The sequence below is a fragment of the Falco biarmicus genome, chromosome 1, assembly GCF_023638135.1.
Source record: "Falco biarmicus isolate bFalBia1 chromosome 1, bFalBia1.pri, whole genome shotgun sequence".
NCBI classification, from domain to species: domain Eukaryota; kingdom Metazoa; phylum Chordata; class Aves; order Falconiformes; family Falconidae; genus Falco; species Falco biarmicus.
In genome coordinates this window covers 42388206-42492391 of record NC_079288.1, presented here as the reverse complement: position 1 = coordinate 42492391, position 104186 = coordinate 42388206, and the positions used below count along the sequence as shown (strand labels likewise).

Here is a 104186-nt window from a genome sequence, read left to right as displayed (position 1 = left end):
AAGTACTGTTTCAGTCTGCTTCAGCTGCTGGCTGCATTACCAAAAGGACGTTTTGGCAGTCCCTTTAAGCTCCCTACTTCTTACTTAGGTCACTTCCAAGATCATGTAAGAGCTGCGGAATCTCCCTGTAGCCTGCTTCCCAAAGTGCTCTGTCCTGTTTTGCTTCCAGGCCCAGCCTGACACTTGGCAGTCATGCCTATCGGGGCTGTAATAAAAGTATGTATTAAAATGTAGGTATTCCAGGAAGAGGTAAAAGGTGGGTAGATGCTATGTTGTCTGCATTAGAAATGCTTAAATTAAATTAATTAGTATAGCCTGACCCAAACATTCACTGCCTGATGCCTTTGTGGAATGGGTAGCGAAGGGCTAAACCCTTTGTTGCCCTTGGGTCTTAAACACTCACAGCAGGTAGAGGTCAAAGACACAAACAAGGGCACAAGGAGGTAACTTTGCTAAGCATATTTCCCTTTTCGAGATAAAAGAAATATAGTTTTAAAACAAACCCCTTGCAGAGGCTATGTATGCATCATTGTCTATTCAAAAACAGTTGATTGATAACAGTTCTTGCAATTAGCACAAGCAGTACTGTTGGGAACTTCCTGGAAAACACGTACGGTGCAAACCTGTTACAATGAGCTACATGATAAGAGGTATTACACTTCAACGGAGTTAGTGGGTAAACACTGAAGAGGCCTTGGTTTCTTGGATAACAGAAGAAAAAAAAAAAGCAGATGTTATGTAAGTCAGCAATGTGTAAGCTGGTCGTTCTGTGTAGTTAAAGGATTAGTGCTGGCTTTAGTCATTGCGCATTGTGAATTTGGAAGATTTTCATTGCTTATGTCCCCCTGCAATTCTTCATCTCTTCTCCCCTGCTGGAAGCGGTCAGGCAGGTGTGCTGGCAGCCTTGCAGCCCGGTGGTGCTTCATTCCCACTGCAACCTCTGCCGCTCTGGTGAGGAGGCACTTGTGTTGAAATAGCCAAACTGGCAAGTCTGTCCTTAAAAGTGAAAGAGCTGGCAAGAGCTTTGCTAAAGGAAAGCACTGAGTGGCTGGGCTCCATCCAGAATACGCTGTGCTGCTCAGGACCTGCCAGCGGGGATGCTAAATAGCTCACTGCTGCTGTATGCGGGGTGATGCCCTTACGTGGGGGATGCCAAGCTGATAACCAGGGCCAGGCAGATGGTCCTGGGTGATGCAGGCGGCGTGTGCCTCCTCTGTATCACCAGGAACTGGCTAAATGATTGCAAGGAGGACACTTGATTCGTTATGTAACAACAGTTCCTCTATGATTCAGGTAAGAGTATACTTACGTTGTTAAAATGGTATAACTTGCTCCAGGGCCTGTTTGTCCATGGTCTTTCTAACCAAATCAAACCACAAAGGATTTCTCTGATCAAATCAGGCAGGTTGGTTTGATGTGGGTGGGTCTGTGGGTGGCAGCTCCCACCCCCGGTGCCAGTGCTGACTTGCAGTGCCTGGTAATGTTTGTGTTTTGATTGTTTCTGGTATATTTTTCAAATATTTTTTAAATGCTGTTAGGGTATCCTCTTTAGACATGGGGGACCCTTCTTCTGAAGCTCACTGTAAGAAAAACCAAACCTCCCATCTACAGAGACACACTCCTCCCTGCTCTGGTTCGCATGTGATTATCAGAATGAGTATGTACACACGGGAGAAAATGAGTGCATATCTTGCTATGGCTGTTCTTCCTACTCACGTACAACAGCTTTTTCTGTGTCAGAGTCACAGGGATAGCTCTTCTGTGCCTTACACAACCACAACAGTCTGTACCCATGCAGGTATCAGCGGAGGTGGAGCTTTTTTGTATCATGGCCTTGATTTGGTGCCCTGTGACACATTAAACTGATGCCACAGTGGTTACACATGTCTTTCAAGTTAATTCTCTACCTAAGCATGTTGGCTGGCGTTAGCCAGCTCCTCTACCGGCACAAGCCAATACAACGAGGATTGTTTCATCTGGCTAAGGCTCCAGGCTCCTATATGAGTGTGACATTAGACTGAGAATGGTTGAGTATAGTCTTAAAAAACATAAAAACTGAGGATTATGAAGTGCTTAGAGTTTTTTATGGAAGACACTATATTAGTTTAAAAGATTAAGACTGTTGACAGAAAAATCTGTTTCTCAGTATAAACCCTGAGATCTGAAGGAAGTTATGCCAAGCAAATCCTAGTTTTATAAACTACAGGATAATGTCATCAAAAAATAAACAGGTTCTCTTAAAACAAACAGTTCAGTTCCAGTGTTCTTCTCTTTCCCCTAGATGCCATTTAAACTCTTCTTCTGCCTGTTTTTTCTCTTTATCCATCATATATAGCTTCTGAAAGAGAAAATCTCTAATTTACAATCAGTATTGTTGGAATGATACAATAGACGCTATTTAAACCAAACTGACTGTGATATTATAAACACAAGATGTGTTGTATTGCTCCCTGGGCTTAGGTCTTTAGTATTATGTCTTTACAAGAGAATGCAAACAGGCCACTAGGATCCCCGATATCTGAGACTGAATGCCAAATTAAAAATAATGGGGCACTTTCTACCCCCTGCAAGTCCCACAGTGGAAAAGCTTTCCACTGCCAATCCCTTTGTGTTCCTCTGGAACTTATATCTGTTCGATCAGCTGTATCCCAGGCCTTTCTGTGGCCTCTGTTACTGCAGTCAGTTGCTGGCCCCACAATATTTAATGTATTTCATCCTCTCTACCCTGAAATTCCACCCACTCTATTTTACCGAGAGCACAGAGGTACGGGGGGTTGAAGAGGTCTGTCTGCACTGTTTACCAGCACGATTACTGTGCTGTAGTTGCTGAGATGCCCAGAGCTTCCCAGGAAATTCATTGCAAAGTAGGGAGCACAAATGCACCAGGACTTTGGAAAGGTATTTCCAGGCTCCCCTTCCATGCCCTCTCCCATCGGGTCAGACCGTTCCTGTTACAGTGTTAAGCAAGTGCATAACATTTTGGCAAAAGGAGAGACAGTTAACCTTGTTTACTGTATTCTGTCTTGTGGTTCATTTATGGCTACTTTCTGCTTTCTGTGTATTAGTCTGACAGATTTTGTTTATTTGCACTAGAATGCAAGGGAAAGACATTTAAATACAAGCTAGTATTAATACCTTGTTGCTTGTGGCCATGCTTTCTGTAACTGGATTATATTAACATTGCTATTCGAGCCTTGAAGCCGCAAAAAGTGTCCCATCCTAATTACATCACCTCAGCTGAGGTCCCTTGGTAATAAGTGACTGGATAAAACTCTTCCTGATGAGTTTCTCAGGAGTCACAAAGAGGATGTTGGTATCCTGCTTATTATGCCATGTTAATTTTAAAAGGCTCTTGTCAACCAACAGTATAATAGCTTTTTTTCCCTCTGGGTTTTGTTAGGTTAATCCATGAGTCATGGAATATTTGACTACAATTTCATGAGTCATGGGAAAGCTCCACAGATCTTATAGTTCTGGATGATCTTGCTGTTTGGTACTGCCAGGTCAAGTGTCTTCCTAATGCCTGGATATACCTCACAAATGCATCCTGCAGCGTTTCATAGTGTCAATAAACCTAAATCCTCTACTGGGAAACATTAGAGTTAACCTGGCTTATTAGCAGAATAACTCTCACAGCTGGCACCTAGCCCTGGGGAGAGCATTAGCTATGGACAGAGAATTCCTAAATCAGGGTTAGCCTTTTTCCTCTTGCTTTCATTCAGGTATTTGTTTCTATTAGCGATCGTGCCTTGTTGCATTTGACAAATGACAGATGCTGGGATGTTTGTGTTTCTGATCTGTCATTGGATGTACCCATTACTGCACTACAGCCGCTACCAAAATCAAAGTGGTACAGAAATAATTATGAGAAATTAGGTCTTCAAAGACCTTGCCATTTACACAGATGAAGGAAAGGAAGAGACAGCAACCTGAGGGAGTTAAGTGCCTAAGTACCACTCAGAAATGCATCTCTGATTTTTGGGCAAGAAGTCAACAGCTAGCGATCTTCAGTCCCAGCCAAGTGCTTCACCTAAACTGCATTTCTGGGCAACTGCTATGTGAGATTCGTGGAGCAGAGAGCTCGCATGTGCAAAGAAGAATGAAAGAAATAGATTAAAAATAACTCTTATTTCATTATCTCCATGCCCTTAGGTCTTCCTCTTTGCTGTGGGACCATAGGTGCTGGGATGCAGATATGGGTGGATCTGACATTTCAGCAGATCAGCATTTTTTTGTTTGGTTTGGTTTAGTTTGGTTTTTCTTTTTACATTTGTTTTAATGGACTAAATGCTAAAGAAACTCTTCTGATGCTCCACTGAAGCTTTTTCTTCCACGTCACTCGTTACTTCAGGCTTCTGTGCTGGTGAATTGTTCCTCTGGTTTCCTAGAAATGTGCAAGAACAAGGGATCATTGCTTCGGAGTGTTGCGACACGGGTACAGATTGCAGCTGCTTGCTGCTGCAGACAGCAACGTCCAGGCTCCCTGCAGGGTGCCCCTGTGCTGCATTCGACATTTCTGTGAGGCAGCCTGCCCTTGTCAGCTGAAAAAGCTAGCTGATAACAGGTCCAGAGGAAGAGCCTGAGGTTTTTTCCCAAGTGATCTTTCTTTATACCTGTAGGAGTGGGACTAGGAAGATAACTTCCAAGACCTGAGTGAGGAGTAACTGCTCATCTTGGGCTTTTAGGGGGAGAAACTCTCAGCCTTTGCCCAAAACCAGAACACTGAAAACAAGCCACAGAAAGAGGGAGAGAGTCGGGAAAGACACAGCTTGCTTGTCCAAGGCCACGGCTTGCCCTTACCTGTGTCATTCCTGCCAGAGGTTTGCCCAGCCTGTCCCTGGAAGGCTCCAGCAGTGAGTGCCCTGCTGCCTGGGCAGCCCACTCCCCTCCTGAGCCCGCCGGCTGGGGGACAGATCTCCTTCGCTGCGGCTGAAGGTTGTTGTGTCTTGTCCTATCTCCAGTGGACATTCCTCACTGTTACAGCTGTTATTTAGGTATGTCTCTAAAGGAAGCTATCATTTCTGCACAGGCTTTACGTGGCATGAGTAAGGCCTTGGCTGGACCAATGCCTACTCAAAATTGTATGTGCTACTGGTCTGCTTGAAAACATAGGCACCTCCAGGCCAGTTAGTCATAAAGAGGAAAGTTTCATTAACAGTCCCTTCCCAAGGTGGAGATGAAGGCTTGCTGGAAGCAGTCAGCCACCCCAGGTGAGCTTGTCCCAGGCACAGGGTGCTCCTGGCCATGCCCCCCCTCCCCAGGGGCAGCAGTGCTGATGCACCAAACCCCAGAAAGACCCCAGCTGCAAAGAAAGTGTCTGAGAATCCCATTTTTAAGCCATTGCAGGTCTTGGACTTCCCAGGTTCATGACAGAGAGGAAGAAGCGGCTGTTTCTATAAGCCTGCACACTTCCATGGTTCTTTGCTGTAATCCAGCAGGGAAAGGGTGTAAAACCTGCTCTCAGACAGGCAGGCTTTGGAGCAGGAAAAACAATAAGCCCTCTGATTCATAACAGGACAAATACCGGCTTCTCTGGGAAGTCACTGCTGGCGTCTAATATCTTAGTTTTCATAGGTGAATTTTGTCTTAAGGCTGCTTTTCAGAAGGTCAAAGACACCTAAGGTGATAAATGTGACATCACTGTCTACCTGGACTGCTTAGGAAAGACTTTCTTGGGCTGAGAGGTTCTTTCTGACCATGATTTTCAGCTTTCTCCTGGAGAAGGAGGTGGTCCTTCAACCTGGAGGCTTGCCCTGTATGAGTTCCCCCTCCTCACCTCATGCTGGCGCTGGCTGAAGGCTGAGGAACCTTCTTCCAGCCTCCTAAATGCTTGACTCCACAGATGTGAAAGGTAAGAGAGGTGACACTCCTCCTCCTCCTCCTCCTCCTGCCATAAGGAGAGCAGTTGTTTTTTAACAAGAGGTCACCAAAGCACGGGCTAGTCCTGGAGCACGTTGGAGCGGCTGCAGAGGATCCTATGACTTGAGTGGGCATTGGAGGGGGTCCCAGAGGACCAGGTCACAGGCTAAAGCGAGGCCCATGTCCCCTCAAACAAACCTTGGCTTCAGCAGGTCTGCCGTGAGGGGCCGCACAGATGGCACAGACCACAGTGTGCGTGTGGGTGTGGAGGGAGGCTGAGGGTGGCGAGCGTGGGTCTGTCCTCATGCAGGACAGAGATGACATCTTGTAGGGACCTGCATGATGATACCTGCCGATTTTTGGACAAGCAGTGTTCATTCTGGCAAGAAACAGCTTCCAATTAGCCTGAAAACAGACCGCTCCATGTGGAGGATTTGCAGCTCTCTCCTATTTATTGGCAAACCTCATTTTAATATAATCAGCCGCTTGCCAGGCAGATTAGGTAATGGTCCTTGATGAGTGCACTAACGGATTTGAACACGGAGTACAGCCCCCAGCGCCCAGAGCCCTCTGCCAGCAGCTGAAACGCATGCGATATTAAAATGCAAGGGGAACCTAGGAAGCCCCTTGCCAGAGCACCTTGCAGAGTACATTAAAATGCCGCCTTCAATAATTCATAAAATCTGCTCAGTGAGCTGGTGTGTATGTGTGGGGAGGGGGAGTAATAAAACATCTCAGACCTGGCCTGCCAGGATAATTCAGTGGCTACTTAAATCTCTCAACAGCATTAATCAATAAAGGGTCCCACAGCGTAAATAAATCCAGAATGTAATATGACAGGGCCTTGGAAGTGCATGTAAAGCAATTCTCCCTTTCCTGTGCATGGTGCTAGGTGCCACACTGCCCCAGCAACTGGTATTTGAATAGCCTCAATGCTCTAGTAGTTCAAACATCCAGTCTTTCCAGATGTGTTCTCTCATGTTTAGGTGTCACCTAAAAGTCTTCAATTCAGCTGTGTGCGTGAGGGAGGAAGCACTTGGCTGTGAAAGGTAGGGAGCAGACTGCAAAGTCTGTCACTTTATTGAGCGTCTCTAGTTCCACTGAGCAAGAGCTGATGTTGTGAGTGGAGGATCACTGCCTTTCTAAGATAAAAGCATTTTACCAGCATTGGAACACTGTATCTGCAGATCCCTGGTGAGGTATGAACAAATACTCTTGACATAACTTCACCACTGCTGTAAATCTACAGATGTTTTCAAGGCTCCAAATTAATCTACTCATTCAGCCTCCCCAGGAATGCAACAAACCATGGCTGTGTTCAAAACTGACTTATCCTGGTGTGACATTGGTGCTATTCTACTAAATCCATCTTACCCTTACTGTAACTGAGCCAGAATCTAACCTACTAACAGACTTCTGAGACAGGTATGATTAAAAGATGTAATTTTAATTTTCCATTAAATTCAGCCTGCCGCTTGCCTTCTATTCATTAATGCTAGGCTAATATTTACTTTTACCATTTACAGATATTTGTAGACCTTCCACATATTTCTTCTGCCAAACTGCATTTCAGCCAAGCACTGCATATTCAGTTCCCTCACTCCTTCCTGATGAGTCTGGCAAAAATTCCAACATTCAGGTTAGCGCTAGCTCTGCCCAGATACTGGCGATTGTGCTCAGCTATTAGGACGCTTGGGGAAAGCGGATGCGTAACTGTCTTAACATGTCTGAATTTGAATCGGATTTTGAATACACGCAAATACAGTATCTGCTTCTCATCCAGATGTATTCTGAAACTAAGCCATACCTGATCTTTCCTCTTGTGCTACTTCCATCTTTTTTTGGCTATGAAGTACCCAGAATAAGTTTCAAGGACCCATTTCTGTGAAGAAAATTTATTATGTGGCAGCAGCACTACCTACAGCTGCACTACAGCTCAGGTTAAAGCTCATCTCCAGGCTTAAGCATTCATTTCATGCAAAGAGGAGATGTGTGGCCAATTATAAGGCTCTGTTCATGTGCAGTAACTTGTTCAGTCACAGCTTGCTCATGTGCCCAAGCCTCACAGTTTGGCATTTCCCTTCCTCCCAAAACACTGACTTGGTTTCCCGGCCCTTCGTGCCTCTGTCTGTGAGGCAATTGCTGTAATAAAAAGATTAGATGGGAAGGCCTTGGAGACTCCCCCTCCATCGACGAGAACTTTGACTTCAAAACGGAGATGTAAGCCAGGGAAAGAACCTGCTCTTTGTGATTGTATCTGACCAAGGATTCCCCCACGCCTTCCCGATACAGTGGTTCAGCTTCGTGGGTGGCCACTGTGAGGCTCCTGATCTCTCATTGGACAGTGTGGGCAGCACCAGGATGGAGCTGCTGAACTAGGAAAGCAAAAACATCAGGATCCTGGGAAAGATAGCTGTCTGAGCCACAGAGGTTGCTTATAGTAAGTAGCTGGAACTGTTTAGAAAGACATCAAGAAACATGTCACGCATCGGACATTTTCTTCGGGATATGAGGACGCAGGTCTTTGCTATATAGGAGCAAATGTAAAATGTCACTTGTCATAGAAGGCATAGTCAGATGGATACATCTTGCTCTTGGGTATATTAGGATGGGGCTGAAATCTCATGTAAGCATCCATAGAAGCTCTAGTACCTACAGCAAAGTATACATTGCAGCAAGCAGCTGAGTACACACCGGCCCTCTGCAGCATCCACCCAGCTTCTCAGTTAAGCTTTGCAGTCTGACATGAAGCCTGTGTTGCTCCAGGTTACTGGTAAAAGAGTTGGCTTGTTTAAAACTAGTCTAGTTGTATCTATGTGAGCTTCAGTCACACCTTGAGCTACTGGTTATGTACATACATAATCTAGTCCATAGGCTTGACTATGATGAGAACAATTTAGCCCTAGATGGAAATCTTTATTCTGTCTTTAGTACAAACCTTTATTCTGAGTTTGCTTGTTCTTGCATAATTCCCTCATACTTCTGTAGCTCTAACAAATTCCACACCATAGAAGTGGTGTCAGAGATAATTATATCGGATCCCAGCAGCCCAGAGGTAAGGATGGCACTCTTGGATTCCGGTGAGTAGAAACAGCCATATTTATGACTACTGATTAAAACATTGTATTGGAAAAGAGCATCATTTGAATTAGCAGGGTATCAGTTGTCTGTTGCTTTCCTTCACATGTTGAATTGGAAAAAAAGAATAAAGTTGCATTAAATTAAAAAAGGAGTTTCAAGAATATATTTGAAGGCTTCCTGCAGTTGGGTGTATGCTTCTGGTTTTCTCCACCCATTGTAAATCACAGCAGTAGATCTTCCCCCACTCATGTTTTGCATTAGTAAATTGAACTATATATTCTGTCCCCTCAAAGATTAATGCCTCCATCTGAGGAAGTAGTTGAATACGTGCTAGTATCATTAGCAAATGGGAGACTGTGGGAGGAGAACAGAATTTGCATGTGTTGGATGTTGGCCTAAACATGCTCTCACTGAGTTCTGGACATCAGAGAAGAATTGATAAAGCATAAGCATTCAATCAGTAAGCCACAGGAAAGAAAAAAAAAAACCAAACCCAAAAACCTGAGGAATCCTACTTTTAATTAAAAAGCTTTTCAGCCCTCTCAGTTCCAAAACAAATGTTTTGCTAATACCGTCTGTCTGCAGAGTGCACTCCAAATATCTCAAAACTATGTTTGCTGTCAAGTGGCATTGCATTTTGTTAGTTACCTTGGGTAAGGTTTTATAACTCTGTAGAAGTTTAAAATCTTTTCACTAGCCTGTTTTTAGAAGACACATTTGAGAGACGTTTAACTACTAGAAATGTTAAAATGTTAGTTCAGAGAAAGTGTTGTGGCTCACATGTGCACATGGCATCCAGTACAGCTTGGTCCTGATCCTTATAGGGACCGCCGAGTACCTTCACGATTCTTAATGCTACTTTGAGGTTCCCCATACTCACTAGAGTTACCCAGTGAGTCTGCTTAAAAACAAACCCAGTTTGCTTAGAATAAAAATAAAATGCTGGCAGAGAGGATGCTGACTTTGCCACCTGGCTCTGTATATAGCTGCATGCAGCAAGCTACCTTAGAACCTACATTTAATCAAAACCGATTTACGTTAATTGTTTTTATCACAACCAACAGCACATGAAGGAACAAATAAGTATACACAGTACAGAACAAAGAACCTTCATTACTGAGATATTTTGGCCGCTGATTGAACAGCATTTGTATCAGCCTCCTCCTTCGTCCGGCACTAAGACTGCGTGTCTCTGCTGCACTAGGAAAGTAAAGGCAGAAACACCTGTGGTCGCTCGAGATTTTACCGCAGCTCTTGCAAGAGTACGCTTGCTAACCATGGTGCCCTGGCTGTTCTCCAGTGAAGGGGGATACAAGATTTTGCCTGTCTAGAAATCATCTAAGAAGTTTCAAAACATTTCCTTCACTTCCTGCCTTAAACTTCTGCAACTGTTACCTTCTGCATTAGAGACAGTGGCTTTTAACAACTGGTAAAACAAAGTCCCGTGTCTGTCAATTGCCAAGTAGCTTGATTTTTTTGCAAGCCTGATGAATTTTGCCATTTTTACTGGTTTCTGTGTTAATTTTTAAATTAACCCCTTCTGATCATTGACAAAAACCTGAAATTGTAGACTGTGTGGATGGCACAGGCCTCTAAGTGAGAAAGAAAACTAGTTAAGTATATTGTATTTTTTAAAAAAAGTAATTTTACAATTCATTTCTGCTGAAATCACAGAGGTACTCTAGTCTTGTTTTGGTTTAAAGGCTGCTTCCTGTTGACCCTTGTCGCGTCTACAGCTGGCAGCAAGCACTCCATTGCTGCGGGAATCCGAGGTGCAGTCACTGCCGGGCAGGCGCCACGGGCTGCCACGCTCGCACCGGGGTGCGATGCACGGGGTGTCTGGCGACCGAGGGCAGCAGGCCACAGGCCACACGCTGCCCTTCTGCGGGCGGCTGGGCCTGGCCCCAGCGGTGCTGCTTGTTCCTACTGTTTGCTGGGAACAGCGGTAACTGGGGACGCCCCGCGCCGCCGGTGCAGGCGGGCCCCGCCGGCCGTGACACGGTAACCCGGGCCGGGGCCGGGCTGCACCGGGCGCGGTGTCCCGCCGCCTCAGGGGCGCGGGCGGGCCTCGACGCCGGCGCGGCTGGCGGGAGCGGACGGCGCTGCCCACCGAGGGGCGGCCTCGCGCCCGGGGGTCACCGGGGAGCGCGAGGCCCGGCCCGGGAAGTGCCCCCCGTCGCAGCACGGCCCTGCGTGGGGCGCCGGGGCAGGTGCTGGGGCGGCTCCCCGGAGGGGGCTCGGCGGAGGCGGTCTCGCTCCAGGCCTGGGCCGCTCCCCTCCGAGGGCGGCGGAGGAGGCGGGCCGCTCTGAGGGGGACGGGGGTGCTGCGGCGCGGGAGCGGGTCACCCGCGGCCCCTCAGGTCCCGCCCGGGCCCCGCCACGGCTCCTGTGGCGAATTTTTTACAGTCCGCCTGAACGGGCGCGTTTCCTTATCTGTGGAAACGCTCCTGGCAGGCTCGGGCGGGGGCGGCCGGACCCCTGCCTCCCCGCCACGCGCCGCTGACTCAGGGCCGGCGCCGGGCGGCGCCTTTAAATCGGTCGGGGCGGCCCCTACGCCTCAGGTGGCCGCCGCCGCGCCCGCCTCCCCCGCTGCCGCGCACCGCGCCTGCGCCGGGCCGGCATTGCGCTCCGGGCCGGCACCGTACGGCACTCCGTTCCGCTCCCGGCCGCGCCGCGCAGCTTTCTCTGGGCCCCAGCGGGTGCCGGGTCCGGCCGGCGGAGCGAAGCCCGGGCGTGCGGCGGGACCCGAGGGGCAGCCCCGGCCCCGCTGTGTGCGAGCGGTCGGGGGGCGCGGGCGGCCTTTAAGGTGGACGCGCGCTTAAGGTGGAGCGCTCCGTAAGGTGGCTCGCGCTTAAGGTGGACTCTCCGCCAAGCCGCGCCTGCGAGGCGGGGAGGGCCGGGGCTCGTCATGGGGAGCCCCGCCTGAAGCGGCCGCCGGAGCAGCCGCGCCGGCCCGGCCCGAGGAAGAGATGGGGGAGGCCCGCTGCTGAGGAGTCAACTTCTGCCCGGCCCCTGACCATGAGCAGCTGCCGGCCGCCCTGCGGGAGGAGGCGGCCCATGGACGAGGGCGAGGTGGGCGAGCGGAGCCCGGCGCTGGGCTGCGGGGCCGCCCCCGCCAGCGGGTCCCCGGCTCCCGGCCGCGCCGCGGTGGGGTGGGGGGCGCCCGGTGGCGTTTGGATTGGGAGAGGTTTAATTTTCTTTAAAGGCTGCTTCTTCATCACCGCCATCCTCCTCCTCCCCGTGCCTTTGCAGCTCTGAAGCCGTCCCGGCCGCAGGCTCCCCGCCGGCCGTGGGGACCCCCCGGCGCAGCGTCATGGAGACTGTGGGAAAGTTTGAGTTCAGCAGGAAGGACCTGATCGGGCACGGAGCCTTCGCCGTCGTCTTCAAAGGCCGGCACAAAGAGGTGAAGGATTTTTTTTTTTGTTAACGTATTGCTTCGGGCCGAGCTGGGCACCCCGTCCCGGTCACCCTGTCCCCGCTGACTGTTCTTAGCCAGGGCATTAGCCCTGGGGCTCTGGGCAGCCCTGGGGGTGGCCGGCATATTTATTATTTTTTTTATTATTTTTTTTATTATTATTGATGATTGTTATTTTTGGCGCCCCCCCGGGGGGGAGCAGACCGGCGGGTTCACCTTGCTGCGGGCTGGCCCCTGTCCGTGGGGGTGCAGCCCACCCCCCACCTCCCCGGCTCTTGCTTTGGCGATTGTTGGTATTTTTGTGTGTCCGTGAAGTTTTTGTCCTTCTTTACTTAATTCTTCCAGGAGGAGGGGAAATCGGTTACTGATAAATAAAAGGAAACCGACCCGGCAGTGGATTTCCCATCATTAGGGCTTGGGATAAGCCATGGGCACCCACAGTGCGTTTATTTCTAGTGGTTAAATAAGAGGATAATCATCATATAAAGTAGGGACAAAAACCCCGAACCTTAGGCTTTTCTCCTTGGGCTGACTGGCATAGTTCGGGAAAGGGCAAGTCTCGGCAAGTGAGGGGTAGGCATTAGGGTATAACGTGAGCAGCCTTTACCGGTGCTGCGAGATAGTAGTGTTTGTAATCTGTTAAGAGGCTACTTACCCTAATGTAAATTAATGGTGAAATTTACATTTATTTTTGAATTACATATGCACTCTTTCAGAAACCTGAGCTGGAAGTAGCTGTGAAATGCATTAACAAGAAAAACCTCGCAAAATCTCAAACTCTGCTGGGCAAGGAAATAAAAATACTAAAGGTAAAGGCAGACTGACTTGTTTTCTACAGTCTTTGTTCTGTAGGTCCTTTGTTGCTCCTAGCTTATGGCCTTTGTTTTACTTTTTCTAGGAATTGAAACATGAAAACATCGTTGCCTTGTATGACTTCCAGGTAAATACATTCAATTATGGCAAAGCATTCTGGATTTGGGAGAGGTTGGATGGAGTTTGTGGAATTTCAGTTCTTAACAGATGTTCTGAAATCGAATGTGTATTTGGGGGGGCGAAGTCTTTTGGTAAATTAGGGAAAGATAAACAAACACGGTCAAGCAGATCCCATATTTTTGTCTGAACCACAGAACTCTGATGCAGTTGGGAGCTCCTGTTATGTAGTGAAATGCAGCATGTGGTGAATGTGTCCGTGTTGGAAGCTTATAAGTTCTCAAAAACTTAGAAATAAAATTACAGTAGTTATTCTTGGCATGCTTACCTTTTATTTTTTTTTTTCTTTGGTCTGGGTATACTTCCTAAGAAAATTTCTTTTTCCTAGGCAATGTAAAAATAGCGTGAGCATGACTTTGTAACATATGATTGTCTTCAGTTCCAGAGGATTTTAATTTGCATTTTTCTGTTGTCCTTGTGGCAATCACTAAGTGTTAAAAATTGCAGCAGACGTTTTTAGATTACTGTGGTTTCCCGCAGTTGCTTTTTCCTTCAAAGTCAGCTCTGAAGATCTAATCTAAGGGGCCAAAACTGATCCACTCTGAAACCCAAGCTATCCAATTTTTAATTTTTTTTCCCCCTTTGATTTTTGGTTAACAAAATCCTGTCGGGTCATGGGGCGAGTTTTCTTTGACATTGCTGATGCTTTTTTAAAAAAAACAACCAACGGTGCAGGACCTGAAAGCCTAAAATGGAACTCCTCGGTGGCGGGCTGGAGGGGCTGAGCGGCACGGTACAGCCTGTGCCGCCCCGAGGTGCGATGTTTGATGTTTGCGATGGCCCCGCGGGTGGCCCTGGGGTGGCTTATCTGGAGCCGCCTGCCCGGTCCCTGCCATCACGTGTCCGCAGGCCGCCGTGTTTGTTGACATTCCTCCTTCTCCCGTGGATTGGCTCCGGTGGCCTTCGCGTCACCCCAGACACGAGTGCCAGCCGCCGGCGCGGCCTTGTGCAATGCCTCCTGGGTGCTGTAGTCTGCCCCTGTCCCCACGGCCCCCTGCCCGTGTCCCCCCAGGCCCCCTCCGCTGCAGCAGGGGGTACGGCGGGGTGCCGCAGGGGGCCTTGGAGAGAATGCGATGCCTGGCGCGGCTTTGGCCAGAGGCGGCCGTGGGGGATTCCGGGCCGCCCGGGGAGGGCGGCTGGGGGCGGGATTGCTTCCCGGGAATGACCTCAGGGCGAGAGCCCAGCGAGCCGCCCCGGCCGGCCGGGCAGGGCAGCCCGTCAGGTCAGCGTGGCAGAGCAGCTCGAGGGGCAGGGGCTGCCAGGCACAGGCCGCCTGGGGCATTCGATCTCGTGTTTATTCATTTCTGTCCCTTCTGAGTTTACTTCATAACTTTTCAGTTGATGAGGGAGTTGAGTGGCTGCTCCTGTGTTTCCTCTGTAGTTTGCATTTGTACGAAGCATCATGCTGCTGTGTTTGCTTATTGCAGATCTTTCAAAACCTTTGTGTTCTTATTCTCACCCTGCTTTAAATAACTGCCAGGTAGGAAGCAGCTCAAAGACGCTTCATGCGAAAGGAGCGATTTCGTTGCTGTTACAGCTGCAGCAATGCGTTTTTCTCCTTGAGTGACGGCAAATGAGCTTTAGTTAAATTCTGTGTGTAGCAGTTGTAGCCTGGTGAGCTATTACCAAGAAGCTGTGTGAGGTACCAAAAATAGGAACCTGAGAATCGTCCTGGGCTGGAGGCATGCCCGGGTATGTGCTTAGTTACCAGCTTTGTCAGAGTGTCCTTGTATGACCTGGGCAATTTGATTTCTTGGACAAAATGAGATGACTTAACTGGCACTGGATCTTACGTAGGGTACCAGGGGGCAGAGTCTGTTCTGGTGTAAGGTGATCGGTCACCAGACAGTCTGACACGGTCCACCCACACAGGTTCTGTGTGTAATGTGTCTTGAGTGTTGGCCTGGCTCTGTGTCTCCTTAGGAGTTGTGTGAGAATATATTATCCGCAAAGGTAAAAGTGCAGTTCCAGGGAACGCTTGTTTCTGCCCACCTTTCCTTACTTTGTGGAAAAGACTACTTACTACTCACCTTGTTCCTCTGATACAAGATAGGTGGCTTTGTTCATAGCTGCAGATATACTACCCTCAAAAATGGCATAGTTGCAGTTAATGGAGCCCTTACTTGTAGACTTCTGCTGAAGGGGTTTATTCTTGTATTGCAGCATTGCAGTACAAAAAGGAAAAAATATTTCCTGTGACTCTTAATGTTGCCCTGTAGCTTTGTCTATTGCATTTTGTGTCATTCCTTTCCTCTGCACCTCCTGTCAGCAGTAACTTTTAACTTCTACTCGTGTGTTCCTTGCACACAAGGAAATGGTTACCAAAACCACAGTGGCTGTAAGCAAGTGATTACACCCAATGATGCTTTCATTTGCATTTTCCTGGTTAAAAGCTAATGCTAACCAGGTCTCATACAAATCGATATTTTTTGATGTAATGCCATTTTTGCCCCAGACAGACACTTACAGTGCTGGTATGTAACACTGACAGCAGCTCTCACCCTGGCATGCTTATTTTATTCTTCAGATCTGGGAAAATTGCTGTGTTCTTTCTTGTTTCATAGATCTTTGTGATATTGGTTCATAAATAATGACAAAATAAGAAGCTTCCTAGGAATAAATGATACTGGTAAATGTTTAATACGTAAAAGTGCAATGTCTGGACTTTTATAGGTCCCCTCACTGGAGTCCTAAGAGCAGCATCATTACATGAGAATGGCTCACAAAATGAAATATGCATATTCCTATTATTATGTGCTCATGTATTAATCAAAGGTGCTGTGAATAGTCTAGGAGCCTAATGTGAGAACCCCTGCTCAAAAAGAGGATAAATCGTATTGCATTGCATTTCTAAAAGTGCTTTCTATTTAGTGAATGCATGGAGTTGTGGTGCGGATCTTTCCTAGGCACCGGGGGTGTTTAGCATAAAGTGAAAACCATGTTCCACCACACTCAGAGCCAGTTAACTGCTACTGAACAATCCCCAACTCCTCAGCTGGCTTGCAGAGGGGCTGGAGTCAGGGTCTCCAGACTGCAGCAGTCTAGAGAGACATCTGGGTACCAGAATTCTTTTCCCTCTGAAGACAGCCAAATGAGCTCTTGTTCTTGAAGGTGGAAATTAGTGACAACAAGGATACAAATGGTGGTTTCCGCCAGATGAGAACTTGGTCTGGAAATTAGGTTTCTTGAAAAACTGATTTCCAAAACTCTGAGCATCAGCTCAACTCTTCACACATGTTGATGCTGAAAGCGTTGCGGTGTGTGGTCTGGTGGATGGGACGGGCTTTCGTTTCTTTTGTGACTCAGGAGATGGAATCTGTGATCGGAGACCTCTTGGTTAGCTAAGGGGATTCAATAGTAGGGAGGTAACTCTTGAACATATCGGGTCTTGGGAGCGCTGCTCACTGGATGGCTTCTGTCAGCACTAGTAATAGGTAGAGTTTTAGATGTCACTGTGATCTTTGGGGCAGTGGGAGGTCCTGGGTATCTTTGCTTCCCTGTGCTGTGCCAGCTGCCCTGGGAAGGCTGCTTGAATACATGTCAATTGAAGATCTCGCATGTGGCTGCGCTGGTGCTAGGGCAGAAAATCTGCTGTGCTTGAACATAGATCATGCTTTGGGTGTTAGAAAATGTTTTCCTGCATGAAATAATAAGAACGTTATTTTACTGGCACATCTTCCCTAGTCGTGTGCTGTGATCTGAGCTTGCTTCTTAAAGCAGCCCAGCTATGACTGCGCTTTTGTGGGTATCGGGTGTTTTTGGGGATTTTTGTAGGGTTTTTTTTCCTAGTTTTCGCATGGATGGGATGGGCTGTTTGTAAAACATAGTTGTTAACATCATGCAGGGCACTGCACTGTGAAGTTTCTGGTTCAGCCTAGGTTATCTGAGGGCCTGATTTACATAATTTTGTGTCAAGTTGGCTTATTGTACTCACCAGCTCGGGATGAGCTGAGAGTAATACTTAACTCACTCATATGGCACAGACTCACCAAAAATATTTCTGCTGGCGTGACTGTATCACCTGGAGCTCCTGGACAAAAAGAACACTGAGTCCTTGCAGTGCAGTTCTTGTGCACATGGATTAAGGCATGGGTGGCAGAACAAACACTTCTCAGCTTAATGGTCAGTCACCCCGGGCTGGTCTTGAGTGCCAAGTAAATAACAGCCTTGCTCTGTTGTTGCTGTATAGGAAGTCCTTGTGATCAATAGCACTGTGGCTGTTGGGCTGTGATGTGTTCTGCACCATCACCCTTTTCCGACATGGAGCCTTTAGCTGCTAGTGCACATCTTGTCTACGTGCCTCCAGAACCCCTGGAGCTCCGTGTATGGCAGTGTCCTTTGGCATGCCCTCCAGCACTGCTCGCTTCTGCTGCAGCGCCTCGCTGCTGCGTGTGATGCCAGATGAATCAGTGTTGCTGCAGCGTCACCTCCTTGCCTCGCCACCTTTTGTGCCACCTAATGCAGGATCTTCTGTTCCTCAGGCACTGGTGTTTGGGTGCCCTGTCTTGGGAGACAGGGCTCCACTGTGACACTTGGAATGACTAAGGAGGCACTCTGTGTCTGGGAGATCACACTCCTGAGATCAGGCTGCCTGCCTGGTTAAATCCTGTTTTAATTCCATCCCCGAGCGAAGCTGGCAAGTTGCCTGGTGAGTGGGTGTAAAGTGCTGGCTCCTCTGAACTGCCAAGCAATCCTCTCTCTGTTTGCTCTGTGGGCAAGAATGGGCTGTCTGCTGTCCTGCTCCATCAGCATCCTTGCATCTGTTGAAGGAAATCGCTCTGATACTGAAGACTGGATCTGGCTTAATTTAGAGCTAGAAGGGGAGGAGGTCATAAAACCCAACCACCCTCTGACAGTAGTTTTGTAGGGTGAGGCTTGAGAGTTTAGTGCACCAAAATGGTTATGTTTATGGAGAGTAAAGAATTTTATAGTCTTGAACTTCTATGTAACGTTGGCTTCACTAGCTGGCAACCCTGCCACTGTGCAGGTCACAGAAACACCTAGCAAATGTTGACCACTAAATATAGACCTCAGAGGAGTCATGGGCTTTTTTTAGAGGGAGTTGTCTTGTTGCATTTCTGAAATTATGATCACTGTTGTACTCATCCTGTGTGTAAAGCACATACCTGTGTTCCTCTCATGTGATTAAGATGTCATGGAAGAGCTGGCGACGTGGAGGTTAATAGCCTCTAAAGCTCCTGTGGAAGGTAGCATTACTCAGACTGTAATGACAGATTAAGGAATGTTTCCCAGGAGTAATCAGAAACTGGTAGGCTGTTGTGTTCACAGTTTGACAGCAGAGCTCTGTTAATGGCTGAGGTGCTATTGGTATTGCTGCTTTTGAAGTTCCATCAGTGTTTCCATTATAAAAATTTCCACTGTTTAAATCCTTGTGATGATTGAATTCTTTTGGTTGGAGTGAGCACAGCAAGGAGGTGGAGATTTAGAAGATTGTGGGGAAGAGGTACCTTCTAATCAGTGGCTGAGTGGGACTGAATTCGGATGGAGAACCATTGTTGGAATTTATTTCCAATACTTATAGGTCCAAACAAAAGCCCAATTAAAAGATTTAATTTTGTGGCTGGACTGCACTTGGCTGTAACCTGTAAAACTGCAGTAAAACTGTGTGCTTCAGAACCTCATGTTAATTTAGCTTGAGCATATGTAAAGAATTGGGAATACAGTTCACTTTCATGTGTCTCCCTTCTTCCTCTCCCTTTCCTGCACCCCCTACTTACCCACCTGTTGATACCAGCTGAAGAGCCTTTGCACAACAGGCAGGCTAGCAAGCAGCACCCAGAGGGGGGGTGGTGGTGGTAGGAATCCAAGCTGGGTGGCTCAGGTTTGCTTTGGGGAAGCTCTGAAGCTCGGGTCCTCTGGAGCAGACATGTGTCTTCGTGAGGCAGATTGCCTTCATCGAGTGGCATGTGGAGACAGACAGTGGGAAACGAGAAGCTAAGCACAGGGGTGGTGGTCTTTGATCTGCAAAGTCGAGGAGAGGTTTTTGGTTTTGTTTTCAGAATAAGTATGTACTTTTTTTGCTTGTTGTTTTCTGTTAGTTGGGTGGGGTTTGGGGTTGTTTGGGGGTGTGTGTGTGTGTTTTGTTTTGGGGTTTTTTTGTGGGTTTTTTGCTGTTACTCATGTTCATGTAGCAATAGTAAATGGCAAACTTGATGGAAAGTGACTGAGTGATGTGGTCTTCCAAGGCAATGTTTCTCAGGCACAGACCCAAATGTACTTTGCCTAAGAGAAGCCATCTTAATTGTCTTCAGATGTTCTCGTTTCTCTCTGAAAATTTTGTTATTAAATGTCCACCGCAGAATCCAGGGAAGCCAACAGATAGCTTTAGAACCTCTTTTGTGCTTAGTGTATAGCAAAGAGGCGCTTTAACTGAGCGATGTCTCCCACTTTACGATGTGTAGGCCTTAAATACCACCATAAACATAAAGAGATGCTCTCAAAATGCAAAGTGAGGATCTCGCAGCTGTATGCATTTGTTTATTAAGTAAGGTTGTTTAAAGGGGGGGCTGATAGAAATGAATCAAATTCTGCATCACTGGTTGCTTAGGGCAATAACATTCTGTCTGGCTGCAGGAGCACCTGGCTCATCTCCTAGCATCAGAATAACGGGAGGAATTAGGTCAGCTGAGCTGGCATACTAGAGACCAACCAGACAGTGTGGTTCCAATGGGGCGAATGAAAGATGCAGCTTTGTAAGATGTTAGGGATCCTATTTAGCAAAGCATCTTACGTTTCCAAGAAGGGAAGGCCTCCCAGCTGGCTTGGTATGTGCCGGTGGCACAGTGTGGGAGCTGCTGCGGCACTGGGAAGCCTGGCGATAGCTGGGCAGGGGGAGGTGGTGTCGGTCAGGGCTGAGCTGCAGCCCCGCAGGCTGCCGGGGGTCTTGGAGCACACAGGCTATGTGTGTGTGCTGTTTAATGTCACTGCACACGGCTGGGCAGTCAGGCCACTTTCTCTCTGGAGGTTTCTTCGTTTATGTTTGACTGATATTTTTTTCATTTAGTTGGCAATTGCAGCCAGCATGTTAAATATGTTAAAGCATACTAGGTGCTCTTCATATTTTTTAAACACTGTAGATTCAAGCCCATGTTACTGCAGCTTCCAGTAACTGGATTTTATTCCCTCTTAAATTAAGACTGGTTTTATTGGAAAGAAAACCCATCCTTTTTTCTTTAAACTCCTTGTTATAACACCTTTGTGCTGTGTGTTTGCTTTCTTAAATCTGGTAAATGAAGTATGAGATGAGTGGATGAGGAAGAAGACTTGCAAAGGCCAGTCAGTCATGCAGCTGGCACAGAAAAGCCGGTGGAGGTCGGGCCTTTTAATTTCCAGGGTTGCTTAAAAAGAAAAAATCTCTGGCAGGGTAGCAGGTTGTGTTTGGGATACAGTATTAAAAAAAAAAAACACAAAAAACAAACAAAAAAAAACCCAACCCCAAGCCATTCCCAGCTTTATTGGTAGAACTACATTAACTGGTTCTAAAATCGAACTTCTGGACTGAGTAGTTTTGCTTGTATTTGCATGCATCTCAGTAAGTGGGTATGTCTCAGTCTGTGTGTAATTAAAACTGAAATGTTCGCTCTTGTAGCCTGCCGTGTTGTCAGCCATAGCACTCCCCCCACTGCTCCTGCTCTTTGGGCAGGCTCATAAAATGCAGCGTTATGGTATGCAAGGGTTTCATTCCAGTACATGTGACTGAGCTTAAGGTAATGGGGAATTCAACCTTAAATGTTGATTTTTATAATATGACTGTGATACAGAAAGGAAATGAGGAATAAATACAGAAAAGTAGATCAGATCTGGAATATTTTTTCGTTGTTTTTAGAATTATGAAGTTTCTTCTCTTAATAGCATTAACATAATGCATTGCCATTTGCAGGAAGGAGCTTGCTTTTGTTAAGCTTCTAGGTCTTATTCTGCCTGTTGACAAAGAGGTACCTACTTCTTTCCATTCCACGTCAAGAAGTCCAGTCTTTTCAGGAAAACTGCCACTTTTTCCCTGCGCAGTCTCTTACCATTGCTGGGCTGCTGCGCTGGGGCAGTGTTGCCTCCCTGGGGGCACGGGCTGCTGCAGGTGAACCTGGCTGCACTAAGAGGTGATGGCTCATCAGTGTCCCAGGAGCAGGAGCCTTCAGTTTGCTCTGATGCGTGTTTTGGTCTCGCCTTGTAGCTCTGTGACCTGTGAAACCCGCTGCTTTGTCTCTATACTCTTATTATGGCATTAATCCCATATTTTGGTTTCTGTGGTTAGGCTCAGGTGGAGCACTCGGCTCTGACTTGCTGTAGAGTGTTGCTCTGCAGGGGCCCAGTCTGCCCCCAAAGGAAGGTCATGTTTTCTTGTTTGAGCTCTCTGCAGGCACTGTAGCCATCAGTCACCCAGCAGGCGAGTTGAGTCTCGTGGTTTGACTGAGGCCTGCAGTGAGCTCGTGTGAAAGCGAGAGCCGGTGGCCCAGTCCGTGGGGCTGACGGGCACTGCAGCTGCCCCCGCTTGCAGATGGAGGTGGAGGAGAGAGGGGGGGCTGGTTTGAAGGAGGCTGCAGAAAGCTCAAGCCCAGTGGAAAGGATGGTGAAGTTTCTCCAGGTCGGTCGGATATTGGGCTGTCTTACCAGCTGTCCTGCCGTTTGGCTGAGGTGGTATTAGCTGCCTGGCAAAAGAGTAGCTCCACAGACATGGCGTTGTCTTGTTTGTTTTTTTGATGTCATGCAGTCAGACTTCAGGACCGTTGCCAGGGGAATGGGAAATACTTTCCCTCCCTTCCTGAAGCCTGGGTAGATCCAGAGGATAGCTTTCCTGCTGTTTTTAATCTGCCCTGAAGTACAACCTGTCCTGAAACAAGTCATCTGTTTTATAAGTAGAGAATACCATACTGCCTGGAGTGGGGTAACACTGGCCCTTGGTATTATTATTCTTCTGGTCCTACAGAAATCTGCCTGCTGCAAGGCTGGCCATAAACCACGTCTATGCTGCGGGGCTCCCTTCTGCTTGTGCCGTGCCTCTGCTGGTGCTCTGCATCCTGGAGCAAGCTGACAGGTCTGTAGGAAGCAGAATGCAGTCAAGAGCCAATACAGTTGGCTGTGGGCCTCTCTGGGTCTTGCTGCTTATGCTTATTCCCTGGGATATACATGAAGAAATTAGAAGCCCTCATTGTTTTGGGAAGTCAAAGATCTGCTGACCATAGTAATAACCCTTTCCAGTCAGTAGCAGTAGGTTTTATTGCTGGACATGGATGTGCTAGAGTGGGCAAAGATTGAGTAGACTATTGGATGATGGTATTTGTTGCTTGCATATCATCTTCTGGACAATGCTTATATGTGACTGACCAAGATTTATTGCTTCCAGTGTAGCCCATAGACAAGAGGAAAGTGGCTGCCTGTTCCTTATAGCATGCTAACTCTCTTGCTGTAGGATCTCCTTGGCTGCATGACTTGAATCCCAAAAGTCTGCCCTGAAATGTGCTTTTGTCTGATTGTGAAGCTGTGCCTCTGTTTGAGAAGTGTTTTGTGGTATTGTTTGACTGTGCAGAGAGGAGATTATGCTGCAGTGGATGAGTTGGGGTTTTTTTGGCTTGTTTTTTGGGGTTTTTTGTCATCTTTTCTTCCTTCATGAGTTTGTTGTCTCTTGAATTGGAAACCTGCTTGAAATGTTCCCAAGTTCCTTATTGGTAAGGTTCAGGAGGAGTGAAGGGAAGGACCAGGGCCAGAGAACTAAGAAGTGCAGTAGGCTCTGAGACATGCTTTTCTTCCTGCTTGAGGTCAAAAGGCGAGTGAATATTTTTTTAGCTATTTGCTTTAGATCTATTTTCCAAAGGGTGAGCACTGGTAGGTGCTCCTACAATTCAGATTAATGTTACTATTGTCTTTTATCTTGCTTCCGTTCAAATAGTTGTGTCAAGAAGTAATCCCTGCATAGCATGATGGTTTTCCTTTCCCTCTTTAGAGGTTAGCCTGCTCAAGCCAAACTGTTAGCCAGAGTGAAACAATACTAAGAGACTTTGCTACGTAGAAAGTTTCTTTTCTCTCTTGAGAACAGCAGGTTCTGTTTCCCGAGCCCAGCCATCATGGGAGCCCCTGCCTTGGCTAGAGGCTTTCCAGGTGCCACTGGCCTAGGAATTGGTTTCTGTAGAGCAAAATTGTATTCATTACAGCCCATGTTTGTCACACCAGTGCCACTGTCAGAAGAGCAATGGCAAGAGACCACAGGTAAAAAGGGCACTGGCTCCAGGAGATCCTACAGACAAAACAGGAGGATGTGGTGTGCTGTGGTTCTGCTGCGGTGACTGGGGGAGGTAGCAGTAAAAAAACTTAACAAACCCAAAAAAGCAGAGCAGAAAAGCTTAGCTTTCAATTGACGTCACATTTATCTTCCACTGTCAGACTCCCAGCTTTTTGTGCTTCTTTTGTGTTGGTAGGAACTGATGAGTCCTAGCCCCATTTAGAGAGATCTGTGTGCAGCGGTTATCTTTGCTTGGCAGCTGCAACGGGCGCTGTTGGAGAGGCAGTATTGAGCAGCACATGTCAGATGCCCTCTGAGAGGCACAAAACAAGAACCTTTGCCATCATAGAGAGGCCAGCAAGCAGGTAGTGGTACACTGCTCTTCAGGAGGACAGCAAAACCAGTTCTGAGGACTTGGATCCATACAGCTCCTCTCCTATAGGCAGTAGGAACCTTGTCAGCCATACGGTGCTCAGCACATGGGTGTTCCAGTGAGGCTACATTCATCTTTGAAGTGTTCCTCCTGCATCCCCCAGCCTTCATAGAAAAGAGGACTGGTGTGGGGTGGAAGTCATCCTTTGCTGGTTCTACCCCAGTGTCTATTACAGCACTGCTCCCACACAGACTGATGAGAACACTGCACTGCTGGGGGAGTTTTGAAGTGTTGTGTAATTAAACTTCAACTCTTTTCCCTTCCTGAACAGCTTTCTAAACTCTGTGGCAGGCTAGGTGCTGGGGTAGAGTGCAGAGGAGGATTTCTTTTAAGGAAGTTTCCTCTCGCAGGCTTTTTAAGCTGTGGTAGGAGGATGACTAACTGTGGGTACACCCAGACATTTCCCTTTGGACACACCTAAACACACACTTTCCAAGAAGAGGATCATGCCACCTTCCAGTATGGGTGGAGAGAAAATTTAAAGGGAGACAGGACTGCTGGGTCTTGATGTCTGAGACGCCAGCCCTCCTAATGTCCCAGTGAGAAGTTTTAACATTGCACTGTCCTGGGGTGATTTATGGTGTACTGCTAAATGAAGTTTCTTCATTTCTTTGTCCTTCGTCATCAGATGTGTGTTATTTGTAGAGGCTATTGCCTATTTTTATACTCAATTAAATTGTAACTTCATCACTGGGGCCTCTGCTGCAAGAACTACAAGTCAGGCAGTGGTCCAGACTGATTAATTATCAGCTTAATGTCTTTGGCAGAGGCTTTTTGCTGCTATTGTGGAGTATGGTCAGGGTACTGCTGCACTTTATGATGAGGGGTAAGGTTAGAGGGTTGCCTCTGTGCTGTTCTCTTGGTCGAGCTTGTTTGGTGACAGGATTAGCCTCAGCTGCAAGGGCTGGCACATGTGAGTAAGAGGTCCAGAGTCAGTCATCTGTAGCACTACTTGGACATAAGCCTCTGCAGAAATGCAACAAACTGTAATATTATTCTTGTTACTGATGTGGAAATGAGTGGTTTGGGTATTTTGTTTCTGTTCAGAGAAACTGGTAGCCTGCAAAATTTGGCTTGCAGTGCTTTTTTTTTTTTTTTCCCCCATTGTTTTGTTAATGAACAAGTCATAAATAGTGTGGAAGGACACAGATGGAAAAGAAATAGTTTCTGTTGCTGAATGAGCTTGAGAGCAGTCCATCTGCCCGACTGAGAAACCAGAGGTCTCTTCAGACAGTTGTGTCCCTTGTAAGCCCAGTGAGCTCCTGGCTCTTTCCAAACAAGAGTTTGTTGCTGGAGCCCTTCCTGAAGTAAATGTTTAGTTTTATTGGCAAAATTCCTACAAATCTCTTTCTGGTAAGTGGGTCTTGAAATGCTGAAGTTGCAAACATGGAAGTTGTCATCCCTGCTACAGGCATTTGTGATCTGAAAATACACTTGCTAAATGTTCCTTTGCTGTGTTGGGGGTGCACACAGCAGGGCAGAGCGCTTCTGAGGAAGGCTTGTGTGCTGGGGGGGTGCTTTGCCAGTGGATGGGTGGGGGAGCCACCTCCTCCTCGGCGGGTAGCTGTCAGGCCTTGCCCTCTTATCTCTTCACCCGGTGGTGGTGGCATAAAGCCACAAACCACTAAGGTCACTGTTGCTGGGGGAGTGAAGCACGGCATCCCCCCCCGGCCTGTGTAGGTCCTTGTTTAACCCTGGTGGCCGTGCACGTGGGCTGCTAAAAATCGGTGACTTCCCTGACAATGTTTGTTTGCAGAGTCTTTAAATAACATACAGTGGAAAAACAACCAAACTGTATGGTGTACATTAGCTATTGGCTAATAGCTTGTTACAAGTATCTTAATGTAGTTTGTGTAAGCTAAACTTCCTCTGCATTTTCTGTATAGGTAATAATATAGCAAGTAAGCTTCCCCAAACCCTGCTGGCGTTATACATATTTATTTGTAGAGTTCCTAAGCTGCAACGATCACAGTGTGTTTAGACAGGAGGTGTCTATGAAGAACGTTGCTGTGGCAGTGATGAACTCGGTGTGGGCTGCCAAAGGTGCTTGCGATGCTTCCTCCATGCCCTGCAGTTGCCCTGCCATGCGCTCCCTCACCTGCAGCCCCGCAGTCCTTCCCTGGGCAGCTGCACCGCACTTCTGATGCGTCCTCACATCTTCTGGTGCATCTGTGGCTGGACTTCCAGGAGAAGTGAAAGGCCTGGGTGTCTTTATAAACCTTAACTTCCCATTGTTCCTGCTAAGGACAGCAGGAGCTGGTGGGTTTTGAATGCTTCTGAAAATTTCACCCCAGTGCTCTGGTGCAACACTTGTGACAGTGCCTGGTGTCGTCTTCTTGTGCTCCATCCCTGGGCTAGTGCTTTTAACCACAGGCTGGTTTCCCACTTCATGTGAAGCCTGTGTGAAAGTGGATGACTTAATTCGCGCTGCTTTTAAGTGCAGAGGTTGGAAAACAAATCCTGTTTAAAGCAGTACTTGTCATGCAAGGAAATGCAACAAACTCGGCCTTGAAGTATCACACATAATTGCTTTTGGGACAAACACGGGGACTTTCAAAAAGCTCATTAGGGCTTGGCAGTGAAAACAGCTGTAAGAGCTGAGCTGGGGATGGCCAGCCCTGGGGTTTGGTGAATGCTTGAGCCAGGGGAGCTATGTGAGCGGAGGCTGCTGGGCTGCATGGTGCCTTCAGCCTCTCCAGGGGAGGGTGGGCTGTGCTGCAGGCAGCTGTGGGCTGAGTCTGACATCACGGGTAGTTCAGCTTCCTCCCCTCTTCCCCCCTTCCTCCAACCAGTCTTCCAGCAAGCATCTGGAAACACAGATTTCATGTTGTGAGGTTCAAAAAGGACTGTAAGAGAAATGATGGGAGGTGCTGAGGACTTGAGGTGTTGACAGAGGCAGTTTGGCACAGGCTGGATGGGAGGTAGAGTCCTGTGGGTAGACAGAGATGATAGGGGCCGAGAGCAGACAGTGGAGACTGCTTGGAAACGAAAAGGCTTGTAGGGTGGGTGCTGGGGTTCTTTGAAATTGTAGTGGGGCTCGGAAGAGGAGTCAGGTAGGCAGGTGTCTAAACAGCCTGTAAGTCAAGGCGTGCTCCCTGGCGCTCTAGAAATGGAGTGGTCTCCTCCTCTGCTCTCAGAGCTTCTCCACTCACCTGGGCGATTGCTGCCTGCGCTGGTCAGGGCTGCGTCTGGAGTTCGGGGGAGGCTTCCAGCACACAGGCTTTGTGTAGCAGGGCTGTTTCTGTCTGACTTGGAACAGAAGATGTAGTCTCATTTGCCTTTCTGGGTCTACCCAGGGTTGAAATGTCTGGCTGTTCTCACGTTTGTTCTCTGCTAGTGGTTTGGCAGCTGTGCTAGACACATGCCAGGCAGCCACCCGGTGTCAGCATGCATGTGGCACAGCTACGTGTGCCGATGCGGCTCTGTGGTGCTCCCTGGCTGCAGGGCACTCCTCCACGGTGGCCAGTGCTTGCTCTGGGGGTGTGCTGCCTTGTATGGGCTACCAAAGGCCAGGGAGCTGGTGGAGGTGGTCAGCTGAGGCTGGAGGTGAACTCCCAAGATGGTAAGAAGCATCACAGTGCAGCATCTGTAGCAAACTTAGGAAGGCAAGCATTTGGGCTGAACTGTGCTGGTGTTGACCCCCATGATAATCCAGAAAGCTTTAGCTGCCCCAAACTGGTTGGTCGATATTGTGGTTTTGACCTGAGATCTTTCCTTTTTGCCCTCAAATCCAAGGTGACTCTTGGGCACTTCTCAGCTGTGGGTTTGCAGGCCCCAAAATTGTGTTGCTTTTATCTCTCTGTTCAGGCTAGCACTGTTCCTGTGGGCATAGCTGCTGTAAAGGGCTGAGTTAAATGTGGAAATGATTAAGGCTCTAAGATGATAGTGTGCCAGTGTCTGCATTGCATACTGCTGTTAATCCCCAGAGCCCAAAAGGAACATGAAGACACCCAACATGAACCCAAGCCACAATACAGGAGATCTGCTTGGTTAAACAGAAGCACACTCAGAAAGGAATAACGTGCTTAAATACCTGGCACTTTCAAAGTAAGCTATTTTTCAGGAATTAACCTATAATGAAGTTTTTACCCTCTCTTCAGCTGGAATCGTAACAGAGCACAGTTTACCTGTTTAAAAGCAAATGCAGCAGTTGTAAAGTGTGTGAAATATTTAAATACATAAATCTTTTATTTTTCTGTTTCCCCAGGAACTGGCAAACTCTGTCTATTTGGTTATGGAGGTAAGCAAGTGTGTGTGTGTCTTCCCCCCCCCCCCCCCCCCGCCATCCTTTCTTTTTTCTTTTTTTTTTTTTTTTTAACCCTTGTTTTAAGCAGACCAGCTTGTTACACAAGTAGTGCTTTCTGCTTGCAGTCTCACCTGTGATACTTTTGCAAATCTAATCTGCAGCTCTGTGCCTTTGAGAACTGGAGCAGTGTGGGTGACAATAGCAGCCAGGGGGATTTTTTGATATTGCTGCTGTCAGAAGGTCATGCTGGCACGGGTTTAATCAGTCAGACATCTTACCTCAAGGGTCAAATAGGTGTTACTGGGCAGTATCTGCTTCAAAGATACACAGAAAGAGAATTATCTTGACACAGCCTGCCTGCCAAGCTTTTGAATGTTTACTTTCCTGTGCAGTCTTCACTGTGAGGTCTTGTTGCCTTTCCTTGGTGCTGTGGAAAACCATGTGGGGAATTCCAGCCGTCAGCTGTGGCTGCTCCCTGGCGTTTCTCAGCCAGCTTTCTGGTGATGTCCTGAGTGGTGACCCTTCTGCTTTGTTCTGGTTCTGTCATTCTCTCTGCTGGGCATGTACATGGGTGTGCATGTGCACAAAAGCTAGTTAGTGCTGGCATATTATAATGCGACGTAATGTTTAGGGGAAATGGGACAGAAGAGGAACCTCCTGGAATGGAGTTTTCCCTGCCAACTTCTGAATACATATTTTGATGCGTGTGGTTATTTATGTTTAAAAATTATAAGCCTGCCATGCTGGTAAAGTTTACTGTTATTCTTTTTAATGTTTGGTTTGCCTTGCATTAACTGAGCTTTCTGATCTATTCACAGTACTGTAATGGTGGTGACCTGGCAGACTATCTTCACAGTAAGTAGAACAATATGGAGAATATCTTCTGTATTCAGAAGAAAACACCGACTGTTTTATCTCATTAAAGTTGCGGGGGTTTGTGGAAGATCTAAATAAGAACACTGTGTATTTTATTTTTTTTAACTCCTGCAAAATAAACAGAGTATCACTGCTCCTTTTCTAAGAGGTTCACCCTTGATGATAATTTTAAAACTGAGACTCCATGATGGTAAAAGCTAGTATTGTAGTCTTTCCTATGTAGGTCAGTAGTAATTGTTGTCAGTAGTTATATATTTTAGTTACAATGGCCTTAGATTAAACACATCTTAACTCTCCTAGGGACATGGTTTGTCTGTTTCTTGGTCACTGGAAAAAAAAAAAAGCTATTTATACTGAAGCCTTGCAGTTGTGTAGGGTTGCATTAAAGTAAGACCCCCAAGAGTATATTTCAGTTTACCCCTAAGAGTGTGCCCACATCTAGGGCAGAGCACACTTCTTTCCTCAGTGTGATGAGGGTGACTGTAGCGTAGCTGGTAGTGTTGTGAAGGTGGTGAAAACCACGGTCTTTGGGAGAATATAGCACAGGTGTCTGCAACTGTGGTGCCTTGACAAGCCTTCTGGTGAGACTGAAGTGTGTCTTTGCCACCAAACCAAATGAAACATGCTCGGCCTGTTGTCCAGCTGTATTGCTGGGACCAGGCTTCCATCTCCCAAGGTATTTTTCAGTGCAGCCCGCAGCACAGGTACAGGCTCCTGGCCTGCATGAAAATCCCATTGCACCTGAGTACCAACACAGTAGGAGGATGGCGTGTTTAACAAGTTGCTTAGCTACAGTCAGGCACGGCCATTATTTTCTGTTGGCCTAACTGTATTTTTTTCTTTAAAATTACTTTCTTGTTTTGCATGTTAACTAGAAGATTACTAAATGTGAAGAGACAACTTTAATCTCATTTCGTGTGTGGCTCTAGGTCATGGTTAAACAAAGTTTCTTCACGTTGTTCAGATTAAAAGCTAGTCAGCTGGGTAATACTTCAGGCTCCTTATTTGAGGTACAGGATGTCTGGAAATGGCAAAGATTGAAGGATTAAAAGCTAAATTTACATTTGCCCTACAGCTAGTGTTGGTATCCCTAGAATGATAATTTGGGGCTGGATGCTAGTATGCTGCACTCTGTTCACACAGGGTAATGGTTTATGCTTGTGGACTTCAATTTTCAGAAAGGATTTAGTACTTGAAGGAAAATGAAGGAATATTCTGCATTTCATGTGTTCCGTTTGTTTAAAATGTGGGTGAGAGGGAAGTGATGGGAATTTGTTTTTTTTTTTAAAATCCAGATTTAGTGTGCTTTGTCTTGGATAAGTGACTGTTTTGCAGCTCTTGGGTATCGCTGTGCTTTAAAAGGAGCATCTTCTGTGGTGTGATGCTGTTATGAATACCAAGTGAAAATGGTTTTGCATTGGGTACCACCTTTTTCTCCTTGAATACAAATGAAATTTTTTTAATTAAATGCTTTTAAAAAATTGCAAACTTCAGTTTTACCAATGTGTGGGCTTTGAAGGCTAAAGTTTTTTAGCTTCTGTGCACATGAAGTCAGCCTTGCTGTGAAAGCACTGGGCTGTGCACCCTTGTTGGCAAAGTTGTGTATGTAAACAAGAACACAGCTTCTGGCCAAATGATTTATAGAAATATGGGTTTATAGAAAATCTTCCTGTCCATACTACTGCTCGTATGTGTACATTGTAGTCTTCTCCCTTCCACCACTCATCAGAGAAAAAAGTGAAGCACAGTGTGCAATTAGCTAGGCTATTAATAGAGCTCACTTCCTTGTTTACCAAATGAGACTACTCAGGAAATCGGTGGCTAGTTTGAGAAAGTGATGATAAATCGTATTTTCTGAATAAAACTTAGTTTTACCCCAACTAGATTTGTTTGAGCATTGCCTGTGGTAAGATTTGAATCTTCTTTGCCTGAGCTAATTTTAAAAAGTTACCTTTAGCTCTGTTTTTACTAGTAAAATATTTTACCTTGACAACTGTAAATAAGCACCAATTTCCCAGTCACAACAGCTGCTCGTTTTATTTTAACTCTTAATGTCTGTGTGCCACTTGCCAGTAAAGAAAAGCCAGCAGGTACAGATTTCCAGAAGTAAGGGACTGCAGCAGGAAAGTTAGGTATTCCCATCACTGCAGCAGAGATCTCTGTTTTCCAGAGCCTAGGTATGAGTGTCAGCTTTTACATCACATGGCTTTCTCTGTTCCATCACATGCTCCTTTGGGGTATCTCCTCTCCCAGCTTCTGCAGGTACTCAGAGTGCTTTTGGTGATAATGACTTTTTTTCCTGACATCTCATCTTGGAAAGTTCAGATCTCTTCCAGGGTATTTCACTGGTGCGCAGGAGGCTCATCTCTATTGAGTGGGTTTGTGCTGCTTCAGTTATTTTAATAATTGTGTGATGGTATTTAGTTGCAACATCTACTTTCCCACTGACGACTCAGACATTTTTGCTGGTAGTTCCTGTAACATTTATGCAAGCTGTGCATGCAAATCCCTAGTTTCTCATTGAATGAGATGCTTGTAAGCTTCCCAAGTCCATTCTGCCTTCTAATTACAGGCATTAGGCAATACGGTAATTCGGTGTTGAATCCAAAGGCACTCTAATTCTCCTTGTCTTTGTAACTGGAGGACGTGCGTACATGCACGTTTCAATACAATATGCGTTTCGGCTGAGTGATGCTGTTGGTCGGCCCCTCTGATACAACCCAAGGTGGTGTGTGTTCTACTAAAGCGCAACTTCTGCATCCTTCTTCAATCGTACGATGCAGTTTCCCTTCTGATAGATCTCTGGGTGTTGCTTTCACTTCAAGCCCACCATAGGTTATGTTTTGAGCTGAGAGTGGCAGATTGCCACTGTGCATGGTACAGCTGTGGGAAGTGTTACAGAAGTGACCATCTCAGTACGGGAATGACTGGAATTCTGTGGCCTTGGGTACTAAGGAGGTCAGAGCGGGCTGATCTGAAACTTCTTCAGCTCTGTGACTTGTCTGTAACAGCCTGTGTCAGTGCCAGTTCATAAGTGCCTGTTTGTGACCTTCCTTCTAGCTGCTTCTTGGAGAGTACATCTCTGTGAAGAAAACCTTGTACCAGAGCAGGGTGTTTCTTGGTTTGACCGCAACACATGCGAGGAGCTGTTATCTTCTAGCTAATGCCAAGTAGTGTGGGGGACCCTTTTGCAAACAAGAGGTGGGAGGCACTGCTGTGTAACTGCTTGCCCTCTACAGCTGGTAATTTAAGAAATACCAATGATAAGGCTAGACCTCTCTGGAATAGGTTTTCTGACTTGTACAGAAGACTTCACGGGAGTCTCACTGGCTGTGCTCTGTGCAGGTGGAGCTGCACTAATTGTAAGATGGGCCCCAAATAAATCAGCTTGGTCTGTCAGACTTCAGTTTGATTTGGATTGGGCCCATGTTAGAGACACTTGTGGCACCTGTGGGTAAGAGGAGAAGTTCTTTTTCCTAAATAACTTTTCCAAAATGGTGCTGTCATGTAACATCAGCGGGTGTACTCCGATGTGTCTACCCTTGGATCAGCTAACAAGGGCTGTTTATGCTGCAAGTTACCTGGCAGCCCCTTGGCAGATTGAACATCTCAGCCAGGCTGATCAGGGCACTATTTTAGGTGGTTTCATCCTTTTCCTACTCCTCAAGAGCTACAAGGCGCGTGGGCCCCATGCTGACCCACAGTAAATATTTGCTCTGATCTAGTGACCTGTGTGGCAGCCTGTTCCCAAGGCAGTAAGCTGAGTGCCTCGTCACTGAAGTGGAGCTCATGAAAATAAACAGAGGGATATTATTACTTCTCAGTAATGGTAAAGCAAGGCTTGTGAAACAGTGTTCTCTGCAAGAATGTATTGCTCACCATGGACATCCACAAGGATGCTCAGAGTTCAGTGCGGGCTTGGTGCTTTGCCAGCAGTTTTCTGGTGAAGATGAGAGTATCTCCTTTCTACAGGGATAGAAGTACAAGTTCCCTGTTTGGGATGTAGCAAAGAGAGTTGTTTTGTTCTCCACACTTTTTTTCTTTTTGGTGCCACATTAATTGAATAGGTCTTTTGTATCTTCTCCCTCCTTCTGCCAGTGGTAGCTGGTCTAGGAGACCTTTTGTGGACCAATATCCTGAAGTTGCTGAAACTGCTACTTGTATTTATGTTTCTCTCCTTCAGTTGGAGATTGCTGCTGTCATGCAGTAGACTGATGGGCTGAGTATGAGACACAAAGACTTTTGGTTTTGTGTGTTACAGCCAGTTTGTTAATGGAGGGAGGTAAAGGGTATGTGCCTACACTCCCCAAGTAACTGACTGTCCCTTCTCTGTTAGAGGGTAACGTCTCGGTGTCACAGTCATGCCTTGCTGCACTACCTGGATTTGTAAGGTTTAATGCTGCCAAGGATCCAACAGACCTGTCTAATTCTGGTGTGCTGCAACATGGAAGCTGCACTGTGCCACAGCAGTTGCACTGGCAGGGAGTCTGTCTGCAGGCTTAAGACACCTGCTTAGATTCTGTGTGTCAGGAAAACAGTGCTTTTGTGGGGCTGAGGGCTTTGTACAGACTTCTGTGAAGTGGAAAAGCTTAAATTCTGCAGAAATCGGTAGCTTAGAGGCACTATTTTCTTTGACTGAATGGATTTTTCTGATCTTGGTAGCAGTGTTTTCAGAATAAAGAGTTAGAATCCACGTTAGGGAGGCTTAGCTGGTTTGCTGAGGGATGGTGGCTAGTGCTGTGTTAGACTTATAGGCACCACGTTATATAAGGGAGAGGGTAACGCCTTAAAGATGTGGCATGCTGTTGGGACTGCAGGTCAGAACAAGGCTCTCGGCACCACAGTCTCTGCTAGAGGCAGAGTGTATTTAGCCAGGAGTTTGTAATTGCCTGCTAGCTTAATAATGTTAAGAACTACCAAGTTTCAAGTCTTGCTTCGTGTTTGGGGGATTATGAGACAGCCTGTCCTTTCCTGGGCCTGAGCTGAACTGAGCAAAAAACTTTGGCATTTGTGCTGGTTTCGTTTAAAGATGGTGTTTTCACCATTCCTGAATAATTTCCTTGAATAGGAATCGCAGAACTATTGCAGAGACCTTTTGCTGGAGAGAAGATTGAGCACAGCTAAGATACTGGACCTTTAATAGACAGAAAATGGTACAGGACTGAGTATGCGCATATATTTCAGCAGGGGGTCAGGGAAGCCTTGTTAAAGATGTGGCAGTGTTTTTCTCAGAAGGTGCGAGTGGGTTTGGAAGGCTTGCATCTAAGCTGCCTCTTCATGTACTTCAAATCCCTTCACAGAATCTCCCCTTGTTGCAGAGGAGTCTCTGATTCCAGCTGAGTGCCAGTTCGTGAGGAGGAAAGCCCAGTGAGGGGAGGGAAGTGCTGTGTACATGTGCCCTGGTCTCACGTGTATGAGTCGAGGACCAGCTGATAGCTGTGGTGACACTTTAGCTCTGCTTCTGCTTCCTCCTAGAGCAGTGAGGTTTGGGAGAAGTGGGAGCTTATTTTCTAAGTGCTGTTTAACTGATCTATGTTCCTTGCTATTTTAAAAGTTAGATACATAATTTCCTGTGTTGTGTTAAAGCTGTGTGCAGCCTCATCTGTGTTTTTGTAAGGATTCCTCCCTTCTAGCTGGCTAGGTAGAGTAGCATTTTGAAGCTCCTGCCAGCTTGTTTTTATGTCTTACCAGAGAATAGCTGCAAAAACACTAATGAAGTCCCAAGTAATTTACAGGGACCTTTTACAAAAAGAAAAATTATTTTATTCAAATGGAACAGTGTTTGCTTTAAGCCTGACTGGCTCAGTGGCTGACAAGGACTGGTAGCACTGGTGATCCTGGGGTTTGTTCAGCAGACTGCCCCCAGCTTTGGCAAGAGTTTTGTATGTATAGCTCTTAAAACGATGAGAGCTAATGTCACATCACTGATTAGGAGAGCCAGTTGGATGTTATTTTAATCCCTTCAAAGTTTATTTTTACACCACAGTTCTTGGGAAGCCCGTATCTCAGGAGGATGCAGTTCAGGGTTTCCCTATATCCATGTTCTGATTACTGATATATTATTTTTTGAAAGCACTTGCTTATGAAAGCATTCTGAAACACTCTTGCTGCATCTGCGGGTGCAGGATGGAGGGTACCAAATGGCAGTTTGCAGGGGCCATTTGGGAGGGATATGTTGTTAGGTATGGGACCACAGTTCACCCTAACACTGGATCTGGGGTTGGAGTTGCAGTTGGGTCTGGTGGGTGGTGATGCACATGGGTTGGGCCCAGGCTTGGGCTCATACCCTGAAGGTGCAGATCCCTGCTGGCCACGTACCCCAGCTGCCTGAATTTGACCTACCAACCCTTCCCAGGCCCAGCACTGGGTCTGGCTGGCAGTGCTTGCTGGGGCGAGCCCTAAGCCTCCCCAGGTGTCATGATCAGACCCAGGTGATAACCCAGATTCAGCGTCTGCTGCTGGCTGAGCTTGCCAGGAGCAACTCTGGGCCGAAAGCAGCCCTGACTGCAGGATAAGCTGGGAATGCAAATGCACTCCCTTGTTGCCTGTAGGGATCGTTCAGAAATAGTGTGTGGAGAAAAAATACCATATGTGGAAATAAAAATGACAAATGATGGCCGATTGTTGTGGAGAATCTGCCCTCTGGGCTCTTCAAAGAACTGGCATTGTATTTTTTCATCTGTGGTTTGTTGTGGGTTTTTTTCCCCCTTCCTAGCTATGCGGACACTTAGTGAAGACACCATCAGGCTCTTTCTCCAGCAGATAGCAGGTGCCATGAAAATGCTGCACAGCAAAGGCATCATCCATCGGGACCTGAAACCACAGAATATTCTCCTTTCCTATGCTGGAGGCAGGAAGTCAAATCCCAACAACATTCGCATAAAGATCGGTAAGAGCCCATTACAAGTGTTGCTCTGACGGCTCTCAGGAGAGTTTGGTGATGGTGGCAAGCCTCAGTCTTTCTTTGGGGAACTGTCAAGGAGGAGGAGAGGTTTACTGCACTTCTTAAAATGCCCTAATGTTTTTGATCATCCCCGCTTAGTTCCTCTGCTAGACGTAACCTTCCATTGGCTCTAAGCAGTAGGAGCAAGAGCTTTCTGCTCTGCCAGGGCACAGACTAACACAAAAGAACCTTGCTCTGCTTCCAGCTGAACAGTGGCTCCCTTGGTAAATGCAAATACCAGCCTGCCTTAATTGGCATTTAATCTCCAGGCTTGCCAGGAATGAGCAGGCATTGTGACTTTTGTCTTCAGCTTTTAATAGTATTGAGGTAAATATTGGTGTCTTCAAGGCTGCTCTCCTGGCTGGCCTTGGTGAGCCCAGTGGGAGTCAGGCACGCCTAAAAGCAAGTTTTCAGCAGCCTGAATTAGAGGCAGGCTGCTCAGCTGCATCTTGAAGAAATTCACTTTTTGCACATTAGGCAAGTGGCAGTGATGGACCAGTAGTTGGGACAGATACTCCAGAAATCAGTTGCAGAGCACATCTATCCCCTGTAGTCCCTCAGAAATGTGTGCTGGATGTTACTGCCCTCAACATGTGGACTTTTGATTATGTTACAGTTCACAAGCTGAAGCTGACACCAATTAGATAAAACTGTGCTGTGGAGCAAGCATTAAAGCTTTCATTCAGCTGAGAAATTAGGTCTAGTGGAAAAGTTTGAAATGTTGCTGCCCATTTTGGCTGAAGTAGTTTGGTTTGGGGTTGGTTTTTTTTTGGTTGGTTGGTTTTGTGGGTTTTTTTAAGTGCAGAGTTGTCTGGGAGGTGGAAGTGACTGGGAGCCACATATGCAAGCAGGAGGGCTGTGGGCACGGGTGTGATGTGCCCTGCAACCTCTCCCTCCCACTTCCCTGAGAAGTACCTGGTCCAGAGAATAGCTAGTCATACCAATTCGTTAGTGACAGATGACAGTGTAAACAACTGTGTCAGTCTCCTAGCTTGAAATATCTGGTAACCTTGAGAGAACCTTCAAGTATCATATGATCAGATGCTGAGTAACCTGCGGAGGTAATTTGTCTTGGTATTCCTTGGCCCTGGCTTTTCTAGCCACCAGGTGAACTGTGGCTCAGCTTTCTGCCTTGTGCTGGGGTTAGCACTCTTGGAGCTCTTCTGAAGTAATAGAGCAAGACTGTGCAGTAGGGCTGGTCTAGAAATATGGGTGGTGGCAAGTAGTGGTTTCTACTGGATGTCTGCTACATAGCAACTTTTCCAACAGAGGGGAACTTTCAGTTTCCTAAATTAACAATGGAGATGGCAGTAGATGAGCTAGCTAGTATGAGGTGGCACACTCTAACTGAAGTCAAGAAATCTTTACCAACTCTCAGCAGCTGGCATTTCAAATTGCAGGCAAATGGGGACGGCAAGAAGTGACTGCTGATCTCTGAAAAAAGGATGGGAGTCCGTTCTTCTGAATGGGTGGGGGGTTTTATGGCTTGGTCTACCCTTTGTAGTGTCTGTAGTGTGCATTAGTAACTAGTACAAGGATGTTGCTGCTTGAGAAGAGAGCCATTGAAGTCTGGTTAAGGTGGGGTACTTCACATGCTGTGAAGCTCCATAGGAAGTGAAAGGAAAGTTGGGGCAATCAGCTGGAGAAGGTACAGGCTCTCTAGAACTGGTATCTGACCCCGACCTACCCCTGTTTTTCTTTGTAGCTGACTTTGGGTTTGCTCGATATCTGCAGAATAATATGATGGCAGCAACATTGTGTGGCTCACCAATGTACATGGTAAGTGTGTGTTTTGCCTGCAGGTTTTTCTGTATAGTTCTTGCTTTACTTCCCGCTCCCCCCCCAACCCCCCCTAGGCTTTGTTTTTCACTAGTCTTTCCCTCAAAGGTGAAATTTTTTTTACTTGTCAGAAACCACCTATTATACAGGGAGACTTCATAAAGTTCTAGCTGCTGGTAGTGTGTGGCAACAGGTGCCTGTGTTGTCATCTAACTTTCAGGTGAGCTGTGGATAAATGAAACTGAACAAAATGGAGTATTGATTGCTGCCTGCTCCCAGAAACAGCATCTTTCCAGACGGGACTAGAGCCTCTCCACTGAAGGCACTGAGAAATTAAATCTGTTTCCTCTGCTGTGAGCAAAATGACAAAAGAGAGTGAAGGCTGGGGTGATACAGCCAGATGTGTGAAGTATTTGAGATGTTGCTTCCTTGGAGAGGAGCCTCTGTAAATCACTGCTTCAGCAAGCCCTTGTGAGCCAGAGTGGTTCCACAAGCCTGTTGTCACCTCAGGCTTTGCAGTTGTTTTTTGCTAATGCAACAGCATCAGGAGCAAGGTCCCTGTTGAACAGCATTTTTGTAAAATCCGTTCAGATCTATGGACCTATGCAGGCAGAAGTTTTGCCATTCTGGCTAACTTGTGTTCTTTGCAGTACAACTTGGCAGATGTGTGTAAATGGAGCTCACCTGCTCATTTTTTGTGCATTCCTACACCCCCCCACCCCCCCAATTCTTTCATCAAACCAGCTGTTTCCAGGATGACTTCTTAGCTTGTGAAACAGATGTGTTTAAAAAACCCAAACCGATCCCTTTCATCCCCTTTGCACTTTCCATTCTGGGACCATATGTGAGGAGGAGATCTCTTGCTTGTGCTTATGGCAGCAGTCAAGATCTCTGTGTCACATCAAGTTGGTGAAATTAAAAATGACAAAACCAGGCCAGAAATAAAAATGTCGAAGCCAGCCATGTAATAGTTTCTGGGGACGTGGGTGTCTGAGCTCAAAGTAGAAAGATGATGTGGATCAATTTAGGTTGAAATTTTTACAAGTGCCCTGGAGCAGTAGGAATCTGATTTTGAACACTAACTCACTCTGAATTTTTTTTGCCTGTACTCTTTGGGCAGAGCCAGGCTGAACTGTGTGGCACTGCACAGCGGTGGCGTGTTCAGTAGTCTGTTCCACAGTACTAACTCAAGCAAAACAGACTTTCTTGCTCTCCCTTTTTTGAAGCACGATGTTTATTTGAACTCTGCTATATGTGAAGATGATGTAATTTTTTTTCTCCTTTGAGAGTTTCCTGAATTGTCTATTTTTAGTGATACTTTTTTTTTTTTCAGAGTCTTTTGTGAAAGTAAATGAAAACATCCAGCTTGCTGCTTTTTTTTTTAAAGGGCTGGAGGAAACTAGTGATGACCTTTTTCTGTTTTGTTTTGTTTTTTATTTTAAACAGCTCTGGACATTACAAGGGATCTCAATGTTTTATATTGTTCTCTGTTTACTGATGGATTTGAAGGAAGATGGGGAGGGAGGGTTCAATTGGGATTTAGAGGGTGTTTGAAGTCTGTCGCTACTACTATTCTGCACCTTCTGCAGGAGCCCTGGGACCATCTGCTAGCAGGGCAGGCCCTTATTTGCTGTTTTAGCTCGTAGCCCTTTGCTGCTGCTCTTTTAAAAAAGAAAGGTATCTTACCCGCACCAGAATGAGCTGAACCCTGACATGATGTGAGACTTGAAACCTCCTTGTGCAGGTCTTGTCCTTGGTTTTGCTAGGTTCATGCCTGCTTTCCTGTAGGGGCAGACCAAGCTCCTGTCCACGGCATGTTTGCTGCCATATTTTTCCTGTTACATGTGGCCTTTAATTCTAACAGAGCTAGAAAATTGATCTTGTTCCATGCTGGCAGCACTGCAATGAAATCTGTTGTTATAGACACGTGGGATTAACAAGGCTGCCCTTCTGTCCCTCTTCTGCTGCCGCCTCTAAGGCACACTGCCTGATGAGCCACGGGGCTTTGTGGGCTTGCACCAGCTCCAGCTTCTGGAACAAGCCTGGGAGGGAGCAACTGAGGGCATGGTATGAGATTAGAAACCGGAGTCTGAGGCACAGCAGGGCTCAAGCTGTTGGGCTGAAACACACAGATCTGCCTTTGAACCCAGACTGTGACCTTGGCAGCAGGCTCTGGAGCATAATTAATATGCTGCCATCTCGGGCTAAATGAGGAAAGTGCGTAAGTGATGCAGGTCAGGATGGAGGCTGAAGCTTACCCGTGCAGTGTGAGCCTTTGCTTTTCTTGATCATTTACCTGTTACTTGCTCTGGTTTAGAAGATCTATCTGTGCGATTTCAGTGAGGATTCACTGAAGCACAGGTGGATTCAGCAGAAAATGGTATGCTGGAAAGGGAAAGTGCTGAGTTTGCCCAAACAAGCCTGACAGTATAGGGTATTTCTTGTCTACCTGTCTGGAAGTGCCTGCTTTCCCCACTTAATTAGGGAATTGGCCCTTTCAAGGTAATCTTACAGTCTTCTCAGGAGCAAATCTTTCATGTTTATTGAGGAATCCAGCTCAAGAATTTTTAAAGCATAATAGTGACTTCTGTTTCTTTCTTGCAGCTGTTTAAGAAAAAAAAAAGCTACATCTTTTGTAAAACAGATTTCTGTTCTCTCCCCAAAAGGCACCAGAAGTCATTATGTCTCAACACTATGATGCCAAAGCTGACCTCTGGAGTATAGGAACCATCATTTATCAGTGTCTAACAGGAAAAGCTCCTTTTCAGGTAAGTTGCTTAGATCTAGTGTTTCTGACTGTCTTGCTTTTTTTCTTTTAAACTGTTTACTCTAAGGCTTCTGTCATCTGTAATATTAACTCACATAGATCCAGTGTTGTGGAGCTCTGGCTGTCCACCTTGATGATGTAGAGCTTAATATGTTGTAATCCTGCATGTGTTACAGCCCAGAGGAGAGTCATATTCTAGTATCTCAGTGGAATGTATTTCCTGATTATAAATCTTTAGGAAGGACCATCTATTTTGAAAACTATCATGAATCAATTAAATTGGTGGTGTTTTTCCAGGCCCACACTTTAAAAAATCAGTTTCTGTTTACAACTGTACTCTGTGTATAATTTATAATTATAGTTCTGTTGGGTATGGAAGGACAATAATGAAGATTGTAATTGCAAGCTAGTGTTTGGGATGATTTGGTGGTAACTGGTGTATTGCAGCTAAATGGATGTTGGTTTTGGAATAGTTAAGTAGGATCTTGTCAGAGGGATCTTATCTGTCATCTCACAGCAATCCCTTCCAGCCTGAAATGTTTACGTTCATCAAGTCTGAACCCTTCCAAATATAACACAGTCCAGTAAAACTCCACCCTGTAATTTATGCCATAACTTTTGGATGAGCTAGAGCATATCTTTTGTGAAAGGCATTCTCTGATTTTAATTTTTCAAACGATGGAGAATTCATCACAGCCTTATGCAAGTTTCTTCAGGTCTGCTTCACGTGTTTTTAAGCATATATAGCTGGAGTTCATCTAGACTCAGTGCATTTTTCTTGTTCCCAATCATAAGCGTGCCATGCTGTGTATTGCTTCTCCAATGCTGAATGAGATCTGCAGACTCCCCCTTGCAACCATTGTTTTAAAGTACTGTACTTGTCAGGTTTTTTTCCTTGCTGTCTCACTGCGTAGCAGAGAGATGCTGGAGTTGCTGATACTTCTTAGCTTCTCTAATGTTTGAGCTCTGTAGAGCTCATCTCTAATCCATGGAAAAAGACCAAACTTCACATTCGGATGCCAGTGTCAGCTAATGCCAACTCTTCAGCTTCTTAGATCAGTTAGGACAAATGTGAACTGTGGCCCTCTTATTACCTCCTTCAGGGTAATTTTTCCCTGCTGCACTAAGAATCTTCCATTCCAGTGCTTTATATTCTGTCTGCCAGCCTGCTCTGTATTTAGAGCAAGACTTCATTTCTGTTGCATGGGTTTTTTTAATAAACACCCTTACAAAGTACACTGGAACTCCTGAATGGCTCCCATTTACCGGCTGCATCCACTTGTTGGTGTTGGTATTTTTGTTTGAGAGGAGAAAATGACTGTTAGGATAAAATAAAATATTTGTGCATTAAGAAAAAGGCGTGAGGGTGAAGAAATGAAGCTTTGAGTCTGCATGCATAGGAGAGCCCTGCGCTCTGTAACTTGGTACCTTTTCGTCTCTAAAGTCACCTTGATACTGTGCGCATTCAAATGATGTAGCTATCATTTAATGAGGTGACTTTATCATAGGTGTTCTTTGCTTAGTAGCTCACACACAGCCATGGGGCATCTGATTTCTTTGAAAAGAATTTGGTGGCTTTCATCATTGGTCATTGAAGCATGTCACAAAAATGTTCTTCTGAAAACATTTGTTCTTATAAGGAAGACCTTTCACAGGTAATAAAACTGAATGTTCATCAGCTTTGTTCAGCCCTTCAGCCAAGGCTTTGAAAGGGTAGGTGAGCAGCCAGCAGTCAGCTCTGTGCCTGGATGTGACATCCAGCTCACCCAGGGGCGAGGGCGGCCCTGTGTGCCCATGTCCCTCTGGCATAGGCATGGCCATACCCTGCCCTGCAGTGGGCAGGGAAGGGACGTTCTGGCCCCTGGCCAGCAGGTCCTGATCCTTGCTTTGTGCTTGCCTGACTGGGTAACTTCTCTCTTTCCCATATACATCTAACATCTGTTGGACTGAGGACAAGGGTCTTTTGTTTCTCTATTTTAGTTTATCCCCACACCTTTCCTCTTCTGGGGTTTGTATTTTGAAGCAAAATTCCAGGCCCCATTTGTTACTACAGTAGCAGCTGTGGGTTTGTTTGATCAGGGAGAGAGAAGGGCTCAGGCCAGATGGTTCTCAGTGCACCATCTATTTGGTTTGACCACATGTGTCACAAATTGCCTTTTAGCTGCGAGTTTCGGGTGAAAGAAGCTTGTCCAGGGCAGGTGTTGGGAAGCTGGTTAAAGGTTAACGGGCTTTATTTCTTTGTCGGCATGACTGTGTTCTAAGAATTTGCTGATGGTCACTGAGCAGTGGAGAAGCTTTTGTTTACAGGGTTTGTAGGAGGAGAGAGGGGTAGTGGACAGAGGTGATGGGGAGATCATGACTAGGAATGAGTGGGTTTGGGAGGGACATCTACAAATGGGTGGGGAGATAACAGCCTGATGCCACAAGGCACCACCAGCAGACCCAGTTGTACAGGGCAGCCAGGAACCGGATTTCTGATGTTAACCTCTTCAGGCGACATCCTCACTGTGCCTTCCCCCCCAGGCTGGCAAGGACACCCCCTCACCTCTATTTAACTGAGATTCCTATGGGAAGCTGGAGCACAGGTGTGAAACATGCTTCGTTTGGGCACTCTAGCTGTTGGCTGTGTGAGCTGATAAGGCACCTTCACAAGGTTGCAAACCAAAAGGACTCCAGTGTTACCTGCAGTGAGGAGGAATGAGCTGCTTAAAAATTGAATTGGGCTTCGGGGGCTGGGTTAGATGGAGAAAAGATCAAATGTGTGGAAAGGCTGAGGAAGTTGTCAATCCAGAAAGTGCTTGTCGGTTGACAGAGATTTCTAGCTGTCTGAGTTTTTATTTTATCTGTAGCTGGGTCACCCAGGGCAACTTCCCAGAGCCATTGCTGTCCCTTCCCTGCCTCGCCGCATGCAGAAGCTGTGGATGCTCAGATGTGAACAGTTGGTAGGGTGGCTGGTGAAGCTGTCTTAAGGAGCTTTTTGTATTAAACATGCCCATAAACATAATAGTGAGACTGCCATAGGGATGAGATTAATAGGATTCGTAATCCCTATAAACAGATTTGCTGAGCACTGTATTAATGTAGAATTGTTAATTTGCCTTGCCTAATGAGTGGTCTACACCTGCATCTCTGCATTTCTGTCGCTGAGGACAGGACTTGAACAGCGTGTATCTTCGTCTTGCTGACCAGTACCGAGAAGTGCCTTACAAGTGTAATGGTTTTCTCTTGTCCTTACCTGAGCAGAAAAAATTGTGACCCACTGCCCCCCATCAGGTGATGTGGGCTCCACAGCCAAATGACATCCAGAAGCAAAACCGGAAGCAGAGAAGAAAGATTTACACAAGGTCTAAAATATCTTTAAAAAAAATCTAGTCCTTGTTGGATGCTGTAGAGTTTAATTAAATGACCTCGATCTCTTTTTTTTTTCCTTCTTTTTTCTTTTTTTTTTCTGAGGGGTGGGGAGAATCACACAGATGTTCCTGTTGATTTCTGCTGTGTGACCCCTTTAAAAAGTGTGCAGCTCTCAGTAAGCAGGTGCACTGCCAAGCACATGCAGTTTGTGTCAGAGCTGTCTCTGGCAGGGGCATGGGTCCACTTGGGCATCAGATCCTCTGTGGAATATAAATTTTACTGCCTGGTCTGGCAGCTCTGAAAGAGTTAACCTGCCTGTATGTGTTATCATCCCAGCTAGCTGCTAGGTGAAAAATTAATTTCTAAGCCTGGTGTACCAAGCCCACTGCTTTATTTCTGGGTTAATTCTGCCTGCATAAGTACTAGGATTACGTATCACTTACAACAACTGTTATGTTGTGAAATGGGCTTTGAGGAAGACTAGGGCAGGGAGGATTTTATACCCAGAATTTGAACTCCTGGATTATTTTCCAGGCAGGCTGCCCTTCTGTTCCCAAAGCTGTTCCTCTGGACTGCCCTGTGCCAGTGGGGACAGATATTCTTGGCAGCAGCAAGTTATTCTGGTGAGACAGGTCAGTGATTGATCTGTTGCTGTAGTCAGCAGGCCATTGGCTTCTGGACTAGTGTTTGTGGGTCTGATCCTGCTCTGTTGGGAATGGAGAGAAAAACATTCATGGGCAGCTAAAGAAAAGGGTTTAGGGCTGAGGTTTTTTGGTTATTTCTGGTCCTTTTGCTTTTAAGTTCCCCTGAATGCTGGCTACTTAGTTGTGGCAATCCTAAAATATCAGCCATTAAGACTGCAGAAGCAGAAGGTATTTTACAGCAGGTTATCAAGCTTTTCCCTAAAACTATTGAGCTAGAAACATGAGTACTATTTTCTTACATACTTGAATCCCCTCTCTGCACCTCCAAATCCCCAGAAATCCTGAAGGAAAGACTTCAGAGAACAGAGCAGGTACCATACGCCTTCTATGAAGTGTTGACTAGACAGTTCTGTTCACAGGGGCTGTGGATGTCTCTGGTGCTCTTCTGACCGAATGCCAGGCTTTTGCATCCAGCCTTTGCCCAGCACAACAAATCCAGAGCTGAGGGCTTTTGGAAGCACTACCCTGCGTGCTTTTCGCATGCAGTTCACTTGCAGGCAGCCAGCACCAAGTGGGATTTGGCAGGGTTACGCTGAATGTCTTTGTTGGCTCGACATATTTTGACTGCTGCTCGGGACAAGGTAGCAGAGTGGCAGGATTCAATTTGTCCATTTGTCTTTGTATATAGAAAGAACAGAAAAAACCAGAGACAGTTACACTAACACAACTGCTCCATAGTAACATGAGAGGGGGAACAAGGACATAAATTGCTTGCTGGTGTGTCTCCTGTTCTTGGGGAAAACGGAGCTGTCCATTCTGCATCCCTGTTTCTGACAGATGGATGCTGTCCTACAGGTAGCAGCTGGCTCTGTGTACCTTGAATGGTCCCGCTGTTAGGTGCCCAAAATGTGCTTTTTCTGGTGTTTTTCTTCAGTAGGGTGTATCTGCCTGGAAGGCAGATTCCAAAGTCCTTAGCTTCCTAGAAGAAGGAATTAAAATGGCATTTTTAGCGTCTTACGAACATTTCTGCATATTTTTTTCCATGCTTCTCAGAGAAGCACTACTTACTAAAGGAGAGGCGAGCAAAGTGGCTGAAGGTACCAGTGCTTTATGAAATGGATGCTAACAGCAGGAAAGCAGTGGGCGTGTTACTGCAAGCCTGGGAGCCTGCTGCTAGGAGCAGAACTGTGTGACTCAGTTGGTTAATACATGAGATGCAGTTGGCTTCACTGCATTAATGGTGATCCACAGTTGTCTGTGGGCCCTCGCTAACATGGCTCTACTGCCCAGCAGACAGCTACCTGTATCGGAGACCCACCTTGGATTGTGAGCTCCTGGGAACAGCCCTGGTGAGGAAGTGTGGTCTGGGAGGGCAGCAACCTGACTCCCTGGAAGTGTTTCTTACAGAACAAGTGGGAATTGTACTGAGGCAGCAGAATGTGGAGAGGCAACATCCCTACAGGGATATCTCTTGAATTTGTACAAAGAGGAGGGGAACTTCACTGAGGATTTTGTTTCTATCCAAGATAGTGCTTGGAAACCTTCTCTAATGAACTGGGCTTTGCATGTGTGCTCCTTTTAATATACTCTGTCTTTATTGCCAGGAAAATCTCTGACAACAAAAATCCCTGTTTGGAATAGATCAGAGCATCATTGTTATTTGTGAAACAATTGAGTTGTTGCAACAGGAAATGAACAGAGCAAATAGCCAAGGCTTGTATCTCTGATATGAGCAAACAGTTTGCTTCCCTGCAGTGGAGTTCTGTTCCTCCTTGTACATTATGTCTGTCAGGCGTATTTTTCATCATGTAGAGCACTGTGGCCAAGCCATTTGGTGCAGCATGTGTGCTTGCCTTATTAAAGTTTGCCAAATATTAAGAATCTAATTACAGGGCAAGATCTGCAAGGGGAGTGGTGTAAAACAGTTTTACTGAAATAAATCAAATTGAGTGGCAGTGATTGGAAACCTGATGCTGTTTGGTGTCTACGTAACAAGGTGTTTTGCTAAATCACAAATTACTACAATGAATGTTAGAGTTTTTGCACCTCCTATTTGGGTCCCTGCTGTGTCTGTGAACAGCAAAGGATACATTATTGCAGAAAGGAGAACCAGGAAATCTTTCTTATTTCCGCCTTCTAGGAATCCAGTTACAAACTGATAGGAGAGCTGTGAAGCTTGGGTTGCTAAGACTGCAAGAAATGCTGTCCTGGTCAATGCAACATGAGTCTATTAGCAGCTTTTGAGACTTTCCCTTTGGTTTCTCTTGAGGTTTTGTACTGAGCTTTTAGTTATCCTTAATTTTCATCTTCACCCAGAGGGAGGAGGTGATGTTGAAATGGCATCTTATGTGGCTGCTTTTCCAGCTGTGCTGTATCAGTGGTATTTTGATGGCCATCTGCAGATTGGCTTCTCTGATTTGCTGTTTTGAGCATCTTAATTGACCTCAAATGCTTCTAATTTAGAGGTGGAAGTAGGTGGAAGGCTTGAGGGGTTTTTTGAGCCTGCCCTGAACTCAGGAGAAGCTGCCTGTTGCTGCCTCATTCACACTTTCCTACACACTCAGCTGCACCAATAACTGATTGCAGATGAATCTCTCTGATCTTTCTTCCCTGTTTATGTGTACCTTCATGTCTGTGTTATGCCAGCCAGCCTGCTCTGCCTTTAATAAAGAGACTTTGCCTAAGCAGAAAAGCTTGAGACGCTAGGGTTCATCTACTGGCCTATATCATTTGTTGCATAAAAACAAATGGAGAAATGACATTAGGAGATTTTTATGTATCTGTGCTTCTATACTGGCGATTTTATTTTTAACCTCAGATGTAAGCCTCTTGTTGTGCCTAGCTTTTTTTTTTTTTTTAAATCAGTTCTCTCAGAATTTGGAATCTTCTTGTCAGTGTCCCCAGCAGTTGTGTATATTGCTGCACAAATAGGAGCTGTGGCTTCAGACCTTATGGCTTCCTGGAATTAAAGTAAAAAAATCCTAATTCAGTTGCTGTTTCCCTATGTTCCTAGTCTCTTTGCAGATCCCTTGCCTATCAACAGGCTCTCTGTCCCTTTTCTAAATGCCCTACAGCATTAATCCATGTTCTCAGCAGGATCTGCCATTCATCATTTGGGCCTCCTCACGTCTGCAATTATTTAGCCTCCTGGGTGAGGCTATTAGGCCAGCTCAGACCTAAGCCTCAGAGCCCACTGCACCAAAGCTCAGCCCTTGGAAGGGGACTGTAGGACAGAACCAGGTCAGGGACAAAAGGACAGCAGGCTGAAATACTGTATTTTCACTCTGGCACAATGCTGGCTTTTCAGTCTAAAGCAAGCTGCAGGTTATCATTTTCCTCTGCTGGTTCAGATAGAAATGCTAATCCCTTCCCTTTATTGTCAACTGCTTCATGTACTAGTTTTCTTTCTCCTTACAGGCCAGCAGCCCACAGGATCTTCGCCTCTTCTATGAGAAAAACAAGATGCTGATGCCGAAGTAAGCATTTTCCAGTGTTGCTGTTTGTATGCACTTGTTTACTCTGTATTTACACCTGTCCTCGCTTGCTCCTGGCTTGTCACTCGGGGGGCTGACTGTAAAAATATTTGGCTGCCTGCCTACCTCCGTTCCTTAAACTAGCAGTGATGTGGCCCAGAGAAAGTCAGGCAGTAGTGGATTGCCAGAGCTGGCATTCTGTCTTTCTGCAGATACTGTTCTCCTACCTTGCAAAAATTCAGGATCGTTAGTGGTTTCAAGAGCCAGCTAGTGATCCTGTCCCACATATGGCTTCCCTGAGTCTGCGAGCCTTGAGAAGAACTCATGGCAATTCTTGAATCATGCGAGCAGCCAGACTGCAGTCTTGCCTGTAACCTGCCATACCTGACTGCAGATCACATTGCCATTTCTCACGTGTCAGGGCAGCAACTGCTTGTGTCCGTTCTGCTAATAGGAGGAAATACTATAACCTCGATGGAAATGGATACTGCTGCAGTTTTCAAGGGGAAGATAATGCTTTTGTCCCACTTGGGTGTAAGTTACCTAGCTGCTTAGTGCTGTGATTTGTCATTGTATTTTGGTTTTGTTGCTGTGGTCTTTTCTTTTGATCTCTGAGCTCTTGAAGCAGAATCTCACGCCTGCTCTGAAAACCTCAGCCTGGTATAGAGACAAGACTGAAGTTCCAGATTACACATCCAGAAATTGGAAGGCCCTTTTTAACCAGAAAGTTAGCTTCTGTTTGGCAGAGCTGCTGATGGCAGCCACATATGCAGGAAGTTCACTGAGTTGCTGTAGGTGGATTTTTTTCCTTATCAGCTTAAATAGCTCCAAGAGATAGTAGAAGGGACTGTCAAGAAACTAGAGCTGTTACTAATGGCTTGTGCTATGCATTTAGTTTCCCATTGAGACTTCCCTTTTTGGGGGGACAGATTTCTACCAGGATTAAATCTAGGGCATCTGCATACTCTCCTGAATTGAACCAGAGGGTGTGATGGAGTAAAACACCTAAACAGAACAACTCAAAGCAAAAATGCCACCACATAGCTGGAGCTAGATAGTCTGTGTGAGCACAAAGCAGAGCTTCTGTTTCCCCTAAAACTTGGCTGCTCACCTTTTGAGGTAGTCCCTCATACCGAGAAATCCCTACAGTTAATGAGCTTCCTTGTGTTGATCATGCTGCCCCGCTGCTGCTTTGGCTTGTAGTGTATGCAGTAGGATGCAGGCGAGGGGAGAAATGAAACAGCTGTAAAAGGAGAGCATGTCTGTTCTTGTAGAGGATTAGTCCTTCTCCTTCGTTGTGAGCCCTTTATGCAGCCTGCATTCACCGCTTTCACTTATCTCCACTTTTTAACTACCAAATTCCTCCAAAGTGTAGATCCAAGACCATTGTTTTTTCACTACAGAAGTCAGATCTGAAGCAGCCTTTGTGTAAATGCAGATTCCTTGCTTTCCAGAGTCAGTTTATCTCTTTAACGTGAGTTGCTGTCTGTGCTATTTCCTGAGTAAACATGAATAAACTGCCTCGGTAGCCCTGTCAACACAGGATGAAACACGAAGCTGCTCCAGAGACCTCTTTCTTGAGCTGCAGCAGTGCCAGGGTTTGGTTTCATTCTCCTTGGGGCTAGGCAGGCTGGCACCCACCACCGCATCGCCATGGAAGTGCTGCATTTTAGCTTGGGAACAGGGTGGGGAAGAAGAGCTCATTGCATGCTCACCAGCGGTCTCTGCCTGCCGGGCTTGTGCCGATGCTGGCAGGTGAAATGCCGTTCTGAGGCGGGGAGCCCATGTCAGTGGGAGAAAGCCCAAAGGCCTCACAATTTTAATAGCACTGATCTAAATAGCTAACATTCATTGTGCCAATTTGCATGGCAAAGTACATTCTAGAGCATGGGGGGAAGGAGGCAGTTCTGTTGCTTGTGTTCAAAAAGATGGCCTTGGAAAATAATACTGTAGCATAGCAAATCTTGACATTTTAGACTTGAGAGATAAGAGGAGGCAAACAGGCTGTTAATCTGCACCATCTTCAGTCTGTGTTGTGACATCTGAGGTCTACTGCTTGACCTGCCTGTTTCTTGGCTTTAAAACCATACAAAAGCTAAAGTCATTGCTGGAAAATGGACTCATTTTGGATGAGATCTTTATGTGTCATGGATAAATAAATTATGACGATAACACTGGAGTACTGCAAGTCTCCAACACTAATGTATTTTTCAGGAAACTCTGCTAGCTGTGGTATCTTGGGTTATTTTGTTGTGCGGTGTGCTTCGAAGGCACAGTTTTTTGCTGTGAGGGTGTTTTTTACTGGCTCAAACCAAATCTTAGTTTAACTGTGTCCCTCCCAGAGTCCTGGTGTCCTCCTCCTTTGTCAGCCTGGGAGGGCACACAAAGTCATTCTAGTGTCAGGGATGGAAGAGCAGCTCCTCCAGTACAAACAAGGATGAGGGATGCATACCATCATTCTCTGTTCTAGGAACTGCTAGGCTCAAATTCCTTTGCCAGCAAGGCCTTAGGGCTTCACAGAAAAATAACTGGGCACTGCTGAAACCTATAAATACATAGTGTGCCTTACATCTCTGGTTTCACTGAACAGGGGTCTGTTAGTGCTAGCTAGCACCTCTTTTTTCCCCCCACTATTTCTTGTCCTAGCTTCTTTTTTTTACCCTCTCTGTGGCAGAGGTGGGGTTGGTGGAAACAGTGTAGGAAGAATTGTTTCTCCCAGCATCGGCTGGGCTTGGCTTTGGGGAGGTGAGCGATGCCAGCCCAGCGAAGCAGAGCCCTGCCCGAGCGAGCCACGTGCTGAGCCACTGAGCAGGCTTGGACTCCGTGCAGTTAAAATTACTGTGCTGAGCAACATGCCATTACCTCAGCTGACCTGGCATGGGGAGAGGGGGAAGCCTGGCAAACCGTGGGAGCCGTGCTGGGTACAGCCGTGGTAAACAGAGTTAATACTGAAAGGGTCTGGAGCCACGTTGCGTTTGGAGGGCTCTGCTCTGGCTGTGGGGCTGGCTGCTGCAGCCCCTGACAGTGCTGCTGCTGACAGAGGGAAGTCAGCAGAGCTGGATCCACTTATGCAAGAGCTGAACGCTGCTTTCCCTGCCTTAATCTGTTCATTTATTCCCTGCTTCTTGCAGTCTGTTGGGGTTGTGGAGAGCTGCCCTAGCCTCTCCTCCACCTGCTTTCTTCCTGGCTCTAGTGCAAAGTGGGGTGATAGCTGCACTAGTTTCAGCTTGCTCGAGTGGCAGTTGCTCACATCTTAGTGGTCTTCAATTAATAAATGCTGTATATCAAGGAAGCCAGTAAGCAAAGGTTATTGCTGGTCTTAGATAAGCTGCACTGAAAAAGAAATGCCTTTATTAAAATGATAGTAATTAGTGATACATTTCATCAGCAATGTCTTAATTGGAAGCTTTCCCTTGGTAACTGCTTCATTTTAATGACCTCCTTATTCCCATTAGAGCAAGTAGAAGAGATTTTATTTACGATGTGTGAAATATTGCATGTTGAATGGACTTAGCCGAGACCCAGAGGGATGACACTGGCACCACTGTGGAAGGAAAGGATCTGCAGGAGCTTCTGGGAGAGGCCACTAAAGCTAGATTAGCTGTAGCCTTAACAATGACTATGTGGAGTAAAAGCCAAACAGAAATGCAAATAGAGATGTTTCTGTTCATCTTCTCTCCCGGTGAGCTCCTCTTTATGTTCCTAGCCCAGCAGGCACAAAGTGAGTTAGCATTTGCAGGTTGCCTTCCTGAATATGTAAAAGCAGTTTAAGTAGATTGCAAGTCTCTTACTTTGCTTTTGTTTTCAATCCTAGCATCCCCAGGGAGACATCAAGCCACCTGAGACAGCTGCTGCTGGGCCTCTTGCAGCGTAATCATAAGGACCGCATGGACTTTGGTAAGACCTCCTTCCAGTTTCAGTTCTGCTGCCTATCCGTGCTGTCTTTTGTGCTATGGCACTGCACAAACCTCTGTACTTCTGGCTGGTACTAGGAGAAGCATCCAGACACCGGGGTTTCACCTGTGCCTGGGAGATTGCATAATCTCGGGGGTTTTAGTGGATGTGCTGGGAAGGTCAGTGCTGATTGCAGTACAGTTTTGTAAACCCAGAGATTTGGTGCACCTTCAGCAAATGTTTCGTACTTGTATTTCCTCTCTTGGCTTCTGCTCTCTGAACTTGTATTGTGTTCAGCATGCTGCCAGGTGAAACATATGTCTTGTGCATTTGTGCTCTTTCCCTGTCATAGTTTGTTCCCAAAGCTGTAAGCTGCACCCATTTAATGAACAATTCAGTCAATCCCCTCCATTTCTCAGGGTCTGCAGTAATATCTGAGCCAGGATACTGTAGCAGCTTGGGGACCCTTCCTTCCTTCTCCAGGTTTCTGTGGAAGGATGCCTTGGTTCTCATCAGGGCTCAAGCTGGCAGTCTTTCGACTCTCCCTGTAGACCTGTGTCTCTGTCTCCTGACTTGGCTGGCATGAATTTCCTTTTTTTGATGTCTTACTCCTTCTAAATGGAGAACAATCATTATGTGCTAGGCAGTTCTGGCTTTGGCAGACTCTTCCAGATGTGTCTAGCTGAGCTAAAAGGTCTGAAGAACCTCTAGTGAAGCCATGTCCTAGAGGAAAATGGGCAGAGGTGGAATCATTCCTAGAGCCCCAGAAAGGACCAGGTCATTTAAAGGGAGCTCTGTGGTCTTTTAGTCTTCCCCACCACCTCTCCTGTCTTCTTGGGCAAAGACAGTCTAGACTCGTCTCAGGTGAAAATTGGGATCTGAATGCTCTCTCTCACCAAGGAAGCTGGCCCTGGTGGTGTCTCCTGAGAGCAGCAGGGAGCAGCTTTGCTGCCACCGGCCAGTGCTGCTGCCGGGAGGTGTAGGCTTGCCTCTCAGCCTTTCTGTTTGAGTAAGGTTTGTGCTGGGCAAGCCTGCTCAAGTGGTTTTCCTGAGACAAGGCAGCAAGGCCAAAGCCAGTGCACTTGTGTTAAGTGTCAGATGGGCAGTATCACAGCAAAAGCATCCTGCTTTTTGCACAGACACTACATTTTTTCACCTGACTATAAAGTGTGCTGCTGTGTTTTTTCAGGATACTGTTTTTTAGTCAGGCTTGGGGTAAAAGGGTTTGACATATCTGTCTTTTGGGAGGTGACTTTCTGTTGGTTTTTTGCTGCTTATCTGCTCAGGTGGATTGTTTCACGCTGGGCAGCATGTGCTAGTTGAAGAGAAATTGTTTTGCAGCCTCTGTTATTCTTTTGGATTAGAGATGCTGGGAAAGCCTTTGAGGAGACAGTGTCACTTGGGTGAAGCAAGTGTGACACAGATTAAGTGAAGCTGATCATAATTATCCAGGGCTGAATGCAAAGCACTGCCGTACTACAGTGCAGAAGTGAGAAAACAAGCCTTTTGAAAAGGGAGTTGTTGAAGCTACTGACTGACTTGGATGTAAGCACCTCTCAGATTCCCTGCAGATTGTCTGTCTGGGCTGTGGGTCTCTGCCTATTCAATCAGGCCGCTGTGCATTTCAAAAGAAAATATCTTTGATGCTCCTGTTTCCCTGCTGTCAGAAATTGAGTCTGGTAAACCTTTTTGGCCCCCTGTAAGCTAGTTTTGTACCTCTTGGGAGTAGACTGCATGAGTCAGTGTCTAACACTTGGAAATTTGAGATAATAGACTTTGATTTCACTCAGGACAACAGTTACAGCAATTCTTGCTGCACCGAGATTGTTGCCTGCCCTTAATCACATGCAGGATCCTTTTCTCTATAAATTGGCATGTCCTTGTAAGATGTAACTGTTTCTCAGGGAGAGTTTGTGAATATGTTCTGTAAAGGTGCCTATATTTGAGATACTCCTTGTGCTTTATAGAAGGCAGGTCTCAATGGCTGTGTGACATCCCATGCCATATTCTGATATCTCCTGTCAGTCGAGAGGAAAGCAAGTGCCAGAGCCGTGATTTATTTAGACCAATACACTTCCACAGAATCCAGTTGTATTCCTGGTCTCATCCACCTCTGACTCGGCTGAAGCATCTGAGCTTCCTCCCTGCTTGTGACACCACCGTTTTCCTTTCCCTGCTGTCTGCTGGTGCTCAATCTTCAGCTTTTCTACATTCCTGAGGGCTCAGACTCTCTGACCTACCAAATGGACCCTTTTCCTTAGCGTCTGCTCAGGAGGCATCCAGATGATGCCCCTTGCCAAAATAGCAGCACTGCTTAAATGAGAGCTCTTCCCTGTGCCCAGCTGTTGCTGTGTTTTCAGCTGCTGTCCGTGGCCAGCTGTGCACAAGCTGTTAACGGCCCACAGCTTCAAATCCTATGTGAAGCAGATCTCCCCCTTCCCTTAGGTAGCACCCCATAGACAGGTGCTTTGTCCTCCTACTGGCAAACTAACTGTCGCTGCTCCCTTCACCTGTGGTATTTATAGGAAGTCTGCTTTGGCTCATGGTTGGTGCCTTTGTTCACTGTTCCTTTCCTCTCCTGCGCTTTGTAAGGTGAAGATTTGCCAGTGCTGCCAGGCTAGGGATGGTTCCTGAGCCACCATCCCCAGAGGAGGGGTGTCCTCCTGTTCTTGAGGACCTCTGCAGTCTGCCTGGAGAAGAGTGCTGTGCCCTCAAGGGAGCTCCCCAGAGTTTAGTTGACCCACACAACAGCAACACAAAAGCTTCAAACATCATTTACTTGTTGTGTCTCAGCTGCTCTTCAGCCAGAAATTGATGGTCTTTGCAATCTCAAGATTATCTAGAGGAAAGGCAGGAGGGGGTTCAAGTTGCAAATTTCCTGCAGGATCATTTAAATTTTGCTTTGCAAGCCACAACTAATAAGCAGTTTGGAGGGGGGAGGGGGGAAAATCAAAGAAATCATTTCCATCCCCTCAGTTGAATCAGCTAAGCTGAGGGATGGTACCCTCTGGAGAGGCAGGCTGAAGAAGCAGGAAACTCCAGCAGCTGGGCAGCTCCAGGCAGGATAGGGATGTCCTCCATCTACAGCAGATCTTAATTTGTGGGATTTCAGCTTTCCCTTCCAGAGATTCCCATCACTTCTGTTGTGCTAAGTTCGAGACCAGTGCACTCTGGCTGCAGGACCCTGAAATAGCAGTGGCAAGGAGGGGCTGGGGAGAGAGGAATTGTTTAACTTTAAAAAGCAGACAAACAAAATACTCAGTTGCTACTTTATGGAAAGCCTGCTGGCCAAAGAGGAGCTGTTTACAGAAAGCAGAAGTTTGTAAACCTTAAGTGTTGCAACAGGAAAACTATGCTGGTAACAAGTTGAACTGCCTGCAGTTAGCCAAATAATCAGTGTTGATCCGTGAGTAACGCTCCTGAAAGGTGGAGGTGCTGGTGGTGGTAGGAGAGGACTCTGGCGTAGAGCTGCAGTGGATCAGACGTGAAGGCGTCAGGAGGGGTGGCTACTTGTCAGGACAGGCGAGCACGTGGAGGGTCTCCAGCAAGCCAGGACAGAAGCCTTTCTTGGCCTGGATCTGTAGAATATCTTGCTGTAATGAGTAAAGAAGGCAGCAGTTATGTCTGGTGTGAAAGGGAGGGAGTTCTGTGTGGGCCTTCTAGAAAATGCATTTCTGCCTTCAGTGCACAATGGATTTGGGTCTGTGTGTGATAGAAGACCACTCAGTGGAAGTCCTTTTGTCCTATCATTCCTCTTCTGTGGAATGAGTGGCAGTGCAGTGTGATAAATACAGCTCTCCTGGATCCCTACAATTAGGGTGACCTGCCACCCTGATCAGCCAGGGACTTTTGTCTTTCAGTGCACCTTGGGATTTCTCCCTTCTTGCTGATGGGAGCTTTTGATGCTCATGCACAGGCATGGCCATGCCAGGATGTGACATAGTCATGCTGTCTGGCTCTCAATAACTGATGCCATTCCTAGAAGTGTAAGAGTTGTTGCAAGACAGTGAAGCATTAACAATTTAGTATGTTCTCCCCAGCAGCCCAGGGTTGTAGCTTGCAGCAACAGTCCATTAATGCCCTGTGGGGAAGGAAAATCCATTAGTACTGGTGGCGAGTCCAAAGGTACAAATCCTCATGTCCTTTGGCCATGCTTTTGGCAAAGTTTTTTTTCCTCCCTTTCTTCATTAATGTAATTGCCCCAGCTCTGATTTTGCAGAGATGGCTGGTAGCAGAGGAACCACTTCTTTTTTTTTTTTTTTCATACTTATATAGCAATCCCTGGATTCAAATAATTTTCCATCCTTTTTTAAGAGTAGGTCCTATGTGCAGTTCCCAGTCCGCATTCTTGACAGCTGCTATATGCCACCACAGTTGACCAACTTCCATGGATGACTGGATTGCATGGAAAAATCACTGTAAAAATACTGTAACTTGCTAGGCTTTAACTGCTTTGTAAACTTCTTACAGTCTCTTCCTTTCACTGAGTCATTGTTCCTGAATTCTTTTTTTTTTTTTCAGATGAATTTTTCCATCACCCATTCTTGGATGCAAGTGCCTCTATGAAAAAATGTAAGTGTTGCATTTTCTTATTACAACTCTCTTTCAACTCTGGCATGACTTCCTTTGCTGCTAGTTCAAGAAGAAAGAAAAAGACTGCTTTCTGTTTTTCTTAGTCATTTAGGCAGGGATTTGGCATTTGTTACTGTGTGTCCAGATTTTGCCATCAAAATGTATTTAATTATGCTGAGTTATCTTCAAAGGGATGATTAGGGGCTGCTTAGAAACCTAAAGCAGAAGCAAGTCTAGCTTTGAAATGTATTCATCTTCTTTGTATGAAGTGCTTGGCCAGCGGGGATGCTTGTAGGTAAACAGGATTATGCAGCACGGTCTTGCTCTTCGTCTGCATCTGCAGGGCAGTTCAGGATAGTGAATGGTGGAAACGGGCACTCTTGCCCCTGCTTGCCAGCTGGCACCTAAGGTTGGCTGTGCAAAACGGCAGGCTCCGGTTACCAAATCTTGCTTCAGCATTTACCTCCAAATTCTTAATAAATCTTAATGGTTACATTTGAATGCTCTGTGAGAACTGGCCAAAGCAAAGACAGATTTCTATTGAAAGTTCTTTCTTTCTTCGTTTGATTCAAAACTTTTGAATATTTCCAAGCACACTTACTAGGATTCAGAGGTTTGTTTTCAGTGGAAAACAATTCAGAATTGCTTCTAGTGTGTATGGGATATGATAGTCCTTCGGCCAAGACACTTAGCTTGGTGGAATTATGTGTGGTTGTCATATTCTGGAAGGATCCTCCTGAGCCCTTTAATCTCCTGATAGAACCAAGGCTTCCCATCAGTGAGTGACATGGGGTGCCCAGTGCAAGGGCTAGAAGTTTCAGAGGAAGCATGTCTAGCACATTCTGAACACGGAGCCCTGGTTGGATGTATGTTGTAGGTGGATGCCCCTTGTCTGATGTCCACATCACTCCTGACAGTCCCTTGCTTTCTTGCTTCCAGAGCAGGAATTCTTAGTTGCTCCTGATACAGATTTTAACTGTGTACTTAGGTGACCGTCCTGCGGGCAAGAAAAGACGCTTCTGGTTTAGGGGAGCTGGCAAACCGGCCAGGCCCCTGTCTCCATCTGCACCAGCAAGATGTGGGGCGAGTCCTGTAAAGCAGGACTGCTCTGCAGGCAGGAAAGGACTCTGCCTGTGTAGGAGTCCTCCTGAGCCAGCTCGGCTCTCAGCACCTGCTATACCACTGCCGTATATGAAAAGCCCTTCAAAGTCTGATCCCCCTGTGGGCAGAGGACTCCCTTGGGATGCTGTTGCATGCCCACCAGCTCATCTCCTGCCTCCAGCAGTTCCCTTGCTTCGTTGTCCAGGGGAACAGAAGCCCCACTGCAAACAGGAGAGGGTTCTCCTGACTTGGCCTGAGTTTCCAGCTTCTGCGCAGTTGCCATGCGGAAACCTGAGGCACCATTATGAGCAGGGGACTGTAGCTCAGCTTTTACCCCCAGCTGCACCAAAGTTAGTGGTGTGGGGTCAAGGCCCAATAAAAAGAGTACCTTTACGGGCAGGTAAGGACTATAGGAACTCCAGACCTCTCTGCTGCCCTGCTGGTCCTCACCTCCGGGCATGTGTCCACAACCTGGAGTCCTCTCCAGGCAGGAAGAACCACTGCTGGTCTTGAAAAGATGAGGAGAGAAATATCTCACCATTGTTGGGGGTCTTCTAAGTTGTTGTGTGCAGAAATCTGCTAGTGGAGAAGATGGTGCTTGCAGTCTGCTATGGAGGTCTCTGCTTGCCAGATGACAGCGATGGGTGAAGGTGTCCAGGAGGTGCAGTGAAGGACCTGGGTGAGGGAGGCTGCATGTGGGAAGGGTGGTCCTTTCGATTTCTGAATAGGTGGGAGGAGCCAGTGTGTCAGCAAAGGTCTGGGTTGTGGTAATCTCCATAAGAAAAGCTCACCTGAGGTGTATGGAATGCTGCTTAACATGGTAGCATGCTTCGTGTTTGCAGTTGTAGCTGAAGTGGATGACTTGGCAAGGTTGCAGTTGCCCAGGGGCTAGCTCCCGTGGGTTTGCATGCAGAACCAAGACTAGTCCACAAGTTTATTGTGCTACTTCATCTCGGCGGGTGGTTTAGCATGTAGGAAGTATGGAAGAGAAGAGATAGAGCTGCACCTGTATCATGATGGTTGTGCCCAGACCCAGAGGCCACAGGCCTGTGGTGGGGGACGGCGGGAGGAGCAGTGTGCCCTCCTGGTTTTGTTCTCCATGGAAACTGGTAACTGGGCTGCCACTGGCTTCGGTGGAAGCAGGACTAAGTCCTTCACATTTGAGAGCACACAATTCTCTTAGGAGAGGCTGCTGGACTGTCTGTGCCAGCGCCTGCGCTCGAGTAGTAGCGGTTCTGGGACGAACTCGTGGAGACCTTGGCTAGGCTGAGGGACCCGCTGTGCCGCCGCCACCTGAAGGGCCTCCCGGCTCAGGGTCGCCTGCACTGCACTGGAGGCAGCTGTGCACCCGCCTGGGTCCCAAACCAGTGCTGAGGTGAGACTCTCCCTTTCATAGGGGAGCACCTCGCAGTGTGAGCAGTGTGGTGGTCCCCGTACCGCTGTGGGCAGATCGGCCCTTGGGTGGCACAGGGGGGGCTGCTGCAGAGCTGGGCACGGCACAGGCTGCAGAGCCCTGTCGGGCTGTGCCAGAGCAATGAGTAACAATAAAGTGAGAGCTGTCAGCTGTTCATTCTGCGTGGATATGTGTTAGTAGACCATCTTGTGGAATTAGATCTTTAGTGCAACGTAATCTTGGAATTCAGTAGATCGGGGAATCCTCAAATGTGGATAATTTTGAAGTTGCTGAGGCAGGGGTCCCCCTTGTTTAAATAAATCTGCATGTTTTTCAAGACGGATCATTAAAATCAACATTTCTGTCAAAAATCTTGAAATACGACATTTTTGACAAGTTCATCCTCTCCGCTGCGGTTTCAAGGGACACTTGTTCTCACGTCCGTCCTCTCATCTCACTCCTTTAGTGGAGCAAGGACGCCAGGCTGCTGCCATCAAGGAGTGCTGCAGACCTCAGCCTGCAGAGTAGGGTCAGGGCCTTGTGCTTTAGCTAAAACATGTGCTTTATTTTTTGTTTGTTTATTTATATTTTTTTTTATATTGTGGGGTTTGTACCTGTGACTAAGCATGTACTTTAGATGTGTAAAAATTTATTAATAAAGTCTTTAAAATACTATGTCTAGTCAGAATGTCATCTGTCTGTAGCCAGGTCTGATCAGCATATGGTACGGGGCAGTGGATTACAGTAATAATGCATGAGAAGGCATAATTAGACGCTTGTGCAAGTCTTCTCTGAGTAAACACATTGTAATTGGTACCCATGCAGAATATTTTGGAGGTTTTTTTGCTTCTACCTTTAATGAATGGTAAGCTGGTACCTCCTTTACTTGGAGTTAAGAGAGCATGAAAGGCGAGCTGTTATGGTTCAGAAGTGTACGGTGGCTCAGTGTCTGGAGTATCTGCCAGGCTTGGCTTAACTTACCATCTTTATAATTCTATTGTACATAAAATACTCAGAAACCAGAAAAAAATCACTGTGACTTCTGCATATAGAAGGTTTTAATGGTGCAAATTTTTGAACTTTAAAAAGCAGCCTATTCTTCGGGCTAGTCCTTTCAGTTCTTGTGCTCAAACTGTTGACTTGTCAGAGACTGCAATTAAATGACTTTTTGATGACTGGTTTTAATTGAATCCAGATAATCACAAAAATGCATCTCTCCAGTGTGTGTAGAACTCGGATTCCAAATAAAGCTTTTATATAAAGCTTGAGGCTTGGATATTTTTAGGATGACCAAGCCCCTGATAGGATGACATGTCAGAAGTGTTTTTTGCAAGTGTAGGATCCAGTATCAGGATCCACACAGCTGGAGCACGGGCTTGCCTTTGTGGCTCCCAGCTCTCCCATTCTGAAACCGGTTGGCATTGGTTATGCAACGTACAGGATGACTGTTTTGTTGCTGGAACAAGTTGGAGAGGACAATTATGAAAACAGACTTATTTACATTACAATTACACTGCAGCAATTTCTGGATTTGGGTGGGGGCCTACAATCCCTGTTAACATTCCCCGCATTCAGACTTGAGCTGAAAACATGATGAGCCAAGTGTTTGCACCCTTTTTAATTTTAAACTGGGAGTGTCTGGGTGTGTGGAGGAGAGGGAAGCAAGCGTCTTGCTTCAAGCTGTCCTATGTGGCTGATGCTGAAAAATGCCCAAACAGGGATGTAGTGGTCAGAGAGGGTTTGTCAAAGCCAAACCGTGTAGTCCTACATGCATGAAAATCTGTTCTCGGTGTCAGGACCTTTTGAGTTGGACCTCACAGCATCACAGGGTGGATTTGGGGAGTTTACAGGGTTTTAAACAGGAACAATGATTGAGAGGGGCTGTATCTAAAGGTGTGCTTCGTGCGGACAGAGTTCTAACTTCAGTTTTGGGTGATAGTGGCAAAGTCTGCTCTTACCTTCCGTCCAAAGCAAATGGACAAAAATAGGAAAGTCTTAATTCCAGCCAGGTTTAAATCAATAATAAACACAGAACCAAAATACAGTGGAGGGGCCCTTGAGAGGGAAATTAAATTACTATAACAAAAAGACTAATTCCAGGAAAAATGAACAATGATACAAGTCTTGCAGCAGCCACCTGTGAATACAGTTCAAGAATCACTCACCTTTCCTTGAAAGTGCCTTTCTGTAATGGGAAGGTTGGTCTCTACAAGGGTGAATTGTTCTGTAACAGCTGGCAGGATACAAAGGGGGAGACTTCCTCCACCTTGGATTTTTGGTGTTGTATGTATAAGGAAGGTATTAGGGATTGCTCTGCGGGAAGATCGCAGAGATCAAAAGCAGCGTGGTAGAGGCAGAACAGAGCTCTCCGTTTTACAGGCACTTTCTCAGACCTCTGTGTGTGTTCCCTGAGCGTGGGGAGTGGGAGCCAGCTGTGCTGGAGGAACATGTGGGGTGTGGGAGTAGCAGCTCTCTATGCCAAGCCCCTGACCGACCTCCCAGAATACCCACCATCGCCGTCCCCGTGCCTCAACCGGAGCCGGGGCAGTGTGTTTTAACAGCACAGCCCATCAAGGGCATGAACCCAAGTATAAATAGATGCAGAGGCTAAAAGGCATCCTCTCACAAAGCTTTGGAAAGATTTATTTCGTTATGGACCTGACCCTCAAAATGCTGGCAGTGAGTGCTGTCAGTATGGTCCATCACTGGAGGGAAGGGCATCTGCGTGTGTCGCTGCACGCTGGCCCCACGCTGCTGTCCCGCTGTGGCTTCCTATTGCACAAGCCCCAGGACTCTGTTGAATCAGTCTGTTAACCTCTCAGAAAAACATTTGGGTTTTGTTAATGTTAGCAAAGGGAGGAGGAGATCACTGTGACCCTGGTTGAATTGTTACAGCAGTTGATTATCTATGGTGAAACTTATATTTTAAATTTACTCTTCTTTGGTTTCGTTTTCCTGCTGTTGGATCTTGTTGCATCTCTGCCAGGCTGAGGAGTTCAGCATCTCAGTGGTGGTTCTGTTTGTGCCAGGAGACACTGGTCCAGGCACCCTTTGCCCTTTGACAGGCTTCATGGAAAGATGTCTTAAAGCCTTTTGTCAAAAGGTGTATTTTCCCATTCTTTTATCGTTAGAACATTGTTTCAATGGTTAATTGCAGAGAGATGTATTTTTCTAGCTGTTTGGATAAAGTACTTTGTAGTATCTAATGTGGTTGATGACGGAGGTAGTTTTACTTCAAACAGAAGCGTTCTTCTTCTAGGTGTTATTAACCTTCCTTGTATAAGTACGGAGTTACCAGCACAGATCCTGTAAAGGTAGAAATCTGTTACCAGGTGCTAATTCTCTGCCAGCACAATGGAAGAGGAGCAAAGTGTTCCTCTCCTCACTTCAGTATTGCCCTGATCTCTTAAGTCATTCAAATACCGAAATGGTTGGTATTTGTATGAGTAAAATTGGTATTGGTCAGAGTAAAATCTGACTTCAAGCTGCCTTGAAGTGGGGATGCTGGGACTCTTCTGCAGCTTGTGCCCTGTTCAGTCAGGTGCGGATGGACTGGGGGATTTGAACTACTAAACGCTTCAAAGTCCTGTAAAGAGCCAGTGTTACCTTTGACTTGTCTTCCTCCTCGGTTGAGCATTTCAAAGTTATTTACTGAACCTCACTTGTATAAGTCATTGGAGTTAAATATTCTTTTCTTTTGTGATGCCTTAATCACCTTTTCTGCCTGAAGGTCAACGCTAACTGGTCCTTTCAGTGTCAGCTTTATGTCTCTGTGAGAGTTACAAAAGAAAGTTCAACACTGAAGTGAGTAAAATGTGCAGTTCTGAGGTGGAACAATAAACCGTAAAAGGACAGGATGCAAGACTAGCCTGTGCTCTGGAACAGTTTCTGTGCAAAGAGATAGAATAAGCAAAACCTCTTTAACTTGCAGAAGTGGCTGAGGGAGAATGTGCTGAGGTATAGGAAGCAATGAACTAATTCCTTGTGGAATGGCTAATTCTGTGGGGGTTTTGTAGCACGTGGTCTGGGATGCCCAAGTGACGGTTTGGGCGGCAAGCACCTAGGGCTTGAGTAGCCACTGTTGCATGTGTGCTAAGCCACACAGTCTGATGAAGGAGAAACTGTAAGGATATGTTCTGGCTTCTACCCTCTGCCCCTGACATGAATCAGTCCGCTTTTCTGTTCATCTTTCCACTCATTTGCAAAGATGCTTTGGAGGCTCTTTAGGGCAGAAACTGTCTTGCTGCCTGTGTAGGTCAGCTGTCAAGTGGTCAGATGATGTGAGTGAGACCTTCCCCCACAAGAGCTATAACCATGAAATGGTGTAGAGGGGAGTGGATGGGTGTGAATCATATAACTGAACAGAATGCTAATTTTTGTCCTCCTTTAATTGGCCACATCTGATATTTGAGATACATGATGGTACATGAAATGAACCTGATGGGAAAAGATGGAAAAGACATTTTATTATTGATTGATCTTAATTTGACAACTTCTTTTGTTTTTTGTCTTTTGCTGGTTTTAGCTGCTTCCGTGCCAATGCCTTCTTATCCCAGTTCAGGCTCTGGTAGTTCCTCCAGCAGCTCTTCTACTTCCCACCTGGCTTCACCTCCCGTAAGTACAGCTCAGGGGATGCACACTGCTTGTGTTAATGGTCTCCCTGCTTGCTGGTTTGAAAGAAGGTCTCTGCTTTTGCTGTCTTCTGGTGCAAGTCACTGAGCACTTCAGTTCTGCCTGAGTTTGGTTCATGGTCTTCTCCAGTCCGTTTAGAGTTTACATCCCGCAGGTTGTCTGTCTCTCCACATGTTTCAATTTGCCATTGCCTATTATATGAAAAGCCTTTATGAAAGGAGTTGGTATTAATGAGACTAGTTTGTCTTGGCAGAGATGGAAAGCTCCTTGGAATCAACAAACAGTCACTAATTCAGGGTATAGCGCTGCTTACTTGGCTGCCAGTTCTCTGTTTCCAAGCAAAGTCTCTGCAGCGTGACAGCACACCCACCCTTCTGTGTAAGGTGAACCTCCTCCTTTCTGACCAGCATTTCCAGGTGCCAGAGGGACATTCAGCAAAGCTGTTTGCTCAGATCAGATCTGCCACAGTCTGGTGGTCTTGTGAGAGATGATCTGAACTGACAGTTTTTTCTCTCTGGTTACCTGAAATGATGAAGACTTCTCTGGAGGGGCAGAATATTAACTGACCAGCGAAGTGGCATTCCTCCAGCTTGCTGAACTGAGAGCTTGTTTTTGGAGGCTCTTGATGAAAGCTGCCTTTTGACTTTGAACTTGGGAATGCTGGTGGTGTGATGGGCAGGGCAAGGGAGAAGGGTTGAATTTCTTTCCCCCTGGCATTACTGCTTTTTTGCTTTGTTTTCTGAGTTTCCTTGGGCCAAGGCATCTCAGCCTGGTGTGGAAAAGGCTGAGAGGCACTATATCAGAAGTTGATATAGGTGCTGGACAGAGAAGAGAGGCTCTCCTCTGAAAGTCACATAACTGTATTCCCAAGCGCTTCTTCCTCCCCCTGCAGCCCGGAGCAGAGGGTGGCTGGCTGAGGCCCTCCTGTCCTTAAGACTCCAGGAATGGGTAGATGGTGTGAAAAGTAGTCTCTCCCCTGAGCTTTCCTCGTCTGGGGGCCTCAGGGTAGTACAGACTGGCTGCCAAACTGAGAGGGGGTCCCATGTTGGAAGGGTACTGCTCTGGTCCTGCTCTGCATTTTGAAGTTTTGCTGATGGAGGTGTGGTGGCTCGGCATGTGAAAAATGCCCCATCTGCAGGGCAGAGCTAGCAGATTGGGTGGAAAAGAAACAACTTTGACAGTTGGGAAATTCCTTCTGCGTGTGTGCACTGCATGCACAGTGAGGGAGAGTCCCCACTGGTACAGCGGGAGAGTCTTTGGAGGGTGAACAAGTCCTTAACTGGGCCCAGGTGAAAGCTGGTTCAAGTCTTTCTCAGCCTAAAAATGCATTAGGATAAGGATTGTGATCTGCTCTGTGGGCAGTTCAGTGGTCTTAAACCATCTGCCCTCTTCCATCTGTCTGCAAAACACGAGGATTGCAGAGCTATTTATCGTTTGGCTGAAGGAAGTAGAAAAATGGGACTTTTTAGGGTCTGTCCTGCCTCTGATGGCTGTAAGGTGTCATCTATCGAATACTTAGGCTCCTTCAGGCCTTTCTTTAACTCCTTATCAGCACTGCAGCAAAACAGGGTTGTTCTGAAATTGCAGGGACACATGTACGTGTTCCTGAGTGCTGCTTACTACAAAAGCGCAAGTAGAGACCAGATGGTTAATGTTTAAGAACAAACAAAAAAACAACCTAAAAGAACAACCAAAAGTATCTCCAAAATCTCTTCTGTGTTTCACAGTCATACTAAACTGAGTCGATAGAAAATGCGTGGTTGATCCAGAAAACCTTAGTAGAGGGGATGCAATACCTCAAGTGAATTTTTCTTATCTGTGGAGCATCAGACAAGCCAATAGTATGTTTTGTATAACAAAAGATGCACTGTTCTGACTTGGACATAAAAGGTTGTTCCTTTTCAGTAAACTAAACGGCTGCTTCTGGCAAACTATCAGCCCTGATTTATCAGCAAAATGTTGTTTGTAGCCTCGTACAGCTCAGTTTAAAGGATGGAGCAGAACGATGAAGGAGCTGTGCTGAAGCCAGTGTTTGTTTCATCCTTGCATTAGCAGTCCCTTGGAGAAATGCAGCAGCAGCTGCAGGAGAAGGCGCTGGCATCTCCGACCCAGGATTCGCCCGGCTTTCTGCATGGATCGAAGGACTCCGCTGGAAGCAGCAGTAAGAATTCATCCTGTGACACAGATGACTTCGTTATGGTCCCAGCACAGTTCTCAAGTAAGGTGGTTTCTGTAAATGTAGAGGTTCTAAGCAGAGGGGGATGTGGATGTTAGGGATGGTTCCTAGGAAGTTGAAAGAGCAATTAAACCTGTCTGTTTTGACTGAGTAACAGGAATGTGTTTGTTCTCAAGTTGGAAGTGACATCTGGCTCACTTGCTAGTTTCGTAGGATATTTTGTAATTACCTTCGAAGGTAGGATTTGAGAGTAAATATTACTCGAGAACCTCAATAAGAGATTGAACCTGGTAATCCAACTGGAAAAGAAGATAAGTAGGCTCACAGGGAAATGTCTCTCACAGAAGCTGTTTCCATGTCATCCTGTCTTCAGTTTCACTCAGCATCACAGCCCAAGACAGGATTTCAGCTAGCAAGCCAGGTTTTACACTTGAAAACATACCTGAAAAAAGCTAAAAGATGTTGGATTTTTCTTCAGATGTTTTGTATTTAATTTTAACATCTCTGTGTGTTTATACTGTGATAGGAATTGCTTGAAAGTATGTATGTATGTGGGGGCCAGGGCTCCAGTTCAACCACATGCCTGAGTTTGTCCACACATGAGTCCTGACTTAACCAGCAGAAGGATATTGTTCAAGCTTGACCATGTGTTGATGCTTTGCTGAGCTGGAACTCGGTGATAAATGCTGTGATTCCTCCTTTCACAGTTGCACTGCTTGTGTTAAAACAGGAATTTGGAGCAGTAGAACTGGAATCTGTGAAAGATCTCTGCTGTGCAATCCAAGAGTTCAGTGTTGCTTGTGTTTTTCCTGGGAACAGTGGTGGGACCAGTACACACTTGTCTTGTGCTAGTCATGTTTTCAGTGTTCAGATGTTTTGGCAAAGGCACAAACTTCCTACACGGCGTAGCCAGCTGCCAGCTCGTTTGGCTGCCCTGAATTTTTGCCTCTTAGGACACGGATGTTTCGGAGCCCAACGTGCAATAAATACCAGTCTTTAATACACAGCAGCTAATTGCTTGCACCAAGTGGTCGTATACTGATTGCCCTAAGTGATTCTGTCAGATTTCGGCCCCCTTCCAAAAGGACTCCTTTTCAGCCCGAATTTTCCAAAACTTTAGGGTATAAGGATTAGCAGCATCCACATCAGCTTCAGCCCACATGCATTTTCCAAAATGCTGACTTCAGAAGCAACTCATCAGGTCTTGGAGGAGCAGGAAATTCTACCCAAAATCTCAGTTGCTCTGAATATACAAAGATTTTTAAGAAAAACATCTCGAATTAATCTGTTTCTGCACTTCCTTGTTCCGCAGGTGATTTGACTGCTGAGGCTGCAGGAGGGAAACCAGTCCAAGACAGCCTGATGTACAGCGGGTAAGACCACTAAGGCAACTGCAGTTGCTGAGCCACTAGAGCGTACTGTGTGTTAGGGACTTCTGGATTCTGGTGGGTGGGAGGGTAGATGTTGCTGAGTTAACTTTTGTTTCAGGAATAACTGTCACCTGCCTGATGGTGACCAGTTTCAGTTTGATCATCAGCATGTAGCACCTGAATACCAGAGAGTGTGTGGGACAGCGTGACGGTCCTCGGGGCTCCTGCGAGTAGGCTCAGCAGAGGGTGCTGGGCACACGCAGCTCTGTTGCTGTGCTTTGCAGAGCAGGGAGCAGGGCTGGTTCCCAGGCTCCAACAGCTGGGTTCTTTCTCTTATTCTTCAGGAGTTCTCTGGTGACTTCAGCAGGCTTAGAAAGCCAGGGAAGGACACCATCTCCTTCACCCCCTTACAGCAGTTCTCCTAGCCCATCCAGGTAAGAAAGACTGTTCAGTGGTGACTGTGCAACACCGATTAACTGCACACTCATTGACTTCCAGGAGGGGATTTTACAGATACTGGTGTGCTGGGCAAGATCCACATCTCTCCTTTAATTAAAAGTTAACAAGAAACACCCAGGAGAAACTGCCTAGCCTTGGGCACTGATCAGTCCCAACACAGAGCCTATCTCCCTCTTCTGGCCCCTCAGGAGGGGCTAGGAGAAAATGCAGTAGAGCTGGAATCAGCTCTGTTCCCTAGGGAGCCAGGGATTATTCTCAAGCAGAAAGTACATGTGCTCCCACTGGCATGTATGTGCTACTCATCCCCTCTGTGCTCAGCCTGCAGAGGCATTAGTTTTCCAGCTAAGGACTCTTGTTTCTAAATTCATGCAGTGAATTAGGGCACAGCACTTCAGGCAAGGCTGAAATTACGATGGTCTTGAACTACTGGGCAAATGTGGAGGGATGTCGCTTGTTGCCCCTTGCTGTTGAAGGACAGATCTGGGCCTGCTTCGGTGTTTGGAGTTTGCTTGAAAGTCCGGAAAGCTCCTTGTGCTGTGTCTGTGTAAAGTAATGCTGCTACGTGGAATTTGTTTACCCGTGAAGGATACAGGAGTAGGAGTAACAAGTGCAAACAGGCGTTGTCATAGGTTTACTTCCAACTAAACCAGTTGCTATAAACTCAGCTTTGTAGGTGCCGTCCAGCACTGCCAGTGGGTCCAGACACATTTGTGTTCAGAAGACGTGAACAGTCTGCAGAAGGCGATCCCATTGACTCTAGAGCTTGAAGCTTTAGGGTCTGTGCTTGGCTTGCAGGGAACTGGTGGTGTTGCTTCCCATCTCATTCCTGCTCACTGGGGAAGCAGGACAGCTTTCATCTTCTATTCTGTCAGAATGGCACCTGTTGAGGGAGGATGACTGAAGGGGATTTCAAACTGGGAGATGGATGACCCTAAAATCTTTCTTAAGAAGAAAATGTAGTCCCAGGCTATGGGTTGAACATACTCATCGCATAAACTGAGCCCAGAAAATGACAAAACATAGCCTCAAAGCGAGGAGAAAACATAGCTCAAAGCCTTGCTGACGCGATCAGATTAATTGGCAAGCATGTACCGCAGTGTGGAGTTTAATTGCATGAGGCTTCTTATGCTATCGCCTGCTAAGCTTTTTAACAGCTTATTCCTGAACTGATTCCTTTGCATTCAGGGGATCTGTCTTTATTAAGGGATTTGACCTTCTTTCTGGAGAGCGGTGAGTGGAAATGCATGGAAGTCGGCTACAAACACTGCCCACTTTTCGCTGTTCACCGCTGTCTTCGCCAGGCAGGCCTTGCTGTGTTCTACTGGGTCACAAGGTGGCAAGTCACTGCCAGCAGCAAGGATCTAACCGTGCTTCTGCTCTTGCTGCCTTTCCTACTCATTCACAGCGGCTTCTTGTGGGGCAGATGCCAAACCCCATAGTGCTACTTCCAGCTTTCCTGTTTGCTTTGAAGAAACACTGAAAAGTTACTTCTTACCCTGTCCAGGATGGGGAATAAGACATAAGTAATGAAAGATTGGAGCAGTTGCTCCGAATCCAGAGTGCAAGGCACGATCTTTCATCTGTCCCCTGAAGTGCTTTGAACTGGTGCCACCCATTAACGTGGGCTTCAGTGCCCTGCACTGCAGATGTCACGAGGCCCCTTGGCTCAGCGCTCGGCTTCACTGGCGCAGAAGGATCCTGATTTTCTCTCCGTCTTTGCTCCCTCGGAAGCAGCAGTTTTCCCTTTCGTCTGTGGCTCTAGGCTAGCAAGCAGTGCTGGATGCAGTCCAACTAGGACAGAAAGCAAAGGCTATTTTAGAGTGGCCAGCAGCGGCTTTTCCTCAGGATGTCATGGTACACTCCAGAGCAGCTCTTCTTAACTAAGAGGGTAAGGACTAGGCAGAATTAAAATATGCTGATAGTTGATTTTTTTATTTTTATTTTTTAAAACACTTCCTTGCGGGAGATGCTTTGTAAGTCTAACCAAGGTACTTCCTTGGACATATCCCACAGCAATGGATATCATACCATTTCCAGAGAGCTTTTAATTACTGCCAAGTAATTAAACTCCCTGTCCCAGCTTTATCTTTTGGTCTTTGCAAATTTATGGCCAGTTGTAGTCCTTAAGGCTCGAGGCCAATTAACAAGTTTAGTATATGTCACCTCATTTGAATGCTTTCTTTTGCAACTTGCACCTTGTGGAGAAACCTGGCTTTTGTAAGGACTTGATATGACTCTTGGGAAGAAGGGAAGGATCCTTTCACTCACGAACCTCTTTTCCAAGAGAAGATTTTGGCCAGATTGAAAAGGTAGCGTTTGAAATGTGTGTTGAAAGTCAGGATATGTACAAAGTTTGATGTGAACCCTCAGATTTCTTGTTTAAACCTCTGCTCATTTTATGTCTGTAATGACACAGTGTCTTATGCTGATGGAAGGCAGAGACACCAAAGCCTCACCTTTCTGCTGAGCAATCGGAAACCCTGAGTGCCTTTGTTGTATTGTGTGTCAGTGAAGAGTCAAGGCTTCTGTGCTGCCTTTTAGAGACAGGTGTCAGATTAAGAGTCTGTTACCTTGGTGGAAGAAATGAGAGCACGCAAGGAAGAATACAGAGCACTTAAAAAATTAGTAAACCTGTTGAGAGAGGAACGAAGAAATCGGAATCACTTTTTGATCTTTAAGCCTTGATGAAAGAACTCTTCCAGTTATTTGGCTCTCCTGTGATGGAGAACTGTCTTCACGTGCGCACTGTGGAGATCTGCAAGCACATCCCTGCAGGTCAGCTTTGTTCGCCGCTGTCACCGTAAATCACAGCGTACTGCTGACCTTCCCGGAAGAAGAAATTCTGGTAATGGGATGCTTTGAACCACCACATAAGTCACAAACGCTTCTCTCTTCCCCTGTGTACATGTGTATGTTCTTGCTGAATTTGATATCTCCTTTTATCTTAAGTAAAACACTTCCACTGTGAGTGTTAGACCCGAAGAAGTGGCACTTCCTGCTTCTCAGGGGCAGACCCAGGTGTGTCCTCAGCTGGCAACAAGGAAGACTGCAGAAGCCTTCACTACCCATAAGATCTTTCTTGTAATTGTGCGACATCCCTGCAGTTGGTGTTGGCACTTGTAAACAGCATTGCCGTGGCAAAATTAACCCTAGAATTCTGGAGCCTTTGGGAAAAGACTTTAGGCGGCCACTTCGTTAGATGTGGTATTTGGATGGTTTTTGTATAGCGTGGTGTACGGGCTAAGAGTAACAGGGCAAACTGTCACCCAGGGGAATAGGTGTCAGGTGTGAGCTGATTAACCTGCTTTGGAAGGAATCAGAAAGAAGTCTGAAGTTTGCAGAACGGGCCTGTTCTATTTTGTATGTGTGATGTTCTAGCTGACCTTGACGGGTACAGAGGTACCAGCGCCTGTCCCTCGAATTTATTCTCTCCCAAGTTGCCTTCTCCACTTTATAATTAACTTGCAGATGCTCTGATACACGCCACAAGTTTGTATTCTCCTTATGGCATGCTGAGGCTTTCATGGAGATGCCATTGCTGCACCAGTGCCTCTGCATGAATCGCAGGTAGCTCTTGGCAGCAAAACCTTTGCTGGTGTCCTTTGTGAGCCACGACTGTTTAGCCCCTGCTCGATGATGTGCTCATTGGCCGAGGATCTGACCTGTTGGAAACTGGGCCAGTTGTGGCCTGAAATAACAGGGCGCCAGTTTTCTTGGAGGGAGTGGTGTGCTTGGGTGCATGTTTTAACTTCAGTGTGTGGGCGGGAATTGTGCTGGCTTTCGGGAGATGTGTGGTGCCCCTTCCCTTTGATATGGCTTTGAACTGCCCCCCAGTGTGAACCCACAGCCCAGGAGCAGCCAAGGGGATGCTCCCTGTGTGCGGGTGCTTTACGAAGACAAAACCTCCAGTCCCCTGGCTGAAAGCCCACCCCTTACAAGAGGCTTTCTTTGTGTGTCTCCTTTCAACAGCCGGCCAGGTCAGTTTTCTAGCAGCAAGTACGGACACTCGGTGCCCATTCCAGTCCCAACGCAGATTCACAACTACCGGCGGATTGAGCAGAACCTGCAGTCCCCCAATCAGTACACCTCTCCCCGGTAAGTGCTGGAGCTGGGAAAAAGGGGCTCTCGTCCTACAGCTTGGGGGTGGTAAAACAAACTGCTTTACGGTTTGTTCTCTGTACCTCCAAAAATTTTCCTATCTGCTGGGCCCTTCCCCTTGCCTGTAGGAAGCCAATGTGGTGCATGTTTACGTGGTACCGTAATTTTGGGGTATTTTTGTAGAGGTGTTGAGATTTATTTGATTATTATTGATTTATTTTGATTATTTAGTTGATATGTGTACTGTATATTTTGTCTGTGTGCATGTACATAAGACAGCTCCCATCAACTTGTAGTGCATGCTGAGCCCCTTTGACTCTGGCAGCTTTTTCCTCATGCCAGCTGTGGGTTGGATGTCCAAGCAGAGAGACCTATCCATCTGGCAGATGCCTTTATAAAAGGAAAAAGTTGAGATAAACAACTGAAATGAATGGGGGTACAAAACTTACCTGACTTTACCTTAATTGGCTCCTGGAGCTAGTCATACCATAGATGATGTGTCTTCCACGAGTTGCATATTAATGTGGTTATGCAGGCAGGACTGATTAAATCATGAGCAATTTATGCCTGTGAGGCAGAGCGTGTTTCCTGAAGGCTGTCAGGAAGACCTGGATGCCAGCCTTCAGCCGTACAGCTGACCATCTGAGTTCAGTAGTAATGCCTCGTGCATCCAAGACACATAGGGCTTCTGTCTCTTCTCACGTATAACTTCTGATTCTTACAGGTTTGAAATCTGGGTTGATAGCAGCAGCCCAGGTCCGTAGACTGGTTGGAAGGAGACTCATACAGGATCTTAAAGCAGGGGCATTCAAGCAGAAGTGTCTGTGAGGTGTTTTGTCATCTTTTGGATGAGTTGCTTTGGTGTCTGGATTAGTTAAAAGTTTAGATTTCAGAAGCAGGGTAATACCTACGTCCGCTTAAGTTTGAGCTTCAGCCAGCCTAATTCAGGATAAGCCTTATTCGAAGTGGGCCCAGAAGGAGAGACACGGTATCTTGATATTAATCAGGGATCAGCAGAGAGATTGCTTTGTGCCAGCGTTACTTCAGTATGTTACTTTTTTAACATAATACTATTAATGCTATTTTGTGTTCCCTTCTTTGAGTGTGTGGCAGGTTTTGTGGTAAACTTCTTCCCGTTTCCTATGTGCCTTGTGTTTTTCACAGCACAACTTGTGGACTCTGTTAGTGTTGGAACTCACTAAAGAGTCCTGGTTATCCATGTGACACATGAAGTGAGAGCGCTGGAGAAGGCGCAGAGGATGCCCCTCGGCGCGCCATGCCTACCCCAGACCTGGGGACAGGCTGCTGAGTTCAGGTTCACAGTCTGCAGCCACCACTGGGGGATCAAACTGTTGTGTTTTGCTCCTTTTAGTCACCACTGTGTAATGTTGAGATTAGCATCATCCCTGCAGAGGAACTTGAATGGACACAATCAGGATGATTCAGTCTGCTTTTAGCATCTTCTCAAAATCTCTGACGTCACGTTTTGTCCTGCCCCAGGAAGCCATATTTCTCTCTCCCCATCACTTCCTCTAATGAGCAAATTCAGTAGACACCCTTCAGAATGGAAGGAGAAAGCTTCATCAAGCATTTAATATGTGATTCCACTTTTCCATCAGGTGCATCAAATAGCCCATTGCAGCCAAGTGCATCGTCATGTTTGCCAAGTCATTAGGTTACAAACCGTGATGACACTCTTGTTTCTGAAAAATCAGCCACTGTCACCTGACTGGAGGGTGTATGCCTGTGTGACGTAGCTTGTTTGTGGACGGATAGGTGGCTGGTTGAGGTGCTAATTAGGTGTGTGTGCTTTTGGCCACATCACCTGTCCTGCTCATCTGCTTGCTTGCTTATCCCATGTCTCGTAGGGTGGCATTTGACATTCCACATCTTTCAGCAGCACAGTCAGCTGGTGTTTTTTTCTGCAAGTTCCTGATAGATAGTGTTCAGCCTTCTGGATGGCTCATATTCTGGAGAGTCAGAACCATGGGAGAGCAATACTTTCTGCCGCTGAACATCTCGGTATCTTTCACCCTGCCAGGTGTCCACTTCCTTTTTGCGTATTCATTTTGCTTTGGGGCCAGGCACATGATGAGCATTAGGCCTCTGAATCTGGAGCAACCTGAAGAGAAGTGATTTTTAGGTTAAGATTTTAAAGGATTTCCTTTTTTTCCAAGCATGTGAGTGTAGCATGGATTCATTTGGCTGCAAAATATAGTAACGCACTGCAGAGGGGAGCAGGGGAGGGGGCTGGCAGATCAAATTCTTGTATCTCAACTACTGAAATAGATTTAAAAAAAAATAAATTATTTACTTTTTTTCTGAAATGTAGCATAAAGTAAAACATACACCTAGTAGTGTCGTTGAGTGGTAGATGTACTGACACTTCATCGGGATGACTGTCATTCCTGGGTAATGTAGCTAGTCCTGCTTGCACGGCTGAAACCCGTGTGCCTTTGTTCCTTCTGTTCAGGTACATATGGACAGCTTAATGCAGCATCACTGCAAGAGGAGGCAGGATCCCTTGGTGCAGCATCTTTCAGTGACTTAAGCACGGAGGGGTTTTTTCACCATATTCATTGATTCCTGTCCAGAAAAACACCTACTGGCTGAAACTGATGTTCTTATAACAAGGGGAAAAAATGTTTCCAAATTGAGAGTAGAATGAAGGATTTGATGGAAGGACTGTTTTCTCGTATACGGGAGTGTAATGGGAATCTTGGTGAAGGAGCCTGCAGAGGCAGAATGGCATTTCAGTAAATAGAATTTAGGTTCTGTGTCTTTAACGAGCAATGAAAACATGGAAATATTGAGAATTAATTAACTAGTGTACAGTAATCTCCCATCTCTCTCCAGAGTGATGGCATCACTGTACTCGCTTTCCCGCTAGTCTGGTTTTCTCTTTTGCTTCATTTTAGCAGCTGAGTAACACTTGGGGTTCCTGCAGGTGTGGGCTGTCCAAATTAATTTTAGCTCCCTCAGGTGAGGCTCCACAAGGACTTAAAGGAGCTCGGAGCCCAGACAGTTCTGACTGTCCAGCCCAAAAAGACATGCCTCTGGGTAGTACTGAGCTGTTTCAGATCTGACAGCTACACGCTGCTCTGGTTTGCTCTGTAGCTTCTGATTTGAGTCAAAGCTCCGTGGCAGAGCAGTGTCTCGGCACAGCTCACCTCCACCCGCACAGCCTGCGGAGCTCAGTGCAGGAGGGGTGCCTGAACAGTTCTCAGGGCGTTCGGAGGCACTGCCCGGGGCAGACACCTTGGCTGTGGCAAGGTATGGAACTATGTCTTGTTCATGATTGACAGGGATATTGGGAAGCATCTAAAAGTGACTGAAAAATTAGCTGTAAGCTAATCCCGTTCTTTCTTTTCATTTGTTCTGCAAAATTTTGTTTGGATTGAAGCTCTTGAGAACAAGCATTAGCATCTTAATCTGTATTACTGTAGTCCTAGAACAGTAGGATTTTGATTGAGGATGAACAGTCGGGAAGCTCTGCTTCTGTGGAAGCAGCTGTGTGTGTGTCTGGTGATAGGGTCTTAGTCTCCTTTACCGGCACCTGCTGTAACATGTGTGCTGCTGTTGTTTCCTATAAGGTCTGGTACGGTCCGGAGGTCTAGCAGTACAAGTCCTCTTGGTTTTCCTAAAACTGGTGCTTCCCCTCCTTATCCTGGAGAGCATGGATCTGTGCCCAGCTCTAGAAAGCTCTCCTTCGGTGGTGCCAAGCCATTTACGCCATCACCACAAGGTAAGAAGTCAACTGGCTTGTTGCTGCCTGAATAAAATTGTGTTCCTCTTTGCTGTAAAGAGGGAAGTTATGACCAGCTGTGGCTGCCAGGTAACAGGGAATTCAGGTGGTTGTGTTCTCCTGTGGCTCTTCTCAACAGATGATTTGACAAGTGTTGTGGCCTCAGTAAAATGGAGAGGAAAATACCTATTAGCCCCAGGAAAGGCAAGCTTTGTTTTGGTGTCTGTATCAAATGTTTTGCTGCCCTCTGAAGAGGGCTTCTGTAAGTGCATTACTCTTACTTCTGTAAGACTAAGTACTGGCTTGAACTGGGGTAAGAAAAATTGTGAGCCAGTTGTTGTCAGAGAAAAATTCTGGCCAGCTGTGGAAGGGCTTGAACTTCACTGTTGAAACTGAGAAGTAGCTGTCTGAGTATCTGGTAGCCCTACCCATGTGCTAACAAGCAATTCAAGTGGAAAGGGTTAAGAAAAACCCCACTGTGCAACTGATGGAACTTGCTGCTTTCTGTAAAGGGACAGACTGTGATGTAACCATCTATTCTGTATCCCTGGAGTCTCCAACCCTACATTTATTAGTCTCTGCCGGTGCAGAAATGCAGAATTTTTGTATTCTATTCCTCTCAATTAATGTCACTGCAAAGTCAGACTAAAACTTGCTCAACTAATACCAGGCAGCATTTTTTTTCCTCCTTTTACAGGAGTTGCTGATCTTTTCACTGCACAGCTAGGGCTGAGAAAATGGAAGAGATAACTAGCATCTTTCTATAAAACAGGTGGTACATAGTGTTGCCATTGCCTGTGGAAATTTAATACTGAGTAAACTTTCTTCTTTTTATTGTGTTCTGTCAAAGTTGGAACAATCCCAGAGCAGCCCGGCCAGACTTTTATCCCTTCTTCTCTTGGAGCAGAAGTGAAAAGCCGTATTCCTGTCACAGGTGCGTTGGTCCTTACCTTCCTTCATTACTCCTATGGATAAGGCCGGTACCGTAGTCTCGGGCACTCCAGATTGGGAGTGTTCCTTCAGCATCTTCTCTTGATGCTTGCCCCGACAGGATTTCTGTGTGCTGGTAGGAGCTGGGGTTAATCCAGTCACATCCCATCAGCCAGCATCTTCCAGTGCTGACAGACCCTGTGTCACAAAATCTTGAATTTGGGACTTTGAAGTCGATGAATTGAATGAAGGAAAAGCATCTGAAAATCCCCAACGCCCCCTCTGCCAGGTGGCCTGCTTGATGTGTAATTTCCTTGCTGCTGAGCTCTGGCAGTCGGGTCCCTTTCTGTGTAAGGGCTGCAATGAAGGGAAGAAGCTGCGCTTTATTTCCCTGTTGTCCGTATCTCTCCCTCCTGTAGAGCCAAAACCCGATGAGGCTGGCACTGCCCAGAGTGCCATCCTTAGCCATCCACTGAAGGCTTTGATCTGTAGATGTTTGAGCAGTGAATCCTGGCATCAGGCTGGCTTTTTGTGTTAGAACCAGCATATGATGTGCTTTGTCATTCTGGGCCCTCCAGGTTCCTCGGCACCCGAACACTCTCCTCGAGGGATGGGCTCCCGGCTCCACAGTGCTCCCAACCTGTCGGATTTGCATTCCTGCAGGCAGAAGATAACCAAGCAGCACTCTGATCCTCTCGTTGCTCACTTCGGTCATACCCCCGTCAGCCAGCCGCTGCAGATTCATGGCTTGCAGCACTGCCGGCAGCTCAGATCCTCACCCAAGCTCTCCGAGTTCATGCAGAGAAGCCCTTTGCCAACTATAATGGGCTCCCCTACCAAGGTAGGTGAAGGAGTCTGCTTCTGGGTTTCTCGCAGCCTGACCTGTTGGGTTATTTGGGGATGAAGTGCTGCGTGATCAGGCAACTGCGACCTGGATTTCTCACCACTTGTTTGCTTTTCGTTGGGGGCTGTTTAGTGATCTGTGTGAAATGGGTTAGTGCCCTGGTTCTCAGTGGACAGATCTCAGTTGGCAGCAGTGTCTGCCATCTGAGCTGAGCCCAGGGTTTTAAACGGATGATGGAAAGGAGCTGCCCCGATGAGGCAGAAGCACATCAGTGACTGGCGGTGCCTGGGCTGCTTTGCTCACACCGTTCAGCTTGTGACGCAGGTGTGTGTCCGGTAGGAATCCCCAGCAGAGACGGCAGACGGTGGAGCAGGCAAAACAGCCTCGTGTCTCATACGAAGCTGGCACACTGACAGCTTTTTCTCTGCTTATGTTAAGCTGCTAAAATTTTCAGCAGTTTTTTGTCCTTTTGTTTCAGTTTTTCTGGGATTTAGGACAAGTAACGGCGTGGGGTGGGATTTCTACCTCTTTATTTCAGGCAGGCTGTTAAGCATACCATTTATTTTTGATAAATAAGTCAGGGGGGCAAGAGGAGCCTTCCTCCTTCATTTTAAAGGCAGATCTCTGCTTTTTCTGTTCTTCTTAGGCTGTGTCCCCGTTTGAGTTTCCCAAAACCCCAAGTTCCCAGAATCTCCTCACTCTCTTGGCCCATCAGGGGGTGATGGTGGCTCCAACACGGAACAAGACCTTGCCAGACCTGAAGGAGATGGGGCATTTCCACTGCCAGCAAACTGGCTTGGGATTGAGGCCTGTGGAAGAGATCAAGGGCAGGTGAGCTATAGTCTGCTTTACACAGTGGCGCTTTGTTCCCTAACACAGGACAGGTGGGGCAGATTCCAGACCCCGGCTAACACTGAAGGTGTAAGGTAGCATCTGTAACCCTTCTGTAGTTACCTGCTAGCACCCTTGGACTGCAGGCAGATACGGTACAAATGTTTTAAGTCTTCCTCTACAGGGGCAGTCCATGGCCTAGATTCTATAAAGTGAAAGGTTGTCTGCAGCTTCACAGTCTGTTTATAGTGTCCATGGTTTCATCAAGTTGGGGGGGATGCAGGATTTTGTCCTTAGGCCAGATTCCCTGCAATTACACAGATGCGCGCCTTGCTGTTGGTGGAGCCTGTGCCTGTCATGGATGAGAGGGCGTTACGGGTGTTCCTTGTCCATCCAACAGTGGGCACAGGCCTTCAGCGCGGAGTTCTGTTTGAAAGCCACGTGCTGACTGTCACGAGCATTGCAGGATCGAGTCACTCCAGTGTTAGTGTTAGGTTTTTCTTACATGCCTCTCTGCAGGCTGCGGCTTTCTCCAGTGATCTGGAGGAGTCCTCTGATACTAATTTCCATACTTCCACCAAAGAAAAATGGTATTGTAATAACATTGTGTCATACTTGCATTACTGCAGTTAGTAGTTGTACGCTTTCTTACAAGTGGCAGGAGGTGCTTCAGATGCTCTGTTAAAAGAGGAAGAGTGGTTACTTCAACCCCAGACTGTTCACTGTGTAGTGTTAAGTGGCTGTGGACCAGTCGTGGCACAGCCTGACGTGGAAGTTAGCTGAAACCTTGCATCTGTTGACTGGCTGCATCATGTTATATGTCCTTTTTTTAGGTCTCTCAGCACAGGCAGGCTCACTGACCTGCTTCTGAAGGCAGCCTTTGGGGCACAGATCTCAGAAGCTGGCAGCAACGACAGCCTGAACAATGAGAAGCCAATGGAAATTGCAGGTAGGTGGGAATGCTGGGCAGATCTAGCAGGATGTCCTGGGCTGGGGCGAGCAGCTTGCCTACTTGCCCTCTACAATGGGAGGCTGCTTTTCCAATGGCGTTTGGCAAAGGAAGTGACTGCCATGTGTGAGGAGCGTAACCATGTTTGCTTTCCTTTGCGGAGCGCTCGGAGGTCTGCGGGCTATGCATGCTGTGTAATTGCTGGCTAGTGGTGTGATTTGTGTAGGCAAGGCTTCCTCTTTTGACCCCTTCTGAACGTGATAACGTGGAGGTGGGGACTTTCTGCCAGGCAGCTCGAATATGAATGACTCAGCAAGGGTGGGTCTTCCTGGGCTTGCAGGTTGGGAAGCGAGGCGGGGAGAACAGCTGCAGCAATGTGTGTCCCTGCCCAGGCTGGTGACCTGTAGCCCATGCCAGCCTGGCCTGCTCGTGTTCGCGGGGGACACCTCCAAAGGGAGTGCGAGCCTGTGCCGGTAAGCACCATCTCCCAAGAGAGTCTGCAGGAACACAAACTGCTGGGTGAGGCACACCATGCGCTGAGTAACTTTCCTGTAATGCCAGTCTGCACCTTTCAACTGTCTCCCCAGCTCCCTCAGGTGCTTACGGAGGGACCCTGCACTCTGGTGCCCGGGCTGGGGGCTCTGCCAGCCCATCCCCAGTGATTTTTACTGTCGGATCCCCTCCCAGTGGAACAACCCCCCCACAGACCACGAGGACCAGGATGTTTTCAGGTAAAGGGCTGATACCTACCTGCCTGTTCCAGTGGGAATGCCTGGGGGCAGAGCGATGAGTTGAATTCCTTGCTGCTGAACACTGGTGGAGGCAGAGGGCTGCTCAGAGCAGCCCGCAGAGCTCAGCTGGTCTAAATGCCTTTGAGGTTCTCGTGCTGGCTCCTGCCAACCCCCGTTATTGCTCATAACTGTTTGCACTGGCACAAGGACTCGTGCCAGACAGTGGTTTTCCAGTACTGGAAGAGACAGGCAAACTTTTCTTCTACTTCATTGCTCTCTGCTTTGGGAGTAACGCTGCAGCTGTTCACAGACCCACTGTTGCTGAGAGGTCAACAAATGCAAGGATGGTGTCGTGTTCTGATGGTTTTCCCATGGGTTTTGGATGAGCTGTAAAAGATGAGCGTGACCATCCGTGCCCAACAATTCCAGTGCACCAGTACCACTAGGAAAGGGCCAGGATGGCTCTGTATGCACAATTGTTGTGGTGTTACTGATGTTCTGAGCTGCTTAAGTAGGAGATGGGGAAGTGCACTCCTGCTTGACAGATACTTCTTTAATGATGCCAGTGCTCCAGCCTCATCAGCCAGCAGCTGAGGCTGTGGTAATTGGCCCTTTTGGGATGGTGTGTCTGTTAGCCGGAGTCTATGTTCAGTTTAAGAAAGTACTTGGACGTTTTTATTTGCATTTTTGGCTGTTTGGGTTCTCAGCTGTTCCTGATCTGAATGTAGTCAGCTCTGTTGTTCTTAATTATTGCAGGGAAGGGTTTGATGTAACCACAAACAAGCTGCTTGACTGGGATGGGGGGGATGCGTGGGCTTAGTTCCTGGGTATAGCTTGCATTTCCGTCGTAACTAAAACCACTCACATCCTTGATTGTCTGGGAAGTGGGGACCGTAATCCTTTCTTTGTCTCCTCTATTTAGAGGGTAAGCTCTGTAGAGCAGAGACTCTTACAAAGTGTCTGACAGGCCTGTAGCACAGTGGGCTTACTACCCTGGCTGCAGCCGCTAGCTACTGCTGCAGTGTTATGGGTAGAGAATTCAGACGTCCTGCATTGCTTTTGCGGGGATAATAGCAATTCGGAAGCAGATCCAAGCACCATTTTTTATTTTAGCAGGTTGATACTTGGATGCTTAAGCATCTGCTGAACAGTCAAGTTCTTAGATGGGATGCCTGGGAGAGAGGGTTGCTGAATAGTGAACCTACAACACATACGGAGCATTAGGTCAAGGTGGTCAAAGCAGTGCTGCTTGACAAGCTTTGTTTATGAGGCCTGTGCCTAACTCCTTATGCTACAGTTAATGCACAGAGTGAATGGTGAAAAGGGGGGCTTGGCAAGCTGAAACTCTGCACTCAAGTGCTTGGACAAGCCGTGAGTAAGGTCACTTGATAGACATTAAAGGAGAACCTTTTCGTGAGTCACAGTAACAATTTCTGCAAACAGCCTCTTGGAGTTACAGGATATCCAGAATGTGATATTGTTGGTCCTTGCCTCTCTCTGAAAGATCTGGAAATACTCTGCCAGTCTTTGATGGTCCACTTAGCTCTGAAGCATAGCTGCCAGCAGGGAGAGAGCTTTGGGAGGAGAGGAGACTGTGCCTCTCTGCAGATCAGTTGTGCATTATTACATTGCTGAACCCTTTGAAGGCAGGGTAGGGCAGGAAATTGAATTTGTGGGTAGAAGAGGAACATCTCCCTCCAAACCATCAGTGATAGTGGAGAGTATCTCCTTGGTAGAATTAGCAAAGTTTTGTAGCTGGTATTTCATCCCGCTGTCAGACGGAATATACCCCTCTGTGGCAGTGTGTCAGGGGATATGAAGCCCTACCCTGAGACAGTAACTCCTTTTGAAGTGTCCATCTTCTATGTGCAGTGTGCTTTTAGGGTGGATTCAGTGGTCAGGAAGGGGAAAAGATGATGGTGAGGGAACTGTCCGATGGACACTGTGTTTACAGGGTCTCCTGAATCCTGAGGTTAGAGTCTTAACTCAGCTGAAGTCAACTTACTCTCTGCCCAGCCACCTGTTCCTAAAGAGGGAGAAGCAGAAGTGCAGGGCACGTAGTGGGCGGTTCGCCCAGTTTGCGTGTAAGCAGCTTCTGTTTTAAAACAATGATAAAAACCTCATTTACCAGAGGTGCTTATTCAGTGATAGTGATAGTGTAAAAGGTAGGGAACCAGGGTTCAAGCCATGCTGATCCATGATGGGGAAGTTGGCTGTGGTGGGGTACAATAAGAGTCAGGCCAAGAAATTATAGCAGGATTCAGAAAGGGTTTGGACAAACAAGAAACAAAGAGTACTTCTGAATTGTCTCCATAAATGATGGACATTCTGGAAGGTGCATGAAATCTGCTTGAGCTTGTAAGCTGGTCTACCTGAGTTGCTAAGGAGCTTACATTGGGGAATGGTTATTCTGCATCAAGAGTCCCTGCATCTTCCTCCAAAGTACCTGTTGCTGGCTCCTATCAGATCCAGGATCCTGGATCCTACAGGATTGTCTCCTCTGCTGGGCGAGGAATACCTGGCCTGCTATTAATACCTTCAGTAATTCCTTTGCCTATTTTTCTTCTCAGTGGGGTCTTCCAGCTCTCTCAGTTCGGGAGGCTCATTCACCGGCAGGCACCTGGCAGTGGGGGCTGGTGGGGATGCTGTGGAAGGCCCCTCAAGTCTCCGGTATGCTTTTGCTGATCCTATCACCGCCAACCTGGAAGGTGCTGTTACGTTTGAGGCACCAGAGCTGCCCGAGGAGACACTCATGGAGGTGGGTACATCCCAAGGGCTTGGTAGGGGCAAAGGATGGGGGAATACATGTAAAGCCAGTCCAGAGGTCGGGTGGCTCCATGTTTGCAGCCAAGGGGGTTGCTTCCAAAGATGCTGCAAACTGGTTTCAAGAGAGAAGGCCGGTGCAGTGCTCAGAAAGCCCAGGGCATGTTTGGCAGCGTGACTCTTGAGCTTCAGTCCCTGAGACAGGCCGTGACAGGGGTTAAAATTCACCATTTCTAAAGCCGAAATTGCAAGTCGGAAGTAGCGGTTATCCAATGCATTCTGAATTAACAGCTTCTGAAGAAAACTTTTGGGCCTTTTCCCTTTTAAAAGGCTCAACATATCAGTGATAGCTGACTGGAGAGTGCAGGTAGCTTAGTGTATCAAATGACTGCCTGCTGCATGCACCGGCGGGGCAGGCAGTGATACGGCTTCTGCTGGAAGGATCTGGAAGAAAGCAAACCTGACACTTGTGCTGCTAATGGGAGTGGGGGGACACCACGTTCTGCACCAGAACGGCTGAACCAGATTGTCAGCCTGAAAGGCTGCCAGGCTTCCCTTCTCGGCAGGCTGGGGGTGGGCTGAAGCAGAGCAAATGCTTCTGTAGCTGAGATACATTTGAAATGTAGGTCAGGCTGCCCATTTGCAGATTCAGTCACGGCTTCAGCTCTGCTCGTGATACCTCTTTGGGCTGTCTGGGACTGGGGAAGGCTCTTTGTATCTGAATTTTGCTGGTGTTGCTAAAACCTCCTAGATGACCACAGAGATAAGCATACATTGTTTTAAGGATGTGGGTTTGCTCTTCTGCTTCAGGTTTTATTTAGCTTGGGGTTTTTGTCAATTATGCATTGAATTGCATTTGCTTGCTTAATTACCTGCAGAGCCACAGGGCTAGGACTTTCAGTGTTGATGTGTCACAATAGTAGTGAGTTTAACTGAGCATCCTACCTGTGTAAGGTCCCAGAATTATGGGGCCCTGACAGCTGCCACCACTTCAGACACTGGTCTGAAGAGAATGTCCTAAGGAGGCATCAACTTGATCTTGTTAATAGCACTCCGCTTCTATGTCTGTAATGAGTCGTTTGGGTTCGATCATCATTTCTGCAGAGTGCAGTAATCGTTTGCATGTCACAAAACCTTTACACCATATTTCAAGACCCCTTTGTGCTCTGCGGAGCTGGCCAGAATGCAAACCTGGTGGATTTTCTGATTTCTGCTGATACTTTCAGGGCATTGAAAGGTTACTGTGTGAGCACCCTTGTTCATCTTGAGCAAAGCTGTTGCACTGAGGCGGGTGGTTCTTCCATCTTTTCTAAAAGTTTCTTTACATGCAGACAAGGCAAATAGAAGGCTACATTTTAGTTTCTTTTGCAGTGCTTTAAAAACACCATACAGAGATGGCTACAGAAGGAAAGGCTTTTGTAACGCCAAATGAGGCCACGAATGTCAGCATAATTAACAGAAGCTGACTGTATAAGCAGAGGGGAAGGATTGTGCATTGGTTAGAGATACCAGGCTGAGACCTGCAAGTTCTCAGTGGTTTCCTGCTCTGCCACAAACTTCTTGTATGACTTGGCAATTACTTAATCTCCAAGTTCCTCCTCTGCTTTTAAAGAAAATAAAGGAAGGTGGAGATAACAGTTCCTTACTGTACTGGACTGTCCAGATAGCAAGATAGTGGGAGGAGAGATTTGTGTTTGAGATAGTCAAAGCTGCCTTAGCGGCCAAGTGTCTGAGCTAGTGAGTGAAAACCAAAAGCTTGCAGAACTTGAGCATGGGGTTTTTTGATAAATTCATGTAGGAACATCCTTACCAGCCCCCTTTGAGAGAACTGAGCCACTGACTATTTGAAGATTAAGCAGGTTAGCCACTTCTCTGCAGAGGAGAGTACAAACAGTGGGGTTGCATCTGATCCAGGCAGCAGTTCACTTTGCAGACACACAAACATCCAGCTCTTCCACAAATACCGACTTCCCAGAAGTGCTTGCAGCGACTTAAGCAATGCAGCTTCCCAGAATGGGATAATCCCCTTTGGTCTGTAACAGCAGAGGAAAAACTACTTTGAAACGAATGTTGACCTTCAAGTGAGAGGCTCCCTCACTTCCCTTCCCTCACTAGCTGGACACCAGACAGAAGCTTGTCCTTGCTCGCTCTTCAGGGGCCTCCCGCGGGGCTCGCTGCACTGAACGGGGAGGATGTAAGGGCCAGGGGCTGAGGGTTGGGCTCTAGGGTGGGACACGCTTGCTCCACAGATTTCTGTGGTGTGGGAGGCAGTGATTCTCGTGAAATCTACGCCCCGTTTCAGTTTTGTACCAGCACTGCTGTGGTGGGAACCAGTGCTGAGCCCCTGGTGCAAATGGTCTCTCCCCTTCCTGGCTGGAGCTGGGATCCTCCTTGGGAAGGGGGCTTCTAATTCTGGAGCAAGTCTCACCACCTGCCTGGAAATGCCTGGCCCGGGGCTGTTGCCTGCTGCTGTCCCTGTAGAGAGGGAGCTGGTGCAGTGTGCAGGCTGGGGGCCGAGTCTGGCTGCCCCTGCCCAAAGCAGAGGTGGGGGGGGAGGTTGGGGCTCAAGTGTTCTTTCTGTAAGCTGGGCTGGGTTGCTGGCACGGCTCTAGGTGAGCAGCCCGCCCTGGCACGCCAGCTTTTCCTCCATAACCCCTGCCCTGGCATCCCTTCAACAGCAAGAGCACACTGACATCCTGCGCAGCCTCCGCTTCACGCTCGCCTTTGTCCACTATGTGATGGAAATTGCCGCCCTTAAAGGCAGCTCCAGCGAGATGAGCGGTTCCGTGGCATCAGAGTACCAGCTCCAGGAGAGTGTGGTGGCCGACCAGATCAGCCTTCTCAGCCGGGAGTGGAGGTATGTATGGACAGGGGCCAGCCGCCCAGCCCCCAAACCCTCCCTCGCTCCCCCCGCCACATCCTTCAGGGCGCTTAAACCGCCTTCCATCCCAGGGCGTTGCAATGTACTTTCGTTGCAGCTACGCGGAGCAGCTCGTGCTGTACCTGAAAGTAGCGGAGCTTCTGTCCTCGGGGCTGCAGATGGCCATAGAGCAGATCAAAGCTGGCAAGCTGTGCCTCTCCTCCACCGTCAAGCAAGGTAAGGAGCTGCTGGGCTCACCTGGAATGGGAGTATTAAAAAGTGTGGCAAGGGGTATGGATGGGTGTGAGTGAGGGCGAGTCCCCACCGGCATGCCCAGGGGCTCATTTCTTCCTGTCCCCTTGCACAGCCCCATCTTTTTGATTTGCACTGAGGGGAATGTTCCTTTCTTCACATTGACTTAGTGTCTCAAAGCTCTCGCTCGTGTCCTGGTGAGAATCTTCAGCGCTGGTCAGTGAGAGGGGAGGGTATCTTATCTGATTCCTTGTACATCTGTCTCAGGTGCTTGTTTGTACTGGACGTCAGTCCAGCTTAATTACACAGTGCATGTCCTAGGGAGTGCTTACTTGGCAAATGGAGACCTGTCTTGGCAGTGATGATTTTTCAAGTGAAGCAAAAACACAGGAAGTAAAATACTGGTAATGCCAGCGTCACTCCTTTGCTGGTGTTACGGCCTTGCATTTGCATCTGACTGGCTGGCTTGTGATGCAAGCTCGATGTGGTTCAGTGATTAGAAAAAACAACTTCAAAACTACCATTGTAATATTACTGAGGGAGCTTTTTGAAGCCCTTGAAGTACTTGACCCACTGGCCACCTTACCCAAGAGCTTAGCCTTTGAAAGTGCTCATCCTGCCTTGGGGTGGCATGTGAAAAATCAAAGCTAAATACAGTGAGCACACATACATTGTAGCAGACAGTACAGAGCAACATACACGGGTGTAGCTACGTATCTGGCCCAAGTTCAGGCTAACAGGGAAGTTGGCCTGACCCAAATAAATTATTCCTTTTCAGGGCAGATTGCAACTTCTAGATTTGTAGTGTAATCTGTCCTTCCGTATGTGGGAGTTGGGCAAGGTTGTCTTCCTTGTCTCTCTCCCCACAAAATACTGCTCCCTTGGGGTTTTTCAGGGCACAGCAGGGACAGAAGGGTTTTCCAGGTACTTGTGTCCCATGCATGTGGAAAAAGCAGGGAAGCACAAGAAGACACTGCCCTGGAGTGTCCTTGGGTGGTGTGTGCCAGGCAGGGTCCCTACCCACAGCCATCCTCTTTTTCCTGATAATTTGGGGACAGCTGAGAACTCTGATTTAGTTCCATGGAAGAGGGTATTGCTGTATTTGTTGTTTTGGTTTTTAAATAGTCTCTCTTGACTGTCTTCTCATGGAGCTTTTCATTTTGCCCTCCTGATGTGACCCACAAGCTTTGGGGTTCCCACTCCCTCTCAAATTCCTTCTGAGCAAGGGTGATCTGACGGTTTGGTCATGACAGGGTTATGGTTTTGTGCCTCTTGTGCATCCTTTTCTCAGATGGCAGCCTTTCTTCCTGGAGGCAGTCTCTTCTCTGGCTCTGCTCTCTTATCTCTGCCTGGGACAGCTAGATTTAGTTGGCCTGGCTGCCATGTGGGGTTGCCCCTCTGCGTGGTAGCTGAGAGAGGCTGGTTCGTGGTATGGGTTAATTTGCATCCCCCAGGAACAAATCATGCAGCGCGGGGATTTTCAGAGGTGCGTGTAGCAGCTAATACTCATCACGTGTTGGCAGGAGTTTGTATTCAGTACTTTGCGTAGATCATGCCTTGCAGCTAGGGAGACTCAAGCCTGTGGTGTTGCTTGCTGTTTTAAATTGTTATTTAATTGCTCAGAATCATATTGGGTTCCTGATTGTCTGTCTCACAGCCTTTCCACAGGAGCTGCCGCGGTTCAGGGAGGGAGATGGCCTTTCACAGGCATCAGTGTCTTTTTCTTTCTGGGACAGCAGAGTCCCAAGAGAGATTCCCTTGCTTAGTCAGTGCTGCTCATCCACACCCGGCTCCAACAGCTACCCCATGCAAGTCACGTACTTCTTCACAGCACGTCGTCACCCATCAAGTAGCAGAAGCTTTGTATCTGGCGCGTCTGTTGCTTCTGGTGGCGAGTGAGACATCTTGCATGGTGCAAAGTGCTCTCTGCCTTGTGACAACTGAAGGAAATCAAAATAGACCTGGTGAACTAGGTATACGTGTAGGTGTTGCCATGTGCAGGCTTATAACTGGTGAAGGTGACAGAGAAATGGAAAAAGACCCTGTTGGTGCAGCAAGTACCTCGCTGCTAGTCTTTTGGCTTTAATGTAACCCTGTCGTCTTGAAGTTACTCACTTGGAGTCCTGTGCATGGAGACTGGGGAGGCATAGGGAGAACTAGAAGTAGCACCTGAAGGATTTCTTTCCTTTACTCTAGTTGTGAAGAAGCTGAATGAGCTTTATAAATCCAGTGTATCATCCTGCCACTGCCTCAACATGAGACTCCAGAGGTTCTTCTTGGACAAACAGAAACTCATGGATCGGATCAACAGCATCACCGCAGAGAAGCTCATCTTCAGCTATGCTGTGCAAATGGTAATGACCATAGAGTGCCTGGGAGCAGGGTTAGCATGGGGCAAGTGCCAGGCGCTAGCGGTTCCTACTAGGAGCCTTAGCAGGTGGTTTGACTCAGGATGCTGTGTGCAGCCTCTGGAGGCTGGGTGAAGGAGGTGTTCATGCAGCTGAGGGGGCCGTGCTGGGAAAGCTGGGTCTGGTCCAGGAGTAACCTCTTGGCATGGGGTTGTTACCTGCAGGTGCAGTCTGCAGCCCTGGATGAGATGTTCCACCACAGAGAGGACTGCGCACAGAGGTACCACAAGGCTCTGCTGCTGATGGAGGGGCTCCTGAACATCATCACTGAACAGGGCGACATAGAAAACATCAATAAATGTGAGTGTTCGGTGACTTTTTTTGGTTTTTTTCCCTCCCGCTAGAACATGTGGGTCTTGGGCTGCGTGGCTCAGGAATTTCAGTACCCAGCATCCTTTGTTCCTTTGGCTACATCTTGGTGGACATAGCAGAGACTTCTGAGCTTGTTGCAGCTCCTCACAGCCTGGCCTCCTGCTTTCCCAGCAGGAAGGCTGTTAGAATTTTAGGTCTGTGTTCTGAGCCATATTTTGAGATCTTTCCGTGCGGAGCGATTGCCAGGGCTTTGTTGGAGCTTTTGATGCGTGAAAGAACTCGCTGAAGGAAGTGGTTGGGCAACAGCAGGGGCCTGGACTTGGTTTCCAGCCAGCACCATCCCTCTGACTGCGCAGTTCGCTTGGGAACGTGAAACCGCAGCAGCTGTTGGGCAGAGATGGCCGATCAGCACAGCGAAGGCTCCTTCCAGCGCATCTTTTGAAACAGGACTGCTCGCCTCTCTGGTGCCCCCGCCTCAGGCCAGGCCGAGAAGGCAGCAGACAAATATTTCTCTCACCAGCAAGTGCTTGCTGTAGCAGTGAAAGCTGAACTCTTGCCTACTTGCCATCATTTGGCTTCCCGTCCCCGGGACAGATGGAGCCCCTCTGCCTGCTGCTCCCAGCTGTCTCCTCTCTCCTGCTCTCCCTTTGTCGAGAGGGGTGTTGCTCCCCGCTGCTGCCAGCTCCGCCAGCCCCAGGTGGAGTGAAGGTGCCCTGCAGTCACCTCCTTGACCCTGTCAGAGGGGGCAGAGGGGATGGGGCATGGGGCAGCCATCACCTGCTGGAGCAGTGCGGCTGGCCTGGGCTCTGTGCCACCCCGGCTAAGCCAGCCATCCGCAGCTGTGGGGAGAGGCCACAGCTGGCAGCACGTGCCTCCCCCCTCAGCAGCTACCGCCTGCCTGCCTTGGGCCAGTGTCCAGAGCGCTGCCAGGCTGCTCTAGTCATCTGTGTAGCCAGAGCTCTCGGAGAGGTAATGAGAGAAGGGATTTCTGGCTCGGGGGCAATCAGCCAGCTAATTATCACCAGCTTTCACAGCTGACGTGAGGCTTACTGAAGGAGAGCGGAGGGAGATTGGTGGGTAGTGTGTGGTACTGGAGGACTAAGTGAGCAGGGAATACTAAGTAGTTTCTATTGCGCTGTTTCTTACCAAACCTAAATCACATCTTTTGCCCAGAGATACAGTTAATGCATCTAACAGATTCCTTTTCCCTCTTGATGTCCCAATATTCCCTGTTTTACCCGGTGTTCCAGCTTCCCGATTGAGCTGTTCTCTGGTAGGCTGTAGTGAGTATGCATTTCATTTTAGATCTCAGGTATATGATTACTTACTCCTGAAAAGTAAAATGATAAACCTAGAAATACAGCAATGTCTTCCTCTGAGAGGAATTAATTCCACCAAACATGTGGCTTTTGAGAGGGTCTTGGGCTCAGACAGTGGGAATCTGGCACTGACCCTGCTGGGCTGGGCTGAGTCTCAGCTGTAAGCCATGACAAATGGCATTGGAGACCTTGAGTCATCTTGCCCGCTGGTAAAAGCCGCTCCAGTAACTAAAAGAGAATAAATTGTTCCCACTGGACGATGGTTGTTTATAACATCTTGATACCTCTGCCAGAGCTGCTGTCTCCCAGTTTTCGTTGTTAGATCTTCAATTATTCACCCCTTCGACCTGTCCCTTCCCGGCGCAGTGCTGGTCAGCCTGAATCAGTACCTGGTGGTCATCTCAAGAGGCTCTTGAATGTGCTGAAGTTCTGCCTTCCTGCCCGCAGTCTCCAGCATGTTCCAGTAGTCTTTGTATTGCCAGGAATATGAGAAGTCCATTCCTTTTGTTGTTGTTTTTTTTCCCTCCCAGGTAAACTGTGCATCGAGCGCAGGCTGTCGGCTCTGCTGTCAGGGTTCTGTGCCTGATGTCAGCGTCGTCGTTCTTCACGCACCTTGCCCCAGCGGATCACTGTTTCCAGTGGCCTACTGCTGTGGTGAGAAACGATTTTGGCAGTAGGAGACGTGGAGGATGAACTGCTCAGTGTTTTGTATTTTGACATTTTGGGAAGTTGTTCCACAGACTGGGATTCCTCTGTGGGGCTGTGTGACTGCCGCAAGCACACCTGCTTCCCTGCCCGAGGGCTGGGGTGAGGGCAGAGCCGGTGTGGAAAGGTTTCCCCTGTTGGCGGAGGGGATGAAGGATAGAAGTCTGCTTCTTTCCAGCACTTTGAAGGATGAGACTGCTGCCTGTCCCTCTTGCTTAAGAACAGGGTATTCCAGCGCTGTGTCCATTGCGGGCAATGGATGTGCTGAAACTGCTGGCTTCAGTTAATGTTGGAGGCTGTCGTTCAGAAATCAAGACCAGTCCATGTACTTCCCCCACCCAGCTGAGAGCCGGACATCTCCAAGCTTCCTGGCAGCCTGAGGCTCCCTCCTTCCTCTCTTTGTCCCTCCCCACACGCGTTTATGCCTTGGAGTGCTTCCCGAACAGCGGAGAGCGGGGAGTCACTCCCTTGTGCCTGGACGTGGCTGGAGTCGCTCCCACTCACAGGCCCGGCGCGAGGTAGAGGGTGCATGGCCGCCCGGGGGGTCCGCGCCCATGGCTGCCCTGTGGGCTGCCCCTCTCCGGCCAGGTGAGCGACAGGGACAGGGCCTCCGCGCGGGAAGCAGCAGGACAGGCATTGTAACGCTGCTGTGCTTGTCGGAAGCCAAAATGATTCGTTCCTGCCCTGGTGCCCAGCTCAGCGGGACTGGCGTGAAAGGCTGCCGGCTGCCCGGCTTGGCCCGCCAGTACGTGTCGGGCAGGAGGGAGCATCTGCGCTGTCCTGCTTGCAGCTGTTGGCTTGAAAACCCCTTTCCTGGATCCCTCATCCCACCCCGAAACCAAGAACACTAGCTTTGTGAATCAAAGGAGCACTTTACACACTATGGGAACTTTGAGGAGTTGACTTTGCATCACACAACAACCCAGGAACATCACGACTGTTAGGAATGCTGTCCTTTTTATTCCTTTCCTTGCTTCCTGGTTGTTTTATTGCACTACGTGTGTGCGTATATTGATATGTATTCCTAAGGGTGAATATATATTGATATATATATATGGTTTGTGTGTAACTGTACGTATTTAACTGTACTGTATCTTGTGAGTGTGAGGCAAAAAGCACTGCGGAGTCTGTGCTGTTCCTCCTCCACACCAGGCGAAGCTGACTTGCAGTCTGGCAGCCAAGATTTGTTTTGGGTTTTAGGGTTTTGTTTTTGGTTTGGTTTTTTTTAATTTAAATGTTCTCTTAAGGACAGTCAGTATAAAGCTCCGTGCTTTTTAAGAGCTCAAGAACAGGCGTTAATATCCTACACACTTACAATTGGAAATGCGTTTTTTAAGAAGTTTTATTTGCTGCTTCATTTTTTTATAAAGAAATCTTGTAGTGTTCGGTTTTATGTTCAGCATTTCTTTTTAAGGAGACTGTAGCCAAACGAGACTGTGGGTGCGAGTGGCCAGAGTTCTGTGTGAGGCTGCGGATGCTGTGAGCATGTGTGTGAGAGGATAGCTGGCTGCCTTTCCGTCTGTCTGTGTGCGCATGTGTGTGTCTTAATTTATCAGTCATGGCAGTATTTTGTTAGCGCTGGGCAGAGAAGTATCTTTGAAAGCAACTTGAAACCTCAGGCTTTGTTTTTGGGGATTTCAAAATATTTTGCACATGGTGGTTAAGTCCTCATTGCTTTTTTTTTCTCTCAATATTGGCATGTTCAGTGTGATACTTTACAAGGGTTTCAGGAGCAACTCAGTTGACTTTGGAGGTGTCATCATCTTTGGCAACGTGGCTATTTCTGATCACAGAGCACAAATGCCAATAAAGAAATTTTTAAAATACTCCCCAGTTGCCCCAACCAAGGAAGTTTAAGCATAGCTTTCACAAATGCTTCAGTATTGGGCCGCTGTTACATCATACGTTTGCAGTCTGCTGCTTCTGTGGCCATTTGTGCTTGTGCCTAGGAAAAAAAGACAGACACACAAAAAAAGACAAAACCAACCAACCAGCCCCCCAGCCTGTGGACAGAAATGCCGAGGAGACCCAGACTGCTTCCGAAAGGCTGCTTTCTACCCGTTCTGCTAAGGGCTACGCTGCAGGCAGGAGCGGGGCGCCGGGCAGCAGCATGGAAGCGCTAAGCCAGGACTGACTCTGCAATACCGACACCCGCTGCGCACCCCGAACCTTCCCAGCGAGCCCCAGCCACGCGCCGGCAGCCTCCTGCAGGGTGCCGAGCCCCAGACCCACGGCTCTGCCACGGGCATGGGGACCCCTGCGTGTGGCAAGCTCAGCACTAACCTTCCAGCTGTACTTAATTACTTGAATGTCTCAAAATCGTCCACATTCAATGTATACAAGTATATCTTGCTCCAAAAAATCGTGGTTTACAGACTACAACCAATATATATGTATGTGTTTGTGTATATACATACAAGGATATGTGTGTGTATGTGTGTGTATGTCTATAGATACACACACAAACACAAACGTGTATATATATGTTTTCTCTCAATACTTGAAACTTAGCCACTGTGCTTGAATTTAAAAAAAAAAAAAAAAAGCTACAAAAAAACACAGGAAAAAAAAAATCCAAAAATGGGGGGGGGGGAACAAAAAAGAAAAATCAGGCAGGTGATTTATTTTGCCATCACTTTGGTGACTTTCTTTTTTATCTAACTGCATGTAGCGTGAAACCAACTTTTTTGGTGAAAAATATTTATTGCTTTGTAGACAATAAGGTATGCAAAAAACCAACAAAAACCACCCCAAAAGCCAACCCCCCACCATCATTGAAGTTGCTAGTGTAGTCCACCTGCTATTGTCATGGCTTTGTTACTGTTGCAGCGTGTGTGTCTAGCGTCTTAAATAGATTTCAAGAAACCTCAGTCTAATAAACATGTATCTTCAGGTTTGTGAGAGTGTATGATGATGGTCTTTATAAGGTAATGCTTGATACTTTGTCAACATTTTTTATTTGTGTTTGTGTGACCTTTTTTTTTGGCTTTAAATTGTACAACACCAATTTAAGAAAATAAAATTGATTTGAAATTGTTAGTGGCCTGTTTTCAGTACTTTATAAATCCAGTTAGTGCAGCGTCTGAGTGAGTTGCTTAATGCGTTTGGTTCACCAGCCCTGACTTTCAGGTGCGGAAGTGCCGCTGCCCCCTTTTCACAGAGGTGAAGGTTGGGACATCGCCTAAAGCCACGCATGAAGCCTTTGAATTGAGTGGAGAAGCTGGAGCCAGTTTCTGGGTGGGAGATGTAGTCACTGGTCCATCTGTCCTTATTCCCTGGCTGTGCTCTCCTGCTGCTGTGGTGAGAAATGAGGGGGTAGCAGGACCTTCCCATCCAGTTGGATGCTTCAATTCCGTCCGTGTTTCGGTATTTGCAAGATCAGCCTGTTGGAGTTATTCATTACTTGGCATGCTGGAGCAGGGGTGTCTGATGGCCGCGTGGAGTGAGCACTGGGTGTAGGTTCGTGGTGGTGTTTTTCCAAGACCTAATAGTTATGCATTATATTAAACTCCAGTGGTTTTTTAATCAATACTTGGGAAGCTTGTTGCAGTACAAGATAGGTACTTACAGGTGAAGTGTGCGTATAGTGATACAGTTCAGGTATTTTTAATTAAGATTAAATGTTTTCCTGACATGTTTGTACTCATTGCATTTTGTTATCTGAAAGAATGGTGCGTGGCTTGGCATTCTTTTGTGGCATGGCTATGCAAAAAGTCACTGAGCGTGGCAAAAAGCACGAGGAGCAGGCTGGGAGCATTGGTCTGGACTTCAGGTGGTGCAGGGCAGGTGGTCGCAGTCCCTGCTCTGCCTGGATCGCAATGCTCTAGGATGGGAAGATAAGCTCGGCATTTGGGACATGAGAGGCCCTGGATAAATTAGCCCAGTCCTTCCACTCTTACAGTGACTTCAGCAGCAGAGGCATGAACTTTCAGGGGCCCGATACTGAAATTCCACTGAATACTTCCCGAAACTCCCCTTGCCAGACTGTGTGTTACCGTTGGCCGTGAAGGTCCCTGGGGACGGTCCTGCCCACCAGCCCCCGTGTGACCCCACACCACCCCGTGCAGTTACAGGGCTGGGTTGTGGTTTTGTAAGACCCTATTTCAAAATCTTAATTTACTGCAGCTGGAATTGTTTCTTCTCACTCGGCCCTGTTTATAACTTCAGTTTCCTGCCCCTGCCTTTCCCACCGTGGGGAACTGGGCACCACGTGTTCGCTCCATGAGGATGGGCCTGCCAGACAGCATGGGATCCGGCTGCTGCCGCTGCCGCCGGCTCGGTGCTGGGGGGCTGCTGCCCTGTTCCTGCGGAGCCCCCCCTGTGGCAGCACCCACAGCAGGGAGCACTGAGCCAGCTGCGCTTCAGTGGGCTGAGACGCATGGTGGGGCCTGGCCTGTGGCCCCCAGCAGCCCCCCGGCCATGCTCAGTGCTAACTCACTGACGGTGCTGGCGTTGCTTCAAGTCTGGCAGCTCAGCATCCTCAGGCCTTTGGGGTTTGGGTTTTTTTGGGGGGTTTTTTGTGTTGTTTTTTTAAGCACATAAAGCCGCCTTTTGTGGAAGACCCTTGTGTGTGTGTGTGTTCCCTGCGGCGTGGGATTGTGGTAAAGAATATATGCGTACAAGTTTCTGATGCTGAGGGTGAGGGAGGGGGATTCTTTTGAAGCTTCCTGTGAAGAAGTTTCAAGGCTCAGGTGGAAAGCCTGCAGCCAAGCGAGAGCCGGGCAGCTGAGCATCACACACACGGAGAAAGCACACAGCAGAGCCCGTGGGGCTCTTCCATGGGCAGCAGCGCCAAGGGGGGTGTGCTGGCAGGGGGGACAGAACAGAGGTTGACAGTCTCTTCTGAAAGTGCTGAACCGCAGGGCCTGCACAGTTTGAAAGCACCGGTGGAAATTGCACAACTTTCTAGATATTGACTGTGACGTGATGCTGCTGTTTGATTCTAGGAGAAAACAAACCCAAGCAATTCTTCCAGGGCTTTTGGCTTTCTTCCTGTGTTTTATATATAGTTCTCGGTAAGTACGTCAGCAAAAAACGTGCCCATTCAGCTCTGAAAGATCAGCGGTGAGTTAGTGACGTCAAGGGAGTGGAAGCGGGTGGGTGAGTGTTGAGCCAAGGTGATGGGAAGATGAATTACTCCGCTTCTAGCTCATTTTATTTCACGAGGAGTTAACTCCTTCACTGCACATTGTGGCTTTGCAGAGTTTCGCTGGACGTCGCCGTTGTCCCCCGGCACAGTGGCACCCAGCCCTGCCCGCAGGATGGCGAGGGCTGTGCTGCAGGGAGCACATCGGGCCCCGCAGGGCGGGCGCTGGTGCTCCCCAGTCGGACGCTGGTGGCCGGGTTGATTTCAGTGTGTTACCATTGACGTAGCACTGACGGTGGCTGCCGTTCTCTGGGCAAGGAACAGCACATCTTGCAGGGATACAAACTTCCCTGGGATGTTTCTGTTACAAACCCAGCATTTTTGGGGACAACAGAGTCGGAACCACCCCTGCCTTGGGAGCTGAAACCTGGCAAGGGGTTTGAATGCTGTCAGAAAACACATGAAGTAACGTGCTTCTCAGGATGAGCCTCAGCAGCTCATGTCAAACACAGGCTCCTTCCCTTGGCGTGGCAGAGGGTAACCGAGCTGCTCACATTGCCCTTTGCGAGCCCGGACTGGTGCCCGGGGGTGCCGGCGGTCCCTGGCCGTGGGTCCCCCCGCTAAGCAGCTGGCTGTCACAGCATGGCCCCCTGCTGCAGGAGTGGTCCCGGAGACACCGCCGGGCCTGCCGCACAGGGCTGCGTTCTGCGGGGCTGTGGCTCGGTGGGCTCGTGGCTCACCAGGCTCTGGCTCGCGGGGCTCGCGGCTCACAGGGCTGTGGCTCATGGGCCTTGTGGCCACAGCTTCTCGGTGCCCACTGGGTGCGGGAGGGCGCTGGCAGGGGCACGGTCACTGTGCCCCGGTGGGGAGTGACAGGCAGGTGGGGAAGGAAGGGGAAGGGAAGGGAAGGGAAGGGAAGGGAAGGGAAGGGGAAGGGCGGCCGCTGCTCCCCCGCGCAGGGCACCGCCACCAGCCGCGCTGCGCGGCGGGCCCCAGCACCGACGGGAGGGGCCCACGGCAGTTCGCGCACTGTGGGGGTGCTGGCCCCGCCCCCCGGGCCTGCCCCGCCCCTCCCGCCCCGCCCCGCCTGGTCCCCGCGCGGCCGCCGTAGCCGGCACGTGTCTCGCCGCGCCCGCGTGGTGGCGTCGCTGCGCAGCGACCGCGTAAGTGGCGGCGGCGGCGGCGGCAGGGGCCGGGGCCGGGGCCGGGGCCGGGGCCGGGGCCGGGGCCGGGCTGGGCTGGGATTGAGGGTGGCGGGCTAAGGGTGACGGCCGCGGGTTCCCCCGCCGGTTCCCCGCCGGTTTCTCCGCCCGGCACTCGGGAGCGATGCTGCGGTGGGCGCTGCGGGCTGTGAGCTGCGGCCTCTCCGCTGCCGGGAGCGCGGCGTGCGGCGGGCCCTGGCGCCGGCTGCGCAACGTGCGTACCCGCCGAGGGCCCCGTCCCCTCCGTCCCCTCCGTCCCCTCCGTCCCGCGCTGAGCCCCCCGCTGCTCTGTGCCCGCAGGTTGGCTCCATGGCGCAGGCCCCGGGCTTGGCGGCCGCCCAGGCGAAGCGGCTGAGGAGCAGCAGCGAGGCGGCGGCGCGGCCGGCGGAGAACGGGCATCGGGACAAGCGGCTGAAGGGCGGTGCGGACAGGGAAGGTGCGGAGGACCCGAATAAAAAGTCACCCAAAAGGAAGATCGTGCTGTTGATGGCGTATTCCGGGAAAGGCTACCACGGCATGCAGGTGTGTGGGCTGGCGGAGCACGGCCCGAACCAGGCACGGGGACTGAGCAGGGGCGCACCCGCGGCCTGGGGAGTGGGGCAGGGCCCCTGATGCGGCGGCTGGGCAGCAGCGCAAATGACACGTCGGTGGCACATCTCCAGTGAGCCAGCCTTTAGCACAGAGCATCGGCAGGAGACCTGTCAGAACCAGCTGCAGCAGGGGAGGGAGATGGGAGCGCGGGCACTGCTGCTGTGTCAGAACCGGCGGCGCTGCCCGGCTGTCGCCTGGTGACCCGTCCCGCCTCTGCTCAGAGCACTGCGCTTCAGAGCCGTCGGGCCAAGGGTCTCTTAGGTTAGACCTCAAGTTGTCCCACTAGGCACAGATTCGGGACAACTGAGCTGTGTATTTGAATGAAACAGGTTAGCTTCCATGTTGCCATCTCTTGTACTTTTAAAAAGGTTATCTGTATTTGAAGGCATTTTAAACTCCTTTTTCTGATGCGCTCTAGTGGGGTGGCCTGTAGCAATTTAGAAACAGGAAAACTGTTGCAAGACTTTTGTGTTTGCGTGTGGAAGAAAGGGATGCTGCTTTGTTGTAGCAGCAGCATCCCAGCGGTGCCCAGCAGCAGCCCCGTCCCCAGGGAGTGTTGCAGCAAGAGGAGGATGTTGCTCCACCTGCTGCCCCTCTCGGCGCGCTGCAAGCTCCGCACGCGCTCCCGAGGCGTTCTTTAAAATCTCCACGGGGTAATTGATAAGATCGCACACAGACAGAGAAGGGAATTTTTCATGTTTGTACGACAAAGTAGATTTGTTCAACAGCAGTAAGCCTGAGGCACTTAGCACGGATGTGCCCATAAGCATATCGGCTTTGCTGCTTTCCTGACTGAATGGTGTGTGTCAAGGGTGTGTGCTTTGCAGCCTTGCATGAAAGCGGAGTTGTGCATTGTTGTTACAGCTCATCTGTGAGATGAGTGTAGAAGTCACTGGAGAAAACCATAGTCTGCGTTACACAACAGCTTGGGTGAACTGAGCAAAAGAACCGAATCTAATATCTAGAAGCAGAATTTGCAGAGGCTATGTTTGGAGCAGCAGCTATTAACTTGCAGGCACTGGAACAGCGTTTCATTGGTGCTGTTCCATGCAGTTGAAGGAATTGGTAAAAAATTCTATTGCAGAAATATTGCACGGTGAAGTTAGAAATAATCCGTTGCTTGCAACGACGGTAAAAGGTAAGTTGGAATGTAGGTATTTTATTAACACTCCGGTAAAATACGGTTAGTTTTGTTAGAGAATGGCAGTGGTTTTAGGACTGTGAAGAGAAGGCTTTTAAAGAATTTCACAACAATGTCTGATTAACAAGATTTTTCAGTTATCATTTTCAGTTATGTAATTATTACTGTTTGTCCTATTTCTTATTTTTACTGTGTATCCTCTTCTAGAGAAATGTGGGATCTTCACAGTTCAGGACAATTGAAGATGACTTAGTATCTGCCCTTGTTCAGTCAGGCTGCATCCCGGAAAACCACGGGGAAGATATGAAGAAGATGTCTTTTCAGCGGTGCGCTCGAACGGATAAGGTGCGTTGGATAGGGCCTGTGCGCTCATAAACTCTGGTGTACCCTCGCCGCTGCTACTGGGTTGACTAGTAAAAGTGTTGGCTGAAGTGAGATCCAATAGCAAATACTGTTCGCAGGGAATGTTGCTTGAAACTTCTCCTTTCATCCACTACTAAACTTGAGTACAAACAAACATTTAGAAAGCTCAGGATATTGATTAGATGGTATTTGTAAAGCTGGTGCTTCATACCTAAAGTTTGTGTTTGTCACCTTCATCTGCTTCAGCCTGCCAGCCTGCTGCTGCTCCTTGTTGTTGCTGCCTGGTTGATGCGGTGCTTGAGAGTTTAGCTGCATCTCTGTTGTTTTTAAGCCTGCCACAGTGGGGTTCTATGTCTGAACTGGAGTTTGTGGCTGATACTGCATATAAGTAATTTCTTTTCAGTTGGTGGTTTACTTAATAGCAGTCAAATACAGTGCGGTGTCATGGAAGGGAGCACAGTGTTCTGCTCTCGAATGTTGCTGAGATGCTGTATGGCTGTACACCGCCATCAGGTCTTCCAGGAGTACTCTGACTTGGGTTTCTCCCTGTGGCCTTGCCTTCGCCTGGCTGCAGCCTGAAATGACCAGTGAGAAAAAGGGATAAATTTGTTCTTTGGCTGTTACAGTTCTGCAAGTGCTACCCCAGAGCTGCCAAGGTACAGAATTACATGTTTGTTTGTTCTGTGGTTCTTGTAGGGGGTGTCTGCAGCTGGACAGATTGTGTCGCTAAAGGTCAGGCTAATAGATGACATCTTAGAAAAGATCAATAACCATCTTCCTTCTCACATCAGAATTCTGGGTAAGGATACTGGAATGGGCAGAGAAAATGTTTTCAAGGAAGAGCTTTCTCCTGCACAAGGTCTCTCCCTTACCATTATAATTTTACTCATAAGCAGTTTTAATATAAATCCATATGTTTTGGTTAGTTTGAAATTAGAGTCCTGTAAAATAAATACATCTTTTGATTGTATTTTATTTGAAAAATGTTCTTGTTGGTAGGAGCGAGATCACAATTGGGTTGTAACCTACTGATTCAAAAACCTAATGTCACTTTTAAAACAAGGTCTGAAGAGAGTGACGGGGGGATTCAACTCCAAGAACAAATGTGATGCCAGAACGTACTCTTACATGCTGCCAACGTTTGCCTTTGCCCATAAAGACCATGATGTGGAAGAAGAGGTTTATCGACTGGACAAAGAGACTCTTGAAAAAGTCAATGAACTGCTTGCATGCTATAAAGGAACGCATAACTTCCATAACTTCACATCTCAGAAGGGACCCAGGGACCCCAGTGCCAAGCGGTACATAATGGAGATGTACTGTGGGGAGCCGTTTGTGAGGGAAAATGTAGAATTTGCAGTGATCAAAGTGAAAGGTCAGAGTTTCATGATGCACCAAATAAGGAAGATGATTGGGCTGGTGATAGCTGTTGTGAAAGGTTATGCCGCCGAGTCTATCATAGAGCGCAGCTGGGGAGAGGAGAAAGTAGATGTCCCCAAAGCCCCAGGACTTGGGCTGGTCTTGGAAAGAGTACACTTTGAAAAATACAACAGGCGTTTTGGAAATGATGGACTGCATGAGCCACTGGAGTGGACAGAGGAGGAGGAGAAGATTGCTCTTTTCAAAGAGCAGTATATCTATCCTACCATTATCAACACAGAAAGGGAGGAGAAATCCATGGCAAACTGGCTAAACACCCTCCCCATTCATGACTTCAACTCTTCTGCTGTTGGGATGCAAGCTGACAACAAAAGTTCAAAGGTAATGATTGAAGCCATTATTTTATCAAATGGAAGCCGTCAAGTTGAAGTGGCTTTTCCCTTAGTAACGTTTTTATTTTCCATGAATATGCCATGGAAGATGACAGGCATCTGGAGTATGATGTGTAGTTATCTTTTCCATCTTTGAGCACTTGATGATGGTGGAATGAACTATGCAAAGTTACTTTTGCAGGGTTTTGCGTGGGGCAGCTGAGGGCAGGAGGAAGGAATGCCTTAAAGCACAGGCCAATTTGCAGAATTATAAACTGGCAACAGGAACTGTGGACGCCTTACCAGCCTTTGCTATTGTGAAGCTGTTTGAGAGACTAGTTTTCGGCTTGACAATTTGCCTTTAAATACCAGCTCTGGTATTTATTATCTGGTATTAAATACCAAAACCACTCTGATTTTGGGCTAATTCTTTTTGTGTAATGCACTGTTCACTAGGTAAGATTTGGAACTGAGGAAATTTTAGGGCCGTTGGGTTTTTTTTCAGGTAAACCTGCCATGAGCTCAAAATAGGTCCTCAGAGCAACTCCTACTGAATAAAGTAGTGGAACCTTATTTCTGACAACAGGAACTGCTGTCAGCTGGAAGTTGCAATAGAACAAAGGCATAGAATAGGTTTTCAACAGAAAGAAAATGTCAGTTTAAGTTAGGGTTTTTTTTCTGGTTGAGATGTAGAATAACCTCACAAGAAAAAGAGTAAAAAGATGTTTGGGGCATGCTACAAGTAGGTTGGAAACCACATGAGGAATCTGAAGTTAAAATCACAAAGTATTTATTTAAATTAACAACTGCTGGAGTGATTTAAAATACAATAGTGCTTGATTGGACGAGTCCCTCGTCAATCTGATCTGACTTTGAAGCAAGTCCTGCTGGAGTCTTACCACCAAGCACCATTAACAGACAAACTAATGCCCTAACTACAACAAGATCGAGCATTCCAACGTGCTCTGTTGACCCAACCCAGGTGCGCTCACTAGAAAGATTTAAATCTGTAAAAGGAACTCGGCAAACACAAGGCCCGACTGTTTACCAAAAACATAGCCTTCAGCCTAACGAGTATTGAAGGTGATGCCTGCCCAGTGACACCATGTTCAACAGCCGCGATATCCTAACCGTGCAAAGGTAGTGCAATCAATTGTCCCATAAATCGAGACCTGTATGAATGGCTAAATGAGGTCTTAACTGTCTCTTACAGATAATCAGTGAAATTGATCTTCCTGTGCAAAAGCAGGAATAAACCCATAAGATGAGAAGACCCTGTGGAACTTAAAAATCAATAACCACCACGCACTAAATCTAAGCATACTAGGCACACCACACCCGCAGTGCTGGCCTACAATTTTTCGGTTGCGGAATACCTCACAGTCCTGTGTGTGATTCAGTTTTGTCAGAAGGCTGGCAAATTCTTGAAGGACGAATCATGGGCAGGGCTAAAACTTCTGTGCAGTGCAGCACATAAGAAAATAATGACCTTTTCTTCACTTAATGGAGTCCTTAAAATTACTTTCATTTTGTGTAGCTAATGATCTTGCTCTGAAGAGCATTAGGTTTAATCCCAACTCTGCTTTTTTTTTTGTTTTGAGTATGAGAAAGAGTTTCGACATAGAAAATTTACAGCCTTGTTGAATGGTACAAGCAAGATAGCAGAAATTTCTCAGGATTATTTTTGTACCTGTGGTAATTGTTTTTCTGAGGTATAGTGCTGTATGAGGACATTTGTGACGGGAGGTTATGACAAATGCCACATTAGTTTGGTTAAATGGGACTTGAGGAGACCATGTGGTGCAGAGAGTCAGAGGTCTTGATGGTAATGTTGACAGGACTTAACTGCTGACAGGTTCCGAATCGCTGATGTATTGCTAGCAGGAGGCAGGTCTGCTTGCTTTAGATAAACTTGACCGAATACAGTCCGGGCATCACAGTTGGCACAAGCTGTGTGGAGAAGGATAAATAAGGGATGATATGACAGACTCCTTTGAGAATCTGCAGGCTGTTTGCACTTCAATGAGCTGTGCTTGCTGTTACAAAGTCAACTGTCTCAGTCTCAGAATGTGTTTTGTAGTAGGATATTAAATTGTCAATTTTAAATTCATGGGATTTGGAGGTTTATGTTTTCAGCAAGTAGGGGTGAGGAAAAAAGAGTAACTACAGACATATTGTTATGTTAGCCTTTCTTTGTAAAATCCTTTGATGCCAATCATACCAGTCAAAATACTTACTTCAAAAAATTACAGAACCCCCTCAAATTTATCACACCATATTGACTCACCTGTGAAGGAGTGGCTCCCAGTTAAGAACTCAGACTTTGCTTTCCTTGTAAGTTGCTAACATTTGTAGTGTTTCCCCTATACTACTTTGTACGACTGATTTAATTTTTAAACAAGTATTAATGAGCCCTTGCATATCTCTAGTAGAGTTTGGACATAAATTCTTTGCAGCAGACAAAAGTTCTCAAATCTGGCTTTAGACAATATAACAAATGTAGCTTTTGAGGGTCTTGCATGAAAAAAACACTTGTTAACTTGTCTCACCTGTGTTGTTTTAAACATCACTATTTCATGCTATTATCACACTTTTAAGTTACCCACATACTGGAGGTTGTAATCATACAGTTGTAAATATAAATGAGAAGAAATCTCTTCTCTGCTGAGTGTAATCCAACGTACAGGGTTTTTTTTTGCTACAAGAAGCATTATTGGTATACCATCACAGAAGTTTGTTATAATAGATAGGTCTAAGACATGAAGTTGGGATCTAGCCCCATTTTCTTACACTTTTGGAGAAGTTTAAAATCAATGTCTTTGATTTGGGTCGGTCTCTAGAAATAAATGAAATATTGACAAACCATTTTTCATTTGACTTTACAGAACAGCAGCGATCTGGAAGGCAGTGATGGTTGTGATGATGATTCCGACTGAGCCAGTAAGTGGCTGGACGTGGGGCCCTTGCTGCTTGCAGTTCCCTTTGTCTACAAAAAAGTGGCCTTTCTAAATCCAGGAATACAGTAAATGGGTTTGTGTGCTTGCAGAACATGAACTGGATGCCCAGGAGAAACTGGGTGGGGAAGATGCTGCAGCAGAAAACGTAAAAGAAGCTTTTTATACTACTGACTCATTCACCTGACTGATATACTTGAACACAGTGTAATGAGAAAGAAGCTTTCTAAAAGAATCTTGTAATGCAGGATATCTTAATTGCTATGTGAATAACATTTTTATTACATGTTTACCTGGGAAATAGTATTTTAAATATGTATGATCTCTACATAAAGATGGGGCAAATAATTTTAATACACTCTTTTATTATATTATTATGAAGTTATGACTCTATGAACTTTTGATTATTTTTTTTGTTGTTATTTTCTTGGCCTTTACTTAACCTGATCTCTAAACACTTTAAGCTTTTATTTTCCATGTCATCCGTGACTTTCCTGTGAAACAACACACATGGGTTAGGAACTCATTATAATGCTGACTGCTGTGAACTCTTGGTATTGAAACAAATTTTCTGTGTTTTCTAAAGCTTTGCAAGTATGAAAGAAATAATTCCTTACTTGGTGAGAGGTCTCAATTTTGGAACATGGACTGAATGATATATTT

General features: G+C 47.2%; 2 protein-coding genes across 9 annotated transcripts; both read left to right on the top strand.

Annotated features, from left to right (window-relative positions):
• The first annotated feature begins 11542 nt into the window (after window positions 1–11542).
• ULK1 (unc-51 like autophagy activating kinase 1) lies at window positions 11543–93474 on the top strand. 7 transcript variants are annotated; one of them, XM_056330427.1, is made up of 29 exons: window positions 11543–12012; window positions 12146–12343; window positions 13072–13164; window positions 13254–13295; window positions 28220–28252; window positions 29077–29113; window positions 35850–36023; window positions 37783–37856; window positions 40523–40624; window positions 48036–48094; window positions 51906–51988; window positions 56507–56557; window positions 63577–63665; window positions 65739–65901; window positions 67172–67232; window positions 67574–67663; window positions 71658–71783; window positions 75380–75531; window positions 76382–76465; window positions 77040–77302; window positions 77952–78136; window positions 78970–79085; window positions 79673–79816; window positions 82387–82574; window positions 85258–85436; window positions 85558–85676; window positions 87888–88045; window positions 88264–88399; window positions 90261–93474. In XM_056330427.1, exons 1-29 carry the CDS (start codon window positions 11959–11961, stop codon window positions 90314–90316), a joined length of 3309 nt encoding a protein of 1102 aa, XP_056186402.1. In that variant the 5' UTR covers window positions 11543–11958; the 3' UTR covers window positions 90317–93474. The 7 variants fall into 7 exon arrangements, with proteins under 7 accessions (XP_056186402.1, XP_056186411.1, XP_056186429.1 ...); XM_056330454.1 differs by having other exon boundaries at window positions 11544–12012; window positions 12193–12343; window positions 65736–65901; XM_056330420.1 differs by having other exon boundaries at window positions 11544–12012; window positions 65736–65901.
• A 3150-nt stretch (window positions 93475–96624) lies between these two features.
• PUS1 (pseudouridine synthase 1) lies at window positions 96625–103904 on the top strand. 2 transcript variants are annotated; one of them, XM_056341946.1, is made up of 6 exons: window positions 96625–96684; window positions 97024–97245; window positions 98663–98800; window positions 99515–99617; window positions 99882–100579; window positions 103455–103904. In XM_056341946.1, the coding sequence occupies exons 2-6, from the start codon at window positions 97033–97035 to the stop codon at window positions 103503–103505; spliced, it is 1203 nt and encodes a 400-aa protein (XP_056197921.1). In that variant the 5' UTR covers window positions 96625–96684; window positions 97024–97032; the 3' UTR covers window positions 103506–103904. The 2 variants fall into 2 exon arrangements, with proteins under 2 accessions (XP_056197921.1, XP_056197910.1); XM_056341935.1 differs by lacking the exon at window positions 96625–96684 and adding an exon at window positions 96750–96937.
• Window positions 103905–104186: the final 282 nt, after the last annotated feature.

Bases quoted from the DNA above. Each gene is read 5' to 3' on its own strand.
- PUS1 (XM_056341935.1), top strand. From the start codon at position 96,848: ATGCTGCGGTGGGCGCTGCGGGCTGTGAGCTGCGGCCTCTCCGCTGCC. The intron at 96,938-97,023 runs GTGCGTACCCGC...CTGTGCCCGCAG, and splicing joins CCTGGCGCCGGCTGCGCAAC to GTTGGCTCCATGGCGCAGGC. The intron at 100,580-103,454 runs GTAATGATTGAA...TTGACTTTACAG, and splicing joins CTGACAACAAAAGTTCAAAG to AACAGCAGCGATCTGGAAGG.
- ULK1 (XM_056330420.1), top strand. From the start codon at position 11,959: ATGAGCAGCTGCCGGCCGCCCTGCGGGAGGAGGCGGCCCATGGACGAG. The intron at 29,114-35,849 runs GTAAGTAGAACA...CCCCCTTCCTAG, and splicing joins CCTGGCAGACTATCTTCACA to CTATGCGGACACTTAGTGAA. The intron at 71,784-75,379 runs GTAAGTGCTGGA...GTTTCCTATAAG, and splicing joins AATCAGTACACCTCTCCCCG to GTCTGGTACGGTCCGGAGGT.